The sequence below is a fragment of the Carcharodon carcharias genome, chromosome 6 (assembly GCF_017639515.1).
Source record: "Carcharodon carcharias isolate sCarCar2 chromosome 6, sCarCar2.pri, whole genome shotgun sequence".
In the NCBI taxonomy this organism is placed as follows: domain Eukaryota; kingdom Metazoa; phylum Chordata; class Chondrichthyes; order Lamniformes; family Lamnidae; genus Carcharodon; species Carcharodon carcharias.
The window spans coordinates 125363300-125507478 of record NC_054472.1 but is presented as its reverse complement, the minus strand read 5'-3'; the positions used below and the strand labels follow the sequence as shown (position 1 = coordinate 125507478).

The window sequence follows — 144179 nt, the reverse complement described above, 5'->3', positions numbered from 1 at the left end:
TGCTTAGCACACATCTCATTAGAGGCACTGCTGAGAAAAGATTTTCACTCGTTGCCAACAACTGAAAATGCCTGCAGTGGCAAAATAAATAGTGTGTGTGGCAGAATGCAGTTTGACTTGTGGTCCCCAAATAATATCTAACCACAGGCAAGCTAAGTCCTCAATCTACCATATAGATCAGTGCTTCCTAAACTTTTTCCCCCTGTGATCCCATTTTAGCGCTTGAAAATCAGTGTAACCCCAGAGTGAGAGCAGAGTGTGGGGACTTGTTGAGCAGTGGGGGGCCAAGGTTTTCAAGAGTTTTGAAGACTCTGACAGGGCCTCGGGACTAAAGGTTGCACATGTAACAAAGCCTCAACGCCAATCCCAGAACTGTCCCACCAGACTCTCCACTCGACAGTAGGCATTGCCCATGGGAACCTGCGACCCTAAGTGATTGTCCTGTCACTCCAATGGGATCCCATTGTTTAGGAACCACTGATATAGACCTTCACTAGTCATTTGAAACTAAAGAAATCACACAGACGGAAATCTCATGCTTGTACAGTTTGCCCTATATTTGCTTAAAGTGTATAAAGTGAATAATGTGTTTGCCTTTCATTCTGTATATGAGGCAGACTGATGTCTATCTTAATTTGAATCTCTAATAAAATTAGAGTTAACCATATTCATAGAGTATAAATGGTCTGAAACATAGTAGAAACAGAAAGTGCTGGAAAAACTCAGCAGCTCTGGCAGCATCATGTTTTGAGTCCAACATGACTCTTCAGGAATGAAGAGAGACAGAAATGAGATGGGTTTAATGCTGTTGAAAAAGGCAGGTGGTGGGTCTGGTGAAATAAAAGGGAAGGTCAAGGATAGGTTAGGGGGCAGTGGAGATTAAATACCAGAGATGTTATTGAGTAAAATGGATAAGAGAGTGTTGAATGGTAGTAATTAAAAAAAGAAATGCAGCATTTTTCTAGAGTAGCATTAATAGCAGAATGAAGGTCAGCTCTGTCTGAAAGCAAAAGCCTGAAAACAAGATACTCAGACTTCAACGGCAGGGAGAGAAAGAAAATTCAAAACAGAGGACAGAGTTTGTGATCTGAAGTTGTTGAACTCTGTTGAATTCAGAAAGCTGTAAAGTGCCGAATTGGAAGATGAGGTGCTGTTCTTCCAGCTTGTGTTGGGCTTCATTGGAACATTGCAGCAGGCCAAGGACAGAAATTTGAGCATGAAGGTGCATTGAATTGGCAAATGACTGGAAGGTCAGGGTCATGTTTGAAGAGGTTTTCTGCAAAGTGGTCACCCAATCAGCGTTTGGCGTCTCCAGTGTAGAGGAGACCACATTGTAAGTAGCGAATACAGTAGACTAAATTAAAGAAACATATGACTTAGGAGCAGGAGTAGGCCATTCGAGTCTGCTCTTCCATTCAGTAAGATCATGGCTGATTTGATTCTGGTCTCAACTCCACTTTGCTGCCTGCTCCCCAGAACCCTTGACTCCCTTATCTATTTAAAATCTGTCTAACTCAGCTATGAATAAATTCAATGACCCAACCTCCACTGCTCTCGGGGAAGATAATTCTGCATTCTAACAACCCTCTGAGAGAAAAAAAATTCTCCTCATCTCAAACCTCTTATTCTTATTCTAGTTCTAGTCTTCTCCCCAACTGGAAACATCTTCCTGGTATCTACCTTGTCAAGTCCCCTCAGGATCTTACATGTTTCAATAAGGTCACCCCTCATTCTTCTAAACTCCAATGGGTATAGGCCCAACCTGTTCAACCTTTCTTCCTAAGATAAGCCCCTCATCCCTGGATTGAGTTGAGTGAACCATCTCTATACTGTTTCAAATGCTGTTTTTTTAAATTTTCATATAAGGAGACCAAAACTGTACAAAGTATTCCAGATTTGATCTCATCAATGCCCTGTACAACTACAGTAAAACTTCCTTACTTTTATATTCCATTCCCCTTGTAATAAGCACCAACATTCCATTTACCTTCCTAATCATTTGCTGTACCCACATACTAACTACTTGGGCTGAATTTTGCCCTCGTTGGCGGGGCATTGGAGCGGCCGTGAAACTGACCGCCGCCCATGATCGGGCCCCGACCACAATTTCTCGCTTGCTGCCCAGCCATCTTGAATCGCGTGCTGCAACGCTGAGGATGAGAACAGGAGGAGGGCGAGCATGGAAGTTTGCACATGCGCGTGGTAGCGCACGCTGAAAGCTCCCTGAAGGCACAGAGCTGCCTTAGGGAGCTGAAGGTTTAGAACAGTACAAATAAAGATTTTTAAAATAAGGTGAACATGTCCCCTCATGTGACTCTGCAGTGATGTTATTAATGAGATTTAAACATTTTTATTTTATTTTTAATTCCTGTTGGAAATCTCAAACCACCCATGGATGAGGTTTCATAAAAATCCAAAAGCTGCTTGGTCTTTTCGTCTGCCCGCCAACAGAACGGTTGGATGGTCTGTGAAAAATCCAATTTAATTAATTGATTAAGGGCCTTAATAGGCCTCTTTAATTGTCGGTGGGCACGCTGCCGCCTCTCGTGCATGCCCACCCGATGAGAGAGAAATTCTGCCCCTTGTGTTTCATGTACCAGGACACCCAGATCCCTCTGTACCACAGTTTTGCAATATATCTCCATTTAAATGGTATACTGCTTTTAAATTCTTCCAGCCAAGGTGGACAAATTCATATTTTCCCATGTTATTCTCCATCTGCCATATTTTTGCCCTCTCACTTAGCCTGTCTATATCACTTAGCAGACTCTATCTCCTCTTGACAGCTGACTTTCCCACCTATCTTGGTGTCATCAGCAAATTTAGCTGCCATACATTTGGTCCCTTCATCCAAATCATTGATGTAGATTGTAAATAGTTGAGGCCCTAGTTCTGACCCCTGTGGCATTCCACTAGTTACAGCTTGCCATCCTGAAAAAGACCCATTTATTGCTACTACTCCCTGTTTCCTGTTAGTTAACCAATCCTTTATCCATGCCAATATGTTATGACCTGCACCATGTTCTCTTATCTTGTGTAGTAATCTTTGTGGTAATTTACCAAATGCCTTTTGGAAATCCAAGTATGCCACATCTACAGGTTCCCCTTTATTTTCCTTGCTTGTTACTTCCTCAGAAAACTCTAAATTAGTTAAACATGATTTCCCTTTCACAAAGCCCAAGCAGAGCTGGTAGAAATGGCAGAGGATGATCCTTTGGATGTGGAGGCTGGTGTGCTGGAAAGTGAGGACACAGAGAACTCTCGTGGCTCTAGGAGCCGGGGAAAGGGGCGATGGCAGAAGTGCAGGAAATGGTTCAGACACGACTGAGGGTCCTGTCAGCCACAGTGAGGGGCAATCCTCGGTAGAGAAAAAAGGAAGACATGTCAGAAGTGCCATGGTGGAAGGTAGCATCATCAAAACCGATGCAACAGAGACTGAGATACTGGGAAAATGGGATGGGGTCCTTGCAGGAAGCAGATTGTGGAAGTGTAGTCGAGGTAGCTATGGGAGCGGTGGCTTGTAATGAATATCAGTAGATAATCTATCCCCAGAAATGAAGACAGAAAAGACAAGAAAGGGAAGTTTTGGAGATGCACCATGTGAAGACGAGAGAAGGGTGGAATAAGGAAGCCCCCACTCTTCTTCCCTCCCCCCCTCAAAATTCTGGACAAGGACAAGAAGCAACACCAGTATTGGTGCCACAATAGCGTTCCCCTCGTCCTCACTTCCCACCCCACTAGGTTCTGTATTCAAAGGATCACCCTCTGCCATTTCCACCACCTCAAACATGATGCCACCACCAAACACATCTTCCACTCCTGTCCCTGTCAGGATTCTAAAGGGACTGTTCCTTCCACAGTAACCTCGTGCACCCCTCTATCCCTCCAACACCTCATCCTCTCCCCAAGAAATTGCAGGAGATGTAACGCCTGCCCCTTTACCTCCTTTCTCCTCACTGTCCAAAACCTGAAACACTGCTTTGAGTTGAAACAGTGATTTACATGTACTTATTTCAATTTAGTTTGCTGTATTTGTTAATTACAATGTGGTCTGTGTACACTGGGGAGATCAAACACAAACTGGGTGACTGCTTTACATTTCACCTCTGCTCAGTCGGCAAGCATGACCCTGACCTTCCAGCTGTTTGCCATTTCAATTCATCATCTTGCTTTCATATTCATATTTCTGTCCTCGCCCTGCTACAATGTTCCAGTGAAGCGCAAAGCAAGCTGGAGGAACAGCACCTCATCTTCCAATTAGAAACGCAACAGCTTTCTGGATTCAACATTGAGTTGAACAACTTCAGACCATAAACTCTGTCCTCTGTTTTGAGTTTCCTTTTACCCCTTCAAGTGCCTGTTTGTATCTTGTTTTCAAGTTTTTGCTTTTGGACAGAGCTGACCTTTATTCTGCTATTAACGCCTACTCTGGAAAAATGCTTTTTTTTTTAACTACCATTACCACCCCCTTTGCCTTTTGTTCAATTACATCTTTGGTATTTAATCTCTTCTGTCCTCTGACCTATCCTTGACCTTCCCTTCCATCTGCCCCCTCCCCCCAGCCCCCACCCCACCCCCTTCTCCAGCAGCATAGAACCCATCACATTTCTACCTCTCCTCAGTTCAGGAGAGGAGTCATATTGGCCTCAACGTTAACTCTGTTTCTCTCTCCACAGATCCTGCCAGACCTCTTAAGTTTTGCTAGCACTTTGTTTTTATTTCGAATCCCTTTCATCCACAGTATATTGCTTTTATTTTGTTCTGAAACATTTTCAGTTTGTTGGTTTTTCTGAGATATTTGGAAAATACCCTTTTTAAATAAATTGTAGCACTGCAGGATTCAGAGTAAGTTTCGAGAGCTCCACAAAATTTGGATTAACGGCCCCTGACATTGAAAGGTAAATCACAAATGTTGATTTGATATGTTTTGACAAATAGTAAGAATAGAAATATAAACTGAAGTATTAAGTGTCTTAGTAATCCTAACCTGTTGCTCGTGAAATTTTTAATGGGCTTTGACTATACTTGGTGTTTTTCTTTAAAAATACAGTGACACTTAACCATCAAACGATTCAGATAATTGTTGGCGGATAATCAAGAGTCCCCTTCATGTGATTTATTTGGATTAGATAACCACATTTCTATTATGTGCAGATAAGACCCGCTTTTTATATAAAATTTATATATTCTTTGTTGGCATCCTAACTTGTAATAATCTCCTGGGTTGAAAATGACAACAGAATCGTAGCATAATACAAAGAAGAATGCCCATCAACTCTTTCAACAAGCAATCCAGTTAGCCCTACTTCTGTCTTCTATTGACATTTCAGAGCTGTTTCACCAGTAAGTTATACAGACATGGAGAATACCGCTTATCTGATTGGGTTAATAAAGTACTCAATTTTGCTAAACAAGACTAACATCATTGTCAGTTGCAATTTGGCTTTTGCAGTAGTAAGTTCCTCCTTGCACTAGTTTTTGCAACTAATGGGAATGCAAATAACCAAAGTTCAGTTTTATCCACTTTGTTTTTCATGCATTTCACATGATAGTTGGGTAGATCTGTAGTATATGCATTTTAATCTGTATGCAAGATAAGCTAGACTGAGTCAAATTTACTTCAAGCTTACTATTCTGAATTTCACCCACTAGAATTAGCTTTCTAGAGACTTTCCTCATTTTCTGTTGTTTCCATTATAGTATTCCTTTATCTTTTTGTTCTGTTATTTTGGTTCATATTATACTATTAGTTAAATTAACTTTGCCATTGTTTATTAAGAGATTTGAATGCCTGATCTAACTTTTTATAATGCATCCATACCTTTGGCTCTAAAATTGAAACTAATACTTTTGTTTCCAAAAGAGAACTCCTAATTTTTTATTTGATCATTAGGCCAGCTTTTATTGTCCACCCCTAATTGATAGAATTTGTGCAGTGGTTTGCCTTGGGTCTACTCTTTATGAAATACATAATGACCTATAAATTCTTTCGTAGCATTTATTGAAATTTGTTGATACCAGACTTTGGGATGAAGTATGGGATGTCAGAATTGTGAAAGACTGCAGAAGTATAATGATAAGATATAAGATAAGTATAAGGATAGGCTGATGGGTGGCAGGTGAAGTTTATTGTGGAATAATCTGAAGTAATAATATTGAAAGTAATGCAGAAAGGAAATACAGATTAACAGGTAGGATTATAACTGAAAGGAAGGAGCAGAAGAATCTTGTCATTTGCAGAAGATAAGGCTAAAGCATTTGCAACAATCTTCAGCTGTAAGTGCTAAGTGGATGATCCATCTTGGCCTCCTCCGGTGGTCCCCAGCATTACAGATGCAATTCAAAGAAGGTTTACAAGACTAATACCTGGAATGAGCAGGTTGTCTTATGAGGAAAGGTTGGACAGGCTAGGCTTATATCTGCTGGAGTTTGAAAGAGAGGAGTTTGAAAGAGTAAGAGGCTATTCGATTGAAACATATGAGATCCTGAGAGGTCTTGATGGGGTGGATGTGGAGAGAATCTAGAACTAGAGGTCATTGTTTAAAAATAAGGGGTCAACCATTTAAAACAGAGATGAGGTGAAACTTTTTCTGAGGGTCGTGAGTCTTTGGAATTCCTCCTGAAAAGGTGGTGGAAACAGAGTCTTTTGATTCTTGATAAGCAAGAGGTGAAAGGTTATCAGGGGTAGGTGGGATGCAGATTTGAGGTTACTCTCAGATCAGCCATGATATTAAATGGCAGAGCAGGTTCAAGGGGCCAAATGATGACCTTCTGCTCTTTTGTATGTTCAGCCAATTGGATTCACTGTACATGATATCGAGAAATAGCTGAAGGCGCTGGATGCTGTAAAGGCTATGGGCCCTGACAATATTCTGGCAATAGTACTAAAGACTTGTGCCCCAGAATTTACCATGCCACTAGCCAAGCTGTTCCAGTACAGCTACAATACTGGCATCTACCCAGCAATGTGAAAAATTGCCCAGGTATGCCCAATACGCAAAAAGCAGGACAAATCCAACACAGCCAATAACCGCCCCATCATTCTACCCTCGATCATCAGTAAAGTGATGGAAGGGGTCATCAATAATGCTGTCAAGCGGCACTCGCTTAGCAATAACCTGTTCACAAACACTCAGTTTGGGTTCCGTCACAGTCACTCAGCTCCTGACCGCGTTACAGCTTGGTTCAAACATGGACAAAAGAGCTGAACTCCAGAGGTGAAATGAGATTGTCTGCCCTTGACATAAAGGCAGCATTTGAAAGAGTGTGGTATCAAGGAGCCCTAGCAAAACTGAAGTCGATGGGAATCGGTGGGGAAAACTCTCCATTGGTTGGAATCATTCCTAGCACAAAGGATGATGGATGTGGTTGTTGGAGGTCAATCATCTCAGTTCCAGAACATCACAGTCAATACCCTAGGAGTTACTATTGACCAGGAACTGAACTGGACCAGCCATATAAATACTGTGGCTACAAGAGCAAGTCAGAGCCTTGGAATTCTGTGATGAGTAACTCACCTCCTGACTCTCCAAAGCTTGTCCACCATCTACTAGGCACAAGTCAGGTGTGTGATGGAATACTCTTCACTTGCCTGAGTGAGTGCATCTCCAACAACACTCAAGAAGCTTGACACTATCCAGGACAAAGCAGCCTGCTTGATTGGCACCCCATTCACAAACATTCACTCCCTCGATCACTGACATACAATGCAGCAGTGTGTACCATCTACAAGATATGCACTGCAGGAACTCACCAAGGCTTCTTGGATAGCACCTTCCAAACCCATGACCACTATCATCTAGAATGACAAAGGCAGCAGGCACAAGGGAACACAACCACCTGGAAGTTTCCCTCCAGGCCACTCACCACTCTGACTTGGAAATATATCACCGTTCCTTCACCGTCACTGGGTCAAAATCCTGGAACTCCCTTACAGCACTGTGGGTGTACCTACACCATATGAACTGCAGCGGTTCAAGAAGGCAGCTCACCACCACCACCACCTCAAGGGTAATTAGGGTTGGGCAATGAATGCTGGCTTAGCCAGTGACACTTATATCCCATGAATGAATAAAAAAAACTTACCATTTTAAAAACATGAATCATTAAAGACACAGTGTAGCTGGACAACACTGTAACAAAGTCAAACCCAAATCCTTGATTTTAATTCTAGAAGAATTCTAGAATGAAAACGCAAGAGTGTGTATAATATTGATTTTGTACAAGTCCTCAAATTGCAGCTGGGTACAATTTTGGGACATCCTTTACTGGAAACATACAAAAGTAAAGAGATTGGAGGTTACATTAACAAAGAGACAGTTTAAAATATGTTTTTTTACTACAGCTCAAGATATAATGGCAACCTGCTCAAGGCTTTCAAGATTATGAAAAATTTATTTTAAAAGGGAATTAGATATTTGCTAGAAAAAGGGTTAATGGTTACAGGAAATGAGCAGAAGACTAGAATTAGACTAGTTTTGTGTGAAAAAACACCAGTGCAGACTTAATATGTCTGGCAATCTCTTTAAGATCTAATGTTTTGATTCTATACCGCTCCAGTTCAAACATATATTTATTTTTTCTTTCTATTGCAATATGCAGACTATAAAAATAAGTGTAGTTGAGGTTTGACATCATTTGGAAAATAAGCAAAATAGGTAGCAATGTCACTGTGCAGATGTATCCTGTTACATAAATCTTTCTTAGTTTCAGTTACTGATAAGCATTTAATTTGAACAGTTAGAAAAGTATATTTTCTAGTGCCCCATGATCCACACTCTAGGTTTGCAGTTCTGTGTTTTTAATTTTTGGTTTTCATTTCACTTGAAGACATTGTACATATTTTCAGGCAACCATTGTTGTGTGCTAACTTGATATGGGCGTGGTGCTGCTAACTCCTACCTTTTGATTTGGGGATGTTGGGAACAGGTGGAACGACTTCGTTGAATTTGAATAGTGGAAGATAAAAATCAAGACCTATAAAGCAATTTGAGAAACTTTGCAACTTTAGCATGATTGTTCATGTTCACTCAGAAATAACTTGTTTCTGGTTTTAAAAATAGTCTAAGGTTGGATCTAATTCACAGAATCACAGTGCAGAAGAGGCCCTTCGGTCCATCGAGTCTGCACCGACACATAAGAAACACCTACCCTACCTACCTAATCTCATTTACCAGCACTTGGCCCATAGCCTTGAATGTTATGACATGCCAAGTGCTCATCCAGGTACTTTTTAAAGGATGTGAGGCAACTCATCCTCCACTACCCTCCCAGGCAGTGCATTCCAGACCGTCACCACCCTCTGGGTAAAAAAGTTTTTCCTCACATTGCCCCCTAAACCTCCTGCCCCTTGCCTTGAACTTATGCCCCCTTGTGACTGACCCTTCAACTAAGGGGAACAGCTGCTCCCTATCCACCCTGTCCATGCCCCTCATAATCTTGTACACCTCGATCAGGTCGCCCCTCAGTCTTCTCTGCTCCAACGAAAACAACCCAAGTCTATCCAACCTCTCTTCATAACTTAAATATTTCATCCCAGGCAACATCCTGTTGAATCTCCTCTGCACCCCCTCCAGTGCAATCACATCCTTCCTATAATGTGACAACCAGAACTGCACACACTACTGCAGCTGTGGCCTCACCAAGGTTCTATACAACTTCAACATGACTTCCATACTTTTGTAATCTGTGCCTGGATTGATAAAGGCAAGTGTCCCATATGCCCTTTTCACCACCCCACTAACGTGCCCCTCCGCCTTCAGAGATCTATGGACACACGCCAAGGTCCCTTTGTTCCTCAGAACTTCCTAGTGCCATGCCGTTCATTGAAAACTTCCTTGTCAAATTACTCCTTCCAAAGTGTATCACCACTTTTCAGGGTTAAATTCCATCAGCCACTTATCTGCCCATTTGACCATCCCATCTATATCTTCCTGTAGCCTAAGTTAACCACCCGACCAATCTTTGTGTCATCCGCAAACTTACTAATCCTATCCCCCACATAGTCTTCTATGTTGTTTATATAAATGACAAATAATAGGGGACCAAGCACAGATCCCTGTGGTATGCCACTGAACACTGGCTTCCAGTCACTAAAGCATCCTTCTGTCATCACCCTCTGCCTCCTACAACTAAGCCAATTTTGAATTCACCTTATCAAATTACCCTGTATCCCATGTGCATTTGCCTTCTTTATAAGTCTCCCATGTGGGACCTTGTCAAAGGCTTTGCTGAAATCCATATAAACTACATCAACTGCACCACCTTCATCTACATACCTGGCCACCTCCTCAAAAAATTCAATCAAATTTGTTAGGCCTAACGTCCCTCTGACAAAGCCATGCTGACTATCCCTGATCAAACCTTGCCCCTCTAGTTGCAGTAGATTTTTTGTCATCTCCAGAATTCTATGACTTTATGGTTTTTAACAATAACAACTTTATTGTACCTTGAACCTGGAAAAAGTCCCAAGAATGATTCGTAGATAAATGAGGACAATTATTGCTCTAAAAGATTGGGTCAATAAAAGTTGGTTTTTAGAAAGGTCTTAAAAGGAGGAGAGACAGAGGCTGGCAATTCCAAGGAGTGGGATCTAGATGGCTGAAGGCATGACAAATAATAATGTGACAAAGACGGATGCCAGTCAGGGGAGCATAGTTCAGTGGTGATGGGTGGTAGAGTTGAAGGAGGTTAGAACCATAGAAAAATTACGGTGCAGAAAGAGACCATTCAGCCCATCCTTTTTTCACCAGCCAAAAAGAGAAAAAAGAAACGAGCCACTCATTTGAATCCCACTTTCCAGCACCTGGTTCATAGTCTTGCAGGTTACAGCAGTTCAGATGCAGATCCAGCTAACTTTTAAATGAGTTGAGGATTTAAGCCTCAACCACCAGTTTAGGCAGTGAATTCCAGACACCCACTACCCTTTGGGTGAAAAAGTTTTTCCTCATGCCCCCTGTAATCCTTATATCTATGTCCCATGGCAATTGACCCCCCACCCCCCCAGCTAGGGGAAACGAGTCTTTCCTGCCTACCCTATCTAGGCCCCTCATAATTTTGTACACCTCAATTAGGTCACAACTTTTGCCGCCTCAGTTCTAAGAAAAACAACTCTAGCCATTCATTCTTGTAATTCTCTTCTGCACTTCAGAGCAATTGTCTTTCCTGTAATGTAGTGACCTTAACTGTACACAACTCCAGCTGTGGTGTAACTAGTGTCTTATACAGTTCAATCATTATATCCCTGTTTTTGTATTGGATACCTTGCCCAATAAATGAAAGAATTCCAAATGCTTTCTTGACCACCTTGTCCACCTGCCCTCCCCAAATGCATTACCGCTGCCCTTTCTGGATTGAATTCTATTTGCCACTTCTCCACCCACTCAACCAAACCATTGATATCATTCTGAGTCAACAGCTATCTTCTTCACTATCAACTCCATTGTCAATTTCTTGTGTTAACTGCAAATTTCCCAATCATGTCTCTCACATTTAAGTCTAAATCATTAATATATACAACAAACAGCAAGGGCCCCAACACTGAGCCCTGAGGAACACCATTTGAAACCGTTTTCCATTCACAAAAATATCCATCGTCCATTACCCTTTGTTTCCTGCCACTGAGCGCATTTTGGATCCAACCTGCCACCTTCTCCTCTATCCCATGTGATCTCACTTTCCTGACCAGACAGCCATGTGGGACCTTGTCAAGTGCCTTACTGAAACCCATGTAGGCAACATCCACTGCACTACCCTCATCAATCTTCCTTGTTACGTCCTCAAAAAGTCTATTAAGTTAGTAAGACACTATCGTCTCCAACAAAACCATGCTCACTATCCCTGTCAATCAGTGCCTTTCTAAGTGACAGTTTATCCTGTCTCTCAGAATTGTTTCCAATAATTTGTTCACCACCAAAGTCAGACTGACTAGCCTATAATTTTCTGGCCTATTCCTCACACCCTTTTTGAATAATGATACAATGTTCGCAGAGCTCCAGACCTCAGGGACCTTGCCTGTATCTAGTGAGGATTGGAAAAGAATATCTGCTATTTCCTCCCTGACTTCCTTCAACAGCCTGGGATACAATCCATCTGGCCCTGGTGATTTATCCACATTCAAGGATGCCAGTCTCTCCAGTACATCCCCTCTCACTATGCTCATCCTACCTAATGTTTCACACTCCTCCCCTTTAACTAGAATGTCTGCATCATCCTTCTCAGTAAAGACAGAGACAAAGTACTCATTGAGAACCCCGCCTACACCTTCTGCATCAACCCACAAGTTACCAAGTACATCTCTGATAGGCCCTACCTTTTACTTAGTTATTCTCTTGCTGTTAATATATTGGTAAAACAAATTAGGATTTTCTTTGATTCTACCTGCCACTATTTTTTCGTATCGTCTCTTTGCTCTCCTAATTTCTGTTTTTACTTCACTCCTGTACTTTCTATACTACTCTAGGTTTTCTACAGTATTAAATCTTTTGTGACTGTCATCAGCTTTCTTTTTCTGCTTTATCTTGGCCTATATGTTTCTGGATAACCAGGGGGCTCTAGATTTGGCAATACCATCCTTTTTCTTTGTGGATACATGTCTATACTGTGCCCGTAGAATCTTGCCTTGGAAAGCCTCCCACTGATTTGACATAGCTTTTCCTTCTAATAGCTGTATCCAGTCCACTCTTGCCAGCTCACCTTTAACCTTATAAAATTTGTCTTCCCCCAGTTTAGAACTTATACTCCTTTTCTATCTTTGTCATTTTCCATAATGATGCTAAATCTAACCATATTATGGTCACTATTTCCAGAATGGCCCCCACTGCTACTTCACCCACTTGCTCTGCTTCATTTCCTAAGACTAAATCTGAATTTGCGCCCTTCTCATTGTGCTTGTTATGTGCTGGCTAAAGAAGTTCTCTTGAATGCAGCTGAAGAATTTTGTGCCCTCTGTGCCCTTCACGCAGTTCGTATCCCAATTGATATTAAGTTAGTTGAAGTCCCCAACGATTACTGCCCAGTTGTTTTTGCACTCAGAAATCTGTCTACACATTTGCTCTTCTAACTCCCTTCCACTATTTGGGGGTCTATAGTACACTCCTAGCAGCGTGGCTGCACTGTTTCTATTTCTGAGCTCAACCCATGTGGCCTAATTTGATGCTTCATTTAGTATATCATCCCTCCTCACAGTTGTAATTGATTCTTTAAGCAATAATTCTTTTTTATCCCCCTCCTTACCCTGCCTGAAAATTCTATATCCAGGGACGTTGAGCTGTCAGTTTAACCCCTCTTTAAACCAAGTTTCCGTTACAGTGGTGATATCATGTGGCCATGTGTCTATCTGTGTCCTCAGCTCATTGGCTTTATTTACTTTGCACCTTGCGTTTACATATATAACTTTTAGCACTGCTAAATTCTTGTGTTGTACATTTTTTAACCTATGCTGCTTCTGTCTTTCAGAGTCACTCACCAATTCTCCATCTCCTGTTCCCAGCTCTGAATTTGCCCTCAAGGTCCCATCCCCTTGCCAATGTAGTTTAAACCTCCCCACAACAGCACTAGCAAATCTCCCTGCGAGGATATTCGTCCCAGTCCTGTTCAGGTGTAGACCATCCAACTTGTACAGGTCCCACCTTCTCCAGAATTGGTCCCAATGTCTCAGAAATCTGATGCCCTCCCTCCTACACCAGCTTTCCAGCTGCATGTTTATTCGCTCAATTTTCCTATTTCTATACTCGTTTGCACGTGGGACTAACCATGAGATTATGGCTTTAGAGGACCTGCTTTTCAATTTCCTTCCTAACTTCCTAAAGTCTGCTTTCAGGATCTCATCCACTTTCCTATCTAAGTCATTGGCACCAACATGGACCACAATCTCCCCAGAAGAACATCCTACAGTTGCTCCATGACATCCTTGACCCTGGCACCAGGGAGGCAACATACCATCCTGGAGTCACGTACACAGCCCCAAACTAATGAATCACCTGCTCTTCCCCTCTTCATTCTCCCCTCCTGTACAGCAGAGCTGCCTGTGGTGTCACAAACTTGGCTCTGACTGCACTTCTCCACAGAACCAACGCCCTCACCTTTATCCAAAATGGAAAACCAATTGGTGAGCGGAACCCCAGAGGACTCCTTCATTACCTATCTAATTTTCTTGGACTGCCTAGTGGTCACACATTCCCTTTCTGCCTTCAAGCTCCTAAGCTGCGGCGTGACCACCTCTGTGAACATATTATCCACATAGCTCTCAGCCTCGCAGATGCGCCACGGTGACTCCCACCACTGCTCAAGCTCCGAAACCCAGAGCTCTAGGTTCTGTGGCTGGTGACACTTCTTGCACATGTGATCATCTGGACACTGGTAGTATTCACAACTTCCCACATAGTACAAGACATGCATTCCACATGACCAAGCTGTCCTGCCATGGCTTCAATTTACTTCCCTTGCGTTAACTTTATTTTACTTTGATTTACTTACACAAATTTATTTTACCTGGCTTCTACTTACCTTTATTTCCCTATTGCTTGTGTTTCTTACTTAAATGTATACAGCCCCTTCTTTTAAAAAGAATGTGTTTTTCTAATTCTCAGCTACTTGATGGAACTCTCTAATAGCAGTTTCTCACCAACCAGTGAACTTATGTTTCTCCTGTGATGTTAGGTTCTAGATGCTGCTGACTGCCTGGCTCGAGGTCCTCTCGCACTCTCCTCTAGGTGCTGCTGACTGCCTGGCTCAAGGTCCTCCTCTCGTGCTCTCCTCTAGGTTAAACAGAATGGAGGTGTAAAGCTGTGAATATAATTAGATATAAGAATTTTACATTTGATGCATTTGGAGATAGACAACCAATCCCAAAAAGGGAAAGGATGGTTTAAGCCATAATGCTTCAGATGCTCTGATTGTCTCTTTGAACTCCATTGGTGTTGTTTACTTGTACCAACATATGCAACAGAAGAAACTGAGGTGATAATCAGAAATATGTGGCCATATTGTAAGTAAGGCAAGAAAATTGTTTATTAGTTTCAGCTTTTTGAGGCCTAAGAAAAAGTTACAAATTAACATGAAATATTTTGAAACTTTTTCCAGAGGTAAGGTGCAGATGTGGGAGCTCAGTATGTTTGTGTGCAAGTTGAATGTCATTCTCTGTTGCTGGAGCTAAAGGGCAATAGTAAACTGGTTGAAGGCTGGGACAAAAGCTGGGGTGGTGGTGAAGATGTCTCCATAGACCACCAAGGGATAATGAAACAATGACCATGGCTACAGTATGATCCAGAACTGGTTTTATTGACAACATCCCAAAAACCATCTGATTCCCAGATGTACTCTACTAGTGTTCAAACTCCAACAAGAGACTAGGCTGAGATGGGTAGGTTCATGTTCAGGTCAGCTGTAAGCAGCAGCTGTATCAGACCTCTTGAGTCTTGTGTACAGCACAAACTGGACCTTGGGGGCAAATATGGAGAATGTTTCCTGTTTTCACTATACCTCTTCTCCCAATGAAGTTAGTCTGGTTGTTGAAGGGGATGAGACTGTTATATAGTTTTTAAAATTGCTCATTGTTAAGAGAAATAACTTTTTTAGGTTCATTAATAGATTGATTTAATTTTTAAAAATCAACATACCATTTGCAGGACACCTAATTAAAATAGATACTTGAAAGCAATTTGTATATTTTCATTTGCTTATTCTTTACACTTTAGCTTTTGATTTAGGGAAATGCCAAGGTTTAACACTTGAGTAAACATTTATTATTGCTTTTATTATTTTATAGATGTCTGTGAGTAAATGGAGTAGAAGTACAGATCAACCGTGATTAAATAGAACAACAGATAAGCTCGAGGCAGAACAATCTACACATGTTGCATGAGTTCAAAGTGCCCATTTGTTTTTTGAAAAATTGAAACTTTTAGAACTGAAACAAGTTAAAGAAGCTTTTGACTGTAGATTCAAAGTATTTTAGTAGATTTGTTTGCAGCTTGACCATGCAACTCAAGTACCAAAAGTTGTTGCTTATATTCATTTTAAGCAAGAGCTTAAAAAAAAGCTAGTTGCTGACAGGAATGCGTTAGATACGCAGTGCAAAAAAACAAGCATTTGGCCCAACCAGCCCATGCTGACAAGAGACCAGTAACTTTTTAAAATATTAGTTTGAAGGTGGATTCAGAGTACTATTTCATTTAAAAAAAAACCCAGGGCAAGAAAAAGCCATTCATCCCATCCATCAGGGCAGTCCTTCCATGGCACTTGATTGAAATGGAAGGTAGAATAATCATGGTTCTGGAGTCAATACTACAAGTTGAGGAATACACGTTAGTTCATTGTTCTGTTTCATTCAAGATTTCTGCTCCATGAGGATAATTAGGAATGGTTTGGGCATCTGTTTGCATTTGGCATGCATAATACAGTTAACAACTGTACTTTTGGATTAAACTTAATGGAATTTTATTTTTCTGAGGGTGACATTATTATAGCTTCTTTGAACTTTGAAACTCATGTTTTAATCTAGATTCTTAATCCTCTTGTCAAGAACCCTGTAGGTGCTTAATGTGATTAATCCAAAACTGAAACGTTCATTATTTCAGTTAATGCTCAGAGTTTGGTCTAATGGTCATGCTGGTATTCAGTGCTTGGTTTCTGAGTTTCATAACTTATGGATAGGTGATATTGATGCTGGCATTCACTGATCATCTGAAGACCATAGGTGTGATAAAGCGCCAACCACAACTATAGTATGATCCAGACGAATATGACCAGCATTGCATTTACCACTGTGCTGTAACTCTGCCTGTTTATCCTACATTTCTATACAAGCGGTGACCTATTAAAAGTGTTAATTTGCAGAAAAATATATACTATGATCTCAGAAAATTAGTCGGAGTTTCTAACTGTAGAAATATTGAGTTTTGAAAAACTGCAGTAGCTAGTCCTACAATGGTGACTTCAGTCTAGAAAAGAGAAGTCAACCAGAGTTCCTGCTTCTGAGGTGGGTGGGATTGTATTCAAATTGCATTGCCCCTATATAATCAAATTGTCCTCCATTGTTCCTGGTTTTGTAATATAGTTATTTGGTTGAGTTACCGGGCAGCATCTAGCGAGAGTTTTCATCTTTGGGACAGAAGGGGTCATTTGGAACAGGCAAAAACATTTGTCTTATTCAGAATGAAAGTTAAGATCTCTTTGTCTCAGAGGTTTAGCTAGTTAACTCAGAGATTTTAACTAGTTAAGACAATGAGACAAACAGACCAGGAAGTTTCTCAGGTTAGATTCCTTGACCCAATCTGCTTGCTGAACTTGGTCAAGGCAGCAGTAGAGATGCTGCACTTAATTTTTTTTTGAAGGTGACGTGTTTCCACAGATACGGCTCCACATCACTGTTCATCTATCAATCCCTTCTGGAATTTGGTTGTCTGGATCTCAGCTGAGGACAGGATTGGACTTGGCTGTGTTGTCATACAGTCCAATTACCAGCTGACACTGGCTGGCTTACAAACACATAGAAACAAATTACTGCAGGATGCTGGAATCCATAGAAACATACAACCATAAATCAGCATATTTAGGAATGTGGCTAGGCGAAGATTGGTAGAAAATATTGGGAGCTTGGAGCCTTTGGCTGTAGGCTATTTTCCTTCTAGTTTCCTATAAGTAAAATTAAAATGGCCAAAACATTTATTTATAAAGACAGTGAACTGATTGGCTTTAAAATGTATCCTTCTATCCTCTGCAAATGATTGTGTGAACATTATTTCCCCATTGGATTGGATCTATCATGGAATAATCAAGTGTAGTCAATCAATTGGAATAAAAACAAAAATACTTGGAAAAACTCAGCAGGTCTGGCAGCATCTGTGGAGAGGAACACAGTTAACGTTTCGAGTCCGCATGACTCTTCAAACAGAACTAAGGAAAATAGAGAAGCTATATAAGCTGGTTTAAGGGGGGGAGGGGGGTGAGAGATGGGACAAGAAGAGCTGGATAGAGGGCCATTGATAGGTGGAGGTAACCAAAAGATGTCACGGACCAAATAATTGGAATAGTTATTTATGCTTAATTCCACTTAAAGTTTCATGGATATCTTTTCCTGTGAATCACTGATCTCATGGCTCAGCCTTTAAGTACTATTTTTGTCCTGAACAACCCAATCACTGCAGAAATAATTGCAAGAATAAGAAAATAGGAGTAGACTGATCTCAAATCTCGTAGTAATTTGGACAACATTTATCTTAAATCCTTGTTTAAATGTAAGCATGCAGTTGGCTAAGTGTATTGATTACCCTTTTTCTGTAAACAACCTTCAACCTTGGGGGTGGGGCGGGGGGGATGCATTGGGAAGGGAAAGGCAAATTTAGAGCCATAAAAAAAATGAACGGCTTTGATAGAGTAAATAAGGAGCAATTTGTTTCCAGTGACATAAGAGTTGGTAACGAGAGGGCACAGATTTAGCTGATTTGGTCAAAAAAAAACGAGACAACATGAGGTGCATTGTTTTCCCTTGTGAGTTGTGATCTGGAATGCACTGCCTGAAAGGATGCTGGAAGCGGATTAGGTGATAACCTTATGAGGAAACTGGAGGAACACTTAAAGGAAACACTTTCAGGGCACTGGAAAAAGAGCCAGGGCAGTGGGACTGATTGGATAGTTCTGTCAAAGAGATACAGATTTGATGAGCCTAATGGCAGCCTCCTGTATCAGTGATTCTGTGATAAGTAAGTGATATGATGGCCCCATTTGTGCCATTATGATGCACGTGTTTTTAATTCTATTGGTAAGAAAATTAGCACGTTAATGTCATATAATGTATATAATCTGCAATGCATAACCTTTGGATGGGGAATAATCAGATATTTTGGACTTAGAAGTTTTGCATTCAGAATTTTTAAAGCAATCTGAGCATGCAACATAGACCTGAATTAAAATCAAAATGATGCTTTAACTTTGCCAAATGCATTTACAAAAAAAAAATTAGATTTGTGATAGTCTTTACTATAATCTAGGTTTTGTTGAGTTGGTCATTTTCAACGTATGCATTTAAAATGAGCAAAGACAAAGGATCTATTTCGAGATGAGCTTTTCTTCAGTACAAGTTTTTTTTCTCCCTGCTTCTAAGGCTGCAGGAAGCAAAGGTAAAAAAACCATAATGGGAGTTATGTACAGGCCTCCGAACAGTAATCAGGATGGGGGGCACAAGATACACCAGGAGATAGAAAAGGCGTGTAAGAAAGGCAAGGTAACAGTGATCATGGGGGATTTCAATATGCAGGTAGACTGGGGAAATCTAGTTGGTAGTGGATCCCAAGAAAAGGAATTTGTAGAATGTCTATGAGATGGCTTTTTGGAGCAGCTTGTGGTGGAGCCCACTAGGGAACAGGCAATTCTAGATTTAGTGATGTGTAATGAGGCAGATTTGATAAGGGAGCTTAAGGTGAAGGAACCCTTAGGAGGAAGTGACCATAATATGATAGAATTTACCCTGCAGTTTGAGAGGAAAAAGCTGGAGTCAGATGTAACTGTATTAAGTTGAATAAAGGCAACTACAGAGGCATGAGGGAGGAGCTGGCCAGAATTGACTGGGAGATGAGCCTAGCAAGAAAGACAGTGGAACAGCAATGGCAGGAGTTCCTGGGAGTAATTTGGGAGACACAGCAAAAATTCATCCCTAGGAAGAAGAAGCATACTAAAGGGAGGACGAGGCAACCATGGCTGACAAGGGAAGTCAGGGACAGCATAAAAGCTAAAGAGAAAGCATAAAGAGAGAGCGAAGAGCAGTAGGAAACCAGGCGATTGGGAAGCCTACAAAGACCAACAGAGGACAACTAAAAAAGAAATAAGGAGGGAGAATTTTAAATACGAGGGTAAACTAGCCTGTAATATAAAAGAAGATTGCAAGAGATTTTTAGATATATAAAGGGTAAGAGAGAGGCAAAAGTGGCATTGGGTTGATGGAAAATGAAGCTGGAGAAGTAGTAGGGAACAAAGAAATGGTGGAGGAACTGAATAGGTACTTTGTGTCAGTCTTCATGGTGGAAGACACGAGTAACATCCCCAAAGTTCAAGAGAGTCCGGGGGGGAGGGGGGCGGGGAGGGTGCAGAGGTGAGTATGGTGGCCATTACAAAGGAGAAGGTGCGAGGAAAACTGAAAGGTCTGAAGGTGGATAAATCACCTGGGCCAGATGGATTACACCCCAGAGTTCTGAAGGAGATAGCTAAAGAGATAGTGGAGGCATTAGTGGTGATCTTTCAGGAATCACTGGAGTCAGGGAAGGTCCCAGAGGAATGGAAAATCACTAATGTAACCCCCCCGTTTAAGAAGGGAGTGAGGCAAAAGACCGGAAATTACAGGCCGATTAGCCTGACCTCGGTTGTTGGTAAGATTTTAAAGTCCATTATTAAGGATGAGATTTCAGAATACTTGGAAGTGCATGGTAAAATAGGGCAAAGTCAGCATGTCTTCATCAAGGGGAGGTCATGCCTGACAAATCTGTTAGAATTCTTTGAGGAGGTAACAAGTAGGTTAGACAAAGGAGAGCCAATGGATGTTATCTACTTGGACTTCCAGAAGGCCTTTGACAAGGTGCCGCACAAGAGGCTGCTCAGTAAGATAAGAGCCCATGGTGTTAGAGGCAAGGAACTAGCATGGATAGAAGATTGGCTGTCTGGAAGCAGAGAGTGGGGATAAGGGGGTCCTTCTCAGGATGGCAGCCGGTGAGTTCCGCAGGGGTCAGTGTTGGGACCACAACTTTTCACTTTATATGTTAATGATCTAGATAAAGGAACTGAGGGCATCCTGGCTAAGTTTGCAGATGATACAAAGATAGGTGGAGGGACAGGTAGTATTGAGGAGGTGGGGAGGCTGCAGAAGGATTTGGACAGGTTAGGAGAATGGGCAAAGAAGTGGCAGATGGAATACAATGTGGGGAAGTGTGAGGTCATGCACTTTGGTAGGAAGAATAGAGGCATAGACTATTTTCTAAATGGGGAGAGAATTCAGAAATCTGGAGTGCAAAGGGACTTGGGAGTCCTAGTCCAGGATTCTCTTAAGGTTAACTTGCAGGTTGAGTCAGTAGTTAGGAAGGCAAATGCAATGTTGGCATTTATTTCGAGAGGACTAGAATATAAAAGCAGGGATGTGCTGCTGAGGCTTTATAAGGCTCTGGTCAGATCACATTTAGAATATTGTGAGCAATTTTGGGCCCTGTATCTCAGGAAGGATGTGCTGGCACTGGGGAGGGTCCAGAGGAGGTTTACGAGAATGATCCCAGGAATGAAAGACTTAACATATGAGGAACGTTTGAGGACTCTGGGTCTATACTCGATGGAGTTTAGAAGGATGAGGGGGGATCTGATTGAATCTTACAGAATACTGAAAGGGCTGGATAGAGTGGACGTGGGGAAGATGTTTCCATTAGTAGAAGAGACTAGGACCCGAGGGCACAGCCTCAGAGTAAAGGGGAGACCTTTTAGAACAGAGATGAGGAGAAACTTCTTTAGCCAGTGAGTGATGAATCTATGGAATTCATTGCCACAGAAGGCTGTGGAGGCCAGGTCATTGAGTGTATTTAAGTCCGGTATAGACAGGTTCTTGATTGGTAAAGGGATCAAAGGTTACGGGGCGAAGGTGGGAGAATGGGGTTGAGAAACTTATCAACCATGATTGAATGGCGGAGCAGACTCGATGGGCCGAATGGCCTAATTTCTGCCCCTATGTCTTATGTGGCTCCAAAGTTTATGGTGATGATCTTGTATATCACTCAGGTGACTTTCGTTTCACCCTCAGAAGTGAGTAAACAAGCTACTTGAAGTGGAACATGCCCAATCCAGACTCTGTCGTCCAAAATTCAGATGTGCACTTTGTAGAGCTGGAACTCTCATTTGTTCAGTTCCTTTCTGCTGCGTTTTTCCAGTTTAGATCAGTTTAACAGAGAACACGAGATTGAAAAAAATGGTTTTCTTTGGAAGTGAAGTTCAATTTCCATTTTCAATTCAGCTACAGTTTTTATTGAATATCTAAATACTTAACAGTTTAATTGAACAATTTTTAAAAATGTACAGTTCTGTTACAATTTTGCATACACACTATAATGTCATCTTGTTAATCATAGGTTTACAAGATACTTGTGAAAAATCATCTAGATGAGAACTGGGTGGTTTTTAGGCGTTATACAGACTTTTCACGCCTGAATGACAAGGTTTGTAATATTTTATTCCTCAAGTCGGTAGACTAATAGGAAAACTATTTTGAAGTAGCACTAAAAACATAAACAATATTGCAAGTTCAGATTTAATGTAAACATGGAGATGAAATATTTCTGCATATGTGCATACTCTCAAAATTGTATTTCTCACCTACAAAACATATGTTTCATCCTGAATAGATGGCATATGAAATACCTGGGTACATGTCAAAGAAAAATCCTAAAATGCAAACTTTGTCTTTGAAGCTGTGCTAGTGAGGTTCTTTTTTTCTATATAAAGATTCAAATATTGATTGCTGTTTAGGTAAATACACTGTCTGGTATGTTACTGAGCCATACAAACCAGGATAAGCCTGCACCTAATTCCTTATTCTGATGAGTTGGGTTATAGGGGCATTATGATTTGCATTGCAACAAGTCACCACCCTCAGGAAGGAAAGGAGAAAGATGTTTCTAATTTTTGCTTGCACAACTGAACTATAATGTAGTGTTACTGTCCTTTTTATATGTGATCAAGTGGACAGGATTGTTGCGTTACAGACAAGCTGAGAAGGGAAGAAAGAATAACTGCCCTCGACATCAAGGCACTTTTCAACAGAATATAGCACTTTGGATACCTAGAAAAAATGAGGTCAATGGGTGTCATAAAAAACAATCCATTAGCTGGAGTCATACCTGCCACAAAGGCAGATTGTTGTGGTTTTCAGAGACTATTACATCCTACATCATTAATGGCTCAATCCCAAGGCATCACTGCAGAAGTTCCTTTTGTCCTCGGTACAAAAATCTTTAATAATTTTTGGCAGAGGGAAGGTCATTGCTGAAATGATTAGAGTGAGGCTGTTCATTGATTCTACTATGTTCAGCTCCATTCACAATTTGATAAAGAAACAACCTGACCTAGGCGACAGCAGGACCTGGATAGCCTCTAGGATTGGACTAACAAGTGATAGATTGCATTCACACTACAAAAATTGCAGATAATAGTGCTGAGAACCCCACCTTGTGATTTGGGGGGATGGGGGAGGTGATCAGCACCATTGACATGAAGTTTAATTATACCAGCTGTAGCCACATTGGTTACAGGAACACACAGAGCTGGATTATACTTGGCTCACCACTTGCACTTCAAAACCTGTTAGTTATCTACAACATTCAAGTCAGGAATAATGGAATAACTACCACTAAATTGGAAAAGTTGCTATAACATTCAAGAAACTAAGCATTATGCAAGACAGAGCGGTTTATTTTATGGGTGCCACTGCACTCTGGCTAGAGTATCTACAACCTAGAGGGTCCAACACAGCAAAACTCAGTTACTTCCCTCTCCTGCACCCTCTATCACCAAGAACAAGACTGGCACTGTCATTGGATCATAATCTCCTTCAGTTTTGACTAGTATGTATATGATATTCCCACATTATTAATGGCTCAATAGCCTGAAATTCTCTACCCAATGCTACTTTGGGAGCACCATTGCAATCAGAGTTGCATAGAACACCTGGAATATAGGATTAATCTCAACCTGGGAGAGGAGTACTTGCGTTTCCAGTCTGTCCCTGTGCATGGTTCACAATTGTGACTGTATATTGCTGTTCGTAGATGACCTGAGGGAATGTAATGAATACAGAAACATCCATGTTACCCAGGATTGTGTTGCAGCCAACACATTCCTTGATCCAACTGTGATTCTTTTACACTTGGTCTTGATGTAATCAGTTCTGTGATTCTGGGGATTACATTGCTCTTAGAAAGTTACTCTGTTTTTAAAGATAAATTCTTTTTCAACTGTTTACAAAGGTATTGCAAGATATATATTTAATGCTGGTTGCAGCCTGAAATCTGAAGTTACTAGTGATAGAGCTGTTAAATAGCTTCATGTGAAATTATTTTATTGGATATGTTTTACAGTTAACCTGGCTAAACATAAATATTCAGATATTTAATGTTTCATTGGATATGTTAGCATATTTTACAAGCCCCAGACATGAGAAGCAGTGCAAGGAAAGTGCTTGATGTGCAGTCGAACCACGAAGTCGGTAATGCAGAGTTTGTGTTTACGTTTTTTTTTCTATTCGTTCACGGGATGTGACGTTGCTGGCTAGGCCATCATTTGTTGCCCATCCCTAATTGCCCTTGAGAAGGCGGTGGTGAGCTGCCGCCTTGAACTGTTGCAGTCCTTGTGTTGTAGGAACACCCACAGTGCTGTTGGGAAGGGAGTTCCAGGATTTTGACCCAGCAGCAGTAAAGGAACAGTGATGTAGTTCCAAGTCAGGATGGTGCATGACTTGGAAGGGGACCTTTCAGGTGGTAGTGTTCTTGTGAGTCTGCTGCCCTTGTCCTTCTAGCTGGTACAGGTTGTCGGTTTGGAAGGTGCTATCAAAGGAGCCTTGGTGAGTTGCTGTGTGTATATTGTGGATGGTACACACTGCTGCCACTGTGCCTCAGTGGTGGAGATAGTGAATGTTGAAGGTGGTGGATGGGGCGACGATCAAGCGGGCTGCTTTCTTCTGGATGGTGTCGAGCTTCCTGAGTGTTGTGTGAACTGCACTCATCCAGGCAAGTGGGGAGTATTCCATCACACTCATGACTTATGCCTTGCAGATGTTGGACAGGCTTGGGGAGTCAGGAGGCAGAATTCCCAGCCTCCTCCTCTTGTAGCCAAAATATTTATATGGCTTCTCTAGTTAAGTTTCTGGTCAATGGTAATCTCAGGACGTTGATAGCTGGGGTTTCCGTGATGGTAATGTCAAGGAGAGATTGTTGGAGATGAGACACTTTCGGGAAGAGGAACGAAGAGTCGGACCTGCGGAAGATACTCAGAGCGGGGAGAAGAGCTTCTGATAGTTCAGGAGTGTGCTGAATTTGGGAAGAAAAAGTGAATGGTGATGTCACAAGAAAGCTGTAAGTTGATTGGCTGGCTAGGGAGTAACTGCTCTTAGGGAGGGTGTGGAAATTGCTGGAAATTAGAAAACGTAAAGTTTTAAATAATTGTTAAATAGCTGGAGCATGTTAAATAGTAGTTGGATTTATCAGTACTGGTAAGGTTTATCACAGTTGTAAGGTTTATTAAGTTAAGACCGAGTAAAATAAAATAAAGTTGAGACAAGTAAACCAAAATCAAACAACTTTTCTTCACTTAGTTAACTTCAAGACATGGCAAGGCAGCTCAGTTGCATGAAATGGGTGTCCTGTAGTATGTGGGAAATCGTGGGCACTACCAGTGACCTAGACAACTACATGTGCAGGAAGTATCACCAGCTGCAGAAACTCCAGGTTTCGGAGCATGAGCACCAGCTGGAATCACTGCAGCACATCCACAAGGCTGAGAGCTACGTGAATAGCACATTCAGAGACGTGGTCGCCCCGCAGGCTAGGAACATGGAGGCAGAAAGGGAATGTGTGACAGCCAGGCACCCCAAGAGAGGCAGGCAGATAGTGCAGAAGTCTCCTGAGGTCCCGCTCACTAATCGGTTTTCCGTTTTGGATACTGGTGAAGGCATTGGTTTCTCGGAAGAGTTCAGACAGAACCAACTTCATGGTGCCATAGGTGACTCAGGAGGGGAGGAAGAAGAAAGAAAGAGCAGGAGTGATAGGGGATTCATTAGGAGAACAGACAGGTATTTCTGTGGTCTCAGACCTGATTCCAGGATGGTATGTTGCCTCCCTGATACCAGGGTCATGGATATCACTGAGCTGCTACAGAGCATTCTGGAGGGTGAGGGTATGCAGCCAGAGATTGTGGTCCACATTGGTACCAATGATATTGGCAGAAAAAGGGATGAGGTCCTGCAGGCTGAGTTTAGGGAGTTAGGAAAGAGATTAATGAGTAGGACTTCAAAGGTAGTTATCTCCGGATTACTCCCCGCCATGTGCTCGTGTATATAGAAATAGGAGAATACACCAGATGAACGTGTGGCTAGAAGGTATGCAGGAGGGAAGGCTTCAGAATTCTAGGGCATTGGAACCGGTTCTGGGGAAGGTAGAATCTGTACACCTGAACAGGACCGGGAAAATGTCCTTGCAGAGAGATTTGCTAGTGTTGGGGAAGGTTTAAGCTAGATTGGCAGGCGGATGGGAACCTGAGGGCAGATTCTGAGAGGACACATTCAGAGCTGGGAGCAGGAGACAAAATTAGTGAGTGACTCTGCAAGACAGAAAAAGCAAAGGTTAAAAAATGTGCAGCACAGGAATTTGGCAGTGTTAAAAGGTATATATTTAAAATGCAAATTTATAGCAAACAAAGCTGATGAATGAGGGCACAGATACATGGCCGCATGATATCATGGCTATAATGGAAACTTGGCTTAAAGAGGGGCAAAATCGGCAGCTCAACATCCCTGGATGTAGGATGTTCAGACAGGATAGAGAGGGGCCTAGAAAAGGTGTGGGTTTATTGGTTAAATTATAGCTGTGAGGAGAGATTATATGCTAAATAGATCATCAAATGAGGCCATATGGATTGAGAAATAAAAAAGGGGCAGCAACACTACTCGGAGTGTACTATAGATCCCCAAATAGTGGGTGGACGATAGAAAAGCAAATATGTAGGCAAATTTAAAAATAAGAAGTCGCTCATTTAAGACTTAGAGGAGACGTTTTTTCTGAGGATTGAAAGTCTTTGGAACACTCTTCCTCAAAAGGCAGTGGAAGCAGAGTCTGAATATTTTTAAGACAGAGCTAGATTGATTCTTGATTAACAAGAGGGTGAAAGGTTATCGGGGGAGGCAGGAATGTGGGGTTGAGGTTACCTTCAGATCAGCCGTGATCTCCTTGAATGGCAGAGCAGGCTCGAGGGGCCAAGTGGCCTCCTCCTCTTAATTCGTATGTCTGAGTGCAAAAACAACAGGGCAGTAATAGTTGGGGACTTCAACTACCCTAATCAACTGGTATATGACCAGTGTGAAGGGCACAGAGGGCACAAAATTCTTAAATTGCATTCAAGAGAACTCTTTTTAGCCAGCATGTAACAAGCCCAATGAGAGGGAGCACAATTCTAGATTTAGTCTTAAGAAATGAAGCAGAGCAAGTGGATGAAGTAGCAGTAGGGGACCATTTTGGATATAGTGACCATAATGTAGTTAGATTTAGCATAATTATGGAAAAGGATAAAGATAGAGCAGGAGTAAAAGTTCTAAATTGGGGAAAGACAAATTTTATGATGCCAAGAGTTGATTTGGCAAAAGTGGACTGGTTACAGCTACTTGGAGGGAAATTAGTGTCAGTCCAGTGAGCGGCATTTAAAAGTGAGATTCTAAGGGCACTGTTTAGACATGTCCCCACAAAGAAAAAGGGTGGTACTGGCAAATCTAGAGCCCCCTGGCTATCTAGAAGTATAGAGGGTAAGACAAAGCAGAAAAAGAGAGCTTATGACAGTCACAAAAAAACTTCTAAATGCTAGAAAGCCTAGAGGAGTATAGAAAATACAGGGGTGAAGTAAATAATGAAATCGGAAAAGCAAAAAATATTGACAGATAAAATCAAGGAAAAACCCAAAGATGTTTCATCAGTACATTTAAAGCAAGAGGATAACTAAGGAAAGGGGAGGGCTTATCAGGGATGTACAAAGTAACTTGTGCATTGAGACAGAAGATGGGGACAGCGTTCTTGATGATCACTTTGTCTTCACAAAGGAAAGGGATGATGCAGATATTCTAGTTAATAACAAGTGTGAAATATTAAACACAATATGCAAAACGAGAGACTAAGTACTGGAAGGACTGACATCCTTGAAAGTGGATAAATCACTGGCGCTGGATGGATTGTATCCCAGGCTGTTAAAGGAAGCCAGGGAGGAAATAGTAGATGCCCTGAGGATCATTTTTCAATCCTCACTAGAGACAAGCGAGGTGCCAGAGGATTGGAGGTCTGCGAACGTTTTACCATTGTTTAAAAAGGGTACGAGGGATAGGCCAAATAACCATAGGATGGTCAGTCTGATTTCAGTGATGGGCAAATTATTAGAATTAATTCTGAGAGCCAGGGTAAACTGTCACTTAAGAAAGGCACAGATTAATCGGGGATAGTCAGCATGGTTTTGTTAAGCGAAAGTCGTGTCTTATTAAGTTAATTGAATTTTTTGAGGAAGTAGCGAGGAGGATTGAGGACAATGCAGTGGATGTGGTCTACATGGATTTTAGTAAGGAATTTGGTAGACTGGTCATAAAAGTAAAAGCCCATGGGATACAGGGGAACGTGGTGAGTTTTGCAAAATTGGCTCAGTGACAAAGGGTAATGATCAATGGATGTTTTAGCGAATGGAAAGTGGTTTCCAGTGGCATTCCACAGGGCTCAGTGTTTGTGGTATATATTAGTGATTTGGACTTAAATGTGGGAGGCATGATTGGAAAATTTTCAGATGACACAAAAATTGACCCTGTAGTTGATAGTGAAGAGAATAGCTGTGGACAGATATCAATGGTTTGGTTCATTGGGCGAAAAGTGGCAAATGGAATTCAATTTGGAGAAGTGTGAGGTTATGCATTTTGGGAGGGCAAACAAAGCAGGGGAATACTCAATAAACGGGAGGATATTGAGAGGGGTAGAGGAAGTGAGAGACCTTAGTGTGCATGTCCAGGGATCCCTGAAGGTGTCAGGACAGTTAGATAAGGTGGTAGAAAAGGCATATGGAATGCTCTTCTTTATGGCATGAGGTATAGAATACAAAAGCAGGGATTAATGCTGGAACTGTATTAAATGCTGGTTAGGCCAAAGCTGGAGTTTTGCATATAGTTCTGGTCACCACATTACAGGAAGGACATGATTGCTGTGGAGAGAGTACGCAAGAGATTTACAAGAATGATGCCAGGGCTGGAAAATTACAGCTATGAGAAAAGATTAGGTAGGCTAGGGTTGTTTTTCCTAGAACAAGGGAGGCTGAGTGCTGATTTGATTGAGGTGTACAAAATTGAGGGACTTAAATAGAGTTGACAGGGAAGACTTGTTTCCCCTAGCGGAGAGGTCAGTTACCAGGGGGAACAGATTTAAGGTATTGGTAGAAGGATTAGAGGGGATATTAGGAAAAACCTTTACACCCAGTGGGGGGTGGGGGAGAGTAGGTGTCTGGAATTTGCTGCCTGCATTGGTGATGAAGGTAGAAACCCTAATCTCAGTTAAACGATACCTGGATCTGCACCTTTAGTGTTGTAACTTGCGAGGCTACGTACTGGTTACTGGAAGGCGGGATTGGCGTGGGCAGCTAGTTTTTTTCAGCTGATGCGTACACGATGGGCTGAACGGTTTCTTTCTGTGCCGTAACTTTTCTGTACTTCTGTGGTCATTGCCCGGCACTTGTGTGGTGTGAATGTTAATTGCCACTTATCAGCCTGAGCCTGAATATTGTCCAGGTTGTGCTGCACATGGACACGGACTGCTTCAGCATCTGAGGAGTCGCAAAATGGTGCTGAACATCGTGCAGTCATCACTCTGACGTTTATGATGGAGGGAAGGTCATTGATGAAACATGGTTGGGCCTAGGGCACTAACCTGAGGAACTCCTGCAGCAATGTCCCAGGACTGAGATAATTGACCTTCAACAATCGCAATCATCTTCCTTTGTGCTATGGATGACTCCAACCTGTGGAGTTTTCCCTCTGATTTCCATTGACTTCAATTTTGCTGGGGCTTCTTGATGCCACACTCGGTCAAATGCTGCCTTGATGTTAAGATCAGTCACTCTCACCTCACCTCTGGAGTTCAGCTCTTTTGTCTATATTTGGGCCAAGGCTGTAATGAAGTCAGGAGTTGAGTGGCCCTGGCGCAACCCAAACTGAGTGTCAGTGAGCAGGTTATTGCTGAGTAAATGCTGCTTGATAGCACTGTCAATGATATTTTCCATCACTTTGCTGATACAATGCAATAAGTGCTTTTTATCAAACTAGGCTGTATATTTACCCACTGAGCTAGATGAACAGGGATGGGCAATAAACGTGACCTTGCCAGCATTGCCCACCCGCTGGAAAGAAATATTTTACAAATCAGATGATCGCATTAATGATGCACTAAAGTTTTTTGTGCCCTAGATTTTCAAAATTATTCTCTAGGCTAAAGGAAATAAATTGTTTCCTTGCAAATGATAAGGAAGGCAAATGGAATGTTGTTGTCTATTGCAAGGGGAATGGAATATCAAAGTAGGGAAGTTTTGCCACAATTGTACAAGGTGTTAGTGAGACCACACCTGGAGTAGTGGGTACAGTTTTGGTCGTCTTACTTGAGAACGGATATAATAGCATTAGAAGCAGTTCAGAGAAGATTCACTCGACTGATTCCTGGGATGAAGGGCTTATCTTATGAGGAAAGGTTGGACAGGTTGGGCCTGCATCCATCGGAGTTTAGAGGAATGAGAGAGGATCTTATTGAAACCTGTAAGATTCTGACGGGAAGTTACAGGGTGGACGCTGAGAGAATGCTTCCTTTTTTCACTCTTTAATGGGATGTGGGCATTGTTGGCTCGGCCAGCATTCATTGTCCATCTCTAATTGCCCTTGAGAAGCTGGTGGTGAACCACCTTCTTGAACTGCTTCGTTCCATATGGTATAGGTACACCCACGGTGCTGTTAGGAAGTGAGTTCCAGGATTTTGAGCCAACAACCGTGATAGAGACTAGCTCTAGGGGAACACAGTTTAAAAATAAGGGGTCTCCCATTTCAGATGAAAGTGAGGAGAAATCTTTTTGCGAGCGCTGTTGGTCTTTGGAGTTCTCTTCTCCAGAAAGCACATGGACTGCAGCAGTTCAAGAAGGCAGCTCGTCACCACCTTGTCGAGGGCATTTAGAGATGAGCAATAAATGCTGGCCCAGCCAACAACGCCCACATCCCTTGAATGAATTTTAAAAAAAGCAGCGGAGGCAGGGTTATTGAATACTTTTAAGGCCGAGTTAGATAAATTCTTGATTGACAAGAGAGTTGAAGGGTATGGGGGTATGCAGGAAAGTGGAGTTAGGGCCACAATCAGATCAACCATGATCTTATCAAATGGCTCCTCCTAATTCGTATGTTTGTATTAATGGCTTCTTTTGACTACATTTCTAATTTTATTAAGTGATGTGACCTTTACTCTTTATCTGGCTCTAATTTGGAAGTTAATTTCAATTGTTAATAGCTTTAACAAAATTACAAGTTAAATAAAGATTGAAATGTAATGCTAAGTGCCACAGTATTTGGTTTTATTATGAATCAAATTGCTTTAAACCAGAATTGTCAATTTGACATTTCATCGTTTAGTAGAAAGTATTATGGAGTAGTTTCACTCATTAGAACAAAGTTATCCCCTCTCAAGAGATTATCTTGTTTATAAGTAGAAGTTTTAATGCTAGAAATCTGTAGAAGTCAGCTTGTGTAATGAAAAAAGACGGTTTTTTGTTTAAGGTACATTACATTACTTGCTTAGATGTTGCTATTTGTGCAATGAGTTATATTTGTATCCATATAACTTGGATTAAAGAATAAAGTTCATAATATTTATATATTCATACCATCCTTACATTTTAGGATTTCATTTTTTGGGCGTGCATGGATGCAGATTTCAGATTCCCTATAGATCTTATATGACCAAGAAATGTAAGGCTGTTCTACTAGCAAGGATATGTTGCTGCCAATAAATTCCATTTGAACCAATAAAACAAAAACTAACATTCTTCAAATTTCTTCCAGCTGAAGGAGATGTTTCCTGGCTTTCGTCTTGCACTTCCTCCCAAACGTTGGTTCAAGGATAATTATGACCCTAACTTTCTAGAAGACCGACAATTAGGACTGCAGGCATTTCTGCAAAATCTTGTAGCGCACAAAGATATTGCCAACAGGTATGTAAGCTTTCCATGCATCATGCCTAATGTGCATAACTTGTCCTACATTACAACAGTGACTACATTGAAAAAATTGTTGGTTTTAAAGCACTTTAGGGTGTTCTTAGGTTCTGAAAGGTGATAAGGAAATGCAAGTCTTTTTTTATAATAGTTAATTGGGAATTGCTTTAACAGGGCCATTGGCTAGCCCAAACCTTTCATTCTTCATAGAACAATGATTGGGCAAAAGCAATATTTTAACTACTCAGTGGTTTTAGTATTGTTTCGAAAACCTATTCGCAATCCAACTATTTTAGTATTAAATGGTTTCAAAAGACCATCAATAGGAATGCTTATGACAGCTGAGCGCAATAAAAAGAGCCAAGAGACCAGGTTTAGCAGGTAGTCCTACCAGATACAATACCAGTCTTGCAAAGCTATATTTTAAGATGCCCAGGACCACTTGGAAGTACAAACATATGAACATGATGGGCAGGATAGACCAGCTGGCCCATCAAGCCTGCCCCACACCATGTTGGCTGGACTATCATAGCTAAAGTCTTCTTCCCACCCTAGCAGTCATATTATTCCTTATTATGCAAAAAAAAACAGGGAATGGGATAAAAGTACTCTGAAATTCCTCCCTAACTAATTCAGATAATCAAAACCTAGCGATCACATGAATCAAAAGACTCTTGCCTTCTATATAATGCAATTTCTGCCCCAGGTGGGAACTGGTCCATTTTGAAGATACGCACCCTGAGCCAGCAATGCATTCTAGAGCTGCTGCATTTCTAGGAAGAATAACTGCCAAGCATCCAGTCCATTCTTGTTCATACATAGTTAAAACTTATGTCTTCTGGTCTCCTCAATCTGTTAAACTGGAATAATCAATTGCGATAAGTTTTTGATTTTAATATTATAAATTATCTTCCATTCCTACTCCACAGTCCTCATTTAAAAAAATAGCTGTTTGGACAGCGGAGCTCTAAATGTGTATTCAAGTACATTTGCAAGGCTGGTTCGACAATGAGTTTATTGATAACAGCGAATTGGCAACACTGATAGGCTTTTTTATTAGTTTGTTGTGATTAAACTGTTACAGATTGGTTTTGTTTTCTTGAAGTAGGTATTTACTGTATAATCAAAAGATTAATTTCTTCCACTTTGTCACCAGGAAAATATAACTGAAGATGCCTTCCTGTAGTAGGACCATTCTTTTATAAGCGTCTCTCCTAAAAATATTCTACAGACACGCATCTGTGTTTTTGAAGGGAACAACAATTCCCTTAAATAATACTAATATGACTATTTACCCCCATGAATGCAGCAGTGTTGGAGCCTGATGAGCCTGGCATAATAAACACGCATGGCATGTTCTGGTAGTTTATTATAAACCCAGTGCCAATGTTGCTTGTATCGCCATAGTATTTGATTCAAGTTCTAACAGAGGCTAACATTTTAATTTGAGTTTAGCCATTTTTTGTTTAGTTATAGCATTTTTATCTGTTGTGACAAAATTGAGGTAACCTTAGTTTTCTTTCAGCCCTAAGAATATTCCAGGTCCTGTTATAAGGTATGAATGCAACTTACTTTTGCATTCTGTACTTGCCAAAGAAAGGTTATGGAAGTGGAAATGAGATGCTTTGCAGTAAATTAACTTGCACTAAGCTATAAATATGGTTTTAAGTCGATCGATATACTTGCAATTTTACGTGATTCCTTAATTGTTTGCTCATGTGATATTCTAAGTAAGTAGAAATGTTAACATTATTTCTGCATGTGTTCTTAATGGCTAAACATAAATTGGAATTTTTGATGAACTTCAGAATGAAAAAAGTAATTTGTGCTGAGAAAGCAAAGTTGTAGAGAATGTCAACTCCATTGAAATGGAGAATATCAAGAGGGAAAAATGGCAATACTAAGTGAAAATGTAAATTCATTTTTTATGAAACCACCTTTAAGAGGAGTTGAAGAAATTGGGCTCTCAATATTCCTTTTGAGGTTACCATTCTGTTTAAATTAATGCTGAATACCATGGGACTTGTCTTCCAATTTGTTTATACTATACAAATGTGTGGACCTTCTTGGAAATATCTGTAATAAAATCCATCTTCTCAACTAAAGTAACCTTGTCTTTTCAGCACTTCAGTGAGAGAGTTTTTATGTCTGGATGATCCACCAGGCCCCTTTGACAGCCTAGAAGAGAGTAGGGTAAGTTTTTGGTTTAATTTTCTAGGCAGTAAAATGAATACAGCAAAAGAACAAATGGTTTCTGTGCACAGTAGTGTCATTGTTTTTATTGACATTAGAACATTTGCTAAAGAAAGCAGGAATGCTAGGCATGGATTAAATTAATTAATGCAATAGGTTCCAATACAATTTAGCGTTGAATACGTCTACACAAGATGACCTTTTATGTTGTCAAACATTGCCAGATTTTAGTTGGCTAATAGTTTGAGATGTTGCTAGAGGCGTTACTGAGCCTGTACCAGTATTCAATCTTTTATTTATAATTCCCCCTAAAATATTTTTTAGATGCTGCATGAGCTAAATGAAAATATTATTTGGAGGAATAATCTTTATTTAGGATCTGTAAGTCTTTCTTTCCATGCACAGTTAACAGGAAAGAGGTCTTACACACTTTTGTCACAGAATTGTTATGGTGCAGAGCTGAATGGTGTTGATTTCTATTGATTTTGATCATGCCTTTGTATCTAAATCATGGGGATAGATTATTGGTATTCAGTTTACAAAATTTTATGCAATTCAGAACTTGCCGTTCTTTATACTGTTTTCTATATTTGAAAGTGTAAACACATTTAGTCAAGAATTTGAAGAGTGCTTAATTGGTTTCAATGTGACCTTTAATTTTGTTAATTTGGTATTTCCTTTCACATAATCTACATCCTCCTATAACTACAAAGGGTACCTCTTCATTCCCACATCCTTTGTAGGAATATATGTAGCCTAGTTGAGTTTAATAGATTCTAAGGGCGCTATGTGCTGGGCAAGCATGAGAATGTTGTGATGTTATAATTAAATGGTGCCACCTGCAGATTTTCATCAATTAATTTTTCCTGACGTAAGCTTTCTTTGCTCCTTGTATTGGGTGCTTCATTGTCAAGGTTTGGGAAGTGTTCCCAAGCCAAGCATATGGAAGAAATTTGTGCTGTAGACCAAAAGGTTAAAGCTAACAATAATCCTCTGCTCTTAGGCAGACATACAGAGAACATATGAAGCAGATACAACCACCAGAGCCTTGACATATAACATAGAAATTGGAATTCTCACATAACAATTTCCTGCGAAATCCACTAACTCTGGGGAGAAACCAAAGAGAATATAGCATTTTTCCCTTTTCCCCACCATGGTTTTCATGCTGAGAAAGAAATGTCTGAACAATGTCTTCTGCATCTTTGCTGAATCAGTAAGACACATGATCACAACTATAACTGGACAAACCAGATCTTCACTGTTCATCTGTTTTTATTCTGTCTAGCAGTAGGCAGTGGGAGGAAAGGTTTTAAGTCTTGGGTAAATGAGTTTGTTGTCCAACCAAACTCTAACTGCACGCCTTCTTATGTTTTCTTCAGTTGCTGCTTGCAATCAATAATGGGAAAGGCTGATGTAAAAATAAACAGTGATGGTTTATTGAGACATAGGGCAGAGCACCAGATCATGCGTGCTCACTCAAACCTCCAGAACTAGACTTACACTCCCCAGTTGCCCGCGCTGTACAGTGATTCATCAGTGCTGTCACATGATCAGTACACTTGCATTCTCTTAAAGGGACAGGGTACCTCACTTTACCACAAAAGGATTCAACCAAATTGATGGGGGAAAGAAAAAATGTAAATAGTGCCTTTCATGACCTCCAAACATCCCAAAACATTTCATAGCCAATGAAGTACTTTTGAAGTCTAGTTACTGTTGTACTGCGGGAAACATGACAGCCAATTTGCACACTGCATGGTCCCACAGGAAGTCAATTTTTCTTTGAAATAATGCTACGGGATCTTTTGCATAGAGCAGACGGGGACTCAGTTTAATGTCTCATCCAAGAAACAAAATCTCCAAATGTAACTTGTGCCCACTGACCTATGTTGTCTTGCAATGGTGTAGTGGTATTGGCGCTGGGCTAGTAATCCAGAGACCCAAGATAATGCTCTGGGAATTCAGGTTTGAATCCTGGCATGGCAGATGGTGAAATTTGAGTTCAGTAAAAATCTGGAATTAAAAGTCTAATGTCGATTGTTGTAAAAGCCCATCTGGTTCCTTCCTTTAGGAGAGGAAGTCTGCTGTCCTGACCTGGTCTGGCCTACATGTGACTCCAGACCCGCGGCAATGTGGTTGACTCTTAAATGCTCTCTGAACAAGGGCAATTCAGGATGGGCAATAAATGCTTGCCGAGCCAACAATGCCCACATCCCATGAACAAATAAAAAAAAATTCAGGAACATCTTGGATTTTAAAATTCTGATGTGTTTTCAACTCCTGCCAAAGCTTTGTCCCTCCCCTATTTCTAACCTCCTCCAGCACTACAACTCATAGATCAGAATTCTCTAATTCTGACTTCTTGTGTATCCTCGATTTCCCACCATTGACAGCTGCTTAGGTCCTAAACTCGTATTCTTTCCCTCAATCTCTCTTCCATTAAGATGGTCCTTAAATATATCAATGATTTGGATGAGGGAACCAAATATTTCCAAGTTTGCTGACAACACAAAACTAGGTGAGAATGAGAATGGTGAGGAAGATGTTAAGAGGCTTCAAGACAATTTAGACAAGTTGAGTGAGTGGGCAAATACATGGCAGATGCAGGATAATGTGGATAAGTGTGAATTTATCCACCTTGGTAGGAAAAACAGAATGGCAGAGCTTTATTTAAATGGGAAATGTTGATGTACAAGGACACCCAGCTCCCTTTGTACACCAGTCATTGAAAGAAAGCATGCAGGTGCAGCGAGCAGTTAAGAAGGCAAATGGTATGCTGGCCTTCATTGCGAGAAGACTTGAGTACAAGAGCAAGGATGTCTTACTGCAACTATACAGGGCCTTGGTGAGACAACACCTGGAGTATTGTGCGCAGTTTTGGCTTCACCTAAGAAAGGATATACTTGCCATAGAGAGAGTGCGGCAAAGGTTCATCAGACTGCTTCCTGGGATGGCAAGATTGTCGTATGAGGAGAGATTGGGACGACCAGGCCTATATTCACTGGAGTTTAGAAGAATGAGAGGGGATCTCATTGAAATGTATAAAATTTTGACAGGGCTGGACAGACTGGATTCAGGGATGATGTTTCCTCTGACTGGGGGTGGGGGGGATGTCTAGAAGAAGGGGTCACAATCTTAGGATACGGGGTAGATCATTTAGGACTGAGATGAGGAGAACCTGTGGAATTCTCCACCATAGAGGGCTGTGGAGGCCAAGTCACTGAATATATTTAAGAAGGAAATAAATAGATTTCTAGATTCTAAATGCCTCAAGGGGTATGGGGAGAGTGTGGGAGTATGGTGTTGAGATAGAGGATCAGCCATGATCATATTGAATGGCAGAGCAAGCTCAAAGGGCCAAATGACCTTCTCCTGCTCCTATTTTTCTATGTTTCTAAATCCTACTCCTTTATTGTCCTAATGTGCTCAGTACAATGGCGTGAGACTTGAATGCAAAGCCTTCTAACTCTGAGACAAGATTGCTACCACTAAACTACTTCCAAACTTAAAATTGACCAAGTCCAGTGAGACTCTGGCATTTTTTGAATTGTATATCACACTCAGCCTTGACGTTATACTTCAGCTCAGTTACATGTTCTACCCCATTCCTTATACAGGTCCAATTGGCTTATTGCTTTATTTGTCCACGCTAAAGCTCTCATCCATGTTGCCTTCACCTCCAGGCTGAATTCTGTTATTGTGCTGCTAGTTTGAATTCCCCATAGCTGATGATAGATACTTTGATTAGTCCATCCATTGCATCTATTAATAGAACTTATACAATTGAATAAGTGTGTGCAATAGTCATATTTTAAGGTTTTTTTTAGTTCCACATATTCTAAAATATCACCAGTATCTGTTTAACATGAATCCAACTGAACTAGTTTTGCTCTCAGATTGTGGCCTTAACTCTCACTTTCCTGCCTGTCCCCCATAACCGTTAACTCCCTTGTCAGTCAAAATTCTGTCAGAGACAGCTTGGATATATTCAGTGACCCAGTCTCCACTACTCTCTGCGGGAGAGATTTACAGACACTAACAGCCCTCAGAGAAGAAATTCCTCCTCATCTCCAGTAGATGTAGTGTACTGGATTTCCAAAAGGCATTCAATTAGGTGCCATAAAATCTTAATTGGGAGATCCCTTATTTTAAAACTGTGCTCCCTGGTCTAGATTCCCCACAAGGCGAAACATCCTTTCAGCATCTACACTGTCATGCCCCCTCAGAATCTGATCTTTCAGTAAGATCACTTCTAATTCTTCTAAACTTCAGTGAATATGGGTCTCACCTGCTCAATCTCCTCTCTTAAGCCAACCCCTTCATCCCAGGATTCAACCTAGTGAACCTTCTCTGAACTGACTCCAATGCAAGTGTGTCCTCCTCAAGTAAGGTGACCAAAACAGCACACAGTACTCGTGTGGCCTTAACAATGCCCTGTACAGTTGTAGCAAAATTTCCCTGCTTTTATACTCCATTCCCCCCTTGCAATTAAGCTCAACATTCTGTACACCGCCTTATATACTTGCTGTACCTGCTGACTTATGATTCACGTACAAGGAGACTCTGGTCCCTCTGTACTGCAGCATTCTGCAGTCTCTCTTCACTGAAATAACTCTCTGCTTTTCAGTTCTTCTTGCCAAAGTGGACAACCTCACATTTTCTCGCATTACATGCCATCTGCCAAATTTTTGCCCACTCACTTAACTTATTTATATCCCTTTGCAGACTCTTTGTAATCTCCTCACAACTTGATTTCCTACCTATCTTCATATTGTCAGCAAATTAGCTACAATAGCCGGTCCCTTCATCCAAGTCATTATATTAGATCATAAGTAGTTGAGGCTACTGCACTAATAGCTGCGCTACTTCACCGGTTACAGTTTGCCAACCTAAAAAAAAACCCATTTATCCTGACTCTGTTACCTCTGTAGCCTGTTTTCAATCCATGCTGACATGTCACCCCCACCAGCCTGCCAAACACCATGGGCTCTTATCTTGTGTAGTAACCTTTTTTATGGCACCTAATTGAATGCCTTTTGGATATCCAGTACACTACATCTACTGGTTCCCCTCTATCCACCCTGTTTGTTATATCCTTAAAGAATTCATAAATTTTTCAAACATGAACTCCATTTCACAAAACCATGTTGAATCTGTCTGATTATGTTATGATTTTCTAAATGTCCTGCTACAACCTTTTTAATAATGGATTCTAGCATTTTCCCAATGACAGATGTTAGGCTAACTAGCCTATGGTTTCCTGCTTTCTGTTTCTCTTTTTTTTAAACCGAGGTGTTATATTTTTTTCCAATCTGCTTGGACCTTTCCAGTGTTAGAATCAGGAATTCAGTCCTCGTTTGACCACAGCAGATCCTTTTGAAAAGGATACTTGCCAATTCAGTGAATGTTTGACTATTTACACCTTGTGATCGTAAAATACATAATCAGACAGGCTTTCTTGAGTTTTAATAAAGAAAAGAGGATAGTTTTTATTGTACTTAACCCAGTCTAATTTAAATAATAAAATACACTCAGACTTTCATGTGCACAGACACACACACAAATAGACTACAGAGTGGGGAAGGATAGATAAAGCAATTTAGAGTCTGGTAAAAATGAAAGGGGTAAACAGTTTGTTGTGGTTGGTATCTTGGCTGGCTTCGAGCTGAATTAGTAGCCCTGTTGCTTTCCCTTGTTGAAGTGATTTAAAGATGTAGAAGGACAATTTGTTCTTTTGGAGACTAGTGAGAGGTCGAGTCCCTTTAAGAAGTCTCTGCAGCATCTGAGTAGTTACAACTGGCAAACTGAATGCTTGCAAGTTAGGTTGGAGAGAGAGGAGTGCTCCCACTCGGGTCATCTTCCTTCAGTGTCTTGGCTGCTTGCCCCACTGCAGAGAAAGCATGTGCTTAAAACATACAAAGTTGTTGGCTTGCCACATGACTGTCCCTCGCCAGCTGACCAGTAATTCAAACATGGTTAGGGCTAGTGTGTCCTGATTGTAGCTTGATTAAATCATGCCTGGGAATCCCTCTCTTAGCCAGCATCCCATTCTCCTGAGGTTATTTTCTTTGGGTTTTTGCAGACATGGGGTTCCCATCTCAGTGGGCTGGAATGTGGAAGGTACAGTGATGCAAGTTGTGTAGCCACCTATGGCTGTTTTAGAAGTTCAATTCAGGTTTCCAGCTGGTGGATTCAAAATAATTATTTGATGTAATGCATGTTTTCATGACACCAGAATCTAGGGAATTTTAGAAGGTTACAACCAATGCCCCTGCAGCCTGTTCTTTTAAGACCATAGTATGCAGGCCGTCAGGTCCATGGGGACTTGTTAGCCTCGAGCCCCATTATTATTCCCATTACTTTTTCCCTAGTGATAGTGATTGTCCTAAGTTCCTCCCTTTTGCCTCTAAATTTTCAACTATTTTTGGATGCCTTTTGTGTCTTCTACCCTGAAGACAGATACAAAGCACATGTTCAAAGCCTCTTCTATTTCCTTGTTTTCCATTATTAATTCCCCAGTTCCACCCCCCCCTAAGGGACCAGTGCTCACTTTGGCTACTCTTTTTGTTTTTATATTCTTGTAGAAGCTTTTACTGTCAGATTTTATATTTCTTACTAGTTTTCTCTTGGACTGCAATTTATCTCCATTACTTTTGAGTCATCCTTTGCTGGTTTCTAAAAAAATTCCCAATATTCTTCACCACCACTAGCCAATTTGTGTTTTAATCATGAGAGGATTATCTGGTGGTGTTCCATTTTATTGAAGAGATTGGAAAATTGTATGCAGTTGTATCACTGATTTCCACATAAGATGTAACCATGTTATACACAAATTAATGTATCTGTTGTTGAAACATTTTTTAATGTGAGTTCAGATTTCTTTCAAGGATAATGATACTACTGGTATTAATTTTGACTTGTAGACTTAGAAAACCTAATTGTAGATCACCATATTTGTGATTTAACCGAAGCCTTCAGTGTTAGTTAAGTTCAGTAGGGTCAAGAAATGCAAGCCAAAGCCGGAGTCTGTTACATTGTGTACATGCTTATAAAGTCCTAAACCATGTCCTTTTGCCTGGATGATTGTATGCATTTATTAATTTCATAAGGTGCAAAGATCTAAGATAAACCAGTAAAGATTTTTTTTTAAATCTGATTAAGGATATCCTATACAGTTGATATTTTGCCAGAGTCAGATTGTGGCTCATTTGTGGATACTTCCTCAGTATCTTTCAGTCAGGTTCCAATTGATACCACATGTGCAAGTGCAAAATACTGCAGTTGCTGGAAATCTGAAATAAAAACAGAAAATGGTGGAAATATTCACTAGATTGGGCAGTACCTGTAGTGACAGAAACAGAGTTAATCTTTCAGATCAATGAACTTTCATCAGAACTGTTAACTCTCTGATTCTACTTGCCCTCCACAGATGCTGGCTAACCTGATGAGTTTTTTTCTGTTTTTATTCCATATGCAAGGCTGTTTGTTGCATGAAGCAATCCTCCCACTTTAGTAAATGTGACTGGTTAGTCTAAATTTAATTAAAATGCTGTGTGCTTGAAATATTGGTTCCAACACTTGGTGTTGATGTCCTGATACAGGGACATCCCCATCCCCTTTTGCTTTGTTTTGGTACACCTCTGTACTAAATGATAACAAATATAATGGATTGCATAGCTATTAGAATTTTCTTTAGCCTTTGAATGATATGAATCATGCACACATTATGGATTCACCCTTGCAAGATAATGCTGTTCTGAGTCTGGGGACTTACTATCCATTTGATTACTGAATTTGGAATCAACTCAAATCAAACTGGGGCAGTTACCTCAGACTTTAAACACCATGGGGGTAAGCGATGACGTGTAACATCTAATTGCAGCATCATAACAATATTATGATTATACTCAACACATGGTTCCCTTAGCTACAAAGTAAGGACTGTACTCTTACAGTAGTTGACAGATTTAGATAGATTACTCATTGGAAATAAACTTCATTTCTTTTATCTATTATTTCTTCTATTGATGCAGTAATGGTAAAAAAATCTTAGATGTTGGAACTGCACATGGTTGGTTAATGTCTGGAAAAGAGAGGGGTTACTAATATGGGTATAATCCTGTCGGAAGCTAGTTGGCCTGACCTGTTGTATGTTTCCAACATGTTCCATTTTTATCTGCACTTTAAAGTCTTATTGTGCTTTTGAAAGTTGAAATACATTTATACCATAGTTATATTCAAGGCCTAGTCTCATTGATATACAATGACAATGAAAGATCTAGTGTAAAACATTTAGTTATGATTTTCCACCACAGGCTTTCTGTGAAACATTGGAAGAAACTAACTACAGACTGCAAAAGGAACTTGCTGAAAAACAGAAGGAAGTTGAGGCTTTGAAGAAATTACTGGAAGAAAAACATCTTCATATAGAAGTTTTAGAAAGTAGAGTAAGGTATTTGGCTTTGCAATTTACTTGTGGACTTCTTTTGATTTACTAAAATCAACGCCCTAAGTATTGTGTTGTCTAATCAGTGACTGAATTTTAATGATTCACTCATTACAAAAGCGGTTACCACAAGGCTATGTTCCGTTGAGTTAAATGATTTAATTGCCTCCTCCTTTTGAGATACTTAGAATGACTGTGTAGTATGAGAGTTGCGGTGGGGACAAGATGTTTGAGAAAATCAGTCAATGGACTGAGCTTTATCCAGCAAGATTAGAAGGAAAATCAGAGGAGGATTGCATTTTATAGTTCTTGGTCTCTTCCAGCAACTGTCCAAAAGGGGCTTTGGTGGTGATTTTGGAGCAGTATTCACATGGCTCCTTGGCTGAAAAGTTACACACAAAAATTGTCCAAAAAACTTTAAATAAACACAACTTTCAAAATGGGGCCAGCACCTTAAATACTTTAAATAGCAAATTAATACTGCAAAATAGATATTACTAAAGCTAAAGATAGGTTTATGCCTCTTGGATTCATTCCCTGCCTAGCTTCAGCTTTCCTGATCTGGCCATTGAATGTCAGGTAGGTTGTTCAACCATAAATGTTACCAATGCTGAACCTGTCCTCGTGTAGCATTGTCACAGCAGGGCAAAGCTCTCTGTCAAAAATTTAAAGACCATTTATCAGTTTCTGTTGTGAGTTTGAAGATTGCCATTTCTTGTTGCAGGACATTTCAAACCTTGGTACATATTCTTGTTTTTCTCCTTTTCTTGACACTAAGACTAATAGAGCCACAAAATGTAGAATATATGCATGCTGGAAAGCTAGTGAGTTACTATAATTTTTATATTAAAATGTTGCTTGGTATTCTTGACTGTCTTGTAGGGAAATGTCCTTGGAACAGGAGAAAACACGCAGACCCTCTGGGCAGGAGAGTGAATGTAGTGGAGAAGTTGAGTCTTCTGCAGTAGAAGCTGACCAAGCTGTGTTAGAGCATAACAGGTAGATTTGAAGCCACATTAAGAATATAATAAATTCATGTCCAATTTCTTTACCTATTTTGTTAATACTCTGAAAATGGGTCTGGAGATGTGCAGCTTCGAGTACTTTATTTTATCCATTAGTTTTTTTTTTCTTTATACACAAGAAATAAGAAAAGGAGTAGGCCATTCCGTCCCTTGAGCCTGCTTCACCATTTGATAAGATCATGGCTGGTCTAATTGCACCTCAACTCTACCTACCTGTCAGCCCCCGTAACCTTTTTCTCCCCTGTCGATCAAAAATCTCAGCCTTGAATATATTCAATGACCCAGCCTCTACTGTTCTCTTAGGAAGAAAATTCCACAGACTAATGACCCTCTGAGAAAAAAAACCAAGAAGATATACATATACATTTGTATAATTTGTATCTGAATGGCAGAAAGGCTCGAGGGCCTACTCCTGCTCAAAGGCCTGTAGGCCTCTCTTCATGATTTTTTTTCTTTTCAGCACTGTAGTGTCATCTACCTTTTCCACTGAGGCAGAAACATTATTAATTTAATAATTTTGTCATGCCTCTTATTCTCTATTTAATTTTTGAGATTCACTTTCTTTGCTATCTCTTTCTTGGTTTACTTTGCTATAACCATTTATACCAGCTGCAAGATTTTTTTCCATGCTCCAGGAAAATGACAGACAATAAATATGGTGCCTTTTGTTCCTTTTTCTAATCCACCCAGTCCCCATTCATGCTTGCTTCTTTCCATCTTCCTTTTATTTGCATTCTCCCTCTGTTTAATACTGGTCCCACAAACTTTTGTAGACCATAGTGCATCATGATGAAAATACCTTATTTGCCTTTCAGGTCCTGTAACTCTTTTGAGTACAAACATGCTTCCATCTGTTACTATTCAGATGAAGTTACATTGTTTCATAGTTTGCCATTGTGAGATTTGAACTCTTGATCTTGGGGTTACAAACCCAGTACCATTTGAACAGATTATGCTGTTGATCAGCTAATTTCTCCCATTTTTTTTTTCAGACAATCCCTTCCTCATCTTCTAAAAGTTAGCCTTGTTTAAATTGAGAATCTTAGCTTCTGACATCTAGGACTAATTTAAGACCAGAATAAGCTTTGGTGTGTAGTCTAAGTTAGATTGATGAAAAGATAGAGCTGGAGATCATACAAAGGCCTGTATAAATGGGGAATAGCAGTAATGTGAGATTCAGCAATAAAATTGTACTCCTTTCTGCTCCAATCCGCTTAACCCATTTTAAAAAAAATCTTGCTTAATTGATTTGCTATTGATCTCAATTTTATTTTAAAAAGTATAAATGTGAGACATTTAATTTTATATTACTTTCATGTTTTTAGTTCTGGAATGGAGTCTGATAAAGAACAAGCTGGAGTCTCCTGGAACAACCCTGTAACTGAAATATATCCACCTGTGGAGGAAGCCCAAGCTGCAGAAGAAGACTGATAGAACACCCAGCTTTAGCATTTGTTAGTGCTGACAATTATTCTTGGTAATATATTGCAATAGCTGTAGCTGGAATACAGCTCAAAGCTATGAATCAACATGGTTTCTACAATTTGTGTATGTTTTTAGAATTCATTGTTCCTGAAATAGCCAAGGGAATTGCTCTGTCTAAAAATAAATATTTCAATATATTTTTTGCCTGATGCAACAAAGTAGATTCTATTGCAAAAAACAGATTTAGTAGGCCCTGAATTTTGCAAATTTGTGTGCTTGTAGTACTTGCAGACTATTTCTCTGCAGATGAATTGGGCTGATTCTATGGTGAAGCCATTCAGTTTTATTTGTACAATAATTTTTTCTGTAAGCTGCATTCAGTTTCCATCCAGAAATATAGACATGGATAGTTTGGTTAAAATGCATTACTGTAAATTCAAGTACGATGACCATTTCACTAATCAAGCTGTAGTTACCGAGCAGCATCAAAGCCAATTTTTTTCCTGATGTTAACTAAACTGAACTTTAAATATTCCACATTATGTTTACTTTTTAATGTCATTGGGTTTCTCAAAAAAAATAATGGTTTGATTGGGCATCACTGTGGCTTAGGTGAAAGCAATTGAGCCTTATTTAAGCTGCACAAATTGTTTTATCTAATTGACAGCACTTAATCTCATTTAGTTTTGTTCCCAAAATTTGTCTGTTAAACAGATTTTTGTTTAGATCAGAAGCCAAAATGTACCTGTTAATTTTGTCAGTTTTACAACTAGCTGAAGTCATAATCACAGTGGGGTTTTTGCTGTCCTGTAGAATATGACACAGTAATTTACAATTTATGACCAGTTGTGACTGTTCACTAAGCCATGGCGTAGACTATGCATTTGAATTTTGTCAAGTTTCATTGGCAAAAGATATTTTAGTTTTTGAGATGCCTTTTTATGTTATTACAATCAAAATTGCATGTCTTGATTGCTCCAAGTGCCTTGTTTTTCTAGATTTGCAAGAGATGTAACATGTCAGTTTTTACTTAACATATATCTGTTACTGATAGTCTGTAGCATGTGTTTGGGTTATGAAGTTTGGATGATGTAGGTTTTTTGAATATTTATACCAGAACTGCGTGATTTCATATTAGGAATCTTTTAATTTATGCTAGTAATTCTAAGTTCTGTAGCCCCTAAAGATGAAAGTTAACTGATTGGATGCTTTTAACTTTCCGCTTGCATTAATGTTTGGTCATGTGTAGGTATATATTTGTGTGATGTGCCAAATTTATGGAGATTTTATGCATGACTTAAATTGCAGCATATTACGACGGGGCTACCCCATCACATCAAGAACTTTTGTGCAGAAAGAAATACAGCTTTCTGAAAAGGGGAAACTTATGGGATTTAATTTGCATGGTTGCATTTGTGGAAAAATGTTTTTTATAAATAAAGTTTTTTCCCATTTATCATTCAGTACTCTGATTTTCTTTATTTCAAAATCCTTATACTTGGATGCGAAAAGTAGTGATTTGATTTGTATAATTTGTGTATTTTCTTCTGGATAGGACCATTAAGTGACATAGCTCCAATCAGTTGTTGTTATAGATGATCATTTAACCTACTTCCACTCTTCTGTTATTGTGAACAATGCTAAGAATTTGGCTAAATATATTTCACATTTCTGTAATGACTAGTTTTAACTATTTGTTGACAGCCTCTTAGGTGCCAAATTTATGGCTGGAAAAGTACTGATTAAGATGTAGTCCACAAAGCTGCAGTTGACTTAAGGCTTTTAAGTTCTTTTAAAGGTTAAGAAGGAGTTAGTCCCTAATGTGTAGAGATGTTGGTATGTTAACTCAATGTGAAAAAAACTTGACCTTCAGTCTGAGTTTCCATTGCAAAATTTTTCATATTTTGCATTATAAGCTCCTTGTTTTTGTACGGTATGCCTCTTTTTATAAAGCCCAGTTTGCATACATCTTATTAACCACTTTCACAACTTTCTCTGCCACCTTCAATGATATGTGCACCTGTATACCCCCTTTAGAATTTTACATTGCCTCTCCTTGTTCTTCCTTCCAGAAGTATATCACTTCACACTTCTTTGTGTTAAAATTCATCTGCCACACATCTCCCTGTTCCACCAGCCCCTGTGTCCTCTTGAAGATTTTTTTTATTCATTCATGGGATGTGGGCGTCGCTGGCTAGGCTAGCATTTATTGCCTATCCCTAATTGTCATTGTTCAGAGGACAGTTAAGAGTCATGGCAGTGGGTCTGGAGTCACATGTAGGCTAAACCAGGTAAAGACAGCAGATTTCCTTCCCTAAAGGACATTAGTGAACCGGATAGGTTTTTACAACAATCGACAATGGTTTCATGATCATCATTAGACTTTTAATTCCAGATTCTTTTAATTAAATTCAAATTCCACCATCTGGTGAGACTCAAACCCGGGTCCCCAGAGCATTACCCTAGGTCTCTGGATTACTATTCCAGCGACAATAGCACTACACCATTGCCTCCCCAAGTCTTATCACGACCCTCACAATTCACAAGTTTTGTGTCATCTGCAAAGGGCACATCCAAGTCCAGGTCATTAATACAGATCAAGAAAAGCAGTTCTAATAACGCCATGAGGAATCCCACTATATACCTTCCAGTCTGAAAAACAGATCCATTCACCAGTACTGTTTCCTGTGACTCAGGCAACTTTGTGTCCATGCTGCTGCTGTTCTCTTTTATTCCTCTTAGGCTTTAACTTTGTTAACAAGCCTGTTATGTGGCACTTTATCAATTGCCTTTTTGAAACCTATGCACCCCTCATCAACTGTTACCTCAAACATAATCAAGTTATTTGCCCTTAGTTTTGTGCTAACTTTTCTTACTTGGCCAAATGTGGATTAATTGACTATTACTTTTGCCCCAGATTATTGTTTCTAAAAGCTCTCCAACCGAGGTTAAACTGACTGTCCTGTAGTTATCTTTTCAAGGGTGTGATTCTCCTGTCTTCTGGCATCATGGCTTGTATCCAAGAAGCATTGGAAGATTAGGGTCAGTATTTCTACCCTTTCTCCATATTCTTGGGTACATCTCATCCGATCCAGGTGCCTTGCCGATTTTAAGTACAGCCAGCCTTTCTAATAACTCTTTATCATTTTTAACCCATCGGTATCTCAACTACCTCTTTATTCACTAATATATCCCAAAGTAATATTTTTTTGAAGACCCCCCTACTTCTGAATGATTTAGAATTGATACTAAAGTGACTTTTTGTTTTGACTTGAGGGATATATTTCTGTGTTGCGAAACTGGGAAAGGCCAAAGTAACTGCAATGAGGTCAATTTTTTTTTCTAAAAAGTGAAAATTTGTGTTGACCTGCAGGCTTGCATCATGGCATGCCCTGTTGGATCCATTGAAACCATTTTTTTTTAAAGTAACCATCTAAAATTAAAATGTTCCCACAGATTCTCCAAGAAAATATGCAGCTCATTTTCAGGGTGTTATGACGTGACAGATGATGTCTGCCGGGCGAACCAAATCCACAATGGAAATTTGGTCACGCTATCATAACGGTTTTGCAATTTGTATTTATCGCGAGATATGTGCACTGAATTCATAAATTAAAATATTTATTAACAAAATAAAATATGCCATGCACATACATTAGACCACAGTTACTACTATAATAACTCCTAATTAACCTGACCCCTGTTACACTCCCTTTAAGGCAATGGTTCACAATAGATTTTAGATTTAAAACAGAACCACCAAGTCAACACAATACCCTAGACAGTGGAATTCCAATTGGCTTTTCTCCAGCTTCAGTTTCGTTAGATAGCAGACTTATGCACTAGTGCTAGCGGCTTCATTAAGGCTATTTCACTCACTCCTCTTACATCTTACATGGCCTTCTCAGTCACAGCCTTTCATTCTTCTTTATATGTTTCTCTCTTTTTAATATGTAAACTCTGTTGTTCCATATGTCTTTCAAACTGTATCTTCCTCAATATAAAAACATTCATGTTGCCTATATATATTGTCAGTAGCCTTTGGGGAAAATAAACACATTCCTTAGCCTTGCTTAGCTGTTTAGTTGGACATAGACAAAAGATTCCTTTGAGATCCAAATCTCCCTTCATATATCAAATTTTTGTTCTAAACGTGCAGAGAGCAAGGGAATTCATTTTAAAAAGCGTGCGGAGAGCGAAGGGAGTTCATTTTAAAAAGAGCACAGAGTGAGGGGAGTTCATTTTAAAAAGTATGCAGAGAACGAGGGGAGTTTGTTTTAAAAAGCACACTAGAGCAAAGAGAGTTCATTTTTAAAAGCGTGAGGAGAGGATGGGGAGCTCATTTTAAAAAGAGCACGGAGAGCGAGGGGAGTTCATTTTTAAGAGGGTGGGGAATTCATTTTAAAAAGAGCACGGAGAGCGATAGGAGTTCATTTTTTAAAAAAGCGAGGGGAGGTCATTTTAAAAAGCATGCAGAGAGCAAGGGAAGTCTTTTAAAAAGAGCACAGAGAGCGAGGGGAGTTCATTTTAAAAAGCATGAGGGGAGCTCATTTTAAAAAGCGCAGAGAGTGAGAGGAGTTCATTAAAAAGCTTGTGGAGAGCGAGAGTTCATTTTAAAAAGTGGGAGGAGTTCATTAGAAAGCTTATGGAGAGTGAGAGGAGTTTGTTTTAAAAATCGTGTGGAGAGCGAGGGGAGTTCATTTTTAAAAGCGTGTGGAGAGTGAGAGGAGTTCATTTTTAAAAGCGTGGAGAGCAAGAGAAGTTCACTTTAAAAAGCGTGCGGAGAGTGCGGGGAGTTCATTTTTAAAAGCATGTGGAGAGCGACGGGAGTTCATTTAAAAAGTGTCATTTTATAAAGCACTCAGAGAGCAGCTGTTTGGTGAGTAGGAATGATGAGTATTTCTAGTCTATAAAGTAAAATTAAGGTGTTTAGTTTTGTGCTTTAGGTCACTAGTCTTTATTACTTCTTTCCTAAAAATAGATTGTTAAGTATAAGATTGGTACTGATATAAAAATTAATCACAAATTGTAAATAGCAGGGCTACTGGAGTAATTAATTAAATAAATAAAATACAATAGTGATGGCAAGACGGTTGGGTGATGTGTTGCTACTGCAGTGTATGGGAGCTGCTGGACACCAAGTTGATCCAGGGCGAACACATCTGTAGTAAGTGTTTGCAGCATGAGGAACTTCGGATCAGAGTTGTGGAGCTGTAGTCCAAGCTGTAGACATTGCACCAAGTCAGGGAGGGAGAACATTACGTGGACACTTTCCAGGAGGCAGTCACACCCCTCAGATTAGGTAATTCAAATTTTGGCTGTTAACAGAGACAGGAGGGTCTGACTGCAGGTGGGGCAGGTATGGGGACCCAGGAGTACCATTCGAGGCACCTCGGCCCCTGCAAAACTCCAACAGTTGCGGGGACTGCAGGGAGGATGAGCAAACTTACCACAGCACCGTGCTATAGGGAGCCATTCAAGTGGGGGGAGGAAATAGGGATGTAATAGTGGTAGGGAACAGTATAATTAGGGGAATAGATACTGTTCTCTGCAGCCATGAGCATGGGTCCCAAAGGCTGTGTTGCCTGCCTGGTGCCAGGGTTAAGGACATCTCCTCAGGGCTGGAGAGGAACTTGGAGAGTGAGGGGAGTTCATTTTAAAAAGCGCGTGGAGAGCAAGGAGAGTTCATTTTAAAAAGAGCACCGAGAGTGAGGGGAGTTCATTTTGTAAATCGTGCGGAGAGCAAGGAGAGTTCATTTTAAAAAGAGCGCAAAGAGTGAGGGGAGTTCATCCAGTTGGTACCAATAACATTGATAGGACTAGAAAGGAGGTTCTGCTGAAAAAAATTGAACAATTAGGAACTAAATTAAAAAGAACCTCCAAGGTAATCATCTCGGAATTACTACCTGAACCACAGGCAAACTGTCATAGGGTAAATAAAGTCAAGGGGTTAACTGCATGGCTCAAAAAATTGGTGTGGAAGGATTGGGTTTCAGTTCGTGGGCACTGGCACCAGTACTGGGGTAGAAGGGAGCTGTTCCGGTGGGATGAGATTCACTTGAACCGTGCTGGGACCAGTGTCTTGGTGAATTGAATAACTGGGGCTGTAGGGAGGGCTTTAAACTAAATAGAGGTGGGGAGGAGGATCCTGGAGAGGGGATACATAGGCTAACAAAGCAAAAGGATATGGCAGCATTGCAGGCCAGCTATTTAGGTATTGATACCCAGAATGTGACAGGAAGAGACAGAGTGTACAAACATAAAAAAGCAGCAGCAAATAGGGTCAAAGGGGGAAAAAATCATAAAAAGGAAAAAATAATGGCTCTTTAATGCATGGAGTGTTAAGAACAAAGTAAATGAATTAACAGCACAAAAAGAGGCTAATGGGTATGATCTTAGCCATTATGGAGATGTGGTTACAAGGAAATCAAAGCTGGGAACTAAATATTCAGGGGTATGTGACTTTTCAACAGGACAGGCAGGAAGGAAAGGGTGGTGGGGTAGCTTTGTTAGTACGGGATGGAATAAGTACAATAGCAAGAAATGATCTTGGATCAGAAGATGTAGTATCCATATGAGTGGAGGTCAGAAATAACAAGGGGAAGACGACACTGATGGGAGTGGTCTATAGGCTCCCTAGCAGTGACTATACTGTAGGACAGAGAATAAATCAGGAGATAATGGGGGCATGTAAAAAAAGTAGTACGTTAATCATGGGTGATTTTAATCTTCATATAGATTGAGAAAATCAAATTGCCAAAGGAAGCCACAAGAAGAATTCTAGAGTGTAAAAGCAAAATACTGCAGATGCTGCAAATCTGAAACAAAAACAGAAAATACTGGAAAAACTCAGGTCTAACAGCATCTATAGAGAAAAAGACAGTTAACGTTTCAAGTCCGTATAACTCTTCAGAGCTCTGAAGATGAGTCATGCGGACTCACAGGAGGAGGAAACAGCAGGCCGTTTTGGAAGCTGTTTGAGTTCAGTTGGTTTTGAAAGTATCTGCCAGGAAAGAGATTGGAGCAAAGGGGACAGATAGCCAGTTCCTCGCTAAAGAGAAGACCCCAAAATCCAGAGGAGCGGAACAGGGAAAGTTCCAAGCAGACCCTATACTCGTAGACATCTACAGCATAGGAGGCCATTTGGCCCATTGTGTCTGCAACAGTCAACAAAGATCTGACTACACTAATCCCATTTTCCAGCGCTTAGCCCATAGCCCTGGAGTCTATGGCAATGCAAGTGAATATCTAAATACTTCTTAAACGTTACAAGAGTTTCTGACTCAGCCACCCTTTCAGACAGTGAGTTCCTGACTCCCACCACCGTCTGGGTGAAAAGATTTCTGCTGAAATCTCCTCTTAGTCTTCTACCTCTTACCTTAAATCTATGCCCCATGGTTATTGACCTCTCTACTAATGGAAAAAGTGCCTTCCTCTCCACCCTATCTATGCCTTTCATAATCTTATACACCTCTATCAGGTCCCCTCTCAACCTTCGTTGCTCAAAGGAAAACAACCCCAGCCTATCCAATCTTTTCTCTTGGCTCTAGCCCAGGCAGCATCCTGGTAAATCTCCTCTGCACCCTCTCTAGTGCAATCTCCTTCTTCTAATGTGGTGACCAGAATTGCACACAGTACTCCAGTTGTGACCTAACCAGTGTTTTAAACAGTTCCAGCATAACGTCCCTGCTTTTGTATCCTATGCCTCAGCTAATAAAAGCAAGTATCCCACATGCCTTCTTAACTACCTTGTCTACCTGCCCTGCTACCTTCAGGAATCTATGGATATGCACACCAAGGTCCCTCTGATCTTCAGTACCTTCCAGGGTCTGACCATTCATAGTGTAATCCCTGGCCTTGTTAGCCCTTCCCAAGTGCATTATCTCACACTTTTTCGGTTTGAATTCCATTTGCCACTGCTCTGCCCACCTGACCAGTCCTTTGATATCATCCTGCAGTTTACGGATATCCTCCTCACTATTTATCACCCTACCAATTTTCGTGTCATCCACAAACTTCTTAATCATACCCCCTACATTTAAATCCAAATGTACACCACAAACAGCAAGGGCACAGCACTGAGCCCTGTGGAGCCCCACTGGAAACACTTTCAGTCACAAAAACATCCCTCTACCATCACCTTCTGCTTCCTGCCTCAGCCAATTTTGGATCCAACGAGCCACTTTGCCTTGGATCCCATGGGTTCTTACTTTATTGACTAATCTGCCATGAGGGACTTTATCAAATGCCTTGCTAAAGTCCATGTAGACCACATCAAATGCATTACCCTAATCAACATTCCTGGTTACCTCAAAAAATTTAATCAAATTTTTCAAAACCTTCTTAACAAATCCATAAAGTGTTTTCGAGACAGTTTCCTAGAACAATATGTTGTGGATCCAACCAGGGATCAGACTATTTGGATCTGGTAATGTGTAATGAGGCAGGTTTAATAAATGATCTCAGAGTTTAAGATCCCCTAGGAAACAGTGACCATGACATGGTAGAAATTAGCATTCAGTTTGAGAGTGAGAAACTTAGGTCAGAAACAACTGTGCTAAACTTAAATAAGGGTAATTACAAAGAAATGAGAGCAGAATTGGCTGGAGTGGACTGGGAAAGGAGCTTAGCAGAAAAGACGGTTGTTGAACAATGGCAGATGTTTAAGAAAATAGTTCATGACTCACAACAAAGATGTATCCCAGTGAGGAAGAAGGATTCTCGGAAGGGGGTAAACCAACCAAGGAAGTTCAGTGTAGTATCAAATTGAAAGAAAAAACATACAATGTAGCAAAGATTAATGTTAAGCCAGAGGATTGGGAAAGTTTTAAAAACCAACAAAAGATGACCAAAAAAATAATAAAGTGGGTGAAAATAAACCTTGAGGGTAAACTAGTAAGTAATATAAAAATGGACAGTAAATAAAAAGGGAGAGGCCAAAGTGAACATAGGCCCCTTAGAGAATGAGGCTGGGGAAATAATAATGGGGAACCAGAAAATGGCAGAGTTAAATAAATACTTTGCATCACGGTAGCAGACACTGTTAGCACTCCAAAAATATTAAATAATCAATGGGCAAAAGGCAAAGAGGAAAGAAATACAATAACTATTACTAGAGCAAAATTATTAGGGAAAATGATGGGGCTAAAGACTGATCAGTCCCCTGAACCTAATGGGTTTCATCCTAGGATCTTAAAGGAAGTAGCTACAGAGATAATGGATGCACTGGAGTAATCTTCCAAGAAGCTGGAAAAGTCCCAGAGGATTGGAAAACGCCAATGTAACACCCTTTTTCAAAAAAGGAGGGAGATAAAAAAACAGTTAACTATAGGCCAGTTAGATTAACATCCATCATTGGGAAAATATTGAAGTCTATTATAAAGGATGTAATAGCAGAGCATTTAGAAATGCTTAATATAATCAAGCAGAGTCAGCAAGGCTTCATGAAAGGGAAATCATGCCTGACAAATGTCTTAGAAATATTTGAGGAGTTAACAAGCAGGATAGATAAAGGGGAACCAGTGGATGTAATCTATTTGGATTTCCAAAGGGCGTTCAATAAGGTACTGCACATAAGGCTACTTAAAAAGATAAGAACCCTAGGAGTTGGGAGTAGTATATTAGCATAGCTAGAGGATTCGCTAACTAATAGAAGGCAGAGAGTTGGGATAAGGGGGGCATTTTCAGGATGGCAACCTGTAACAAGTAGAGTGTCACAGAGCTCAGTACTGGGGGCCACATTTATTTACATCTTATATTAATGACTTGTATGAGGGAAGTGAATATACTCTCACCAAGTTTGCAGATGACACAAAAATAGATGGGAAGGTAAGTGGTGAGGATGATACAAAGAGACTATGGAGGGATATAGACAGGCTAAGTGAGTGGGCAAAAACTTGGCAAATGGAATATAATGTGGGAAAATGTGAGGTTATGCACTTTGGCAGGAAAAATAGATGACCTGAATATTATGGAGAAAGAATGCAGAAAGCTGCAGCACAGAGAGATTTGGGGGTCCTCATGCACGAATTACAAAAAGCTAGCATACAAGTTCAGCAGGTAACAGCAGGTAACAGGCAAGGCAGAGGACCGTACAGATTGGGTCATTAAGTATATTCAAGGTTGAGATAGATTTTTAATAAGTGAGGGAGTCAAAGGCTATGGGGAAAAGACAGGAAAGTGTGGTTGAGGATTATCAGATCAGCCATGATCTCATTGAAGGGCAGAGCAGACCCGATGAGCCGAATATCCTGCTTCTGCTCCTACGTTTTATGGTCTTAAAAATGCAAATTCCCTTCACACCTTACATGATAAGCCAACATCCATGTTTACTCATGAGTGATTTAAAGCTTGCACTCTGCTTGACTACAAAATGTAATTAAATCACACACACACCCAACTTCAGTTACCCCCATAAACCTACTTCACAATAAATCAAAAATATTATGAAAATACATTGGTTTCTTGACACCTTCAAACTTATGGTTAAAATGAATCGTCATAATTTAAAAAGACAGCTTCATTTTCTTAACCCATCTTACACTGCCTGCTATACCTATCTATATACCCAAACTATTACATTAGCAGATGCATGTATTAACATAACAATATATATAAAAATACTTGGTAGCAACAGAAGTCATTTCACTCCAGTGTCCAGGTTTTAAATGTCCAATTTCCCTTTGAGCTTTAAACTCTCTACAATGCATCTGCAATTAGATTTTCTTGTCCAGCCACTTGTTTAATCTGTAAATTAAATGGTTGCAGTAATAAATTCCACCTGAACAGCCCTGCACTTCGGGTTCATAATCTGTCCAGAAATTTTAAAGGATTGTGGTCTGTATAAACAATTGTTTCTGACATATTATTTGCAACATAAACTTGGAAATGCTGCAATGCTAATACCAGACCCAGAGTCTCCTTTTCAATCGTTGAATATTTTTCTGTTGTACATTTAACTTAACTTTCATGAAAAATACCCTATCGGTTTCTCAATTCCAATTTCATTTTCTTGCAACAGTACAGCCCCAATGCCTACGTCACTTGCCAACTTAAATTGCTTGGCAAAATTGGGTACTGCCAAAACTGCTGTCGTAGTCAATAGTTTTTAAACTGTCACATGCCTTCTGGCACTCCTGTGTCCAGTGAAACTACTTATTCTTTTTTAATAGTTCAGTCAATGGAGCAACCACACTGTTAAAATTTGGTACAGATTTCCGGTTAAACCCACTCATGTCCTGAAATCACAAAACTACTTGTTTTGTTGTAGGCATGAGGAAATCCATAATGACTTTGACTTTCACAACTCTCGGAGCCACCTTACCATATCCAATGGTATGTCCTAGAAATGCAACTTGCGCTTTTGAAAATTCACTTTTAGCCAAGTTCATCACCAAATTAGCTTCTTGTAGTCAATTAAATAATTCTTCCAGCTGTTGTAAATGCTCCACTCACGTTTGACTGAAAAACTATCAAGTCATCAATATAAACAGCACAATTGCTCAGTCCTGCAAATGTTGTTGGTGCATTTATCATACCAAATGGCATGACTTTAAACTGATATCATCCATTTGGCATCACAAAAGCTGATATCTACTTTGATCTCTCCAATAACAGTACTTGCCAATATCCTCTCAGCAGGTCAATCTTTGTGATATACTTTGATTGTCCCACTCTATCAATGCAATCTTCCAACCATGGCATAGGATATGAATCTGCTTTTGTCACTGTATTCACCTTTTGATAGTCCACGCACAGTCTTTGTGTTCCATCTGGTTTCGGTACCATTACAATAGGCGAACTCCAGTTACTGCAATGAGTAACAATGTTGTCATTTTGAAACATGATTTCAGTTTTGTTCTGTACTTGTGACAACTTTGCTGGACTTAATCTACAAGGATGTTGCCATATTGAAAATGGATCCCCTACACTCAGATCATGTGTAGCTAAATTTGTCCCCTCCCCAATGCCCCCCCCCACCCCCCACCCCCCGGACCCCCTGCCAAGGTTATTCCTACAAATAGCTTTCTGTGACTACAATGGTTTCACCAAATCACTTTGACACTTGAATGGAAGGTAATTCAATATTGCATTCAAATTTTATGTACCCACTCATTATCCAATTTGATTAGGGGAAAATCAATTTCAGAATCCTTCATTTCTACCTCTTTTCCCTTAACTACCACCATTCCTTTTAGTCCTCTTCCCTGTCAAAGTACTTTTTAAACATATTTACATTGCACACCCTCTGCTTCTTTCTTCTATCTGGCGTATTTATTAAATAATTTACTTCAGTTTCTTTTCAATCCTATAAGGCCCACTAAACTTTGCCTTTAATGATTCACCCAGTACTGGTAACAACACTAACACTTTTCCCCAGCAACAAAACTACAAGCTGTGGCTCTCCTATCTGCCTTCATGTTCATCATTTGCTGTGATATCTTTAAATTTTCCCTAGCTAACTCACATGCTCTGTTCAATCTTTCTCTGAAGTTTGATACATAACCTAGAAGAGTAGTGGTCCCCTTATCTCATGACCGTAGACTATTTCAAAAGGACTAAACCCAGTGAATGTATTAGGAGCATCCCTAATAGCCAATAACAAGAATGGAATTCCCCTATTCCAATCTTGACTATAAGCCCTCATCATGGTTTTTAAAGTTTGGTGCCATCTTTCCAAAGCCCCTTGTGGTTCAGGATGATAAGCTGTTGACATAGATGGTTTTATCCCCAAACTGTTCATTACTTCCTTAAAAAGCTATGACATGAAATTTTAACCCTGATCTAATTGTATTTCTTTTGGTAAACCATATCTTGGAAAAAATATTTAGTCGACTCTTCCACAATTTTCTTTGTTGTAATATTTCTCAAAGGTATCACTTCAGGAAACCTTGTAGACAAATCCATTTTGTCAGCAAGTACTGATTTCCACTTTTTGTCTCAGGGAAGGGCCCTACACAATTAACTATGATCCTAGTAAAAGGGTCCTCAAATACTTGAACTGGAATGAAAGGTGCCAGCTTAATCACTGCTTGTGGTTTCCCTATTACCTGACATGTGTGACATGTTCTACAGAATTTGACTACATCACTAAGCAATCCAGGCCAATAAAAGTGTTTTTGTATTTTGCCTGTGTCTTTCTAATTCCTAAGTGTCTCCCTATTGGAATTTCATAAGTTACTGGATGTTATATACATGGATTTCAGTAAGGCCTTTGACAAGGTCCCTCATGGCAGACTGGTCCAGAAGGTAAAGTTGCATGGGATCAGAGGTGAGCTGGCAAGATGGATACAGAATTGGCTTGGTCATAGAATACAGAGGGTAGCAGTGGAAGGGTGCTTTTCTGAATGGAGACCTGTGACTAGTGGAGTTCCACAGGGATCAGTGCTGGGACCTTTGCTGTTTGTAGTATACATAAATGATTTGGAGGAAAATGTAACTGGGCTAATTAATAAGATTGCAGATGACACTAAGGTTGGAGGAGTTGCAGATAGTGAAGAGGATTGTGAAAGGATACAACGGGATATAGATCAGTTGGAGACTTGGGTGGAGAAATGGCAGGTGGAGTTTAATCCGGACAAATGCAAGGTAATGCATTTTGGAAGGTCTAATACAGGCAGGAATTATACAGTAAATGGCAGAACCCTTAAATACATTGACGGGCAGAGGGATCTGGGTGTACAGGTCCACAGGTCACTGAAAGTGGCAATGCAGGTGGATAAGGGAGTCAGGAAGGCATATGGCATGCTTGCCTTCATTGGCAGGGGTATTGAGTATAAAAGCCGGGAAGTCATGCTGCAGCTGTATAGAACCTTGGTTAGGCCACACTTGGAATATTGCATGCAATTCTGCTCGCCACATTACCAGAAGGATATGGAGGCATTGGAGAGGGTGCAGAGGAGGTTTACCAGGATGCTGCCTGGTCTGGAGGTTATTAGCTATGAGGAGAGGTTGGAGAAACTCAGATTGTTCTCACTAGAGCGACGGAGATTGAGGGGCAACTTGATAGAAGTTTACAAAATTATGAGTGGCACGGACAGAGTAGATAGTCAGAAGCTTTTTCCCAGGGTGGAAGAGTCAATTACTAGGGGACATAGATTTAAGGATGGAGGAGAAAACTATAGAGTTTTTGTGTGGGGCAAGTCTTTTACGCAGAGGATAGTGAATGCCTGGAATTCGCTGCCAGAGGAGGTAGTGGAAGCAGGTACGATAGTGGTGTTTAAGAGGCAGCTTGACAAATACATGAATAGGATGGGAATACAGGGATACGGACCCCGGAAGTGCAAAATGTTTTAGTTGACGGGCAATATGATCGGCACAGGCTTAGAGGGCTGAAGGGCCTGTTCCTATGCTGTACTTTTCTTTGTTCTTTGTTCTCTGTACTCTAAGTATCTCATTTCTATATCCAGACTATAACAACCTAAAACAAAAATAAAAATACCTGGAAAAACTCAGCAGGTCTGGCAGCATCTGCAGAGAGGAACACAGCAAACGTTTCAAGTGCATATGAAGAGTCATATGGACTCAAAACATTAACTGTGTTCCTCTCCACAGATGTTGCCAGACCTGCTGAGTTTTTCCAGGTATTTTTATTTTTGTTTTGGATTTCCAGCATCCGCAATTTTTTGCTTTTATCTTGGTATAACAACCTGATGCACTTCCATCCATTTTTCATCTGTCGAAACTTGAAACCGTTGCCACTTCCTCATTAACACATTACCCTTACTACATTCTTGAATACATGCTGCCTCTGTTTCTGAGTAAGCTGTCTGATATAATTCCTTTATTCATGGATCCTTTTGTTGTAGCTCTACCAACTGCCTTGAGCTAAACACTTCAGCTGCATTCTCTTCCTCTCTCTTCTTGAACAATCTTGTCAAAGATAGTATCAGCTAATTGAACCTCAACACCTTTTTCCTGCCTTTTAACCTCCTCCTCTTCCTGTTTCAACCTGAGCACTTGTGGTCTCATTACTGCACAATCTGAAAACAATCCAGGATGCTCTTTCTGGAACATTTCTGTTGAACGCACCTCTACAGGCTGTTCAACTACCGTAGGTATCACCCACATCTGTGACCCAGCTAAATCATTACCTAAGAGAAATTGAACTCCTGCAATGAGCAATTGTTCTACTACTCCAACAATCACCTCACCTGTTTTCCACTTACTGTTTCAATTTACCTTCCACAATGGAATAGGTATTATCACCAGTTCCTGCAATACTCCCTCTGAACAACAAGTATCACTATCCCATAACATTAAGGATTGACTTGTTGCTGTGTCTCTTAAAATTTTAATATCTTTACCTGCTTCACCCTGTACACAAGGAATAACTTTCCCCTCACACACACAAAATCTTTAAACATTTCTGCAACCTGCCCTTCAGAACTCCCTTGGGTAAATTGTGAACAAATTCCCACTACTTTACCTATCACTGATTCTTCCTGCTTTACCTGTACACAAACCATCGCTTTTTTCCTGTGCCTGGGCCTCAGAATTCCAAGCACTCTTACTGCCAGAACTTTTCTGCATTCCAACTATAGCAACAGATTCTCCCTTTAACTTCCAAAACATTGACGTTGTGTACCCAGCCTTATTACAATGAAAACAGTTAAATTTTTGTGTGTCACTTCTACCGTCAGCACCTTCCTTTTTAGTCTGAGAAAAAAACTTCCTGGGGATTTCCACATACTCCTTCTCTTCCCTGACTACCTACTTTCCTTTCACCTTCCCACCTTCTATCCTTCTCTGAACTAGAAGGTGACACTAAAAAGGTTTAGATCTATGAACTAACATAATCATTAGCTATTTCTGTTGCTTGTCTTACCACTTTAACCCTCTGTTCCTCCACATGCGTTCTCATTACCGAAGGAATTGAATCTCTAAATTCTTCCAAAAGAATTACTTCTCTAACAGCTGCATATGCTGTCTCTACCTTTAATGCCTGTTTCCACTGGTCAAAATGACTTTGATTTACTCTCTCAAACTGAATATAAGTTTGACCAGGCTGCTTTCTTATGTTCCTAAATTTCTGTCTGTATGCCTCAGAAACCAACTCGTATGCACTCAAAATGGCCTTTTTTGCCACTGACAAAATCCACTGACAGTACTTCTGACAGTAAAGCATAAGCCTCATGAGATCTACCCACTAACCTGGACTGTAAAAGTTACGTCCAATTTTCTTGTGGCCATTTCATCTGTTTAGCTATCTTCTCAAATGAAATAAGGAACGCCTTTACATCTCTTTCTTCAAACTTTGGAAGAGCTTGTACAAATTTAAACATCTCCCAAATGGGTTCCTCAGCATCTGAGGTCTCTTTTTTAAAGTCTAGCTTTTTAAGCTGGTATTGTCTTTCTCTTCCATTCTCCCTCTCCTCCATTGCTAACTTTTTCCTCTGGAGGTTGAATTTTCGCGTTTCCATTTCGCTTTGAAATACTCTTTCTCTCTTTCTTTCTCTGACCTTTCTTTTCCCTTTGCCTCAAGTTCAAGTTTTTTCATTTCTATTGCTTGTTCAAATTCAAGTTTCTTCAGCTGTGACTTACTAGTATAAGGTATCACTTCCAATTTCAAATGCTGTACTATCACTTCAACTACGTCTGCTCTCTAACCCTACAGGCAACCTCAACTGCAACTTATCCACTCTGTTAACTTACTCTTAGATACTTTTTGTACCCCAGAGTTATGTCTTCTAATTCCAAAAAAGTTTTGGCATCGGATACAGCCATTTTTGCAGTCTCACCGCTTTAAAATTCCTTGCACCAACTCCTGAATTCAAAAGTGCTCCTTGTACTCATAACCTTAAGATTCACCAACTCCAAACTAATCAAGGAAGTTCAAATATCCTGCAAAGAGCCCCCAATTTATTATGACATGGCAGATGATCCGTGTGCCAAGTGGACCAAATCCACAAGGGAAACTTGGTCACACTATTACAACGGTTTTCCATTTTTATTTATTACCAGATATGTTCACTGAATTCAGAAGTAATAAGTCCACCAAGACCTTTAGAGATTTTGAAAATTAAAGTTTTAACAAAATAAAAGATTTGAAGCACATACATAAGACTACATATTAGTTACTACTACAGTAACTGATGAAAGTCCGAATTAACCTGTATCCCAGTTACACTCCCTTTAAAGCAATGGTCCAAAAATAGATTTTAGATTTAACACAAACAAACCCAACAAGTCAACACAATACCTGGGACAGTGGAGCTCCAAATGGCTTTTCTCCAGCTTCAGCTTCATAAGCCAGCAGGCTTATGCACAGATGCTAGAGGCTTCATTAAGGCTATTTCACATACTCCTGTTAGATCTTACATGGCCTTCTCACACATAGCCTTTCATTCTCCTTTATATATGTTTCTCTCTTTTTAATGTGTAAATTCTATTCTTCCCTATGTCTTTGAAACTGTATCCTCTTCATAAAAACTTTTAGGTCGTCAGTAACTTTTGGGAAAAATAAACACATTCCTTAGCCTTGCTTATCTGGCTGGGTGCAAACAGACCAAGATCCCTTCATTTATCTAAAAATGCAAATTCCCTTCACACCTTACATGCTCAGCCAGCATCTATGTTTACTCATTAGCATGTCAAGCACCTAGCTTCTATTGATGATTTAAAACTTGCAGTCTGCTTGACTACAAAATATAATTAAATCACACAGACCCATAAACCTACTTCGCAATAAACCAGAAAAATATGAAAAAATGTTAATTTCATGACAAGGGAACATTAAAGAATCTGTTTTCTCATAGTACATTTGCTGTTTGTCCCCAAGTTTAAAACTCCAGAATGAAAGAAACAGCATAAGGGACAAAAAAAAGAGAAATAATAATCTATTCTCGGAGTTTAAGAACAGCCTGGTGCATACTCCAACAACCAGGGCTTTGAGATTGTAAAGAAATAGTTGACAATTGTGAAGACAGGAAGAGAGGTAATTAATACTTATTATTTTAACCTGCAGTTCTAAATCCAAAGAAGTCATTTTTGTTTTTTAAAAGATCATTGAGTTCAACTGCATAAATTGGAAAAACAGAATTAATGTCTACAATTCCCACTATCTTCTCAAAGCATGTATGTATTTATTACTGCTTCCAAGCATTTTCTTCAGAATTACAAGTAACTGTAATTTAAAATCCCACTTCACAATTATTGCTGTCCTTTGTCATGAAGATATTAATGTATATAATATTATTGGAAATTATTTTAAGTTGGACTAGCAGTAGGGTCTGTGTCTCTGGGTGAGGGTTGCGTGTGTCTTAATTGGATTAAAGCCAGTTAGCATGGATGCTTTGATGTATAGTAGTTTTGAGATGTTAAACAGTAAAGTAGAGGGTACGTTTGCATTTTGTTGAATAAACCATTTAAAGACTACAGGTGAAATTTTGCACTGAGCTAGGAGGTACCAAACAATATGTTTATATTACTAATAAAACTGGTACTATGAGAGAGGTTTTATTGTTAGGAGATGTGGAGTTCAAAGGGTCTGGTGATACAATGAGAATTTACATTCAAAGGGAAGGCTAGGTATATACAGAAAATAGTTGTGTTTAGGTCAGTGGCATGCCGCCTGTAAGCCAAAACTGTGCGAAGGAGCCAAATTGAAAGAAACCTCATTTTGAATTTGTATGATAAAATGTGCTTTGCCTGGTGTCTGTTTAAGTCTATGGGTTGTTGTTGCCTTGATGAAGATTTACCTAGGAGTGATTAATTTGGGGATTTGATTAAAAGTTATTATGGTAGTAATTTGTAGACGTGTAGGTGGTTAATTCCTTGTTAAATTAATAAATGTTTAATTTATATAAAACCCTCTTGTTGTCTTGGTGGCTGTAAGGGGAATAGATAGGTGTTTCTGTGGCCACAAACGAGGCTCCAGGATGATATGTTGCCTCCCTGGTGCTAGGGTCAAGGAGGTCTCAGAGCAGCTAGAGGACATTCTGAAGGGAGAGGGTGAACAGCTAGTGGTCATGGTACACATTGGTACAAACGACATAGGTAAATAAAGGGATGAGATCCTAAAAGCAGAATACAGGGAGTTAGGAAGTAAGTTGAAAAGTAGGACCTTAAAGGTAGTGATCTCAGGATTATTACCAATGCCACATGCCAGTCAGAGTAGAAGTAGTAGGATACATCGGATGAATATGTGACTGAAGAGATGGTATGAAGGGGAGGGTTTCAGATTCCCAGGGCATTGGGACCGGTTCTGGGGGAGGTGGGACCAGTACAAACTGGATGGGTTATACCTGGGCAGGACAGGGACCGATGTCCTAAGGGGAACATTTGACAGAGTGGTCGGGGAGGGTTTAAACTAAAATGGCAGGGGGATGGGAACATATGCAAGGAGTCAGAGGAAGGGGAATCAAAGACAAGAACAAAAGACAGAAAGCAGAAAAAGAAAAATGATAGTCAGAGAAATCAAGGACAAGAATCAAACAGGGCCTCAGTGAAAGATAGAGGGAACAGCACAAGTAATGTTAAAAAGACAAGCCTTAAGGCTTTGTGCCTTAACGCGAGGAACATTCGCAATAAAATGGATGAATTAACTGCGCAAATAGATGTAAACAGGTATGATATAGTCAGGATTATGGTTGCAGGGTGACCAGGGATGGGAACTGAACATCCAGGGGTATTCAGTATTTAGGAAGGACAGACAAAAAGGAAAAGGTGGTGGAGTTGCATTGCTGGTTAAAGAGGAAATTAACACAATAGTGAGGAAAGATATTAGCTCCGATGATGTGGAATCTGTATGGGTAGAGCTGAGAAACACTAAGAGGCAAAAAACGTTGGTGGGGATTGTATATAGACCCCCAAACTGTAGTGGTGATGTTGGGAATGGCATTACACAGGAAATTAGAGACGCATGTAATAAAGGAACATCTGTAATTATGGGTGACTTTAATATGCAACTAGATTGGGCAAATCAAGTTAGTAACAATACTGTAGAGGAGGAATTCCTGGAGTGTATATGGGATGGTTTTTTGGACAAATACATTGAGGAACCAATGAGAGAACAGGCCATCATCAACTGGGTACTGTGTAATGAGAAAGGAATAATTGATAATCTAGTTGTGCGAGGCCCCTTGGGGATGAGCGACCATAATATGATAGAATTCTTCATCAAGATGGAGAATGACGTAGTTGATTCTGAGACTTGGGTCCTGAATCTTAATAAAGGAAACTACGATGGTAAGAGGCGCAAGTTGGCTATGATGGATTGGGAAATGTTACTTAAAGGGATGACGGTGGATAGGCAATGGCAAACATTCAAAGAGCGCATAGGTGAACTGCAACAATTGTTTATTCCTGTCTGGCACAAAAGTAAAACAGGAAAGGTGGCCAAACCATGGCTCACAAAGGAAATTAGAGATAGTATTTGATGCAAAGAGGAGACATACAAATTGGCCAGAAAAAACAACAGACCTGAGGATTGGGAGCACTTTAGAATTCAGCAAAGGAAGACCAATGGATTGGTTAAGAAGGGGGAAATAGAGTACGAGAGTAAGCTTGCAGGGAACATAAAAACTGACTGTTAAAGTTTCTATAGGTATGTGAAGAGAAAAATATTGGTGAAGACAAACGTAGGTCCCTTACAGTCAGAAATAGGGGAATTTATAATGAGGTATAAAGAAATGGCTGACGAACTAAATACATACTTTGGTTCTGTCTTCACAAAGGAGGACACTAATAACATACCAGAAATGTTGGGGAACACAGGGTTTAGTGAGAGGGAGGAACCGAAAGAAATCAGTATTAGTAAGGAAATGGTGTTGGGGAAATTGATGGGATTGAAGGCCGATAAATCCCCAGAGCCTGATAATCTCCATCCCAGAGTACTTAAGGAAGTAGCCCTAGAAATAGTGGATGCATTGGTGGTCACCTTCTGAGATTCTATAGACTCTGGAACAGTTCCTACAGATTGGAGGGTAGCTACTGTAACCTCACTATTTAAAAAGGGAGGCAGAGAGAAAATAGAATTATAGGCCAGTCAGTCTGATGTCAGTAGTGGGGAAAATTCTAGAGTCCATTATAAGAGACTTAATAGCTGAGCACTTGGAAAACAGTAGCAGAATTGGACAGAGTCAGCATAGATTTATGAAAGGGAAATCATGCTTGACAAATCTACTGGAATTTTGAGAGGATATAGCTAGTAGAGTTGATGGGGGGAGCCAGTGGATGTGATTTATTTGGACTTTCAGAAGGCTTTTGACAAAGTCCCACATGAGAGTTTGGCGTGTAAAATTAAAGCGCATGGGATTGGGGGTAGTGTATTGAGATGGATAGAAAACTGGTTGGCAGGCAGGAAACAAAGAGTAGGAATAAACAGGTCCTTTTCCGAAAGGCAGGCAGTGACTAGTGGGGTACCACAAGGATCGGTGCTGGGACCTGTTATTCATAATATATATTAATGATTTAGATGAGGGAATTAAATGTAATATCTCCAAATTTGCAGATGACACAAAGCTGGGTGGGAGGGTGAGCTGTGAGGAGGATGCAGAGATGCTTCAGTGTGATTCGGACAAGCTGAGTGAGTGGGCAAATGCGTGGCAGATGCAGTATAATTTGGATAAATGTGAGGTTATCCATTTTGGTAGCAAAAACAGGAAGGCAGATTATTATCTGAATGGCTATAAATTGAGAGAGGGGAATGTGCAACGAGACCTGAGTGGCCTTGTACGACAGTCACTGAAGGTAAGCATGCAGGTGCAGCAGGCGGTAAAGAAGGCAAATGGTATGTTGGCCTTCATAGCGAAAGGATTCGAGTACAGGAGCAGGGACGTCTTGCTGCAATTATAGAGGGCCTTGATGAGACCACACTTGGAATATTGTGTGCAGTTTTGGTCTCCTTATCTGAGGAAGGATGTTCTTGCTATAGAGGGAGTGTAGCGAAGGTTTACTAGACTGATTCCTGGGTTGGCGGAACTGACATATGAGGAGAGATTGAGTCGGTTAGGATAAAAGCACTGGAGTTCAGAAGAATGAGGGGGGATCTCATAGAAACCTATAAAATTCTAACAGGACTAGACGGGGTAGATGCAGGAAGGATGTTCCCGATGGTGGGGGATTCCAGAACCAGGGGTCACAGTCTGAGGATATGGGGTAGACCATTTAGGACTGAGATGAGGAGAAATTTCTTCTCCAAGAGAGCGGTGAGCCTGTAGAATTCGTTACCACAGAAAGTAGTTGAGACCAAATCATTGTATGCTTTCAAGAAGGAGTTAGATATAGCTCTTGGGGCGAAAGGGATCAAAGGGTATGGGGAGAAAGCGGGAGCAGGTTATTGAGTTGGATTATCAGCCATGATCATAATGAATGGCGGAGCAGGCTCAAAGGGCTGAATGGCCTTCTCCTGCTCCTAGTTTCTATGTTTCATTTCTGAATTCAGAGCTGCGTCTCAAACATACCAATTGAAAATATAGGTAATGGCAGTTGTTTGAAGTTTCCCTCTGGAATTTTAAATAACTAAGCCTTTACCAACTGCTGTATCATAACACCGTTGCTGTGCTGTTGTGATTATTTCATTTACTTAACGTGCAAAGTGTTCCTGGTTCTTTTCATAAACTGTTAACCCTCCCCCCCTCCCACCAGTAAGCCCTATTTCCTCAGTCTATGCTATTAGCTGAAGGTAATTACCTGGCATGATCACATTATTCAAATGCATGCAATCACCCAAAGTTGCAGGGAAAAGTTTAAGTTGCCAGTAGAAAGGTATCAATATTGTCTTTAGGATAGTATATCTTTCATGCAAACTTCATGATCAGAGGCAGATGGGGAACTTCAGTAAATGTCAACATTTAAATGAGTATATCAGAGAGAACATTTATGCAGAAAGTACCTCAATGGCATAGGCAGAAATCAAGCACACTGCTTTGTGGCAAGGCCCTGAGAGATCTGCATTTATAGCCTGTTAGTTATAGGGGAGGGTTATAGGGGAGGTGGTGCAGACAAGAAACTGGAATTGTGACCACGAATAGATCAGCCATGACCTTATTGAATAGTGGACCAAGCTCAAATGGCTGAACGGCCTACTTTTCCCAACTCCTATGGCTGGTGGGGACTTGATGATGGTGGTGACTTGGGGCACAATTTTTAGGTCAGCAAGTGGGCCTGGGATTGGCTGGGCAATGGACCACTGACTGCAATTTCACACTGACTGGCCAATTAATGGCCAGTCAGCGTGAAGCACGTGCTGAGAAGCTCAGCACTGCCAGGGTGTGGCGGGATGAGGTCCGGTGCTGATGTCAGCACAGGCATGGGTGAGCGCTGATAGAAATCTCGCCGAAGGCAGAGAGCTGCCTCAGGGAGTTGAAGGCCTGAAAAGCATTAAATAAAGTTTTTTAAAATCAGGAAATAATGTGCAAACATCACAATCAGTCACCTGAACATTTACCCACCCTGGATGAGGTTTCATGAAAAATGCAAAGTCCGCTTGGCTAATTCACCCATCCGCCAGCTGTAAGGTTGGACGGACCACAAAAATTGCACCTTTAATTACCTTAATTGGCCTCTTTATTGTCGGCAGGTGCGCTTCAGACTTGCGCGCGTGCCCGCTGACCAAAATATTGCGCGAGCATAGAATGTCAGGATCCTCGCCTGACGTCATTTTGCGTCCAACTGGGTCGGGCACGCGCCCGCATGTTGAGCTAAAAATTCTGCCCTTGAAGATAATGGTGACAATGGAAGGTCAGGAGGAAGTTGGCTTTCTCTTGTTGTCGGTGGTCTTTATCTGGCACAGTTGTTACTTGCCTCCTCAATCTGCTGTGGGCTGACATGAGCTATTCCATTAAATGGGAACTTGCAAGTAGAACTTAACACTGTCAAGATCACTGAAGAGCCACTCTCTTGACCTTATGACCAAACAGGTGACAAATACAACCAGGCCGGTGAGACCATTTGGGGGCAAGGTGTGCAGCAGCATCAGTGGCAAAAGTGGAACAGTGTGACAAGATGATCAATGGGAGAAGGTTTAACTTGATTAGATTTAAAATGCTAATCCTTAGTAAGGGAGTGTGTGGCAGTAAATTAGAATCATTAAGAATGAAGCATGTAATAATCTAATATTCTGCACGTTTGAAGGCTTGAGAAAATAAGAAATGACTCTTAAGTATCAGATAAGACAAGAACATTGACTACTTCCTACAGGCAACCTGGACTTTTCCCTGTAGCATTGGATGGTTGCGTACATTTGAAGTGATTGGCAGGTAGTCATACTCGTAGTTTCAAAATGTATAGAATGAGGAGACGAAACTGGAATTAATAGAGAGATTAATTGTCTCTACCAAGTATGGAACCTTTGCATGTTTGAACAAAATAAGCAGTAATAGCAATCCAGAGGTTTCTACTAAATCTGGAAGAGTTCAATCCCAACTGACAGTTGGTGAATTTAAGTTTCAGTTAACTATATAAAGCTAATGAAAAACTAGTGTCCTGGATTGTTACAATAACCCAAACGGTTCACCAATTTCTTCTAGAGAAGGAAGCCTGCTGTCCTTACAATGTGGTTGACTCTTAACTGCTCTCTGAAATGGCCTAATAAGTCACTCTGTTGTATCAAGCTGCTACAAAAAGCTACACAGGGTCTGCATCTGGCTCATCACCACACTCAAGGGCAATTAGGGATAGACAAATGCTTGCCTTGTCAGTAATTCCCACCATTCCATGAATGAATAAACAAATGGAATAGCATTCCTGGGACCAGTATTAGAAGGCACATCAATCCTTTGTAATTTTGTTTCTGTTCAACATAGTAAAATGAATAGGAGGGAAACATAAAAAATAAAGCAATTAAAGATCATAAACTAAAATTGGTAGTAAAACAGAAGGCAAAACTAGAGAAAGGTGAATCAAAGTCATTGGGAACAAAGTACATGAAAGGATTTTAAAAATTGGTGATTGAAAGCAGTAATTAACGTAATTATAAATCATTTTTAACCAAGACAGTCAACACTGTCAGTTCATGGAGGATATGAGCAATTAAGAGTTTTACCAAAACTGACTTATATAGCAAGTACAGCCATTTTCTAGTTGATAATATATTATTGCCCTCTCCCCAACATGAATCCTAGGGAACTTGAAATACTGTCTGCTTTGTTTCCTGACTACAGCACCAATTAAATATAATAATATTAATTGTGGTCTGTTGAAAGTTGTGATCCAGCTCAGCAGCTATTAAAACCACTTGTTCTGCAGCATGTGTTGGAACCAGAGTTGAGAAATACATTATACGTCCTGTACTTCCTACCACAGGGTTTCAAAATTAAGCACTGATCAAAATAAACTCTTCCAAGAGAATAAAAATCCATGACCTCAGTAACAAGTTGAAATCACTTGGAACTGGCTCCAGCGAGCAGTCCTGTTGAATGGTCATGCAATATTATAAGCAGTTAACATGGAACATTACATATATTAAATGGAGGGATACAAGCAGTAAATTCAAAGGGACTTATTCCCTTCTCAATTGTATTCACTACTGAGAATGAAGGGCCATTTGTCCAAGTCACAGATCTAAAGGTAATTAGCAATGGGAAATCAACAATATCAGCTTACTTTGCCTCAGCCTGCAAAATTGTATACAATGCATCAATAATGTTTAAGAGCTACATTTATTTGTCTATGAAAAAATGGGAACAACTCAAAATGAGAACATTTTATGAACCACCCTCTCCTGGAAAACTGAGCAGGGGAATGTTTTTCTCTTGTCAGCAGAGAAAAGAAATAGGAGGAATAAGATAATATTAGACCAATAAGTAGCATGATTTGAATTGGAAACATTTCTTTTTGCCTTATTGGTAACTACTAACTGGAACAAAATGTGCAGTGATTGAAAATAAAAACAGAAAAACTCAGCAGATCTAGAAGCATCTGTGGACAGAGAATGTTTTTACTCCAATAAGACTATTCTTTGGAATCGAAGAGTCATATTGGACTCAGTGGTAACTCTTTCTCTCTCCACAGATGCTGCCAGACCTGCTGAGTCTTTCTAGCACTTTATTTTTATTTCAAATTTCCAGCATTGCAGAGTTTTGTTTTTATTTGTGTGATTGAAAATACTCTGCTTTCGGAATGAAAACCATTTTAAAAAATTCTGGAATGTGGGTGCCACTGGCGGTGCCCACATTTGTTACCTATCCCTAATTGCCCTTGGCCCGAGTGTCTTGGTGGGCCATTTCAGAGGGTAGTTACAAGTCAATCACATTGCTGTGGGTCTGGAGTCACGTCAGCCAGACTGGATACGGATGATAGATTTCCTTCCCTAACGGGCATTGGTGAACCAGATGTGTTTTTATGACAATGATAGTTTTTGAGACTCGTTTTCAATTCCAAATTTTATTAATTGAATTTAAATTCTACCATCTGGCATGGTGGGACTTGAACCCATGCCCCCAGAGCATTAGCCAGGGCCTCTGGGTTACTAGTCCAGTGACATTATCACTGCCCCATCATCTCCCATCTTCCATAGATTTTAGCTTATCAAGAAATCTGATGTATTTTAGTTTGCAACAATTCCTGTTCACTTAAACCCTTGTGCTTGGATCTACATTGACTCCTGGTCCACCATCACAATTTTAAAACACATATACATCAGTTCAAATTCCTCCATGGCCTTATCACTCTCCGTGTCTCAGTAATCTTCTCTTTTCCTACAACTCTCAGATCTCTGCATTCCTCCAACTCTGACCTCTTGTGCTTCCCCACTGCTTTCGTCCCACCATTGACGGCTGTGCCTTTAGCTGGCCGGACCCCAAGCTCTGGAATTTCCTTCGCACCATCTCCACTTTCAAGACACTCCTTAAAACCAAACGTTTTTAATTACCTCTACTAATGCCATCTTCCTTGACTCTGTCAATTTTAAATTACATTCCTGTGAAGTACACAAGGAAACTTTGAGGGTGCCACATAAATGCAAGTTGTTATAAGTTGACACCTTATTCGAAAGGCAGAACCTTCAATGACATAGTACCTCCTGAGTAACGCAGAGTTCCGTCCTAGATTATGTTGGCTCAGAAATAAAAGTGATACCACTGAGGTAAACTTACATACATATGAACACATTTATTCTCCTGATATTAAAATTACACTGTGAGCAATATGTCAAAACATGTGTGTCAAGTTGCAAAGTACCAAACTGGCAATGATAGCAATTACATTGGAGCAGAAAATAAACCAAAGGAAGGGTTCCTTTTTACTCAGGTGGGAAAACACCAAGCGTCTAAAACTACTTAATGCTAGTGTTCTAAGTGTTATATTATTGTAAGGGTTTTATAATGATAAAACAGAAATTCTAAAATTTGGCACAGAATTTTAAAATGCATAGCAAATCTTGAAGACAGTTGTAAATTGAAAGTGATAATAATGTAGAAATGATAGCAGAAACATTCAGAACATTTTACCAAAGAAAAAAAATAAAACTATCGGTGTGTGAAAAAAAGTTTAGTATTTTCAAACTAAATATTAATGCGTGTTTTGAGGGTGGGAGGGAGGATATAGTAAATGATCAGAATCATATTAATTGCATTACACAGAAAAATACACATCAAAAGCTTGCGGTTTATGCAAAATAATCCACTTTGGTCCATGCAATATTTCTATACAAGTACCCCACTCCAATAATACAGCAGAAAAGGGTACATTAATAACAAAGATCTGAGGTTACAGGTGGTGTGCAAGGAGTACCTAGAGCTTCAAAAATCCCAGATTTTGTCCCAGCTCTGTACTAAATTAACTGATCTTAGTCTGATGGCTGTCATGAATGCCCTGGTTTAGGAAATGGAAAATTAGCCAGGATTCTGTTTCTTAATTGCTAGCTGTCAGCTCTGCTGAAAAGTGCACATGTGCACAAAGACATGATCAGTCTCTGCTGTGATACCACTGGATTGAGTACACTGCCATCACTGTGGTAAACAGCAAAACTGCTCATCTTCCAGGAACTTACCAACAAAAACTCAGGCGTCACTCAGCAAAAATCATTTCATTTTTAGGTTTTGCTTATGCTAATTAAAGTAACATTCAACTCCAAAGCATTAGATTACATGGAAATCAAGTACTTTTATTTACAAAATGTACTTGTGTATCATTTTACTGGTTGATTTCTTGAATGGTTGCATTTATCTTCAATGAACAGCTATACAGGCAAATCAATATATATTATCTAATACAGATACAGTTTTTATTTAAAAACTACCTTTCTGGTTAGTGTCAACTGTACTAACAACATTACAGAAATATATGCTATCAGGTAAAATTGGATTTTCTAATGAAAAACTTTAATTGTTTGTATACATCTTAACCGTAACATAAAATGACATACTTAAGCAGATTTTCCAATGAAAACAAAATTATTTTAGGCCTATGTGGAATTGATTTTGTCCGCCATTTTAAATTACACCTTAATTAGACCAAAAACAGTATCAAGTAGTTCTTAAAAAAACTATTTACAGTAAATGAAGGAATTAGTCAACTATTTTATCTTCTCAAACAAAATATAGTCATCCAAAACATTGCAGTGCAAGAGAAAAAAAGTGCAAGGAAAGGCTTTATTTAACTTTTCTTGGTAAGCTATCAAGCTAGTGTCACGTATTTTTCTGTGTCACAGGTATTTGTGCTTTAAAAAAAAAAATTGTTTCAATTAAAAAAATACAATTTCTGTAGTGTACTAGCCTAGGTTTTCATCTAATCTTCACATAGCAAGTTGCTGATCTTGGCCATTTTGTCTTGGGACATTAAGAGAGAGACAGTTCGCACATTATACCTCCACAAAACATACTGAATTAACTTAGGAAGTTGCATTGCTTGTACTGTGGAAATGTTTGGTTTCTCATGCAAGTTACTCTTGCATTTTGTGTATAAATTACTGGGTAATATAAAGTTCCGCACGGGTTTTCCTACTCGTCTGCAGAAAAACAGAAAATGTTCAGGATTTCTGTGGCTCTTTCCTGAAGTTACAGTGAATGAGCAGATATCTTCTGCAGAAATTCAACCAATTTTTTCTATTATAATGAAGGAAGTTTATATTATAAATATGGGCTTATGAATTTGAAATGGAAAAGATTGGCAGGAAATGGGTACAGACAAAAGATTTTTATTGCATGATATGGATATGGTTATGATTTTTTTGGGACATGCATTTATTTTTGACAAGATTCCTTGTTTTACACTTTTGCAATGTTCTGACCATGTCTGTGTCACGTTTTAGTTGAATGAAACTCAATCATGCATCGTGCTACCAAATGCTCAAATCAACATTATCTTGCATTTGTAAAACAACTTTGGCATAGAAAACACATCTCAATCCACATGTAATCAGGCAAAAATGGATACTGAGAAAAGAAATATATATCAGGAAGGGTGACCAAAAGCTTGGTCAAAGAGATAGAAAGGAATTTAGAGAGACATGGGAGTTTAAGGGATGGAATTACAGAGCATTGGGCCTCAACAGTTGATAGGAAAGCTGTCAGTGGTTGGGTGAATACACAATAGGCCAAAGTCAGAGAAACCAAGTTCATGGGAGTAGGGTGCAAAAGTACAGCTGGAAGTTAGATACACCAGAGATGTAACAGGAAACACTAATTTTTAATGGTGTGCATGAGATTGCTTTGCTACTTTCATTGTTTTTTTTTATTTAAAAGTTATCTATGAATTGTATATCTGTTACTACTGCAGATGGATAATCATTTGTTTTAAATATTTATCTGCATATTCATAAGCAGCGTGTAATGTGCTTTATTCCACTTCATTTTACAAGGCATGCTTACTTTCCATTTCCCCTCTTTTCCAAATATAAAAGGTATCTCTTTGCTGATACTCCATTCCTCAGGTGGCAGAACAAGCAAACATGTGCCCAGTGAGTTGTATAACAGCAGCTTTGGGCAGCTATCCCATTCTGACTCTTATACAGAAACTTAAGATGAACATTTTCAATGTACTCCCCCAGTACATTCAGTAATAGTTGTCCCTTTTCTACTGGACTTGTGTAGAAGGTTCAATCATAGAATGATTACAGAACAGAAGTAGGCCATTTGACCCATTGAGTTCATGCAGGCTCTCTGCAGGAACAATTCAGCTACCCCATCCTTTTCCCATAATCCTGCAATTTTTTCTTTAATCTTCATGTACTTCTACTTAACTAATTCCCTCTTGGAAGCCACAATTGACTATACATCCACCACTCTCTTAGAGGCAGTACATTTGAGATCCTAACCACCCACTGCATTAAAAAAAATGCTCTCATGTCACCGTTTTTTTTGCCAATCACCTTAAATCTGTCTATGCTGGTTCCCACCACTAGTGGGAAGTTATTCTCTATCTACTCCATCTAGGTCACTCATGATTTTGAACACCTCTATCAAATCTCTTCTCAGCCTTATAATATAAAGCAAGCATGGCTTATATGGGGTCTACTATATGTGATGGCAACAGAAAATTTCAAACCTTGGGTTGAGATTATTTGAAACATGGGTTTGCTAAAAATTGCTTTAAATGAGTCCTCTCATATCTGGTGCTATCCCCAGTCAATTAGATAAGTTTTCAAATTAATTAGGGAACTTGGGGTGATGAACATTTTGAGGTAATTCCTTCAACATAACTTAAATTTATAACAGGAAATGGCAGGAAATTCGACCAAGTTGTTCATTATTGCAAAGGGTTCAAAGAGAATAGAAGGATATAAGAAATATGAGCAGTAGCAGAGCTCTAAAGCCTGCGCTGCCATTCAATAGAATCATAGCTACACAGGGAGTAGTTGAAGCATTGAAGTGGTTATCTATCTGTAACCCTTTGCAGACTCCTTGTGTCCTCTTCACAGCTTAATCTCGCACCTGACTTTGTAAACTTGGATACATTACAATCAGTCCCTTCATTCAAGTCACTAATATAGATTGTAAGTAGTTGAGGCCCCAGTACTGATCCTTATGGCATCCCACTAGTAAAACCCTGCCAACCCAAAAATGGCCTGTTTATTTCCTATTCTTGTTTTCTGTCCTTTAACCAATCCTCTATCAGTGCTAATATATTATCCCCAACTCCATGAGTCCTAATTTTCATTTTAACCTTTTGTGTGTGTCTAGTTCCCCAATTAAAGATTAGGGAGAGAGGAATAAGAGGGGAAGGCAGAAGCAGAAAAAAAAGGACTTGTTGAATACATTTCCAGGGAATGCCACTGAAGTGAACAGGTTCAAAAACAGTTTCTGGAGATCGAAAAGTTGCTGTCATGTTCACTTAGTTGGGTTTAATTATTGGTTACCTGCATGTTATATTTCTTATTGAATATGTTTTACTAGCTTTTGCGCTGTGGCAAGTTGTATGGTCAATCTGTCGGTTTGTTTGAAACAGCTTGTCTTTGTGCAGAGTAAAATCCAGTCACAAATCAACATCTAAGGTGAAATTAGCTAGAGTCTTTGGTCCTGAATGATGCTATATTTTGTGCACATCTGTTTGCTGCCAGCGTGTTCTATTTCACTTTTCTCCTTCAATTTTCTTCCTTCCTCTGAACAAGAGTGCCTGATTCCATTTCTGTAGCTTGTGTGGCTAATGTTCCTGCTCTGCAAGCTGTAGCAGTAACTGAAATTTTAAATTTAGTGCTTTCAGAGCTGAGAGCGAGTGTGTGTAGGGCATGTGGGTTTCTAATTATATAGCAGGTGCTTAGCTACAAAAATAACTTTAGGAATAAATCAGATTCGACTGATGTGTGCACCTGTGGATTTAAAACAGAACAGATGCCAAAGAATGTTAGAAGTATTCACCTCAAATTAACCATCAAATCTCAGTTGTGTTTTTTTAAAAGATATGTTTATGCATTGTGATTGGTGTCTTGAAAATAGCAGGCTTTCATCAGCTCTTTGCTCAGTGTTCTATATAACTTCTACTGGAAAGGATATTTTAGCCCCAGAATCATTTCACTTTTTGACATGCATCCGTTAATGTTATTTGAATGTTGCTATTTTCCAAACTTCGTCTGATTCGAACTGCATAGAGATTTACTGTACGCTAATACATGAAGAGTGGATGATTTGCCAACACTGATTTAAAAAAAGCATTCCAAGTGAATATCAGAGTTTACCACAAATGCAGAATTGAACCTCAGATACCCGAGAACCACAGTACATCAATATTTTGTAGGACTATTTACCAAACATATGAATACAAAGTCATCTTCATGTTGCTTGGTATTATCATCCTTCGTTCTTGAGGGCGATTCTACGATGCCCAGGCTTTTAAATGCTTCAAACTTGCATCATCTTCCTTTGTTTTCTTCTTGGTTTTGACTAGAAAGGAGGAAGTTATACAATATTTTAGCATGTTTGATAAACTGACTGTTTGCTTCACAGAGAAAAAGTTCAAATCTTTAATAAAGGAAAACAAAGGCTGTTATATGTATTTCCTAAATGAACAATAGATTTTAACTGAATGAGTGTGTCACATTATAGATAACTCCATACTTCTCACTAAAACAAGTCAAAGACAGGAGGGTCAACAATAGTAATCTGTAAGCAGAATCTTAAAGATTTGGCACCAGGTGGCTATTTCTATTATAGTCATCGAAGCAAAAAAAAAAGATACGATGATGATGATCAACCAATACTCAGTTAGCGACACACTGTAACAAGTTTTATAAATATTTAAAAATTGGTTGTAAGCATATAACCATTGAAACACCATCAGACAAGAGATCTGTACTAGATTCCTCCCTGGCCAAACATGATTGGCAGAATAAAACATCTAATATTAAAGCACATTTATTTGTACTCAAATATTTCTCGAAGCCAATACCCTTGGGAAAAGATTGGCACAGGATATTTGAACACTCTACTATCAACAAGCTCAAACTTAACCAACTACAGGGCGAGAACATCCTTGCACTCCACTATCAGCAAAGGTCTACATGAAATGAGTTTAAATAGTCACAATCCAGAGCCCAGGGGGTGAGTTCATAAATGCAAAACTAATGGAAAATCAATACAAAAATGACATTAAATTGGCAACATTCTTTAGAAGAACCAGGATGACTAGTGGGAAGACAAAACTACATCCAATATTTAAGAGGATATACTTGATTGTGAGCAATTATCTATAGAATTTCAAAATAACATATGGAATAGTACCTGTCAAGATCAATTAGTCGCATTGCAAACATACCTTAGTGATTTACTAGAGAACTTTTGTGAATGACTACCTCAGACTGCCCCTGCAATTTTAACTAGCACTCCATTATATTTGATAGGAGTATTAATTCTCCATATATTACAGGCCTCCAAAGAACACTAAGATATTTAATTTACTTTCATCCTTTCCTCATACCTTTCCCAACCTACACAATTCTCTATCCAAGAGGATGGGGATTGGCATCCAGCTCACATGCTTCTTTAATTATCAATTATCAAAGCAAAATTATCAAACAGCTTTTGTAATTAATTTCTCCTCTGCTCTAGAGACTCTCCTCAAAGACGAAGTTAAACTGTCCATAAGTGTACAACAATATCTCATTGTTATATGACATGGATAAGCAAATGGAAATAATTTAATTCATGAAGTTACTTCCAGAACTTGGTACAAACACATAACAAGAACAAGTGAAAAAGGCACTAGGTGGAGCATATATCTCTGCCACAGTGCTAATTCAACATTATTACAATTATGTAGTTCTTCCTGGAGGCTCTTCCATGCCTTGTTGATGCCCTGTAACTACAAAGCTGAAAAAAAAATATTTTTAAGAACTTTCACATCACAGACAACTTCAGGCTAATCCACATCCAATAGCCTGCTCTGAAAACTTTGCTCACATTTTGAGAGCTGTAACAAATGGCACCAGGGCAGTTGAGACAATCCATAACATCCTAAAACAATCAACAACATTCTTAAAAAAAATAAAATTCACTCATTTCCTGATGTTAACAGGTCCTTTAAAAAATTCCAGGACCCAGATCCAAATCTGCATGCCAAATTTTGTTGAAACCTGTCCACTAATTTTTGAGATATTGTTTACAAATAGAAAAACAAACAGGCTAACAGGGGGCAAAAACATTACCTCTGTCCACCTTCAGTAGAACAGGCAAACACTGGTTTTAGTGATTTAAAAAAATTAAGTGTGGAAAAACTTGTATAATTTACTCTTAATATTTTCCAAATGCATTTTCACTAATCCTATGGTACACTGTCTAAAAATATCCTGTATACTTTAATTCTAACAGCAAACTCCTTTCAGCTCACCTTCTCTGGATGGGAGGGAGGTGGCTGGAACTTTTGGCAGTACTTTAGTCATTTTCTTACTCAATTCTTCTTGTTCCAGCTCCTCTAATTCTGCCAGCAATTCATCCTGGAATCAAGTGCATCAATTAATTTAAACCAGTGTGCAAGAATTATGAGATTTACACATAGGAGTTAAACAACATTATTTGATAGAAGATAGAAAAGTAACACACTCATAACTGAAAGAATCTCAAAAAATAAATGAAATAATTTGTAAAATCACAATCAGTTGTATGTAAAAGAACTTTCCCTCTGACCATGTAGAATGACAAGTTTTAATGAAAACAAAGATTAGTTGTTCTAACTAAAACAAAAACAGAAAATGCTGGAAAAACTCAGATCAGGCAGCTTCTGTGGAGAAAAACAGAACTAATATTTCAGGTCGATCATCATCGGCATTGATTTGGTCATAGCTTTCTCAGACTACTCCAGCAATTGTATATTTTAGTTGGTGCTTTAACTACTTTGTCTTTTTTCTCTTGTCTGAATTCCTGATTTGGATCTTCAATCTCTATGCCCTGAACTATACCCAATTTTTTTAACCGATTGTTTGCTCTCTATGCCTCTATAGCAAGGTAGCAGAGTTCCAGTCATGCATCAAAGCCAATTTACTGTCTGTCAGTGTATTTGTAATAATCAGTTATAGGGATATAGGGAAGAGGGTAGGTTAAGGGTCTAAAAGCAATCCAGAACTGAGAAATGAAGGTGGCATAATATTACCTGTGTTTGATATGTTCACCATTATTAATTAAAACAGCAACTAAACTTCAAAAGTACTTAATTGGCTGTAAAGCACTTCGAGACATCCTTATGTTGAATAAATGAAGGTTTCTCCACTTGTTCAGCACCGTGGGCTCCAAACAATGGAAGAAAGGGTTTTGACATATGGCAGACGTATCTTTACAAGAATTAACCTATCACTGTTGCTGCTGAGATAGGGAAAGGACAAAGTCCACCCCAGGTGATGGCAGGCCTTAACAGCATTCATGCTTCAGCAACATTCAATCACAACAAAACTTTTGGTGCAGGAGTCAATTAAGTTTCACTGAAATCCACAGAAGAAATAGGAATGAAAGGAGGCCTTACAGTCACTTGAGCCTGCCCCGCCATTCAATAATAAGATCACAGCTGATCTTCTACTTCAACTCTACTTATTAATCTCAAGTCTTGAACATACTTAGCGACTAAAGAGTTCTCTACAGTAGAGAACTGACTTGTAAATTTCAGAATGCTCAACATTAAAAATGTGAAAATATCACCTGGGTCATCCTTGGCAAATTCCCAGTGTGACCAGCAAAGGACTGGTGGATTGAAAAATGACATTTTCTGAATGGTGAGAAAAGAACAGTGGAAAGACTCTGCTGGAAGTATATTTTTTAATCCTCAAATTCAAAAATTTAATCCAATGAAATGTCATGGGCAGCGAGGCAGAAACATACAAGTCCAAAATAAGCTTATACGTAGCAAATCTATAGCTTTTGCCTGAGGGGAAAAGAAACAAGATCCAAAGTACCAAAAGGATGAAAAATGGGAAATGGATCCTGGGCTAAGTAGGTCCTTTGTTAGTAGTATATAGCTTTTGACATGCAGTCCACAGGTTGAATATTGAACAACTGCGTAGCTTAAGAATAGAAAAAGTTTGAATTTCATCAGTGGGACAAATAGCTGATGTCTAGAAATAAATAGCAGCAAACAGGAAGAGCTCAAATTTGTTTATTACAGCTCACCTCATCCAACAAATCAACAAAACTTCTGGTGCAGGAGTCAAAAGGCTTAAGACAATTTTATCTTTACTGCTTCTGATTAAATGCTTAATAACAAAATGCACAGACTAATAACTTCATACATTTCCTCCCTTTCGCAAATCAATTCCAGGTTTGTCATCTATATTTGATTAAATATTTTGGTATGTACCTCATCAAATTCTGATCCAAATGCAGCTGGATGGGAAATTGCATCAGAGATTTCTTGTGCTATTTCCTGCTGTTCTTTGATATCTTGCATCATCTCATCAATTTTATCCAAATCTCTGAAAAGAAAACATAATACCTCCAAACTTTCAATTTAGTTTTACCAACTCAGCTTTTTTCAAACCATTTCAGACACTGACTGCCACAATAACAGGCTTTTGTGGGGTTTCATTTTATTCACAAGGATTTAATGAAGAAACTGTAATTTTGTAATGTAATTTTGATCTTTAATAAACTAACCTAATACATGGCTGTTTTGAAGTCGAGAAAAATCAGGATCATTCTGACTCAATTTCAGGCTCTGCCCATTTTAAACATTTCAAGGTTGACTATAATGAATCGTAATTATATTAAAGTTTTGTGTATAATAAATAAATATAAACCAAACAGGATAAGAGAAAAGAAGCCAGATATTTTACACTTAACCAATGTTCCCTCTATTTTCTTTTTTGTTATGCACTTCCTATTCATCCAAGTGCACAGACACTTTAAATGTTTTTTTACATCTGCACAGGGGTGAAAAATTAAAGGAGCTGTCTTCTGCTTGGCTTGTGCGGGACTCCTCAGTTGCTGCACAGTCACGCAGCTTAGAGGGGTCATTGCTCCTAGTCAATAACTAGTGATGTGTTAAAGAAGTGCATGTATAATACTTGAGTGAGGATGGAATCTAATTTAGTTATTTAGGCCCCCCCCCCCCCCGAGGTTGAATAGCTCACCAAGAAACATTATACAAACTCATACAAAAGCCATGCACTACACCCATTTTCCAGGCACTAAAGAGTGCCTAAGGCTACAACATATTGGGCAAGAAGCACTCACTCATTACATGCTGGAAAAGCACCCCTCACCAAATTGGTATAAGCAAAAGAAAAGGTGTCCAGGCCCCATGTCTAAAAGGTTTTAGGTCCTTTGCATATGCAAATAAAGACCCCTGTGCAAAACTGGTTGCCCTGAACATATTCAGCACCAGAAAAAACAGGTCTACATGCAACCAAACAGGTGGCCCTTAAAATAAGGCTAGATTCTAAAAGCTGTTTGTAATAAGTGCCCTGAATGCAGAGCAGCGAGAAACACACCTTACATTAAAACTGTGGACCATCCCTAGCCATCACTTGCACAAACTCCTGACTGCCAACCCAGCCTCAGTTCATTCACACTCCTGGCAATCTTGCCAGTCTTATTTAAATGAGACCTAATCTCCAATTTGGGTACGTCTTAGGCCTTCAACATTCAGGCTTACAGACTGGTGGCAATGAACTTCTGCACCATGGCACTCTCATCAATTACATTATCCCAAGTACTGTGGATGCTACGTTATCACTGAGGTGTTACAACAGGATTATGTTTTAGGTTGTCATCTTCAAGGTGGCTACAGTAACATCTGTCTTCTACATGTGTTACATAACTATATTATAATTTCAGGATTCAGATACATCCACAAAACCAATTCACAACTGGCATAATAAATTGAACACAATATGGATCCAAAGTAACATCAAAAAAATGGACCAGGCTTTGCTGGGATGGGGCATCGCACAGTGTACTCTGTAAGTGAGACTTGGCATTTTTAGGTCTTAAAATCTTTTGGCCATGTGGCTGCTGGATCTGCAAGCTGATAACACCATAGCAAAGGAAACAAAGAACCTGGAATCTTGGGGGAATATGGGATAAACAATTTATCTCCTTAATAAGATTAAAGAATGGAGAAATAAACAGAGAAAGGACTGAGGAGGGTAAATTAGAGTGAGCGCATTCAATGTCAAATTGGTTACATAGAGTGAAATAAAAGACAGAAAAACTGGATTAAGAGGCAGAGCAGAAGAGACAAAAATGAAAAAGAAAAAATTAAAACTAAGACAGAAATTAATCTGCAAATCGGCCAGCAACTTGTAGCAAATCGCAATTCATGGGTTATTTCTTCCTTGCTGCAAATCTATTTGCACATTAAAAATGTTATGCGTCCTGCAGACACTTGCGTGTTTCAGAAAAATCAGTAATCACTGATTTGGAAATTAACTAGTGCTTGGTAAAAATAAATCACTTACATGTGCTCATGAACAGCTTTTATAGCCTTTGCAGCATAGCCCATGGATTTCAGCACTTCTGTATTTGTGTTTGCATTTTCTAATGCTTCACGCTGGAATTCAATTGTAGAGAGTGTACCATCAATCTGTGCTAACTGCTTTTCAAGTCTCTTCTTTCGTTTGAGTGCTTGAAGGGCAACTGGGAATAGAAAGTACATAACTATGAATACAGTCAATTCAACTGGGTATAACTTTTATAGAACTTTCAGAAAGGATTTTCATAATATCTATCACATAATGATCATCAAGGGAAACTACAAAAATAAGAATACCCAATGTAATATACAAGTACAGAACAAGGCACAGCTGCAGATTAAGGACAATATTTATGAGTAGGAAGCATTGTCTCAGATGGACGAGGTATATGCCCATTGAGCCATGTCTGCTTAGATGGTAAACAGCTGCAATTACTAGAAATCTGAAACAAGATTGAGGAACAGCACTTTATCTTTTTATTTGGCATTCTGCAACCACTGGCTTTAATGTTAATTTTAATAACTCCAACCTTAACTTTAGCTCCCACTTTCTCTATAATAGGAGATACCAGCAATGAGGGACAAGTGTCTCGGCATTTTATGAGGAAGGGACACAAGTTAGCACTTGGTGGGGAACTCGCCAGTGGAACACTACACTGGCAGGGCAAAACAGCGAAGCCTGAGGTCAGAGTCCTTGCTAAGCCATTCAACAAAGGGTAAGCTGAAGATGAGGATGAATTGTTAGCACATCAATCTTCATCCGTATCTATCCTTTTGCAAGTGGCACATAAATGATGGGTGTCACAATTTATAGAAGCATTTGCACCCTGATCTGGCAATCCAAATATAAAATAGCTGTCAATTCTATTAGAAGCAATTAATAAACTTGATTTAAAGTTAAAGATTGTGGTTTATATGACCTAAGTGCTTACTGGCAAGTTCTGCATTGCACAGTACGGCTCAAAGAGCCATATCATTAAGATTTTTGAATTAAGTTTTTCACTTCACAATCATGTGGCATAAACAAAGTAGTCAAAAAGAATGACACAAGCAGTGACACAGTCATAGGGAGGGAGGGAGAGAAGACAGTTAAAGATTCGCACCCCAAACATGGGCAATTTCACAATCTTTTTTTTTAAAAGAAACCTCTATAGCATTGTTTTAGTATGTCTTTATAAGAGGGTATATTGTATGCAGGAATACATACATGCTTATAATAACTTTAAAACCCAAGTTCATAAACCAGTAAATTTAGATGGAAAAAAACTTTAAAAAAAAATTCAAACATATTGTTAAACTTTTCTGGTCTGGATAAAACATTTCAATTATCAGTTGAAAAAAAAAATCAGAGCAACAGTTCTCAATCATTTTTTTAAAATTTCAGAAGTCCATTGTAAAAATCTGAAATTTTTACAATCTCTTTCTTGTCCTGTGATCATAATTTATCCATGCAGGGTTCAATTTTTTTTTGAGGGATCTTCTTGAGGTTTTATCGAGGGCAACTTTTTGATTTTCAGGAGCAACTTTTTAGTTTCCTTTAACATTCTCACTAACTCCTATATTAGGTGATGCAGTCACCTAGTAACTTTTAAAAAATTAACACAAATACATCAAGGTGTCTTTAAGTAGATATGATAGCACAAATACCAAAAATGATATATTAAATCTTTTAACTTGGATTCTATAATTAAGATGTTTTTGTTAATTTATTACAAATAAATCTTCAGTTTACCATTTCCAAAATGAAAATTTTTACCCATTTGCAATTGCATGAACTTATCAATGCCTAAAAAATCTAGGACAGAGTCCAATTTTGTCTTTGCTCTGTTTTGGCATTGACCTGAAGGGAGTCAACCCACAATTGTTATAAGAAAACCAAAAAGCGATAAATGAGAGTTTTTAATATAAATTTTTGTTTATAAAATGTGAGCCTTAAATTAGGTTGGGAGAAGGTTGCAAGATCCTAATTGTACAAAGTAGACATGTCCCCTACAAAAATAAGAGCGGTACTGCCAAATCTAGACCCCCCTGGTTGTCTAGAGGAATACAGGGGAAGAAAAAGAAAGCGTACAATAGGCACAAAGAACTAAGCTGCAGATAGCCTAGACGAATATAGGAAGTGCAGGGATGAAGTAAAAAAGGGAATAAGGAAATCAAAGAGAGGGCATGAAAGAAGATCAGCAAGTAAAGTTAAAGATAACCCAATATGTTTTACCAATACATTAATGCCAAAAGGTTAGTTAAGGAAAAAGTGGGACCTATCAGAGACGAAGATGGAAACTTGTATGTAGATGCAGAGGCTGTGGGAAGGGTTTTGAATGAATATTTTGTCCCCGTGTTTACAAAGGAAAGGGAGGATGCAGATATAGTAGTCCAAGAGGAACACTGAGATATTGGACGGGATAGTCATAAAGAGAGAGGAAGTACTCGAAGGGCTGAAATCCTTAAAAGTTGATAAGTCACCAGGGCCAGATGGATTGTTGTGAGGCTGCTGAAGGAAGTCAGGGAGGAGGTAACAGATGCTCTGAGGATGATTTTCCAATCTTCACTAGATACAGGGGAGGTACCGGAGGACTGGAGAAATGCAAACCTAGTTCCATTGTTTAAAAAGGGATCAAAGGAAATGCCAAACAATTATAGGCCAGTCAGTCTTACATCGGTGGTGAGCAAATTAGTAGAATCAATCCTGAGAGATAGGATTAACTGTCGTGTGGAAAAGCATGAACTAATCAGGGATGGTCAGCACGGATTTGTTAAAGGAAGGTCTTGCCTCACAAATTTGATTGAATTTTTTGAGGAAGTGTCAAAAAGGGTTGATGAAGGTGGTGCAGTGGATGCTGTGTACATGGATTTTAGTAAGCCATTTGACAAGGTCCCACGTGGCAGATTGGTCAGGAAAGTAAAAGCCCATGGGATTCAGAGAAATATGGCAAACTGGATAAAAGGTTGGCTTTGTAACAGGAAACAAAGGGTAATGGTCGATGGATACCCTTGCAAATGGAAAATTGTCTCAAGTGGTGTTCCACAGGGCTCGCTGTTGGGACCCTTGCTGTGTGTGTTATATATTAATGATTTGGACGTGAACATGGGGGGCATGATTGTAAAGTGGCAGGTGGATTTTAACATAAAGAAATGTGAGGTCATACGTTTCAAGAGGTCAAACAGTTAGAGGGATTATACAATAAATGGGAATATACTAAGAGGGGTAGATGAAGTGAGAGATCTTGGCGTATAAGTACACAGGTCCCTGAAGGCAGCAGCTCAAGTAGACAAGGTTGTAAAGAAGGCATATGGAATGCTCTCCTTCATTGGCAGAGGTATAGAATATAAAAGTAAGGATATAATGTTGGAATTGTATAAAACACTGGTGAGGCCACAACTGGAGTATTGTGTGCAGTTCTGGTCACCACATTACAGGAAGGACGAAATAGCTCTGGAAGAGTGCAGAGGAGATTTACAAGAATGTTGCCAGGGTTAGAAAAGTGTAGCTACGAGGAGAAATTGGATAGGTTGGGGTTATTTTCCTTAGAACAAAGGAGGCTGAGAGGTGACTTGATTGAGGTGTACAAAATTACAAGGGGAATAGAGTGGACAGGATAAAATTGTTTCCCTTGGTGGACAATTCTAGAACCAGGGGATATAGATTCAAGATAAGTGGCAGAAGGTGTAGAGGGGACATGAGGAAGAACTTTTTTACTTAGAGGGTAGTGGGTTTCTGGAATTCACTGCCCAAGTTGGTGGTAGAGGCAGAAACTCTAAACTCTTTTAAAAAAGTACCTGGATCTGCACCTTAAGTGCTGTAAGCTGAAGGACTATGGGCCGGGTGCAGGAAGGTGGGATTAGAAAGGGCACCTGTGTGTCCTTGAGCTGGCATGGACAAGATGGGCTGAATGGCCTCCTTCTGTGCTGTAACTTTTCTATGGTTCTAAGTGAAGAAATACTAAGCAAGTTTCAGTCAATCAATGGGTGGAAGTGAGGAGCAGCATCAAAAGAAGCTCAACTTAACGTGACGTCACTCTCACAGATAAATTCTCCAGTTGATTATGGATATTCATTAATTTTTTGCACAAAAAAAAAATCTCCATGTTCTGGAAACTCAAGGGGGAAAAGAATAAGATGAACTTTAAGCTGAGGTGAAGACAAAGTTGCCAATATTCTTTAAAATATGTATAAAAAATGAAAGTGGGCGGGGAGAAGGGAAAGAAAAGGATTGACAATGTTTAAATGTGAACATTATAGCGGTGGCAGCAGCCTGGGAGAGATATGGAGGCACCACCATCAGGCACGCAACTGTAACAAAGCTGCTCTCACTCTCAGAGTGATCAACGGTTTGGCAGACCACACCAATCCGCAGGCGGGAAGGGTGGCCTGACTGCTGATGAGAACACAAAAACGCAACCTAACTCACATCCTCTAGCTCTAACCACCCCAACTGGATAATTTTGATCTATCTGGTTACTGCCAGTGTTTAAGTAGGGCTTTAGTGACTTTATTTTTGATGCTGATGTTGTGCTTTACCCCAACTTTGCGCTGCAGGTGGAACTTGGTGCTCCTCAATGGGCAGAGCAAAGGGGTCAGGGCACCTCTTCTGTTCCAGCGAATTTCTTCTCATTGGTTGCTCCTGTGATTGAATTTTCCCAGGCTTTTTGAGGGCTTTCAAGGGTGAAATCACCCGCCACCCACTGTACTCATAACTATATAATATTGATAAGTTACTCCACTTTTTGAACCACTCTTCTTTGCCACTCTGCACCACTCAACTGTTCCTCCCTTTTACGCACATGGATGTGGATTTTGGTTCTTCCCCTACATTTTAGCTTACCCCAGTCTATGTCCAAATGTGGCACGATCTGGACAATATCCAGGTTTGGGCTGACAAGTGGCAAGTAACATTTGCGCCACATAGCATAGAGCCCTCGGCCCAACCATCTTCAGCTGCTTCATCAATGACCTTTCAATCACAAGGTCAGAAGTGGGGATGTTTCCTGATGATTGCACAATGCTCAGTACCATACATGACCTTGAAGCAGTGCATGTCCAAATACAGCAACAACTTGACAATATCAGGCTTGGGTTGACAATTGGCAAGTGACATTTGTGCCACACAAGTACCAGGAAATGACCATCTCCAACAAGAGAGAATCTAACCATTGCCCCTTGAAATTCAGTGGCATGGCCATCACTGAATCCCCCACTATCAACATCCTGGGGGTTACCATTGACCAGAAACTGAACTAGCCACATAAATTCTGTGGCTACAAGAGTTCAGAGGCTAGGAATTCTGTGATGAGTAACTCACCTCCTGACTCCCCAAAGCCTGTCCACCATCTACAAGGCAGGAGTGTGATGGAATACTCTCCACTTGCTTGGATGACTGCAGCTTCCACAACACTCAAGAAGCTTGACACCATCTAGGACAAAGCAGTCCACTTGATAGGCACCCCATCCACAAACATTCACTCCCTCCACCACTGACACAGTGGTAGAAGTGAGCACCATCTACAAAATGCATTTCAGGAACTCAAAAAGGCTGCTTAAGCAGCACTTTCCAAATCCACAACTGCTACCATCTAAAAGGATAAGAGCAGCAGGCACATGGAAACACCACCACCTGGAAGTTCCCCTCCAAGCCACTCACCATCCTGACTTGGAAATATATTGCCGTTCCTTCACTGTCACTGGATCGTAATCCTGGAACTCTTTCCCTAACAGCACTATGGGTGTACCTACACCAAATGGACTGCATGGGTCCAAGGAGGCAGGTCACCATCACCTTCTCAAGGGCAATTAGAGATGGTAACAAAATGCTGGCCTTGTAGCACGCAGAAAAAAAAAATCAACTCCTGATGCAAAGTATCCAATAAAAGTTGGGACCACAGCACTTAGGGCCACATCAGGAGGCAGAATAGCAATTAGTCACTGCTCTCCTCCCAGAGGAAGGATGTTGATTCAAAACTGTCATCCTAAAAAATTCACTAAAGCAACTGAAAAGGTAAACATTTTATTCACGGGGCAACCAAAATTGTCAATACAGTTTTTAATGTAGGCTTTGTCCCTAAAATGTAATTGTCAAATATGGAAGATAAATGTTGCCAAAATCTATGTTTGGAATGAATGAATAGCAACAAATTATACTAATTCAGCAAAATCCAACCTGGTGATGCAATTAGCTTAGATTCTTGGTAGCACATTACAGGGCTTGCAAAACTGCAAGGTGTCTGAGTGTATTGTGTGCTCCTCAAAAACTTAGGTACAGTGTAGTTTTATTAACACAATATGAAGAACCTTAGGAAACAATATTGAATATTCTGATAATCCAAAAAAAATGCAGTACAGGCCTTTTCTCTTTGCAACATTGTGAATTATTATCCATCAATTCAGAAAGATGGCAGTTTGTAAATTGCAAGTTTACATCCAAAATTTCCTAACCTTTTGGGAGGCCATATCACCATGTGTGTTCTGTCCAAAGGCAGTTCCTTGGCTCATAGTAGTCTTTCCATATCTTTCTATCTGGTGCTATTCTTTTCATTTGCCAATAACTTGCTTCAATTTTCATGTATCCAACATTGATATTCTCTACAACAAAAACAGAAACAGAAATACCTGGAAAAACTCTTCATCGGCAGAGAAGAGCACAGTTGACATTTCGAGTCCTCATGACCCTTCAACAGAACTGTGCTCTTCTCTGCCAATGCTGCCAGACCTGCTGAGTTTTTCCAGGTATTTCTGTTTCTGTTTTTGTTTTGGATTTCCAGCATCCACAGTTTTTTGTTTTTATCTATTGATATTCTCTTCCTTCCTCTTTTTCCTTGAAATCTTCCCTCCATAATGTCTCTTACAAGTCCATTTCCGCTTAAGATGTGCCCTAAGCTGTCTCTCTGCCATTGTGAAGATACTAAGCAGAAAATAGTCTTCCCATAAGAAAAATGCTGTTCTAAGCCAGCTGCACAGTAACATTATATATGTCTGCGAAAACAATGCCTCTCAAAACATTTGGCTTACAGTTGTTGCAAAATTCAGGTAGACTGAAAGGACAGAAAATCTTTTGAAATGCAGCCAAAATCATAAATTACCTTACAGTGATTCATTAAACTACAAGAGCTTTTGTTTACATCTGATCTCATATTCAAATGTCATCCACCATTTCTAAAAAATCCTTAAAGATTGGGGAACTAAATTCAGTCTCAGCAAAATGTTGACTTATTACTCTATGATACATTCATATCTAGAGACAGAAAGGAAGGTTCTGGGAAAGGGAAAAGAACAGCCCCAGAGTTTAAACCATTCACCAAATGAGACTTACAGGTGCCAAGATGATCTAACAGAAAGAAGAATTACAGGTTTACGTAGCATTTATCACAGATCAGGCCAGAGAAGATTGAAAGAATTGGAGGTGCTCCTTCTGCAAGTATGAAGAAAGTGAATAAACTCGAAGTGATCTGTCAAGAGAAACACATGTACTCAATTAAAACATGCAAAATAAAATCAGAGGGAAACCATGCCTTAAAAAAAAATTACCAAGTGCACTCTCTCCTTCCTTTCTCAAATTTAGCAATTAACAAATAAAATCATGTTTATGAAATGGATAATTATTAACCCTGGACTAGCAACTCAATACATATTTAAAATTAGAATATTCCTGAAAACATGTAATGTTAATTTCCTTCAAATGTTCAGCATCACACAACAAATTTGCTTATCGGAATGTCATTTGTGCAAGTTATATATCTTGCATAGTATGGCAAAAAGGGAACTAAGTAAAGCTTAAACAAAAAAAAATTCAAACAACAATTTAAATAACTTAGTTGATTTAATAATTTCGTTCCATTTCATTTAAGTCGATCTCTATTAGTTTTTGAGTAGATTTTAGTGATAGAAAATTACTTCGCTTTAGACCAAGCACAACTATGACATATTTTAATTTTTAATGACAGAGAAATCAAGTAGTGGCTTCAAGAGCCTGCACAACAGCTCTTAAAATACCCTAGTAATAAAACATACAACACATTCAAACATACTAGGAATGTTCAAATTCCTACTCCAACATCCAAACTTAGAACATGACAATTAGTCTCACATTGTTGTTTTCATGAGTGAAATGTTGCATTGTTTCCCCGAACGTGTGGTGGGGAGGATAGCTTTTTAAAAAATAATAAATAAAACCAACTATTTATTTTAATAGGAATCATTATAAGTGCTAAGACTCTAATACAATTCCAAATGTTGTTGATCTGGAAGTCTGCTCTGAAATGTTGCTATGTAACATCGTATGTTTCAATATGCATCAGACAACTGAAGAGAGCATTTCCATCTCTTTAAAATAGATTAGTTAGCATATGCTTTATCACAATTGTTACATTCTCTTGCAAAGTTCATTCTCTTAGTACAATTATGTCAGCTTGCTTGTATAATACTAAATGCTGCAGGTGTTCTACAACAGGGGTTCTCAACTGGATGCTGTGACACTCAAGGGTCCACAATAAGGTTTCAGTGGGTCCTTTGCCATCTGCAGGTTCTACTGACATCATCAATTTAGCCTCTGGATTGGCTCAGTTCTTACAAATTGACAAGCAGCCTTCGGAGTCAGTGCCACACAAGTCCATCCTTGGCCCCTTTTTTCTTATAGAACCATAGAAAAGTTACTGCACAGTAAGAGGCCATTCAGCCCATCGTGAACAAAAGATAAAAAAAACCAGCTGTCCATTCTAATCCCACCTTTCAGCACACAGTCTATAGCCTTCCAGGTTACTGCTCTTTGCAAGCAGATCCATATTCCTTCTAAATCAGTTGGGGGTTTCTGCCTCCACCACCAAACCAGGCAGCGAATTCTAAACACCCACCATCCTCTGGGTTAAGAAATTTTACTTCATGTCCCCTCTAATTCTTCAACCAATCACCTTAAATCTGTGCCCCTGCTAACTGACCTCTCAGCTAAATGGAAACAGGGTATCCATGTCTACCATAACTAGGCCCCTCAATCTCATATACCTCAATCAGGTCACCCCTCAGCCTCCTCAGTTCCAAGGAAAACCACCCCACCTATCCAACCTTTCCTCAAAGCTGCAATTTTTCAAGCCCTGGCAACCTTGTTGTAAATCTCCTCTGTACTCTCTATAGAGCAATTATGCCCTTCTGTAATGTGGAGACTAGAACTGTACACAAAATTCCAGCTGTGACTTAACCAATGTTTTATATAGTTCCATCATTATATCCCTGCTTTTGCATTCCATATCTCGTTCAATAAAGGAAAGCATTCCATTTGCTTTCTTTACCATTTCATCCACCTGTCCTGCCACCATCAGGCACCTGTGGACATGCACTCCAGGGTGTCTCATATCCTCAACCTCTCCCAATATCCTCCTATTTATTGTGTATTCCCACTTTGTTTGCTCTGCCCAAGTGCATTACCTTGCACTTCTCTGGATTGAATTCATTATGCCACTTTTCCACCCACTCAACCAAACCATTCATATAATTCTGGAGACAACAGCTATTCTTTTCACTATCAACTACGTGGCCAATTTTTGTGTCATCTGCAAATTTCCCAATCATGCCTTCCACACTTAAGTCCAAATCATTAACATATACAACAAACAGCAAGGGACCCAACACTGAGCCCTGAGGAACACCACTGGAAACCGTTTTCCATTCACAAAAACATCCTTCAACCATAATCCTTTGTTTCCTGTCACTGAGCGCATTTTGGATCCAACTCACCACATTCCCCTGTATCCATGGACTTTTACTTTTCTGACCAGTCTGCCATGTGGGACCTTGTCAAATGCTTTACTAAAATTGGTGTAAACAACATCGACTACAGTACCCTCATCAATCCTTGTTACTTCCTCAAAAAATTCAATTAAATTAGTGAGACTTGACCTTCCCTAACAAATCCATTCTGAATATCCCTGATTAATCCATTCCTTTCTAGGTGACAGTTTATCCTGGTCACTCAGAATTTATCCTAATAATTTGTCCACTACCAAAATCAGACTGACTGCCTATAATTATTTGGCCTATCTCTCGCACCCTTTTAAAATAATGTTACAATATTTGCAGGCTTCCAATCCTCTGGTACCTCACCTGTATCTAGTGAGGATTGGAAAATGATCCTCAGAGCATCCACTATTTCCTCCTTGGCTTCCTTCAACAGTTTGGGATACAATCCATCTGACCCTGGTGATTTATCCACATTCAAGGATGTCAGTCCCTTCACTATGTTCTCTCTCACTATGCTATCTACATGATGCTGCTCAGCAACATTATCTGACAACTCAACCTTAGTTTCCAGATGTATGCCCAGCTTTACCTCAGCACTACCTTTCTTGACTGTCCACTATCGCTTGTCTGACATCTAATATTGGATGAATAGAAATTTTCTCCTATTACATACTGAGAAGCCACTGTTACAAATTCCATTTCCTAGTCACTGACTCAATCCTCTCCCTGGCAACTGTTCACAGCTAATATAGCCTGTCTGCAACCTTTGTGTCATATTTGTCCGCAAGATGAGTTTCTGACCACATATTTGTGCCATCACAAGATCACCTACTGCCATCTCAATAACATTGCTCAACTTAACCCGTTTCAGCTCATCTGCTGCTGGAACCCTCAGCCGTGCCTTTGTTACTTTGAGACTTGACTATTCCAATGCACTTCTGGCCAGCCTCTTTCATTCTACCCTCAAACTTGAGAAGCTCTGCTACCTGTGTCCTAATTCATGCCACGCCCCATTCACATATCACCCTTGCCTCCTGGTATGCAGCACGTCGATTTTAAATCTTATTTAAGCCCTTGTTTTCAAATCTCTCCTCGGCCTTGCCCCTCCCTATCTCTGCAGTCTCCAACCACACAAACCCTCCCAACCTCAAAGTATCTGCACTCCTGCAAATTCGGTCTCGCATATTCCTGATTTTAATCACTCAACCACTGGTGGCTATGGCTTCAGCTTCAGCTGGAATCCCTCCCTGAACTTCTCTCTCTCTGAACCTCTCTTCCCTCCTTTATTTATCAGTTAAATGCTGCCCCATGGCGACATCATCCAAAAGCATGGCATTAGTTTTCACATTTACACTGACAACACTCAACTCTACCTCACTGCCACCTTTCTCGATGGCCCCACTATTGCTAATTTATCAGACCACTTCTCTGGCATCCAGTACTAGATGAGAAATTTCCTTCAATTAAATATTGGGAAGGCTGAAGCCATTATTTCTGCTGTCCGCACCAAATTCCATTCCTACTACCAGCGACTCCATCCCTCTCCCTGGCAACAATCCGAGATTAAGTCAATCTGTTCAAAATCTTGGTGCCCCATTTGATCCTGAGATGATCTCCCAACCTTGTATGCATGCCATCACAAAAGCCGCCTTTTCCATTTCCATAACATTGCTCGGCTTCACCCTCGACTCCACTCATCTGCTGCTAAAACTCTCATTCATGCCTTCATTATCTCTAGACCCATTTTCAATGCACTCCAGGTTGGTTTTTCTCAGTCTATTCTCCGTTATCTTGAAGTCATCCAAACTCTGCTGCCCATGTCTTAACACAGAGCAAGTACTGTCCCCTCCTGGCACCCCCCTCCCCCCAGTGTCTGATGACCTTCATTAGCTCCTGGTCAAGCAAAGTCTTGATTTTAAAATTCTCATCCTTGTTTTCAAATTCCTCCATGGCCTTTCCCCTCTCTAACTTCGTAATCTCCTCCAATCCCACAACTCTGACATATCTGCACCCCTTAAATCTAGCTTCTTGTGCATTCCCAAACATAATTGTCCCACCACTGATGGCCATGTCCTCAGTTGCCCAAAGCCTCCCTGGAATCCCCTGCCCACATCTATCTCACTTTCCTCCTTCTAGAGGCTTCTTAATACTTCTCTCTTTGACCAAGCTTTTGGTCATCTGCTCTAATATCTCCTTCTGTGGCTCAGTGTCATACTTTGCTTTGTAATACTCCTGTGATGTGTCTTGGGTTGGCTCATTATGCTAAAGGTGCTACGTAAATTTAAACTGTTGTTAAGGCGCTCCATAAAACCTCTCTCTTTGATCAAGCTTTTGGTCATCTGCCTAATATCACATCATGTGCTCAGTATCAAATTTTATGTTAGAACATTCCTCTCTGAAGTGCTGTGCAATGATTTATGTTAAAGGCAGTATTCAAATACAAGTGCTATTTTCATGAGATCTGCCTGATGTCTCACCACATCTCAATCCAGCCATTTATTTACAATGTTCTATCTTAAAACCAAACTGCTGATAGTTTATTTAATATTGCTCTTCTGTGATTTTGTTCTTATTTTTTCTTATTAATCTGCCTCAATGCTCCTCCTTCCATCATCCTGCCCCATATACCACACAACCCCACCACCATATGACTGTACAAATGTATAAATTAGGGGTAGACCACTTGGCCCCTTGAGTCTGTTCTGCCATTCAATAAGATCATGGCTGATCTGATAGTGATTTCAACTCCACATTGCTGCCTATCGCCAATAATCTTTCACCCCCTTGTTTATCAAGAGACTATTTACCTCTGCCTTAAAAATAGTCAAAGACTCTGCTTCTACTGCCTTTTGAGGAAAAGTTCCAATGACTCACGGCCCTCAAGAGAAAAAAATTCTTATCTCTGTCTTAAATGGGTGACCCCTCATTTTTAAATTCTCCCACAAGAGGAAACACCCATTCAACATCCACCCTGTCAAGACCCCTCAAGATCATGAATGTTTCAATCATGTCACCCCTTCCTCTTCTAAACTCCAATAGATACAAGCCTAACCTGTCCAGCCTTTCCTCATAAAACAACCTGCTCATTCCTGGTATTAGTTTAGTAAACCTCCTCTGATCCGCTTCCAATACATTTACATCTTTCCTTAGATAAGGAGACAATTCTGTACACAGTACTCCAAATGTGGTCTCACCAATGCCCTGAATAACTGAAGCATAACCTCCCTAATTTTGTATTCAATTCCCCTTGCAAGAAATGATAACATTCTATTAGCTTTCTTAATTACTTGTTGCACCTGTATACTAACATTTTTCAATTCACACACTGGGACACCCACATCTCTGCATCTCAAGGCTCTGCAATCTCTCAGCATTTAGATAATATGCTTCATTTTTATTCTTCCAACCAAAATGGGTAATTTCCCATGATATATTCCATTTGCCAGATCTTTGCCCACTCACGTAACCTATCTATATCCCTTTGTAGCCCCCTAATGTCCGCTTCACAACTAACTTTCCTACCTATCTTTCTATCAGCAAATTTAGCAACCATACCTTCTGTCCCTTCATCCAAGTAATTTACATAAATTGTAAAAGGTTGAGGCCCCAGCACTGAGCCCTGTGACATACCACTCATCATATCTTGCCAACCAGAAAATGACCCACTTATGCCTACTCTCGGTTTCCTGTTAGCTAGCCAATCTTCTATCCATGCCAATATGTTACCCCCGACACCATGAGCTTTTATTTTCCACAATAACCTTTGATGTGGCACCTTATCAAATGCCTTCTGGAAATCTAAGTACAGTATATCCGCTGGTTCCTTTATCCACAGCATATTACTTCTTCAAAGAACTCCAATAAATTGGTTAATCATGATTTCTCTCTCACAAACCACATTGACTCTGCCCAATTACATTGAATTTATCCAAATACCCTACTGTAACGTTTTTATTAATAGCTTCTAACATTTTCCCTATGACAAATGTTAAGCTAATTGGCCTGTAGTTTCCACGTGCACAGAAGTCGTAAGCTGACCATTCAGTTTGAATTATTGGGGCACACACATGGATCAAATTACAATGGGGGAAGGGGGGGTTATCTTCAGATATTGAACCCTGAAGACATAAACCCAAAGCTTGCTGTTGAATGAAACGTTCACTATTTAGGCACCTAGTAAGAGGCAGCTGAAAATCCCAGACAGGGTGCAGCAGATGATGGGAAAAGCCTAAAGAATCAATTCCTCTCAAGAAAAAACTTGGCAAAAGCAGGACCCAAAAACAGTTAATCACAGTAACAAGGGAAACTGAAAAGAGAAAAAAGAGTGAGTTGCTTTTCCAAATCTGCTATTGTGCTGGATGAAGATTAAGACTGTTGATGTCCTGAAGCGGTGAAGCTGTTTGAATAGTGCTTAAACACAGTGTTAGGAAATACAGATAGTTTAAGTTATAGTGGTATTTGTGGGTGTTGGGAATTAATTTTAGCTTTAAGTTTTGATTTGTACTTCTGTACCTGTGTTAAGAAGAGGTCACACAGAGTTTAGTTTCACTTTAAAAAGGTACCTGCACTTCTAATGAGGTTTTTACAACTGTTACAATTGAGGTAAACAAACAAGAGCAGAAGAATTGAGCTGTTGCCTAGCAACAGTGGTCCAGAGAGGCAGGTCCCTCCCACAGGCACACACAGAAGGAAAACAGCAGTTTGTTTTGGAAGCTGTTTGAGTTCAGTTGGTTTTGAAGGTAGCTGCCGGGAGAGAGACAGTAGCAAAGGGGACAGATAGCCAGTCCCAAGCTAAAGAGAAGACCCCAAAATCCAGGGGAGTGGAACTGGGGAAAGTTCCAAGCAGATCTTATACTCATAGACATCTATAGCACAGGAGGCCATTTGGCCCATTGTGTCCACAACAGTCAACAAAGATCTGACTACACTAATCCCATTTTCCAGCGCTTAGCCCATGACCCTGGAGTCTATGGCAATGCAAGTGAATATCTAAATACTTCTTAAATGTTACAAGTGTTTCTGATTCAGCGACCATTTCAGTGAGTTCCTGACTCCCACCACCGTCTGGGTGAAAAGATTTCTGCTGAACTCTCCTCTTAGTCTTCTACCTCTCACCTTAAATCTATGCCCCCTGGTTTCTGACCCCTCTACTAATGGAAAAAGTGCCTTCCTATCCACCCTATCTATGTCCCTCATAATCTTATACACCTCTATTAGGACCCCTCTCAACCTTCATTACTCAAAGGAAAGCAACCTCAGCCTATCCAATCTTTCCTCTTGGCTCTAGCCCAGGCAGAATCCTGGTAAATCTCCTCTGCACCCTCTCCAGTGCAATCACATCCTTCTTCTAATACCTCCCTAGCAATTTTCGTGTCATCCACAACCTACATTTAAGTCCAAATGTACGCCACAAACAGCAAGGACCCAGCAATGAGTCCTGTACAGTCCCACTGGAAACAGACTTCGTCACAAAAACATCCCTCTACCATCATCCTCTGCTTCCTGCCTCTCAGCCAATTTTGGATCCAACGTGCCACTTTGCCTGGGATCCCATGGGCTCTTACTTTCTTAACCAGTCTGTCATGAAGGACCTGATCAAAAGCCTTGCTAAAGTCCATGTAGACCACATAAAATGCATTGCCCTTATCAACACTCCTGGTTACCTCCTCAAAAAATGTAATCAAATTTGTCAAACATGATCTTCTCTTAACAAATCCATGCTGACTATCCCTGATTAATCGGTAACTCTCCAAGTGCAAATATATTCCCTCCCTCAGAATTCTTTCTAGTAACTTCTCCACCACTGAGGTTATGCTGACTGGCCTGTAATTTCCTGGTCTATCCCTTCCTCCCTTTTTTAATAATGGGACATTGGCAATCCTCCAGTCCTCTGGCAATGCACCTGGCCAGAAAGGATTTGAAAATTACTGCCAGGGCCCCTGATATCTCTTCCCTTGCCTCCCTCAACATCCTGGGATATATCTCATCCGGACCTGCGGATTTATCCATTTTTAAGGCCACTAAACCCACTAGTACCTCCTCTCTTTCTATGATAATTTCCTCTAATATTTCACGTCCTCCACCCTAATGTCTATACCTGCATCATCCTTTTCCATTGTGAAGACCAACGCAAAGTGTTCACTGAAGACTACCCATGTCTTCCGGGCCCCCACACACATTACTCTATGGCTCCTAATTGCCCCTACTCTTTCTCTAGTTATTCTCTTGCTCTTTATAGATTTTAAAAAACCAATCTGGTTTTTCCTTTATTCTACCCACCAATGCTTTCTCATGCACTCTTTTAGCTTTTCTAATTTCCTTTTTAAAGTTCCCTTCTGCACTTTTTATACTACTCTAAGGATTCTACCATATCGAGCCCTCGGATCTGCCATAAGCTGATCTTTTTCTCTTGATCCTAACCTTTATGTCCCTTGACATCCCGGGTTCTCCAGGCTTGGTCCCCACCTTTGTCTTTATGGGAACATATTTGCCCTGTACTCTCGTTATTTCCTCCTTGAACGCCTGCCACTACTCTGACACAGTTTTATCTGCAAGTAGCTGCTCCCAGTCCACTTGGACCAAATCACATCTCATCTTAGTAAAATTAGCTTTTCCCCAGTTTAGAACTTTTATTCCCGGCCCGACCTTATCCTTTTCCATAACTATCCTAAATCGAACTGAGTTATGGTCATTATCTCCAAAATGCTACCCTAATGATACACCTTCCACCTGCTCAGGCTCATTTCCAAATATTAGATTTAGAACTGCCTCCTTCCTTGTTGGGCTATTTACTGGCTAAAAAAGTTCTTCTGGATGCAACTTAAGAATTTTGCTCCCTCCCTACCTTGCACACTAAAACTATCCCAGTTAATATTTGGGTAGTTAAAATCTCCTACTATTACTGCCTTATTATTCTTACACTTCTCTGAAATTTGATCACATGTTTGATCCTTTATCTCTCCCTGACTGTTTGGGGGCCTATAGTACACACCCAACAGCATATTTACCCCTTTTGTGTTTTTTACTTCTACCCATTAGTCAAAGGAAGGACAGGAAGCTGAAAAGGTCCTATTAAGGGGGGCAGAGAGAAAGGCTCCAAGCTTCAGACTTAGAGACAAAAGCTGCAGAAAGCAGATTTAAAGTGAGAAATGATTGCAAGAGGCAAGAAGGTCCAAAAAGGCAATTGAAGGTCTGTAACTCTTTGCTATGTGCATGTGAAGCAGTGGTACTGCTGACAGCTGAGTCAGTGAGAGAGAGCGCATGGAAGACAGCTTGAATGCATATGGTGATGCAGGGGATAGGAATATCGGAAGGAGAGGTCGAAACCCTGGAGGTGAACTATTGCAGAATGCGTGTGTGAGAAGGTGTTGGTTTGGGAGAAAATTCCAAAGCGAATTCTTCGAGTGTGGAGATTGGAGTTCAGTGAGACTAGTTGGCTCACAGTGTGACGAGTGCCTGGGGGGAAGCTGAGGACAGATCCATAGCATCTGGTTGAGGCAGTATCTGTCACTTGGTTTCAATGTGTGGTGCTTCTGACCAGAGGGTGTCATATATTTACATGGACTGTGTACTTACTGTGAACTTTAGGGTATATATAGGGTATAAGGCTCTGTAACTTGTGTTATCCTTACAAATCTGTATATATATGTGTAAAGGTATGCTTGTAGATGAACGAGTATTGTAATACAGTTCATCTTTTCTTGTTTAATAAATGTTTTATGTTTTTGATAAAAGTTCATTAGCTGACTCCAGCAACTCTGTTCAGTAGCCCCTCTCCACGTATCTAAACAAACAAATAAAAATTAGGATTATGAAGCCTGGTTCCGCCCTGGGATCAGGCTTGTCCAGGGATAATCTCAGCTGGGATCATAACAACAGGTATAAGAATCTGTAGCTTATGGTATTCCAATTGGTGATAGGTGACAGGTAGCTTCATAATGCTTGATAACATGATGGATTCAATAGTCTAGTTCAAAAGGAAACTAGATAATTACTTGAAGGAAAAACATTTGCAGGGATATAAGGAAAGAGTGGGACTAGGCAGATTGCTCTTCATGAGACCAGTGCAAGGAGCAACACCAAGTATACCTAAAGTGAAATGCCAACCTGGTGAAGCTACAACATAGGACACAAGCATGCTAGACAACAGAAGCAATATGCTACACAGCTAAGCAATTCCACGACCAATAGGTCAGTCTTGCTACATCCAGTCATGAATGGTGGTGGACTGTTGTCCATCCTTCAAAGTCGAGATGATCATGTCCATCATCGGGAGTGTTTGGTAGGGTTCGTAGGTGACTGTTATGGCTGATTAGTTCCCAAAAGGTTCTGTTGCGAGCAGGATAAGATGCCGCAGACGTTTGAGTTTTGAATGAGTTGCTGGCTTAGGATTTCCCCTTCTTGCATTTTCTTTCCGTCTCTGATATGTGCTTGCTTTCGAAGGTAGCCACACCCTTTTTTGTTTGTTTGCACCAGGTGCAACAATCCTAGGTGAATTTCTCCAAGGACTCGGGGTCTTTATCAAAACTCCAAACCAAAGCCTTCAGAGGGTCCTTGCAGTACTTCCTTTGAACACCATGAGAGCTCACCCCAAACTCAAACTCTTCTCTTTTGATCAGTAAAGTAGGCAGCTCACGACCACCACAATAGGGTGTATTGTGGGCAATAAATGATGGCCTACCCAGCGATGCCCAAACCCCATGAACAAATTGTAAAAAAGCAAGTGTCAGGCATTCGGACTACATGACCATCCCAAATAAATTACTAACCGGCGGAGGTAGCATCAGAAACATATCCATTCTCACTGATGGAAGAACACAGCACATCAGTGCAAAAGACAAGGTATTTGCATTCATCTTCAGCCAGAAGTGCAAGTGGTTGATCCATCTTGGTCTCCTTCTGAGGTCCCCAACATCACAGATGCCAGTCTTTAGCCAATTCAATTTACTCCATGTGAGATCCAGAAATGGCTGAAAGCATTGGATACAGCAAGGCAATGGGCCCTTGACAGGACTAAAGTTCAGCAGTACTGAAGGCTTGTGCTCCAGAACTAATCTAGCCTAGCTGTTCTATTACAGCTACAACACTGGTATCTATCTGACAATGTGTAAAATTTCCCAGCTATTTCCTGTCCTTTGAAAGCAAGATAAATCCAATCTGGCCAATTACTAAACCATCAGTCTACTCTCAATCATTAGTGAGTGTTGGAAGGTGTTGTCAGTAGTGCTATCAAGAAGCACTTGCTCAGCAATAACCTGTTCAGATTGGCTTCCTCCACACCACTCAGCTCCTGAGCTCAATACAGCCTTGTCCAAATACGGACAAAAGTGCTGAATTCAAGTGAAGAGAAATTGACTGCCTTACATCAAGACAGCATTTGACCAAGTGCAGCATCAAGGAGTCCTATTAAAATTGAAGTCAATGGGAATCAGGGGAAAAACTCTCTGCTGCTGGAGTCATACCTAGCACAAAGGAAGGCGGTTACGGTGTTGGAGCCCCTCAGGCTAGTGTCCTACATTCTGTGCTATACAACTCTATGACTCTATGACCCAATCATGTTCCGCTCATTCATCAATTCCTGTTGATGACTGCACAATGTTCATTAACATTCACAACCCCTCAAATACTGAAGCAGCTCACTAACGAATGCAGCAAGACCTGGACAACATTCAGGCTTGGGCTGAGAGGTGGCAAGTAATATTCACACCATACAAGTGCCAGGCAGTGACCATCCCCAACAAGAGAGAATCTAACCATCTCCACTTGACAATGCAATGGTATTATCATCGTCAAATCCCCATCAACATCCTGGAGTTACCACTGACTCTACTGTGGCTACAAGTGGCTACTCTGTCATCAGTGACAGAGACATGCGCTTAGATGCTGGGAAACCTATGGTGAGTAACTCACCTTTTGACTCCCCAAAATCTGCCCACCATCTACAAAACACAAGTCAGGACTCCACTTGCTTGGATGAATGCAGCCCCAGCAACAGACACCATCCAGGACAAAGCAGCCTGCTTGATCACCACCCCATCCACCTTCATAAACATACACTCTCTCCATGCCATCAATGCACAGTGGCACAAGTGCATACCATCTACAAGATGCACTGCAGCAACTCACTAAGTCTCCTTCGATTGCATCTTCCTAACCCGTGACCTCTAGCACTTAAAAGAACAAGGACAGGAGATGCATGGGAACACCATCACCTGCTAGTTCCTTGCCAAAACAAACACCATCCTGGCTTGAATTATCACTGCTCCTTCACTATTGCTAGGACAAAATCCTGGAATGTCCTCCCTAACAGCACTGTAGATGTACCTACATCATAACTGCAGCAGTTCAAGGTGGCAGCTCACGCAGCTTCACAAGGACAATTAATGATCGGCAATAAATGCTGAGCATTGCCAGCAACAACGAACGAATAAAACATACTCAATGGGCCGAATGGCAGCCTTCTGTGTTGTACTATTCTTGGAGACGGTGAAGGCCTGGGGTATTGGAGACAACAAGGGTCCAGGCGTGAACACTCCAATGAATACAAGTGCTGCAGAAGCAGTGCTAGGTGTTGTTTTAGTACAATCTATTTACGCAAGGTTGAATTTTCAACACTGACATCAATACAACAAAGTACCAAGCCAGGATGAACAATTACTAGAATGTGCACAGCAACAAGTTTCATATTGAGTAAAACAAAAATGCTGTAAAATATAAAGAGTGTCATTTTTATACAGACAAAAAAAACTTATGTTCTGTTACAGGGGATCTGTGGAATTTTTATAAGCTGGAGGGGCCTCGGACACAAAAACAAAAACCCCCTGTTCTATAAGACAGAGTTAAACTGAACCTCTTCAAATGAGATAAAGTCACAACAACCAGGACCTGTAGAATTTGCCTGAATAGTGAATAGAGAAATCTTAGGAATATATTATACATTCCATGCAGAAAAAAATTTTGGAAGGGGCACATTCTAACATCTCACCAAGAATATTTAAATTTTTTACATGATGCATTTTCTAGAATTTGAATAGAATATTTACACATACGTATAGTGTATATATAATTTTCCATTGGAGGGAAACATGCCACACAAAACATCAAATGCACTTTAAATTTACCCAATGTGTAGCTAAGCCACATAGGCCAGGTGGTCAGCCAATCATCGCCACCTGCAGCCAACCAGATCACAGTCACTAGGAGGCAGCTATTAGATGCCAACCAAGTCAGAACCAAAACTCCCTCTCCGTTGCAGTTAAGAATCTGGTCATCAGATGTGAGGCACTCTTGCTGTTGCTGTATTTGGCGCAGCTCTGGCCCATTCCACACTCCTGCGCGATGGCGATCACCCAAACCATCGTTTGCTTTATCTGGAGGTCGAAAATGGATCGTGTCCTCAGGGACAAGATGTACAAGCCTCTAGATAAGGGGGGAAAAACGTACCCAACATCACCCTCATCCTGATGGCCACCTTGGTGTGCGGCTGCACCAAGCTGTGTGTAGACCCCCAGTACGCAAACACCAAGTATCACTAGGTGCTGAGGTTCTACCTGTTCCTGGTGTTGCGAAGGATGGGTCTGGTCACGCTGCCGCGGAACGCTCCAAGTAATTGGACCGTGCTGTACCACCTACCCCTCGTGGAAAAATTTATGCAAAGAAACACCTTTGACCACAAGTCCATCAGGCAGTGGTCAGCACGTAACGTCTTAGAGGCCCTGCAGGAAAAGGAGGTGGTGGATCCTGTCGGATGGTTCCCTGAGCTGACTGTCAAAGTCATTTGGCAGAACGCCTCATCGTCTGAACTTTCCAACAAGCACCAAAATGTAGCTTGGCTGGTGGTGAGAAAGGCCCTCCACGTCATCCTTTCAACACGCCAGGAGTCTCACCCCCTCTGCACGTTTGCCCTCGAGGTGGTTGTGGGGGGGATGAGACCATTGTTCACCTCCTTGTGGAATGTGCCTTTGCAAAGAAGGTCTGGAGAGAGATGCAGCAGTTTCTGTCGAGGTTCATCCCGAGCAGTTCTGTGACACAGGGCTCTGTGCTCTATGGGCTGTTCCCAGGGACACACACACAGAGACCAACATCAACTGCAGCTGGAGGATCAACTCGGTGAAGGACGCTCTTTGGTCTGCCCGAAACATGTTGGTCTTCCAGTGCAAAGAGTTGTCCCTGACCAAATGTTGCAGACTGGCACATTCCAAGGTTCAGGGCTAGTGCTGAGGGACGCACTAAAGCTTGGGGCAGCCGCTGCAAAGGCGCAATGGGGAAAGGTCGTTGTCTAAGACCTTTCTGCCATGGTGGACCAAGGGGCTGGGAATTGTACAGGTCCCTTGGGCTGTATGGCTCACGGTGAATGTATGCATTGGCTACTAATTGTATTATAATTGTATTGAAGTACCTCAGAGTGCAACATGACGTATGCTGAAAACTCCAATACCAATGCTCTGACTGTCTGTAATGACCAGATTGAAATGATCGTGATATTCATTGAGTGTATTGAAGCACCTCGTGATCCATGTGTAAAAGTTGAATCTGATAGTACTTTTTGTGATGGTGAGTTAGAAATGTTTTGTAATGTTCTTCCAGATATTTTATGAATAAAGTATTTTCTCCAAAACAAAAAACAGCTCCTAGAAGCTACCCATTTACTACCAACGAGACTTTAGAATTTTACATTTAAGGATTCATAAATTTTTTGGCCTCCCTATTCTGACACCTTTCCAGCTTTTGTCAATCTCTTGCTACACTAACATGTTTCTATTTTGCTTAAGCATAAGGGAAATAATTCAATTTCATCAGTGACAGAGACATGTGCTTAGAAATAAAAACAAAAAGGAAAGTGATAACTGTCATTTTACACCAAGTTGTAGCATTTGATTTTTCACCAAGCCAGATGAAACGGTTAGGTGCTTAAGTGACAAGGAATCAACACATAATGTACCAATATTTCATCTCCTGAACACTCATCTACAGTTCATTAATTTTGCTGTATTTCATATCATGATCTGCTAAACTGGGTTGAGATTTTGAAAAGCCATCAGAATCAAGAACATAAGAATGAGGAATAGGTCATTTGGCCCCTTGCGCCTGCCCCACCATGCAATAAGATCATGGCTGATCGGGTTATGGCCTCAACTCCATATTCCAGCCCAGCCTCAACCTTTCCTTGCAAGATAAACCCCTCATCCCAGTGTCAGCTGAGTGAACCTTCTCTGAACTGCTTCTAATGCATTTATATCCTTTCTTAAATAAGGCCACCAAAATTGTACACAGTATTCTACATGTGGTCTCACCAATGCCCTGCACAACTGTAGCAAAACATCCTGCTTTTATATGCCATTCCCCTTGTCTTTCTGATCACTTGCTGTGCCTGTATACTAACTGTTCCTAATTCATGGACCAGGACACCCAGATCCCTCTGTACCTCAGAGTACTAAAATTTCTCTCCTTTTAAATAATATGCTGCTTTCCTATTCTTCCTGCCAAAGTGGGCAAGTTCACATTTTCCTACATTATACTCCATCTGCCAAATTTTTGCCCACTCACTTAACATATCTGTGCCCCTTTGCAGACTCCTTATGTCCTCTTCACATTCCTACTTTTGTGTCATCAACAAATGTATCAACCACACATTTAGCCCCTTCATTCAAGTCATTGATATGAATAAAGAACTGAAATTAATGAGATGAATTGTGCCAGGAGTGAAATATATGTGAATTAATACATTATAAATCAGTGGGAGTTTGCTGATTACTATTAAATGTCACCATTGCAATATTGAACAACTGTATCCATACAACCATATATTGGCTTACCATTACATTGACTCTAATACAATTACAATGGGCAAAACTGTCTAGGAAAGGAAAATAAGGAAAAATGCAGGTAGAAAGGAAGTCCACAGCATTTTAACAACCACAGAATTGTAGTGTACTCTGGGTCCTGACAATACAGTTGCCCTGGTACAACATAAAAATCACTTAAGCATTCACAAAATTTCAAGTTAATCTAAATTAGGGAGCAAATATGCTCACAGAAATACCTAATTTGCCCCTAAAAATACATAAGATTTGGAAATTTTTCATAAGATCAAAGATAGTTTAATTACTTGGGCTTTTGTACTTCAAATGAAAATATTTCATTCTAACTTAGCAATTCCAAAAAAGGAATTCTACACACCTTAATAGTATTCATATGGATTATGGCTAATTAGTATATAAAATAACTGCAGACAATAAAAATGTAACAGCACTCTGCAGAAATAAGTTGTATTTATATAGTGCCTTTAACACAATAAAACATCCCAGAGACTTCACATGAGCGCTACCAAATAAAATTTTACACCGAGCCACATAAAAAAGATGTTAAGGAGTGTCTTAAACACTGTCAGCTGTAGCTCAGTTGTTAACACTCTTGCCTGAGTCAGAAGATGTGGGTTCAAAATCCACTCCAGCACAAAATCAAGGCTTCTGCTCCAGTGCAGTACTGATGGAGTGCTGCACTGTTGAAGGTGTCGTCCTCTCGATGAAACTTTAAACCAAGGCCTTTAATGCCCTAAAAGATCCCACGGCACTATTTCAAAGAAGAGCGGTGAGATGTACTGGTCAATATTTATCCCTCAATCAACATCCCAAATCATACTAGTTGTTTATCATCGCTGTTTGTGGGAACTTGTGTGAAAATTGGTGGTTGCCAATCCCAAATTACAATAACTATACTTTTAGAATACTTAATTAGCTGTAATGCTCTTTGGGATGTCCTGTGAAATTTACTATATAAATGCAAGTTTCCTTTTTTTTTAAACAAGATAATTTCATAACAATACATTGTACAACCCAATTTACTAGTTAGTCTCAACACAGGAATGTGATAAAATCATTGAAGTACATCACTCACATGATGGGAGCAATTAATTATTATTCATATAAATATGATCTTTTATTTTAATTACAGGATATTGATTTTGGTTTGTTTCCCATCATTGTGATACTTTCTTTCAGGAGAGCACTTTTAGAAGCTTTGACAGGTTTGGGATTTGCTCAATGTCGCTACCTATTGATTTGTACAAAACCAATCGACCACCAACAATTCAGAGAAAACTGCATTATTAACCTGGTGGAATAATGTGCATTGCGTTTAAAAAAGGCTTACTAGAGTACAGGGCATTCTAACGTTATAGGAGAATAACAAACATCAGATATAATCTGTTTTTTGTGTTTAATCCAACACCTGTTGTATTATAAGGGAGATTAATTTCCAATGTGTTACATCATTACATGTTGGTTCAATGACCAGAATGCACAGGAATGGATTTACTTCTTCAACACCAAAATAAACAAGAGAAGTGATCCCCCCCCACCCCCCAAAAAACAACAGCTGATTCCTATTTATCTAAATTTTGCAGATGTTTCTTAAAGCATGGTACAATTAGGTCTGCTTTCATGAACCACGTCTGCACATTTTTACAACTAAGGTGGCATTTTAAATGTGATGCTACACTGTTTGTCACTCAAGGACACAAAACCTTCCACATATACATAATAAAATGCGATGACCTCTTTGTGGCAACTACAATCAAACAGTTTAAAGATTGTTTACTGTATAACTCTTTTGAAGTGGATTTGGGTGGTCAGTCTAATTCTCAGTCATCTAATCAATTTTCAGTATATTTTTGAGCAGTTATTTCTCCTCAACCATTCTGAATTCTCTATAAAAGCAAAGTCTAGTTTACGTAGATTTTAATAAGAAGTTCAAGAAGGCATCTCATCAAAAAATAGAGAACATTAACATGCAAATCGTTGGAGGCAGTACGCTGAGATGATTCAAATCATGGCTGGGAAATAGGAAATTAATGGTCTGTATCAATGGCAAATATTCTGGGTAGAGGTAATGATGAATGAGATCCTTTCAAAAAATAGTCAGGAAGAAGGTAATAATAGCTTCATCCCAACATTTGTGTGGATGACACAAAAGTAGCTGAGGTGCCTCATGAAAGTGTCAGCCTTGGTTCAGTGGTAGTTTGCTTTTGAGTCAGAAGGGCATGGGTTCAAGCCTCACTCCAGATCTTTTGAGTTGATAATCAAGGCTCACAATGCAGTACTAAAGCAGTGTTACACTTGCAGAGATGCTGTAACACAGGTGAGTATTTAAACAGAGGTCTCATCTGCACTCTCAGATGATTGCAAAATATCCCATGGCAACACTCAGAGGATGGGGTTCTTTTGGTCAACCTTCAATTACCGTCACTTTAACCCTGTGGGCTTTAATTTTGCTAACAAACCTATTATGTGGTACTTTGTCAATGCATTCCGGAAATTCACAGACATCATCAACCTCTCTTCAACCATTACTTTAAAGAACCCAAACCAAGCAGGCCAAACACAATTCGCCTTGAACAACTCCATGATGCCTTCCATTTATTAGCCCATATTTCTAGAAATGCCAATTAACTTTGTCCTGGATTCTTGTCTCAGTTTCCCCATCACCAACGTTAGGCTGACTGGACTGTAGCCTGGGTTATCCCATTCCCTTTTCTAACCGGATTGTCACATTTGAAATTCTCTAGTTTTCTTGCACCATCCCCATATCCAAGGAGAATTGTAAGATTGTGAACAGAGCCTCTGGGATTTCCACCCTTAGATATCTATATCCTTGATGTTTGGGAGACTTTGTTGTGTGCAAATTGGCTGCCACATTTGTCTACATTATGCCATTGACTACACTTTAAAAGTACTTCACTGAAGTGTTTTGGGAGTTCTAAAGAAGTGAAAGGTAAATAGAAATTCATTTTCTCCCCCTTCTTAATACAGTGGAAAATGGGGGGGCAAGCTACATAAAGAACTTAAGCCTGGGAGGACAGCAAACAATTGGCAGATGGAGTTTATGATCTCAATATAGGTGTGAAGTCATGCACTTAGTTACACAAAACTAACAAGAGCAATTACAGAACTAGGATGAATCAGGAAAAGGATTGAACATTTATAGATAAATCCCACAAGACATTAAGCCAACATCTGGGTGCTATCAAGAAAGTACAGTTGTGCAAATAGGGGAATAGAGCGTAGATCAAAAGAGATTATCCTACCACTTACAGAATGGTGGCCAAGCTTCTGAAACCCTCATTAATCAGCAAATGCAAACTCTCTGTAAAGTGGAAAGAGTTTCTACAACAATTAGGGGACCATTGAATAAAATGTACATGGTAAGATTCATAGAAATGGGGCTCTGCACATGAGATGAAGAGGCTGTTGAGAATAATGAGATATAAAAATTCCTGAAGCTTAGACGACAGTCAGGGCAATTTTTTTTAATTCATTCATGGGATGTGGGCTTCGCTGGCATTTACTGCCCATCCCTATTTGCCCTTGAGAAAGTGGTGATGAGCTGCCTTCTTGAACCGTTGCAGTCCATGTGGTGCAGATATACCCATGGTGCTGTTAGGGAGAGAGTTCCAGGATTATGACTCTGCGACAGTGAAGGAACAGCGATATACTTCCAACTCAGGATGGTGAGTGACTTGGAGGGGAACTCCAGGTTGTGGTGTTCCTATCTATCTGCTGCCTTTGTCCTTCTAGGTGGTAGTGGTCATGGGTTTGGAAGGTGCTGTCTAAGAAGCCTTGGTGAATTCTTGCAGTACACCTTGTAGATGATACACACTGCTGCTAATGTGCATCGGTGGTGGAGGGAGTGAATGGTTGTAGATGTGAAGGGTTCTCAAAATTCCTACATTTTTCATATCATCAATAAGGATATGACTTTAGGACTTTTAAACTGCTGAGTTAAGTGTAAAACCCTGCAGACAGGAGGCTGGACCCATGAAGGCCAGGCTTAGGCGTGTTGAGTGCAGTGTGGATTGTTTTGCCTGAAGCCAGACAACGAGAGGAGACAGAATACGCATTCTTCCCTTTAATACAATCAACCCAGAGAAAGACTTCACCTCATACGAAACTGAAGCCCATCAAAATCTTGCATAAATAATCGCTACTAACTACTAAGGCAGGAAGGCACAATCAATTCAATTATGCGAACCCATCAATACTCACACATACAATGGCTTTCAGTTCAAAACTAGTTACTAGACAGGAAGACAACGATAAACGTCAAGCGAGCCTATTAAAAACAAAGAGACTACAATCACCTAAGGAAGCCCACTAAAGTAAAACAAAAAACTAACCTTGATTTGGATTCCGAGAAGAAATTCAAAAGACAGTATAACTGGCCTGGTCAGTTACAAAGGAGAGAGAGAGAAACCAGCTAGCAGAAGGGTTGCAGTTTTGAAAGCTGACACAGGGCAGTGAGCAGTTGGGAACGGTTGAAACAGAGTTTAAGCAAGAAGATCTGGAGGTTTTGCAGGCCTGTAGGCAAAATCACGGTGAGGGGTAAGGGGTGGCAGGCTCAACCAAAGACAACAAGGCCGCAACTGCAGCCCTCCATGAAGATCGACCACCCACAACTGTGTCCTCCATTCAACTGAAGAACCTTCGCAGATTCCACAGACCAGGACCGTGTAGGGACGGCAGGCTCCAGATGACACAAACAGCATACCCCAAAACTGCAACCGGCTTACCTGGCTGGATTTCAAACTGTCAAGGAACCCTGGGTTGGTGAGCAAGATCCCTGATCTCTCCTGGTTCAATTTAGTTAGGTTTTGGGGGTGAAACAAGGGTAAGGGGATTAGTAACGTGATTTTCCCTCATTATGCTGTGTGTTCCCCATTCTTAACTAAGTGTATTTTGTAAGTCTGTATAATTTCAGTGTAATCCTAATGTTATAAGTTCATTTGTGACTTCAATAAACTCAGTTTTTTTTTACACCAAAACCAGCTGTCTACAGCACTTTGTTACAAATAAGTCCTAGGTCTAGAACCCAGGGAGTGGGAGCGATTCGAACCGCTCAGAAGTCAGAGGTGAAACTGACACACACTACCACCCCCTACAGATGTGGTGCCAATCAAGCGGACTGCTTTGTCCTGGATGGTGTCCAGCTTCTTCAGTGTTGGGGGAGCTGCACTCAACCAGGCAAGTGGGGAATATTCCATCACAATCCTGACTTGTGCCTTGTAGATGATGGACAGGCTTTGGGGATTCAGGAGGTGAGTTACTCGTCACATGATTCCTAGCCTCTGACCTATTCTTGTAGCCACAGTATTTATATGGCTAGCCAGTTGAGTTTTTGGTCAATGGTAACCCCCCCCCCCCCCACCACAGGATGATACTGGGGGATTCATGATGGTAATGCCATTGGACATCAAGAGACAGTGGTTGGATTATCTCTTGTTGGAGATGGTCATTGCCTGGCATTTGTGTGACACGAATGTTACTTACCACTTATCAGCCCAAGCCTGGATATTGTCATTTGGACATGGACTGCTTCAGTACCTCAGGAGTCACGAATGGTGCTGAATGTTGCGCAATCAGCGAACATCCCCACTTCTGAACTTATGATGGAAGGAAGGTCATCAAATAAGCAGCTGAAGATGGTAGGGCCGAGGACACTACCCCGAGGAACTCCTGCAGCAATATCCTGAAGCTGAGATGACTGACCTCCAACAACCACCACCATCTTCCTTTGCCCTAGGTAGACTCCAAGCAGTGGAGAGTTTTCTCCGATTCCCATTGACTCGAGTTTTGCTAGGGTTCCTTGATGCCACACTGTCAAATGCTGCCTTGGTGTCAAGGGCAGTCACTCTCACCTCACCTTGGGAGCTTAGCTCATTTGTCCATATTTGAACCAAGGCTGTAACGAGGTCAGGAGCTGAGTGGCCCTGGTGGAACCCAAACTGGGTGTCAATGAGCAAGTTATTGTTAAGCAGGTGCCATTTGATAGCACTGTTAATGACCCCTTCCATTACCTTAGATACGATTGAGAGTAGACTGATGGAGCACTCATTGGCCAGGTTGGATTTGCCCTGCCTTTTGTGTACAGGACACACCTGAGCAATTTTCCACATAGCCAGGTAAATGCCAGTGTGGTAGCTGTACTGGAACAGCTTAGCTAGGGGCATGGCAAATTCTGGAGCACAAATCTTCAGTACTATTGCCAGAATATTGTCAGAGCTCATAGCCTTTGCAGTATCCAGTGCCTTCAGCCATTTCTTGATATCACATGGAGTGAATAGAATTGGCTGAAGACTGGCATCTGTGATGCTGGGGGCCTTCATCAACTTGTGGTTGTACAGTCAATGGTACTTGAGTCATTTGCATGTTAAAGTAGCCCCTCGGTTCTGATGTGAACAACCTGTTACTCCAGGCTGTTGCTGCTGTCAGGACTTTGCTTCTATGTGGACACGTTTATCAAAATCCATCCGGTTTAAATATTGCAATGAAGTGCACTTAGCACTTCTGACTGAAGATTGTTGTGAATGCTTCATCCTTGCTGTTGTCGCTTTCAGTGCCTAGGTCGATGCTGGGAGGTCCGTCCAATTTCATTCCTTTTTTGTCACTTTGTAGCAATTTGTTACAACTGAGTGGCACTTAAGAGTCTATGCCTTACCTTTTGCACTGCTGTGCTGGCTCCTCCATCATTGAGGATGTGGATATTTTTGTTGCCTCCTCCTTCAGTGGCAGGACTGCAGAGCTTAGATTTGATCCATTGGGGATTGCTTAGCTGTCTATCACTTGCAGCTTATGCTGTTTGGTATGCAAGTAGTCCTGCGTAATAGCTTCACCAGATTGACACTCCATTTTTAGGTATGCCTGGTGCTGCTCCTGGCATGTCCTCCTGCACTTTTCAATGAGCCATGATTGATCCCCAGGCATGATGGTAATGGTAGAGCAGGGGATGTGCTGGGCTATGAGATTACAGATTATGCTCGCTAATGGATGCCCAGTCAAGTTGCTAGATCTGTTCATTTAGCACAGTGGTAGTGCCACACAACATGACAGAGGGTATCCTCAATGTGAAGACGGGACTTCGTCTGCACAATGACTGTGCAGTAGTCACTCCTACCAATACTGTCATGCACAAATGTGTCTGCAGCAGGCAGGTTGGCGAGAATGAGGCCAAGTATGTTTTTCCCTCTTGTTGGTTCCCTCACCGCCTGCCACAGACCCAGTCTAGCAGCTATGTCATTTAGGACTCGGCCAGCTTGGTGAGTAGTGGTGCTACTGAGCCACTCTTGGTGATGGACATTGAAGACCCTATCCAGAGTACATTCTGTGCCCTTGCCACCCTCAGTGCTTCCTCCAGGTGATATTCAACATGGAGGAGCACTGGTTCATCAGTTGAGGGAGGTGGTAGTGATAATCAGCAGGTTTCCTTGCCTATGTTTGACTGATGGCATGAGACGTCATGGGATCTGGAGTCGATGCTGAGAACTCCCAGGGCAACTCCCTCCCAACTGTAAACCACTGTGCCGCAACCTCTGCTGGGTCTGTTCTGCCAGTGGGACAGGACATGCCCAGGGTTGGTGATGGTGGAGTCTGGGACATTATCTGTATGATTCCATGAGGATGACTATGTCAGGCTGTGCTCGACTAGTCTGTGAGACAGCTCTCCCAATTTTGGCACTAGCCCCCAGATGTTAGTGAGGACTTTGCATGATTGACAGGGCTGAGATTGCCGTTGTCGTTTCCGGCACCTAGGTTGATGCTGGGTGGTCCGGCAGTTTCATTCCTTTTTTGTGACTTCGTAGTGGTTTGTTGCAACTGATTTGTGGCATTTCAAAGGGCGCTTAAGAGTCAACCACATTGGTGTGGATCTGGAGTCATATGTAGCCCAGGCCAGGTAAGGATATTAATGAAGCAGATGGGTTTTTACAACAACTGGCAATGGTTTTATGGTTATCATTAGACTTTTAATTCCAGGTTTTTTTATTGAATTCAAATTCCATCATCTGCTGTGGTCTCCAGAACATTACCCTGGGTCTCTGGACAATACCACTATGCGATCTCCTCTCTTGGGTATGCTCTGTCCCACTAGCAGGACAGACCCACCAGCAGAGGTGGTGGCACAGTGGTATACAGTTCAAGACGGAGTTGCCCTGGGACCCCTCAACATCGGCTCAACTGCTTGCAGGCAAAACAAATGCAGATCAACAATAAGCTGATTCAAGCAGAACATGACTAATTTTTGGTATATCTTGCTGAGACTAAGAGTAAATAGCTTAGGTCTCTTCAGAATTGAACTGGACATATATCTTTTAAGATAATAATTTCATTGGTTATAACTGTTAATACAACAGGAAGACATTAAATGAATATATGGTCTTTACAGATCTGATTTTCTGCTACTATTACATGAACCTCTAAATATAAGAGAGTCATTGTCTGTCCCTTGATTTAAGGATGACATCTACTCAGGGTCACTAGTTTCTGCCATGGGTCTTCATGTGACCGAATAGGCCAATTCTTAACAGGCAGATCTTTGGGAACAGGGGACAAGATGTCTCAGAGGTAGTGGAATCCGGAATGCAGGATTTACCTCCTTTTCTTTCCTTCCCTGTCACGGCTCTGCCTTATCATGAAGATATTGTGACTCAAAGTGTGATGTAGCTTGATGGACAAGTTGTCACCATTCTGAACAAATAGCATCAAGCTCCTCCCAGTCATTACTGTCAATGCCACTCCACTTGAAGCAGAGCTTCAGAATGAGTTTGAAGAGTTTTCTTTGCCCTTCCCTGGAACGTTGGCCATTTGAGAGTTCAGAAAATAGGACCTGTATTAAGAGTTAAACAGGTGCTGGCTGTCTTGGGCTAGAATTCTATATCTACCCATTTACTTTCATATATCACTGCTAAATGAAGGTGTAGTTCAATTTACAGTGGAGAGGAAATAATACACCCAAGGTGGCTAGGAAATGGAAAACATGATCATTGCGACGGCAGACTCACTTGCAATTAGAATGCTTGCTAATTATTAGGTGTGCTGTACTTCAGTGGTGCATCTTCCATACATAGAAACCCATACCCTTTATAAACTCACACCACAATCTTTTTATAATAGCCATTATTAAATCCAAAGCATCCTGTAGTCTGCACTCTTGCAAAACAAAAAGTGAGTAACAATGTAGCTTGAGTGTATGAAATATTTATATTTTACTTCCCATACAGATCTTGATGTGCCACACAAAACTTGGAACTAGGACAAGCAGGAAACCAACTCCTAGGCCTTTTACAATGCAGATTTTAAGTCTGCAACTAGAAACACAAAACACCAACCCTACAATAACTTCGACTCAATTTTCACCCAAGGAATCGCATTGCACAACTATTCCATTCTATATACTTCCCTCTGTCTCTAGCATTCTCTCCCCTCACCTCCATCCCACATATCCATCTCAATTTTAGGTTAGGCTCAATTTTTATTACTCTAATTCATTTTTGTAGTTACTCAATTATGCTGTCAATCTTTTTTTCCTGACGCTGCTCTTTACTGCTATTTTTTGTATTCCGATATATATGTATTTGCAATTATTCTCATTAATGAGACTTGAAAGTACACCAGAAATAACCAAGTTTGCCCAGATCAGTTCAATTTTAGACTGTAGTTTTGGATAATTCAATCTTGGGAATATGTCCAATTTATCTTGTTTGCTGTGACTTCCCAGACAATCATCTTGCTCTTAGCTCAATATCCCTGGGTTAGAAACTTGGTGTTTGCATCCCTTTCGCTTAGTTGTCCGCTGTTAAACTTATTTTTTGCTGGTATATTAGTTTTGCCAGTTGGTCCATGTTTGTGTGGGATTGGTTGGTTTTAGGATCAAGGGAGAAAGTGTGTTCGTTAACAACCTTTATTCTTGCTATCATGTCTATAGGAAACAGTACATATATATCTGCGATTGAAGGTCCTAACCTTCTTCTTCACTGTTGGTGGAGTCAATCAGTATTCACCTTCCTCAATATGTCTTTAGCTTGTGTTCCTCTGGGATACATTCCAGTTTACTACTTTACAATCTCATCCTTTATGAAACCTCACTGCAATGTGCTCGTGTTGCTACATTTGTCTGTTATCTACATGTTTCTCAGGACTTTCGATGTCCCTTGGCCTTGACACCTCATTCGTTGGAAGGGGAGCGCTATTGTTCAATTTGTCACTCGTGCTCTACTGTATTTCTGGGAAGAGGGTAACTGTGTTCCTATCTACCTTGTTCTGGGGGTTGTTGTAAATTTCTTATTTTTACTTTCATGAGGACATGAAGAGAGTAGTTTTGTTGTTCAGGGCTAGAAGTAGTGTAATGCTATCTCTCTTGTCACTATGGAAGCTGTGTTTCTACCTCACTTATACTTATGCAGTTTTGAAGTGCTTTCCTATCCGTTGTTCCTGATGCTGTATTATTATTCCTATTCACAGGTAGGATGGTTCCTGCCTCTCTTGTCCTTCATATAAAGATTTACTCCCAGGTATAGGATAGTTAGACTTTTCTTGCAGTGCAATAAGGGATAAAGTGTAGTTGTCTTCCTGCCCCGATACAGAGTATACTTGGGAGAAGGGGAGAGTGGTCTTCCTGTCCTGGTATTCCACGCTCGGGAGAGGGGGAGAGTGGTCTTCCTGCCCCGGTATTGCACGCTCGGGAGAGGGGGAGAGTGGTCTCCCTGCCCCGGTATTGCACGCTCGGGAGAGGGGGAGAGTGGTCTCCCTGCCCCGGTATTGCACGCTCGGGAGAGGGGGAGAGTGGTCTCCCTGCCCCGGTATTGCACGCTCGGGAGAGGGGGAGAGTGGTCTCCCTGCCCCGGTATTGCACGCTCGGGAGAGGGGGAGAGTGGTCTCCCTGCCCCGGTATTGCACGCTCGGGAGAGGGGGAGAGTGGTCTCCCTGCCCCGGTATTGCACGCTCGGGAGAGGGGGAGAGTGGTCTCCCTGCCCCGGTATTGCACGCTCGGGAGAGGGGGAGAGTGGTCTCCCTGCCCCGGTATTGCACGCTCGGGAGAGGGAGAGAGTGGTCTCCCTGCCCCGGTATTGCACGCTCGGGAGAGGGGGAGAGTGGTCTCCCTGCCCCGGAATTGCACGCTCGGGAGAGGGGGAGAGTGGTCTCCCTGCCCCGGTATTGCACGCTCGGGAGAGGGGGAGAGTGGTCTCCCTGCCCCGGTATTGCACGCTCGGGAGAGGGGGAGAGTGGTCTCCCTGCCCCGGTATTGCACGCTCGGGAGAGGGGGAGAGTGGTCTCCCTGCCCCGGTATTGCACGCTCGGGAGAGGGGGTGAGTGGTCTCCCTGCCCCGGTATTGCACGCTCGGGAGAGGGGGAGAGTGGTCTCCCTGCCCCGGTATTGCACCCGGCTGCCTGAGCTCCTACCTCTCTTGTTCTTGGTGCCGCTTCTTCGGGCGGTCTCTAGTTCTCTCTGGATCCTGTTCTCCAGATATTCCTGTTTCTTGGTCAACATCTCCTCAGTCTCCCGGAGCCGGTGGAGGGCCTCCTGGGGACTAGGGCCCTGTTTCCTGGAGCGGGACCGGGACGAGCCGGAGCTCGAATCGCCCTTGAAGAAGTTGGAAAATTTGTTCATAACGACAGTCCGCCGCCTTGAAACCGACCGAGAAATACAGGACACAGGTGCGGCTGCGCGAGACAGACTGGCGCTCACTTCCGGTAAAGCTGCTGTCGGGGGCGGGTCCGGCTCCAGACAAACTGGGGCTCGCTTCCGGCCCAGCAGTTGTCACTCAGCCAAGGGGGCGGGGGCGGGGGCGGGCCCGGGGCCGAAGGTAAAATGGCGGAGTTGGAAGTCGGGCAACAATGTGTGGTGCAGCATTGTCGACAGTTAGGTAGGAACCTGGGTGGGGCGTTGCAAACATCGCCCACCAAAGTTTTACTATAACAGAAACAGAATTACCTGGAAAAACTCAGCAGGTCTGGCAGCATCGGCGGAGAAGAAAAGAGTTGACGTTTCGAGTCCTCATGACCCTTCGTCAGAACTTGAGTTCGAGTCCAAGAAAGAGTTGAAATATAAGCTGGTTTAAGGTGTGTGTGTGGGGGGCTGAGAGATAGAGAGACAGAGAGGTGGAGTGGGGGTGTGGTTGTAGGGACAAACAAGCAGTTTGATATTTGATAAGACAAAGAAGCAGATCATCAAAAGATGTCAACGACAATAGTACAACAGAACACATAGGTGTTAAAGTTAAAGTTGCTGATATTATCTAAACGAATGTGCTAATTAAGAATGGATGGTAGGGCACTCAAGGTATAGCTCTAGTGGGGTTTTTTTATAATGGAAATAGGTGGGAAAAGGAAAATCTTTATAATTTATTGGAAAAAAAAGGAAGGGGGAAACAGAAAGGGGGTGGGGATGGGGGAGGGAGCTCACGACCTAAAGTTGTTGAATTCAATATTCAGTCCGGAAGGCTGTAAAGTGCCTAGTCGGAAGATGAGGTGTTGTTCCTCCAGTTTGCGTTGGGCTTCACTGGAACAATGCAGCAAGCCAAGGACAGACATGTGGGCAAGAGAGCAGGGTGGAGTGTTAAAATGGCAAGCGACAGGGAGGTTTGGGTCATTCTTGCTACTATGTCATTTCAAAAACTGTGATGGGAATTTTCTTCAATTGTTTTAAGCTGAAGTCCGGTCTCCTCGAAGTAGATGAATATCACCCGCCTACATCCGTGATTCCTCTGACACCTTACGTCACATCAACAATTTCCAGTTCCCTGGCCCCAACCGCTTCCTCTTCACCATGGACGTCCAATCCCTCTACACCTCCATCCCCCACCAGGATGGTCTGAGGGCCCTTAGCTTCTTCCTCGAACAGACGCCCAAACAATCCCCATCCACCACTACTCTCCTCCGTCTGGCTGAACTTGTTCTCACGCTGAACAATTTCTCCTTCAACTCCTCTCACTTCCTCCAAATAAAAGGTGTGGCTATGGGTACCCACATGGGCCCCAGCTATGCCTGTCTCTTTATGGGGTATGTGGAACATTCCTTGTTGCAGTCCTACTCCAGCCCCCTTCCACAACTCTTTCTCCGGTACATCGATGATTACTTCGGTGCCGCTTCATGCTCTCGTCGGGACTTGGAAAAGTTTATTAATTTTGCTTCCAGTCTCTACCCCTCCATCATTTTCACGTGGTCCATCTCTGACACTTCCCTTCCCTTCCTTGACCTCTCTGTCTCAATCGCTGGTGATAGACTGTCCACCAATATCCATTACAAACCCACCGACTCCCACAGCTATCTCGACTACAGATCCTCACACCCCGCTTCCTGTAAGGACTCCATCCCATTCTCTCAGTTCCTTCGCCTCCGTCGCATCTGTTCCGATGATGCTACATTCAAAAACAGTTCCTCTGACATGTCCTCCTTCTTCCTTAACCGAGGTTTTCCACCCACGGTCGTTGACAGGGCCCTCAACCGTGTCCGGCCCATCTCCCGCGCATCCGCCCTCACGCCTTCTCCTCCCTCCCAGAAACATGATAGGGTCCCCTTTGTCCTCACTTATCACCCCACCAGCCTCCGCATTCAAAGGATCATCCTCCGCCATTTCTGCCAACTCCAGCATGATGCCACCACCAAACACATCTTCCCTTCACCCCCCTTATCGGCATTCCGTAGGGATCGCTCCCTCCGGGACACCCTGGTCCACTCCTCCATCACCCCCTACTCCTCAACCCCCTCCTATGGCACCACCCCATGCCCACGCAAAAGATGCAACACCTGCCCCTTCACTTCCTCTCTCCTCACCGTCCAAGGACCCAAACACTCCTTTCAAGTGAAGCAGAATTTCACTTGCATTTTCCCCAACTTAGTCTACTGCATTCGTTGCTCCCAATGTGGTCTCCTCTACATTGGAGAGACCAAACGTAAACTGGGCGACCGCTTTGCAGAACACCTGCGGTCTGTCCGCAAGAATGACCCAAACCTCCCTGTCGCTTGCCATTTTAACACTCCACCCTGCTCTCTTGCCCACATGTCTGTCCTTGGCTTGCTGCATTGTTCCAGTGAAGCCCAATGCAAACTGGAGGAACAACACCTCATCTTCCGACTAGGCACTTTACAGCCTTCCGGACTGAATATTGAATTCAACAACTTTAGGTCGTGAGCTCCCTCCCCCATCCCCACCCCCTTTCTGTTTCCCCCTTCCTTTTTTTTTCCAATAAATTATAAAGATTTTCCTTTTCCCACCTATTTCCATTATTTAAAAAAAACCCCACTAGAGCTATACCTTGAGTGCCCTACCATCCATTCTTAATTAGCACATTCGTTTAGATAATATCAGCAACTTTAACTTTAACACCTATGTGTTCTATTGTACTATTGTCGTTGACATCTTTTGATGATCTGCTTCTATCACTGCTTGTTTGTCCCTACAACCACACCCCCCTCCCCCGCCCCACCTCTCTGTCTCTCTATCTCTCCGCCCCCCACACACACACCTTAAACCAGCTTATATTTCAACTCTTTCTTGGACTCGAACTCAAGTCTTGTCGAAGGGTCATGAGGACTCAAAACGTCAACTCTTTTCTTCTCCGCCGATGCTGCCAGACCTGCTGAGTTTTTCCAGGTAATTCTGTTTTTGTTTTGAATATCACTCATTGTTCTGCTAGGACTGTGAAGATGATTAGGGCTGAGGGAGTCTATTAAAACTCATCCACCGGAATGAGTTTAATGAGCACTCTCTAAACTCCAATGTGGGTATTATGCTTTTAAATATTTCCAGGGCTTTCACCTTCAATGTTTTATCTGGAAGTCGGTTCACTCGGTCGTAATTTAAAGTACTGATGTGGACTCGAAACGTTAACTGTGTTCCTCTCCACAGATGCTGTCAGACCTGCTGAGTTTTTCCAGCTATTTTTGTTTTTGTTTCATAATTTAAAGTAGTTTTCCAGTTTTGTCCTTTCGTTTACAATCTTGCATATTTCTATAACACCAGCTGTTGGATGCCCCTTCTAGGCGTAAAGCCCAATTTGCTGCACTGCCTACAGTGATTGGTGCTCAAACTATGGCCTGATCAATTTTGCCCATGAAGTTTAAACATTTTATTGGTTTGTTGATTGCTACACCATATTGATTATGTAGTATAAAGGTATGGCACATATAGGGTTAATGTGGGACTGAGTACAGTACTGCCCGCACATAATCCATACCCAGAGTCAGTCCAGTATTGGACAGAACCAGTGAGCATGGAGATAGCTCCTAGCTTGTTCCCTTTATGTGTTTTTGTAAATAGTTCTAAGAGTCCATAAAGTCTTACAGTTAATCCATGACTACGAAGACTTCTTCAGACCTACTGAACTAATACCCTACAACAGATGAAGCATTTTATTTTTAAAGACTCCTAGGCGTTTTTCAGCTTTACCCTTAGCTATTTCAAAACTTCATAGAGTCAGCTGCTGGGAGTTTGGTGAGTGAGAGAGTTAGGCAAAGGAGATGCGCCTTTTCTTTTTCTACCTTTTTTAGATTCTTCCTTTGTTACAAGGGAAGAAGCTGATTGTTGAGTAACTAGTAGGTTATTCTGTAATAAGTAGTTTGTAAAGTTAAAGTACAGCAGGGCAGCTCAGCCGAGTGGAATGTGCCTCTTGTGGCATGCGAGAAGTCATGGATGCGCCACGTATCCTAGACAAACACATCTGCAGGACAAGTCACTGGATGCCGAAGCTTTGGCTCCAGGTTTCGGAACTCCAGGGGTGGCTCAAGTCACTGTGGTGCATCTGTGAGGCAGAGAACTATGTGAATAGCATGCTTAGGGGGATGGTCACACAGCAGGTTAAGAGCTTGGAAGTAGAGCGTGAATGGGTGATTGTCAGACAGGTAGTGCAGGAGACTCCTGAATCAGTCTGACTCGCTAACCAGTTTTCCATTTTGGATACTGGTGAGGGCAATGGTTCCTCAGGAGTGGAGCATGAGCCAAGTCCATGACACCACAGGTGGCTCAACTGCTCAGAATGGAGAAAGAAGAGTGGAAGAGCAATAGTGATGGGGAATTCATTAGGGGAACATAGAGGCGTTTCTGTGGCTGTAGATGTGACACCAGGGTGATGTGTTGCCACCCTGGTGCCAGGGTCAAGGATGTCAGAGTGGCTGCAGGACATTCTTTTGGGGAAGGGTGAACAGCCAGAGGTCGTGGTCCACATTGGTACCAACCATGTAGATAGGAAGAGGGATGAGGGCCTGAAAGCAAATTTTAGGGAGTTATGAAAAAAATTTAAAAAGCTGGATCTCAAAAGTAGTAATCACAGGATTACTCCCAATGCCACATGCTAGTGAGCGTAGGAATAGGAGGATTGAGCAATTGAACGCGTGGCTGGAGAATTGGTGTAGGAGGGAGGGAGGGAGATTTTGGAATTGGGATTGGTTCTGGGGCAGGTGGGACTTAGTACAAGATAGACAGGTTGCACCTTAACAGGACTAACATCCTCACAGGAAAATTTGCTAGTGCTGTTGGGGAGAGTTTAAACTAGATTGGCAGCAGGATGGGAACCTGAGAGTGAAAATTCAGGTTGGAGGGAAGCAAAACTGGTATCAGGAAGTTGAAAAGTAGTAAACAAAATTAGAAGGCAGATGAAGCGAAGGTGAGCATCAAATAGGATCAGAATGTGGAATAACATTAAAAGACAAAGTTAAGGGCATTCTATCAAAACACACACAGCATTTGCCATAAAGTAGTTGATTTGAAGGCACCAGTAGAGATAAATGGGTATGACTTAATTGCCATTACAGCCTGACTGAATGTTCAAGGATATTTGTCATTTAGGAAGGACAGGTAAAAAGAGGTGGGGTAATGCTGTTAACAAGGAACGAGGTCACTACATGAGTGAAAGAGGATTTTAGATCGAAGGATCGAGATGTAGAATCAGTTTGGAAGGAGCTAAGAAACAGCAAGGAGCAGCAAACATTGGTGGCAGTTATATGTTTGATGGCAGATATGCCATCAAAGGTAGTGGTAATGTTAGGCACTTCTCAGTCAGGAAATTAGAGCAACATGTAACATGGGCAATACAGTAATAATGGGTGGCTTCAATTTACATATAGACTGGGTAAACCTAATTGGCACTGATATTATGGATGATGAATTCCTGGCATGTGTATGAGGTGGTTTTCTGGACAAATACATTGAAGAACCAACTAAGGATCGGGCTATTTTATATTTACTGTTATGTAATGAGAAAAGTTTAGTTAATAACCTTGCTGTAAAGAGGCCTTAAGGAAATAGTGACCATAATATGATGGTGTTTTACATTAAGTCTGAAAGTGATGTAGTTCATTCTGAAACTAGGATTTAAAGTCTGAACAAGGAAAACTGTGAAGGTACGAGGGGCAAGTTGGTTATGGTGGATTGGGAAAATGCACTAAAAATTTGACAGTAGACACGAAATGGCTAGTATTTAAAGAAGTATTACATGGTCTATAAAAATACATCCCTCTAAGACACAAAAACCCAACAGGATAGGTGAACCAACTGTGGCTAACAAAAGAATTTAGGTCAAAGGAAATGGCTTATAAGTTTATCAGGAAAGGTGGTAAACTGAAGGATTGGGAGCAATTTAAAATCTAGCAAAGGATAACTAAGAAACTGATAAAGAAAGGGAAAAGAGAATATGAATGCAAGTTCGTGAGAAACCTAAAGATAGAGTGTAAAAATTTCTTTAGATATGTGAAAGTGAAAAGATTAGCAAAGTCAAATTAAGGTGGAGACAGGAGAATTTATAATGGAGGATAGGGAAATGGTAGAGAAACTAAACAATTTTGTTTGTCTTCAAGAAGGAAAATACAGAAAATCTCCTAGGAAACTAAGTGACTTGTGAAAATGAGGAACTGAAAGAATTTAGTATTAATAAAGAGGTTGCACTCAAAATTAATTGGCTTGAAGTTTGATAAATCCCCTGAACCTGATGAGCTACATTCCAGAGTCCTGAAGGAGGTGGCTATAGAGATAGCAGATGCATTGGTGGTCATCTTTCAAAATTCTATGGATTCTGGAAAGGTTCCTGCTGACTGGAAAGTAGCAAACATAACCCTGCTATTTAAGAAGGGAGGGAGAAAACTGAGAACTACAGACTTGTTAGTTTGATGTCAATAGTAGGGAAATTGTTAGAATCTATTTACAAAAGGATGTGATAACTAGACACTTAGAAAATAATGATACGAATGGGCAGAATCAACATAGATTTATGAAAGGGAAATCATGTTTAACAACCTGTTGAAGTTTTTTTGAGGATATTACTTGTAGCACAGATAAAGGAGGACCATTGGATGTGGTGTATTTGGATTTTCAGAAGGCTTTCTTTAAGGTCCCACACAGGTGGACGTAAACAAAATTAGAGCACATGGGATTGGGGGTAATATACTGCTATGGTTTGAGAATTGGTTAACAGATAGAAAACAGAGCGGGAATAAATGGTTCATTCTCAGGAGGGTGGCAGGCTGTTACTGGTGGGGTACCACAAGGATCAGTGCTTGGACCACAGCTGGTCACAATCTATATAAATGACTTGGATGTGGGGACCAATTGTAATATTTCCAAATTTGCTGGTGACACAAAACTAGGTGGGAATGTAAGTTGTGAGGGGGATGCAAAGGGGCTTCAAGGGGACTCGTACAGGCTAAGTAAACAGGCAAGAACATGGCAGATGGAATGTGATGTGAATAAGTGTGAAGTTATCCACTTTGGTAGAAAAAACAGAAAGGTAGAATGTTTCTTAAATGGTGAGAGGTTGGAAAGTGTTGATGTTCAAAGGGACCTGAGTGTCCTTATTCAAGAGTCACTAAAAGTTAGCATGCAGGTGCAGCAAGCAATTAGGAAGGCAAATGGTTAGTTAGTCTTCATCACAAGGAGATTTGAGTACAGGAGTAAAGATATCTTGCTGCAGTTGTACAGAGCTTTGGTGAGACTGCACCTAGAGTTTTGTGTACAGTTTTGATCTCCTTATCTAAGGAAGGATATATGTTCCATGAAGGGAGTGCAACGGAGGTTTACCAAACTAACCCGTGGGTTGGCAGGATCCTCTTAAGAGGAGAGATTTAGGAAACTGGGCCTGTATTTTCCAGATTTTTGAAGAATGAGAGGTTATCTAATTGAAACGTACAAAATCCTTATGTGATAGGATAGATGTAAATAGGTTGCTTACCCTGATTGGTGAGGCTAGAACCAAAGGACATAATCTCAGAATAAAGGACTGGCCATTCAGGACTGAGATGAGGAGGAATTTCTTTACTCAGAAGGCAGTGAATTTTTGGAATTCTCTACCCCAGAGGACTGTGAAAGCTCAATCATTGAGCATGTTCAAGACAGAATTTGATAGCTTTTGGGACTCTAATGATTTCAAGGCATATGGAGAAAGCGCAGGAAATGGATGATCAGCTGTAATCTAATTGAATGGCGGAGCAGGCTTGAAGGGCTGAATGGCCTACTCCTGTTCATATGTTCTTAAAACTAGTGATTATTTGTGTTGCCTGTTTTACTTTCAATGCATGGTACCCTGCATCTGCATTTATTAAACTTCATTTGACATTGTGACTATTTACAAGTTTTTAACCAGCTTATTTTATAATTTCTATGCTGGCTCCTCTAATTCCTCTGCTCCTCCTAGTTTGGTATTGTCTGCAATTTTGACTAATTTATAATAAAAACAAGAAGTGCTAGAAAAACTCACCAGGTCTGGCAGCATCTGTGGAGAGTGAAACAGAGTTAATGTTTCAAGTCCAATCTGACTCTTCTCGGGAAGTGTGTTAATTTGAAATGTTAACCCTGTTTCTCTCTCCACAGATGCTGCCAGATCTGCTGAGTTTTCTGTTTTTATTTTAGATCTCCAGCATCTGCAGTATTTTGCTTCTATTATATTGACTAATTTGTGTTGGGTTTCTAAGTCTAAGTCATTGATGTAAATTAGATGTAGTAGTGGTCTAAGCAATAATCCTTGGGACACCTCATTCAGTACTCTTACCACCTGGTCAGTGTTAACTGTTATTTTCTACCCTTCAGCTAATTTTTATAATCCATAACCCAAGATTCAGCCAGAATCCTTACAGTTTGAAATTTAATAATACCTTTTCAAGCAAAATTTTATCAGATTCCTTCTGGAAGTCTAGATGCAGCACTTCTGTTGAGATTACCATAATCCTTTTGGGATGTTACATCCTCAATCCCCTTCTGAACCTATGTTGATTACTACTAATTAATTAAATCTCTGTAATAATAATTTAATTTATGCACAATTGAAATAAATTCCCATGTTTCTATAGCTGCTTGAGGCTGTTGGCCATTTTGAATCTGGTTGCTACTTTGGTCTGTTTCTACTGGAATATTGTTTTCCCTCATGTTGAGTGACTCCTTCGTATTGTCAATGGCTCACAAATCTCCTCCCTAGTCTCCTTTAGCATTTAGATGAATAATTGTTTGACCCTAATAATTTTTTAAGCCCTTTTACCTTGTTAGAAACTTCCATCTTTTAAACTGAATTCATTCGTTTTTACTGTGATTGAGGATGATGTTGCTCATTATTTCCCTGTGATTACTTAGAGGAAAAAGTAATTCAGAAAAGTTCATGGTGTTTTCATTAAGTTAAAACTAATCATTTTGTGGTTGATGACCTCAGGGATGCCACAAGTTCCTTTTTTGTGCTTTGAGCTCTTTATAAATGCCAGGTGGAGATGAGCTGTCCCTCTCGTAGCTTCTCCAATAATCCTGTATCCCTCCTGCTAGATTATATTTGATTTTAATAAGCGGTTAAAAAAAAAAGATGCAAGTCCCAGGTAGTGAGGGGAAATTACCATCTAAATGTCACCACATTAGTAGAAACTCCAATACCAGATAGGAATGCAGTGGTGTGCTTTTGTCCGCATTTCTGTGCATACATACGATCCCAAGCAAGTATATATATTTGTCTACAAGACTATGAATTTATAAAGTATGTTTATTAAACTTTTTTTTTTACTGGTAATTTGATGCCAAAATCAGACTAATTATGTTGTTAAATGATCATTAACCTTATGGTAATATTTGTGGGTCCATTTTGAACTTGGAGAACTAACTTTATTTTTCTCATCAGTATAATTGTCAAATAGCCATTCCTGGCAAGCAATAAAGTAATTTTAAGTGAATAACAAATATGCTATCAAAATTGCTCAGTTTTGTTAAACTAACTAGCATTCTCCCCCTTTTCAGATTTTCTGCCATTTGTTTGTGATGGGTGTTCAGGAATTTACTGGTACAGTATTATTCATCGAAATAAGCTACAATTTTTACTAGGAAAACAAGCTCTATATGTCTAACATAATTTCTCTTACTATTTGCAAACTCTCTTTAAGTATTGCATTTGGTATACCACGTATATTGTTTCTTTTCTTTAGCCTTGAACATAGAAGTAAAGATGCTCATCATTGTTCTGGGGTGAGTTTTTGTAGATAAAACATGTGCATGTAGTACTTTATGCCTTTTTAAAAAAATAATATGGACTTATAGATGGGTCATTTTCCCTGTTTAAATGGATCACAAATAATGGTTTGTCTTGTGCTGCAGGACTCACTTGGAACGTTCCAGACAATTGAGTGATTATTTTTGGCAATACTTGTTTCTGAATGCAATTGTTTTAACTCTGTTACAATGTTTTATTGTCCCTTTTTTATTAGGAAATCTAATTCTCATTTTCCATTGTGATTTAACAGGAAAATTCCACATGTACATCTCCTAATGGGTACTGCATCAAATATTTGTTATAAAGCCGAGAGCTTATTATCTATTTTCTAACTTGCTGACATATAATGCAGGATGTGAGAAACATTTTTTCCATTAAAAAGATTTCCACTTTAAAACTTCCGTCGCCTAGCTTGAAATTACCTGTATCTGTCCCATATATCCTATGTAGTTCTATATGACAAAAATTAGCAACTTTAATGGTGGAGGAAACATAAGTAATGTTATCCTTATAAACATGGCAATTTGAACTGGAAAACTGAAATAGAGAAAAAAAAAACTTTTTATAATGTGTATACAACCATCTACAGGATGTATTATGGTTAACTCACCAATGTTCCTTTGACAACACCCACCTCCCCAGGGAAAAAATGGCAATCTCATGTGATCACCATAATCTCCAAGCCACACTGGCTTGGACCTGTAACTCTTTTCTTGCATTAAGATAAAAGCAAAATACTGCAGATGCTGGAAATCTGTAACAAAAACAGAAAATGCTGGTAAAACTCAGCAGGTCTAACAGCATCTGTAGAGAGAAAGACAGAGTTAAAGTTTCGAGTCTGTATGACCCTTCAGAGCTAAAGAGAAGTAAAAATGTGATAAAATTTATACTGTTTAAGGGGGGTGGAGCAGGTGAAGCTGGATAGAAGATCGCAATAGGTGGAGGCAAAGGAGAGATTGCTAAAGATGTCACAAACAGAAGTACAAAGGGGTGTTAATGGTAGTGGTACTGGCTATAGGAGGTGCTGATAGTGGCATTAAGGTCAGAAAGCAGAATCTGATAGCAGGACAACACTCTGGAAAGAACAACATGAACAAGTGACAGATGGCCCTGGTGGAGGTGCGGTAGGGGGAGTGGACGGTGGTGGGAAAAAAGTTTGAAAATAGGATAAAAGGTGGGGATAAAACAATGAATAAAAATGAAAATAAATAAAGATAAAAATAAGTGGATAAAAAAATAAGAATTTTAAAATTAAAATGAATATTGAAAAAGGATTGAGGAGAGAGTTCATGGTCTGAAGTTATTGAACTCGGTGTTAAGTCTGGAAGGCTGTAAAGATGAGATGCTGTTCCTCCAGTTTACGTTGGGCTTCACTGGAACATTGCAGCAAGCCAAGAACAGACATGTGGGCATGAGAGCAGGATGGTGTGTTGAAATAGCTGGCGACAGGAAAGTCTGGGACATGCTTGTGGACAGACCGAAGGTGTTCCGCAAAGTGGTCACCCAGTCTGCGCTTGGTGTCTCCAATGTAGAGAAGACCGAATGCAGTAGACCAAATTGAAGGAGGTGCAAGTGAAGCATTGCTTCACCTGAAAGGAGTGTTTAGGCCCTTGGATAGTGAGGAGGGAGAAGGTAAAGAGGCAGGTGTTGCACCTTCTGCGATTGCATGGGAAGGTGCTGTGGGAGGGGAATGAGGTGTTGGGCATGATGGAGGAATGGTCCAGGCTGTCCCAGAGGGAACATTCCCTATGGAATGCTGTCAGGGTGGGTGAAGGGAAGATGTGTTTGGTGGTGGCATCATGCTGCAGTTGGCAGAAATGGCGGAGGATGATCCTTTGACTGTGGAGGCTGGTGGGGTGAAAAGTGAGGACAAGTACCTCATTCTGCTTTCTGACCTTAAAGCCACCATCAGCACCTCCTTTAGCCATTAGCATTAAAACCCCTTTGTCCTTTTGTTCATGACATCTTTGTTAATCTCTCCTTTGCGTCCACCTATCACTGGCTTTTTATCCAGCTTCACCTGCTCCACCCCCCTTAAACAGCATAAATTTCATCACATTTTTTACTTCTCTTTAGCTCTGAAGAAGAGTCATATGGACTCGAAACGTTAACTCTGTCTTTCTCTCCACAGATGTTGTAAGACCTGCTGATATTTTCCAGCATTTTCTGTTTTTGTTTCTATTCTTGCATTGTTGCTGAGTCAATATACTAATACATTTTGTGCAAGCGTCATGAACATGAGGACTGTAAAGATTGAAAGGAACCTTTGAAAGGAACCATTAACACCTCAAGGCAGATAGGGATGGACAATAAGTGCAGCTTTCAGCATCTCTTGTGTCGCAGAAAGAAAAAGCCGGAACATATGAACACTCTAATTACTGACTTAATTGAGACCGACAGAGACAAAGGCAGACAGAGACAATCTCCAGAGATACACTTGAAAGGAGTATCATATTCATACAGAACCAAATTTGATGTTTGCCTAGATATTTTAGTAAGTCACAAACCAATGTTACCAGATATGGACTACCCACTTCTTAACCTCACAGCTGATAGACACCAGGACACTACCAGTGAGTCAAATTATCAATATATTTCTTTTCTGCCAAAAGCTCAGTTTCCCTGACCCCATAGTGATGCAAGATCAAAGGATCTCTTACCATGCTGCAAAACCCCAGCTGGTCTACTTCAAGCTCTGCAATTCTCCTTCCAGTTTTCCCAAAGCTTTGAACTATCCTCTAGTGCTAAAAAAGCCTGATACTGCTAAACTCATTCCCTCTGCCTAGTATTGCTAATTATCAGTTATCTTGCTCTAATTGATGTATTTTTGTATATTATGTAGATTTTGTTTTAAGGTATAAAAATTAAATGCTTTGATAAAATATATAATATATTATTAGTTTTCACAAACTAACAGATATGAAATATACCATTGCACCAAAAACAAACTCCCAGCATATAATTTAGCAAAACAGAAATTAAAATTATTCATTTAATCAGTGGTAATAATGCTCTTACCTACATGTTGTAATCACACCTATTCATTGTGAGCAACAGAAGGAGAGATCTGCAGATAACATTTAAGAGTGCTAAAGAATGGAGTTCAATATTTAAAGTCTGCAATTCAAATTTCAGGTATGTTCAAGAAAACCAGTGAAATCTGAAGGAACCTCTTCTTACAAATGTACATACAAAAGCTGCAAGACAAAAGAACTCTTGCCAATAATTTGCTTGCATTGTGAGAAAAACTTTTGTCTGGGGTGAGTCCTTGTGTAGGCTGAATTCTTGATACTGGTGTTGGTTGAGATTTGCACTTTAGAATGTTGATGTTTCTGTTCCAGGCATCGGCACCAGTCAGACCATAATTGTGAAAAACAAGAAGTGCCAAAATCACGCTTGGTTGTCCCACAGCAAGTAGTTAAAGAGACTGTTGGCAAGTACTGCATTCCCTTTCATAAACAGCATAACCTTTCTATTGATTCTGACCTGGCTACTGATAAATTCATATTTGGAGTGTAATCAAATACACATAAACAGAAGTTAGCTTAGTTTAAAAACTAAAATTACAATAATAAATTGTGCGTTCCCTGTAGTAGAACAGGAAATTATTAGAATTTTGTGGATATTGTTTTACTTATATGCTGATCCCTAATCAAAGGATAGGGCTAGACACTCCCTTTTCTAAAGGAACTGTAATCAGCTTTTGTGATATTAATGCAGATTAACACTTTCTTACCATTTTGGAGAAACATTTTACCTCTCCTAGCTGAGATCCTTAACTGACTGAATAGTTGAAGATAATCTTTCATGTACCACTCAGCAGCACAAAGCATCAACACCAAGTATAGCCTTATTTGTTCCCCTTCTTTACCATTATTATTAATAAATTATACAGTATGGACAGCTTCAGCTGGTAGCACCCGCGCCTCTGACCCTGGTTGTGGGTTCAAGTCTCACTCCAGGATTTAAGCATAAAAATCACTGAATGAGTGCTTCATTGTCAGTGTCTCCATTGCTCATTGTCACTCATCTTTTGGATGAGATATTAAACCAAGACCTCGTTTACCCTTTGGGGAGGACATAAAAGATCCTAACACGTTCTTTTAAAGAAGAACAGGGGAGTTATCCCCTGTGTCCTGGCTAAATTGCTCAGTCAACATCACAAAAGTAGATAATATGTCTGTAATTATATTTTTAATTGTGGGAGCTCACTGTGCAAATTGGCTGTCATGTTCCCTGCATTACAACAGTGACCACACTTCAGAAATACTTCATTAGTATTAGTACTCCTGCGGTCATCCAAAAGCAAGTCTTTTTTATGATATGTCTGTTGTGAGGATAGGTGACAGTAAGTTACATTTGCTCAGGAATAACCTTAATGATTTTGAATGGACAGGAAAAATGATTAGCTCGACAATTATTAATATTGCATTTGCCTTGTTTGCATTAAATTATTTTTTGAAATCAAAAGCTGAGAATGCAGTCCCACTGAAGAAAGGTAGAAAAGGAGCAAGGAACAGTGCAACGGCTGCAAAAGTAGCACTTATGAAGATGAAGCTGCATGCTGTTGGAGACAAGACCATACCACAGGTTAATGTCAGTCTATTTAATGTGAAATCTTCATTGAAGTTCCCTTAACCGGGGTAGTGCACGTTGTGATGGGTTTCCTATTTTTAAAATATCTTGAGGCTGATTTTAATCTCTACTGTACCTTCAAAACCGGTGCAGACAGAATGTTAAGATAGCCAGAAATCTTTCCCTGTGGGTCTCTTAATCATTCTGCATTCACGTTTTTGTGTGGGTTGGGCAGACAGCAGAAATAGGTGAGTTTCATAACATTTAAATGAGCAGTGAAGTGTATCATTTTAGATGTTGTGATTTAACTTAGTCGACAACATTATTACCCTTGTTCCTCATCATGTCCATAGCATCTCAGCATCCAAAACACACCATTTGAGTGTCAAAGCTTTTAAAGAAGCAATAGATGTTTTCTAAACATGTTACTTTATTAGTCCATTATGTGAAATAAAATTACTGTTACCATTCCCTATGTAATAAGTAAAAGGACTTTGTAGGTGGGATTTTGGTGACTGGTTTTGAAACATGGAAACACAGAAAATAGGAGCAGGAGTAGGTCATTTGGCCCTTCGAGCCTGCTCTGACATTCAGTATGATCATGGATGACCCTCCATCTCAACGCCATAATCTCCCGCTCTCCCCATACTCCTTGACGCCTTTAGAGTCCAAATTCCTGCACCATTGAATGACAGGTGTCCTTGTAGGAATTCATCAATATTTGGCCTAGTTAAAGGAAAAGGAAGAATGCAAGGATTGTAGGCAACACTGCACAGACAGAGCCTTGTGCTCCTAACTGAGTATACAGGCAAAGGCACTCGTCAAAGTTGCGATGTATGTGAAAGCAGTGTTCTGCCAAAGAAAGAGCAACAGTTATGTCACATGGGCAGTATAACCTTCAAACAGGATGTAGAACTGAATAGGTCAGGCTCGATGGAAGAACTGGGACTGGATCTTCTGAGCAGAGGCAGTGATGGTTGGATTGCAACTTTGCTTAAAAATTCCCCCTGAGTTGACGTTGCTATGTATTTGTACCGGGATCTTCTGAGTTTGACTTCCACAGAAATGTGCAATGCAGTGTCATTCGAGGGATTCAAGGTTTGTGGTGGGGGGGCGTGGTGGTTGCTTCAGGTTGGGTGGGGGGTGGGAGGGTGGTCAGGTTGGGTCTGGGGGTGGTCAGGGGAGTGATTAGGGCTTTTGGTTGTGTAATTACCCAAGATGTAGGACTAATATTTCCAAGTAAGTACCACAAAACTGTCCTAAGTCTCTGACTCTAGCTCACTGTTGGAGACATTAGCTGAGAGACCTGCGAGCAGTGAAATTGCCCATCAGAAGTTGAAATTTCCCGGGCAATTTCCGTGGAGTCCACATGAAGGTATTTCCAGAGGGGCCCGTTGCACACCTTAAGTCATATGTCCGATCTCTGGGGATCCAGAAATCAGAAGATCCCTGAGTATTTTTCAGTCTACTGTTTTCGTATGTTCATATCCTTGATGCACATATACTGCCTGCAGGGACTGTACAGCCTGTTTGCTGTAAAGCTCACTGCAGCCCAGGATCTTTGGACTGAGGATTCCTTTTAAGCTGCTACTGGGGATATTGATAACATCAGTCTGTAGTTCATACAAGGGAAAAGCAGATAACTTGTGTGTTGTGTACAGAGTATAAAATTTCATCATTTCCTTAATGGATAGCCAGAACTAGCAAGAAGGCCATGGACTTGCCCAAATTGTACAGTTTTCCGAAGTCCAGGACATGGTAGGTTGTACCAATTCTTCACTGAGGGGATACTGGCATATTTACCCAGAGCTTAGACTCGGTAGAAATACTTAGGACACAAGTACTGATTTTAAAATTTATTTTACTGTACTGTGATTTTATTTACTTCATTGTACTATTTAATACTAGAAGTTGCTTAAACTTGTTTTCTTGCTGTCTCTTAACAGTAAATGGATTTAAGCTGGTAACAGATAATTGGTTACAGAAGTGTGTTTAGCTGTTCTCTAATAAATTGCTTTTCCTGTGACAGCTGGACTATTGTGTAAATTAAGACACTATATATTGGAGCTGAGTGGCAAGAGATCAGTCTCAACTGCAGGAAGTCTAAGAGTTCAGCCACAGATAGAATTATTTTGGTTGGACATAAATTTTCATTTTCTATGATTTCAGTGTGAAGTGAGACAGCAGAGTTTGGTGCTAATGGGAGAGCAGACTAACACAATCTATATCTTTAAGTTGGAAACACAGATGGATGATAGTGCAGGGAACCCTTGGGGCATGTGAGCCATCATGGATATGAACATACGAAAAGGCAGATAGAAAAAGACCAGCTGGTTCACGTAGCCTGTCTCATTCAGTATTATATCATGATTTGGAAATATTGTTAATGGGTCAAAATCCTGAAACACCACACCCACCAACTATTGAAGTACCTTCACCAGATTCTAGTGGTTCACAAAGTGGACTCACCACTGTCGCCTTGAGGGTGATTAGGGATGGGTAATAAATGTTGGCGAAGAATTCACGTCCCATGAATGAATTAAAAAAGTCATGTTGCAACTAAGCCTCACAATTATCAATGCTCTCCACCCATGCGGTCATGTAATCTTGGCATAGCATAAAAGAAAAGATTTTTAAAAACCATAAGGCATTTCACAGAAAAAATAATTGTGAAATTCCTCTCAAACCCTCAGAAACAAATTCTAGGCGATGCGACCACAAGGTTAATCACCCTAAATCCTATCTACCTTTTGTATGCAGCAATATCTGCTTGCCCCCAGAAACTGGTCCAGCTCCTTTTTGAATATCTGCAGTGAATCTGCATCAGCATATTCCAATGGTCCATGTCCGTCAATGAGAAGAAAAATATTCTGACAACTAGCTTCGGTGTTTGGGTCATTTTTACACATCCCTTGTCTTTCTGAACTACAAGGACAAAGTCTAGTTCTTTCATCAGTTTAAATTGCTTCAATAAAATCACCCCAAAGTTGAAACTTTTTGAGTGAAGTGAATAGTAGATAGTTTTGATTCTCAGGCTAGAACTTTATTGGGGTTTTAACCACTAAATCTGTTGCAAATAAGATAAACTTTACAAAAGGAATCTATTCACAAGCCTGTGTATTCCTAGTTGTAAATCTGCAACAGAAACAGATGAAAAGTTACAGAAGTTAAGCTATTTTTCTCAAATGTACAAATAGCCACAAGTCATCACTGAACTGAAGTTGTTGTTTGCAGAACGAGCGAGTATTTTTTCAAGTTTTTTTGCCAAAAGGAAACAAAGAGAAAAGCAGATCGATGTTCTTCTGTTCCAAATGGAGTATTGGAAAAATGGTGGATAATGCAGCTTCACTGTTGAACCTTAGGAATGATAACAATATTTTGGCTTCTAAGGTAATGGTTGATTAAAACCAAGATGGTTTTGCCTTTACCTCCTGCATACATGTACCATTGTTGCTTTCACTTGTGGCTTATGTACGTAATTTAGCCAGCATTTGATACATTCATCTGTTTAGTATTGCTAATTCAGGTTTATCCACAGTTTCAAATAGGAAACTAAAAATAGAAAATAGTGCAATGGCTGGAACACGGTTGTACAATATTTCAGTATGATGACTATAAATGACATTCCCCTCTTAGTGTTAATTTCGACAGCAACAAATTGCATTTATATAGACCTTTTAACATTGTGAATCATCTTGCGACCTTTTATTTTGGCTGTTAATGCTTCAGTATGACATTGAACCTCATAAGGAGATATTAGGACAGGTGATTAGGTTGAGGAGTAAGCATCTTAAAGGACGAGAGAGAAGCAGAGAGATTTAGGTAATTCCAGAGCTTGGAGCCTTCATAGCTAAAGACACATGGACCCTAATGGAGGGGTGAGGGAAATTATGGAACCAATAAAACGATAATTGGAGGAAAATAGAGATCTTGTAGGGCTGGACAGATAAGGAGGGGTGTGACCATGGAAAGATTTGAACAGAAGGGTGAGAATTTTAAATTTGAGAAATTGTCAGACTGGAAGCCAATGTAAGTCAGCGGGCTCAGGGATGATGGATGAATGAGACTTAGGTGCAAGTTAGGATGCAGGCAGCAGAATTTTGGATGGACTAAAGTTTAAGGGTTAAACTTAAGAGGCTGATGAGGAAAACACTGAAATAGTTGCCTAGATCAGGCTTGCCCATCCCTTTCATGTGGGCGGCCACACTTAAATGTTTCTGACAAACTGGGTGGGGGTGTGGGACTGATGAGCAAACTTCGGAAAGATAAGGTTTGGCGCAACATTAAACAGGATTTTTTTTTAAATAAGTTGACGTTTCGAGTCCTCATGACCCTTCAACAGAACAGTTCTTTTGAAGGATCATGAGGACTCGAAACGTCAACTCTTTTCTTCTCCGCCGATGCTGCCAGACCTGCTGAGTTTTTCCAGGTAATTCTGTTTTTGTTTTGGATTTCCAGCATCCACAGTTTTTTGTTTTTATCTCTTTTTTAAATGCTGTATGAAAAGAAACAACTTACTGAGCAAAAAAAAAAGTCACAGCAATAAATAGATAATTTAAGAAAATGAGTAATAAATAAAGACAATCATTAGTGTGTGAAAGGATGAGTGAGTGTGTCCAGCTTACTCCCAGCTTCCAGATGCTCAGCCTCTCTCACTCTCGCCCACTGTGAGAGTGCCTGTTGGTATGTGGAGGCGAGGGTGAAAGCGCTCCCCCACACTCACACGTGCTCTGCACCCCCGCCCCCCACACACGCGCGCGCAGACTCTCTCTCTCTCTCTCCGCTCCGCCCGCACGCCGCCCTCCCCCCTTCTCTCTCACACGCGCTTGGCTTCACCCCCCCGCCCCACACACATGCGCTTGATTCCCTCAACCACCACACCCCACCACCCCTCTCATGCACTCGGTGGCCCTCCACCCTCTCTCACATGCACTCGCCCCTCTCTCTCTCTTTGGCGCTCAACCCACCCCCCACCTGCTCGGCCCCCCTTTAAAAGTGCTCAGTCCCCCCAGGCTTTCCCCCCCACCCCCCACACGATTTCGCCCCCACTTCTCTCTCTCTCATGCTCAGCTCTCCCCCCACCACCTCCTCACGTGCGCTTGCCTCTCTCTCTATTGCGCTCATCCCTCCCCTCATGCGTTGGGGGTCACCCTGACCCTCACACACGCACTCGCGTCTCTCTCTCGTGCTTCCGTGCTCTCCTCCCTCCCCCCTCCCCCCCTCTCTCCCTACCCCCCTCCCTCCCTCCCCCCCTCTCTCCCTCCCTCCCCCCCCCTCTCTCTCCCTCCCTCCCTCTCCCCCCCCCCCCCCCCCCCCCCCCCCCCCCCCTCTTTCTTTCTCTCTCTGGTCCCCCTCTCTCTCTTTCTTTCTTTCTCTGGTCCCTCTCTCTTTCTTTCTCTCTCTCTGGTCCCTCTCTCTTTCTTTCTCTCTCTCTGGTCCCTCTCTCTTTTCTCTCTCTCTCTCTCTCTCTCTGGTCCCTCTCTCTTTCTCTCTCTCTCTCTCTCTCTGGTCCCTCTCTCTTTCTCTCTCTCTCTCTTTCTCTCTAGTCCCTCTCTCTTTCTCTCTCTCTCTCTCTCTGGTCCCTCTCTCTTTCTCTCTCTCTCTCTCTCTCTCTGGTCCCTCTCTCTCTCTCTCTGGTCTCTCTCTCTCTCTCTGGTCCCTCTCTCTTTCTCTCTCTCTCTGGTCCCTCCCTCTTTCTCTCTCTCTCTGGTCCCTCTCTCTTTCTCTCTCTCTCTCTCTGGTCCCTCTCTCTTACTCTCTCTCTCTCTCTCTCTCTCTCTCTCTCTGGTCCCTCTCTCTTTTTCTCTCTCTCTCTCTGGTCCCTCTCGCTTTCTCTCTCTCTCTCTCTCTGGTCCCTCTCTCTTTCTCTCTCTCTCTCTCTCTCTGGTCCCTCTCTCTTTCTCTCTCTTTCTCTCTCTCTCTCTCTGGTCCCTCTCTCTTTCTCTCTCTCTCTCTCTCTGGTCCCTCTCTCTTTTTCTCTCTCTCTCTCTCTCTCTGGTCCCTCTCTCTCTCTGGTCCCTCTCTCTCTCTCCCTCCGGCCTCTCTCTCCCTCACACACATGCACTCACCAAACACGCCCTCAATGAGAAAATAGATATGCAAACGAGTGACACAAAAGTAAATACATTTTTAAAAACCAAAATGTTTTGATGAAGCAATGTAACATTACTGTTATTTTAAAGTAAAAAATATGATGAACAGTGGAGAGAAAAGATCCTGCAAAGATTTGCAAATGGGTTAAGATTGGCTGTACCATTAGATAGATAAATGAAACTTAAAGCTAATAAATGTAAGATGGGACATGCACAAATTCAATCCTATTTGTTGTTTACCTAAGGAGAATTTGGAAGTGACCTTGACACTGTAATAGACATAGCTGTTCTGTCAGCCTAACATAGCATTAGAAAATAGTAGAATAAAAGTCTAAAGAAGTTATGCTATGGCTTTACAAGAAATAAATGTTTTTAGTAGAAAGGATATAGAAAACAGCAACAAGACTGATCGCATGTGGAAGGGGGTTGAGCTAAATGGAAAGATTAATGAATCTAAAGTATGTTGTAGTTCAGCAAAATGTACATTGAGAGAGCACTGATTAAAATCTATAAAATATGAATGTATGTATGATAAACAGTACTTTAAAGTGTATTAAATTTAGGACTGGAGGACAAATGGAAATTAGTGAAGCTTAAATTTACAATAGCTATCAAGAAAACCATTTCTGCTCAGTGGAAATGTTTTGGAATAATCAAGCAAGGCGGTAAATTGAGAAATATTGAGGCTTTTTTATAGCTTCCATAATGAGACAGGTAATGTAGCATAGGGATACGCTTCAATGGGACAAATGTTTTGCCATCCTTGCTTCATTTTCTTTTTCTTTTATTCCCCAGAAACTGAGGCTGTGCCACAGTGAATCAGGAAGTGCATTGCCCATGGACCAAACTTTGGAATTGTGGATAGCAAATACTGACTACCCACTGATCAATGGAGGAATTATTATCCTTGAATATTTAGACAATGATTGTGTGAAATTAGAAAGCACAAACTCATACATGGAATGACAGTTTTAAAAATGAACAAACCCTAAATCACTGATTTTAATAGGAAAGTACTCTGAAGAAAATTTGTTCTGTTGATGCATTTCATGTATTTATAACCTTCTGAAAACGCTGTGTAAATAGTACAATCTTGTTATATTGCCAAACATATGTGATTATAATTAAATTTAATAAATTTAATTTGGAAACCTTAAAATTCTGTTCAGTGCCATTCTTACCTATTTGATGGGTGATTTTAGATGATGTTGAACGTTTACTCTATTTAGAGTTCAAAATGTGTTTTCAAAAATGATCTCTTCTAAATGTCACTTTTGCAATTTGTTTAGTCTATTTTTTAAATCCACTTTAGTTTCCCTCCTTTGCTATAGGGTACAATAAACTAATGATGGTACTGGATTAGCAACCCAGTGGTCATGAATCCTGGGAGAGAGTGGGCCCGGGAGTGGCTATGCAACGGTCCACCGCCCGCAATTGGACCCCGACCGTGATTTCACGCTGGCTGGCCAATTAACAGCCAGCCAGTGTGAATCATGTGCTGAAATGCTCAGCGCTGCCTGGGTGGGGTTGGGGGTGGGGAGGAGGGCGAGCGTGGAAGTCAGCGCATGCATGTGGTTGCGCTCAGTGAAAGCTCCTTGAAGGCACAGAGCTGCCCCCAGGGAGCTGAAGGTTTTTAACTTCATAAATAAAGAATTTAAAATTAAGGAAAACATGTCCCCGCTCTGTCACATAAGCAAGGACATGTTAAAAATGAGTTTTTGAAGTTTTTATTTTTTTTATCACTCTTGGAAACTTCATCCTGCCTGTGGATGAGGTTTCGCAAAAAAAAGCAAAGGCTGCTTGGCCTATTCGCATGCCAGCCAACCTTAAGGTTGGACGGACAGTGAAAAATTCGATTTAATTAATTTATTAATGGGCTTAACAGCCCTCTTAATTGTCGGCGGGCACGCTGCCGACTCCCATGTGCACCCGCTGACTCAAATATTGCGTGAGTGCGTGATGACGTCAGGATGTTCACCCGACATCATCGCATGCTATTTCATGTCCATGCGTGTCGGGAGTTTGCCCACACGCTGAGGTGAAAATTCAATCCTGGTCTTTTTCCTCAGAGCTTGGTTGAAGACTAAAACAAGTGAAGATGCAGCAAAGTATTCTTGTGGGAATTAATTCACTCTGTAGACAAAATGCAGGATTCTTTCTGGGGACCAGGCTTTGAGAGAGACGGAGGTCACAGGCAGGCTGCTACAGCCTAGAGTCCTGTTTTCTTGAGGTTAAACAGCAGCCAAAGCTGTATAATTAAAGTAATTCAAACACACTCGTCTCAGTCATGTGACAGGGTGGTTTTGGGTGGAGCCATTCAGCTAATGAGGCCCCTTGGTAAAATCCATTGGGGAGAATTTTCTCCCTGTCGGGAGGGCTGTTCGAGGCCAGCGTAGAGCCGATCGCCGCTAATGATCAGCTCCACGCTGCCATTTTACGTGGGCAGCCAATTAAAGTCTGCCCAGCATGAAACATGGATTCCAAGGATAGCAGGAATGGGTGGGCAGCAGTGTAATGACCGCCAGGTCCAATGGCAACCCGGCAGCCTGTTCAAATAGCGCGCAGGCAGCCTTGCAAAGGCTATGCATCATGGCAAACAGAAAAGCTCCCCACAGCACTGCCGGTGAGCAGGCCAGGCAGGAGGTAGGACAGCGGCGCACTGTGCCCCTCGTTTTTCTGACCAGTGCGTAGCTGCCCTCCTGGAGGAGGTGGCAGCACGGCGGGAGGTCCTTCCTCCTAGAGACAGGAGGAGGAGGCCTGCCCACCTGACCAAACGTGCCGGGGAGGAGGTGACAGATATAGTTAGCTTGCATGATGTGATGCGACGTACGTGGGTCCTGTGCTGCAAGCGTTTCAACGACCTCTTGCACTTGGGAAGGGTGAGTACCTTGTTGGCAGAGGTCACTTAACACAGTAGGTAGGCTTCACCCCCTCCCAGCTCCCCACAACTGAGTGAAGTTACAGCATTGAATCATTCACGGCTTTTGTCCCTCAGATATTGCCTATGTCTAGCTTACTCTGAGAGGGTAATGCTGAGTTGGGTTCTGCACCTGCAGCATGTGGTAGACTGACACCCAGAGTACTGTTTTGGGGGCAACCTCAAGGATCTGCACCTAGGCGCAGTGCTGGAATTGCGGAACATGTCAAAGTCATGCTACTGACATGCTGGGAGGGGAGCTTCCAGTTGATGGGGCACCCATCCATCTGCTGCCCTTGACGTTCCACGTGCTTGTGTGTCCTTGCTTTGCAAGGTGAAACCATGTAGTAGCAAATGTGATGGAGGCAGCATGTGGGCAAGGGGGGTCAGCCCTGGTTTCTTGGTGTGAGTGTGCGGCAGCTGCAGGGTGATGATTCACTGGAGTCCTGCAATGCCCCACTCAGGTGGGGGTGGCAGGGATGCGATGGCAATCCAGGTACAGGGTGGACTAATCAATGCTCCCCTCCTTTTCAGGAGAAGACGGCACACAAAACAGCTGAGTGGATGCGGACTGGGGGAGGCCAGGCCTAGTTGGCCATAATCACCAGATACGAGCAGGAGGTGATGGAGCTGGAGATGCGCCGTGCGCACGGGTCGACTGGTGGTGAGGTTGGGGTGCCACGGAAGGTAAGATTGGCGAGCACTGAGGTCACGATTGTGTCCCAGTAGCCATCCCACTGTTGAATGTTCAGTGATTGAAGCTTCCAACATGGGTTGACCATTGATTATGGAAGGATGAGCGCATACTCATCCGGGGGCCAGGCATGCACATTGACATTGTCTCCAATTGAACTAATCAAACATCCTTGTTCTTCCTTTCAGCATCACTGAAGCAGGGCCGGGAGATGGAGGCAGAGGGGCCACCTCTGACACTGGAGGGCCCAGAACAAATGGAATCACCAGTGTCACACCCTCTCTGCCAGGCAGGCACCAATGCAGATACTAGCACCTCGGTGGGAATTAGATCGACGGCTAGTGTCCCAGGCACAGCAGTGAGGACACTTCACACTCGCTTGAGATGCGGGCGGAGACAGTGACCGTGGCGCCCACAGTCTGAGGACTGTAGGGTCCAGACAAGTGCTCAGTCGATGGCTGGTGATGCATTTCTGGAGTCGTCCATGAGGCAGCAGACGCTGGGTATGCGGGAGGATCTGACAGAGATACATTAGGCTCTGCATGGCATGGTCCCCGTGATGGAGGAGTCCACGCGGAGCGTCACCGATGCAATAAGCCTTGGCTGAGTGCCATGCTTCCTCCGTGGAGAGAGTGGCGACTCTCGTGGAGAGGCTTCTCCAGGAGAACAATCAAGGCCTTGTCAAGCAACCTTACGTCGGCGCAGAAGCTGCCTATCGTCTGTGGGCTCCTCTCAGGACACTCTGGATGAGGGCAGCAGCTCCTTCGCCAGTCTGACAGTGACCGTGGCATCCAATGAGGCTGCAGCGACAGGGGAGATGCCAGCTGTGAAACTGGCCGCTCCCTCCCAGGCGGGGCCATTACAGGCTCCATGGGCCAGAGGACACCCGGCAACATCATCGAGGCCAACAGGACAGCAGAGTGAGCAGGCTATCTCAAATGCCAATGCCAGTGCGGGGAGAGCACCTAGACGTAGCACCCAGAAACAAACTTAAGGCACCTTAGGCACACCACGGGCTTCTCACTGGCAGTTTTATGTTGCCCCGCTATGAGTTGAAGACCACTCGGTGTGTGATACGTAATACCTTTACGTTTAGTTTCTTTTCTGGTTTATTTTGTTAATTCATTTAAATATTTATATGTGAGCATGGCTCAGGGTATTTCCTTACTGCTCCAGGTGGACAGAACCCATGATGTATGAGTGACTTGTTTGTCATTGAGCTTTATTGACAAGGCACATAGTTAATGTTCCTAACCTGGTAGATGTTGCACTCAGGTATCGAATCTGGAGCTTGCAGCCCAGGCTTGTCCTGAAGGTCCATCTGTGGTGGGCTAGCTGAAGGTTCATTGGATTAAAGTCTCCTGGGTGCCCCTGCCTCCCTGAAGGATGTCTGGGTCAGCGTCTACCCCCTCAGCATTCTCCTGTGTGTGCTCACCCTTGGACTCACTACTGGACTCATCATGTGCAGCTGGAGCAACTGTGTACCTTCTTCCTCCACTGCTTCACCCCTTTCTAGCGCCAGATGATGGAGAGCGCAGCATGCAACCACTATCAGCGACACAT

General features: G+C 40.9%; 3 protein-coding genes across 7 annotated transcripts in view; 2 read left to right on the top strand and 1 right to left on the bottom strand.

Annotated features, from left to right (window-relative positions):
* The window catches only part of snx16 (sorting nexin 16), a 50233-nt gene extending 3696 nt beyond the window's left edge, over window positions 1–46537 (top strand). For all 3 annotated transcript variants that reach the window (XM_041188975.1, XM_041188976.1, XM_041188977.1), the window contains 6 exons: window positions 22095–22181; window positions 31838–31986; window positions 34113–34182; window positions 42501–42637; window positions 43514–43630; window positions 44982–46537. In XM_041188975.1, coding sequence (XP_041044909.1) covers window positions 22095–22181; window positions 31838–31986; window positions 34113–34182; window positions 42501–42637; window positions 43514–43630; window positions 44982–45087 — 666 coding nt within the window. In that variant the 3' untranslated portion in view covers window positions 45088–46537. The remainder of the gene's footprint in view (window positions 1–22094; window positions 22182–31837; window positions 31987–34112; window positions 34183–42500; window positions 42638–43513; window positions 43631–44981) is intronic.
* A 26571-nt stretch (window positions 46538–73108) lies between these two features.
* On the bottom strand, window positions 73109–118588 carry LOC121279167 (charged multivesicular body protein 4c-like). Its single transcript, XM_041190159.1, has 5 exons — window positions 118296–118588; window positions 83336–83513; window positions 81235–81349; window positions 79282–79387; window positions 73109–77339 (listed from the first exon to the last, which is right to left on the bottom strand). The coding sequence occupies exons 1-5, from the start codon at window positions 118501–118503 to the stop codon at window positions 77272–77274; spliced, it is 675 nt and encodes a 224-aa protein (XP_041046093.1). The 5' UTR covers window positions 118504–118588; the 3' UTR covers window positions 73109–77271.
* Window positions 118589–118683: 95 nt separating this feature from the next.
* Window positions 118684–140164, top strand: zfand1 (zinc finger, AN1-type domain 1). 3 transcript variants are annotated; one of them, XM_041190514.1, is made up of 8 exons: window positions 118684–118759; window positions 128089–128131; window positions 128274–128313; window positions 131474–131598; window positions 131680–131771; window positions 132810–132928; window positions 136148–136303; window positions 139801–140164. In XM_041190514.1, exons 1-8 carry the CDS (start codon window positions 118705–118707, stop codon window positions 139969–139971), a joined length of 801 nt encoding a protein of 266 aa, XP_041046448.1. In that variant the 5' UTR covers window positions 118684–118704; the 3' UTR covers window positions 139972–140164. The 3 variants fall into 3 exon arrangements, with proteins under 3 accessions (XP_041046448.1, XP_041046447.1, XP_041046449.1); XM_041190513.1 differs by having other exon boundaries at window positions 132810–132934; XM_041190515.1 differs by lacking the exon at window positions 136148–136303.
* Window positions 140165–144179: the final 4015 nt, after the last annotated feature.

Excerpts from the sequence above, each read along its gene's own strand:
- LOC121279167 (XM_041190159.1), bottom strand. The coding sequence starts at position 118,503 with ATGAACAAATTTTCCAACTTCTTCAAGGGCGATTCGAGCTCCGGCTCG. Across the intron at positions 81,350-83,335 it reads AAAGCTGTTCATGAGCACAT|AGATTTGGATAAAATTGATG; the intron begins GTAAGTGATTTA and ends TTTTCTTTTCAG. Across the intron at positions 77,340-79,281 it reads CTCCCTCCCATCCAGAGAAG|TCAAAACCAAGAAGAAAACA; the intron begins GTGAGCTGAAAG and ends CCTCCTTTCTAG.
- zfand1 (XM_041190513.1), top strand. The coding sequence starts at position 118,705 with ATGGCGGAGTTGGAAGTCGGGCAACAATGTGTGGTGCAGCATTGTCGA. Across the intron at positions 128,314-131,473 it reads ATGCTCATCATTGTTCTGGG|GTATGTTCAAGAAAACCAGT; the intron begins GTGAGTTTTTGT and ends TTCAAATTTCAG. Across the intron at positions 131,772-132,809 it reads AGTAGTTAAAGAGACTGTTG|CTGAGAATGCAGTCCCACTG; the intron begins GCAAGTACTGCA and ends TGAAATCAAAAG.